The sequence below is a fragment of the Lytechinus pictus genome, chromosome 1 (assembly GCF_037042905.1).
Source record: "Lytechinus pictus isolate F3 Inbred chromosome 1, Lp3.0, whole genome shotgun sequence".
Classification (NCBI taxonomy): Eukaryota; Metazoa; Echinodermata; class Echinoidea; order Temnopleuroida; family Toxopneustidae; genus Lytechinus; species Lytechinus pictus.
The window spans coordinates 26438146-26573823 of NC_087245.1; the positions used below are offsets into that span (position 1 = coordinate 26438146).

General features: G+C 36.2%; 6 protein-coding genes across 8 annotated transcripts; 2 read left to right on the top strand and 4 right to left on the bottom strand.

The window, feature by feature from the left end:
- Positions 1-7652: 7652 nt before the first annotated feature.
- Positions 7653-23860, bottom strand: LOC129261260 (BEN domain-containing protein 5-like). Of its 2 annotated transcripts, none has more exons than XM_064099162.1 (7): positions 23730-23860; positions 17043-17223; positions 15068-15219; positions 13986-14268; positions 13026-13210; positions 11458-11671; positions 7653-9181 (listed from the first exon to the last, which is right to left on the bottom strand). In XM_064099162.1, exons 1-7 carry the CDS (start codon positions 23778-23780, stop codon positions 9066-9068), a joined length of 1182 nt encoding a protein of 393 aa, XP_063955232.1. In that variant the 5' UTR covers positions 23781-23860; the 3' UTR covers positions 7653-9065. The 2 variants fall into 2 exon arrangements, with proteins under 2 accessions (XP_063955232.1, XP_063955237.1); XM_064099167.1 differs by having other exon boundaries at positions 23753-23859.
- Positions 23861-24255: 395 nt separating this feature from the next.
- On the top strand, positions 24256-34526 carry LOC129260093 (uncharacterized). Its single transcript, XM_064099149.1, has 4 exons — positions 24256-24871; positions 26797-26865; positions 27632-27688; positions 28309-34526. Exons 1-4 carry the CDS (start codon positions 24406-24408, stop codon positions 30798-30800), a joined length of 3084 nt encoding a protein of 1027 aa, XP_063955219.1. The 5' UTR covers positions 24256-24405; the 3' UTR covers positions 30801-34526.
- Positions 34527-37018: 2492 nt separating this feature from the next.
- LOC129260011 (large ribosomal subunit protein mL53-like) lies at positions 37019-44507 on the top strand. Its single transcript, XM_054898112.2, has 3 exons — positions 37019-37131; positions 42138-42250; positions 43462-44507. The coding sequence occupies exons 1-3, from the start codon at positions 37037-37039 to the stop codon at positions 43572-43574; spliced, it is 321 nt and encodes a 106-aa protein (XP_054754087.2). The 5' UTR covers positions 37019-37036; the 3' UTR covers positions 43575-44507.
- Positions 43629-66428, bottom strand: LOC129260030 (carboxypeptidase B-like). Of its 2 annotated transcripts, none has more exons than XM_054898130.2 (11): positions 65975-66428; positions 61398-61473; positions 61042-61155; positions 55234-55335; positions 53242-53343; positions 52038-52169; positions 50901-51011; positions 49544-49634; positions 48620-48819; positions 48073-48157; positions 43629-46153 (listed from the first exon to the last, which is right to left on the bottom strand). In XM_054898130.2, exons 1-11 carry the CDS (start codon positions 66079-66081, stop codon positions 45960-45962), a joined length of 1314 nt encoding a protein of 437 aa, XP_054754105.2. In that variant the 5' UTR covers positions 66082-66428; the 3' UTR covers positions 43629-45959. The 2 variants fall into 2 exon arrangements, with proteins under 2 accessions (XP_054754105.2, XP_063955256.1); XM_064099186.1 differs by having other exon boundaries at positions 50982-51011; positions 65975-66149.
- A 1450-nt stretch (positions 66429-67878) lies between these two features.
- On the bottom strand, positions 67879-95706 carry LOC129260043 (glutamate-rich protein 3-like). The gene is made up of 12 exons (XM_064099204.1): positions 95420-95706; positions 94137-94301; positions 93294-93404; positions 92713-92907; positions 91080-91284; positions 90287-90473; positions 89472-89656; positions 81494-81571; positions 78863-80580; positions 77299-77370; positions 74045-74160; positions 67879-73077 (listed from the first exon to the last, which is right to left on the bottom strand). Exons 1-12 carry the CDS (start codon positions 95645-95647, stop codon positions 72522-72524), a joined length of 3816 nt encoding a protein of 1271 aa, XP_063955274.1. The 5' UTR covers positions 95648-95706; the 3' UTR covers positions 67879-72521.
- A 19022-nt stretch (positions 95707-114728) lies between these two features.
- LOC129273957 (uncharacterized) lies at positions 114729-123747 on the bottom strand. The gene is made up of 2 exons (XM_064105395.1): positions 123175-123747; positions 114729-118341 (listed from the first exon to the last, which is right to left on the bottom strand). The coding sequence occupies exon 2, from the start codon at positions 118320-118322 to the stop codon at positions 116949-116951; it is 1374 nt and encodes a 457-aa protein (XP_063961465.1). The 5' UTR covers positions 118323-118341; positions 123175-123747; the 3' UTR covers positions 114729-116948.
- Positions 123748-135678: the final 11931 nt, after the last annotated feature.

Consider the following 135678-nt stretch of genomic DNA (forward strand, 5'->3'; position numbering starts at 1 on the left):
ATTCTTGGGATAAAATCATAAGGCATCTATTACTGAAGATGAGAGCCCTGTCTTTTTGGAACAGTGGTGCTATAAGGCACTATGCATCTTTCATGCATTCCCCATTCATTTGTCTACAATGAATTTGAGGATTTGAAAAGACATATGCACCATTCCCTCGTGGAAGATGAGGCTCTTACTTTTGGTTTTCAGGGGCCTTGTGAATATCACTAGGATTATGCCCTATGGAAACCTGCACATGATCTAATCACATGACAAAATAATTGTGAAAATTAATATTTTTTTAAGTGGTATAGATAACAAAATGGTAAAGAGTTAGAGGTTCCATCCTCCACAATTATCTATGAATGTTTCTTCTTTATTTTTGTAGAGCTGATTGATATTCTGATGAAAAGGTTCATGTTTGTTTTAGGTCTTTGTTTCCTTACATGCGTATAAAGGAAAGGAGAAATATATATTACAATGTGCATGTAATGTTTCTAAGATATCTTTGGTTGAAAAAAAAAAACTTGGACAATGACTTTTTGTTGCTTTAAATGTCATTCATGTGTTTGACAATATTAAAATTCTTCAAATGTAAGAATATTAAGTTGAAAAGAAGAAAATGATGTGTATTGTTTGTCTTGTTTGTCTGGTCATGATATTTCAGAAGTGACATTGGCTAAAGAGATATGGAATATTGATTAATTGCCTGATTGATCCCCCCCCCCCACTTTGAAAATTTTGCAAATTTTATGCATCATAATTTTTGGGGAACAATTTTTGTTAGGCTTTGGCCATGTAACTTATTTACAGGGATACAGTCAGTATCTGTATACAAGGTTTTCCTTGGACATATACAATCGATTTGGTCCCCAATTTCACAAGTGTGCAAGGGGGCAAAAATTGATGAAAATTATTTACAAAAAATTATCCCCCCTGATATATTAATCAGACTGTCAAAACATCTATCATCTCACAGACTGTCAAAACATCTATCATCTCACAAAACTTCAAAGTAAAGTCTTGGTCTATTCCCTAGATATTAAAATGTTATCAAAAATTTAATTCAATCACACGTATGTAATCCTCTAAAGTAGCTTTCCCATGAGTTTATCTCAAAATATGTTTTTGCCTGCTTAAATTTTCTTATGATTGTTCAGGAAATTGTAAAATTTTGATTGTGTAGTCAATTTCAAATCAACAAAATATTGCATGTTTGGATTACCATCAATACATAAATTATAATACAACAACGAATATGTATATACATAAAACAAATATAACAAATAGTATTTATTAAACTAACAACATCATTCCAAATGGAACCTGCCTAACTCTATTCATGGGTTTCTCCTATTCTATCATTCATGTTACTACTTGCCATACTTTTACTCATATTATATCCTAATCATTACTTTTCATTATTAACTTAATTTGGTCTGATGATGTCTTAATGTTTTTCTGGCAATGTGCATGGGTGGAAATCCCAGGGGGAATTGTCCCCCTACTATTTTGAATGGGGGAGGGACACAATATATAATGTCTCCCCTACTATTTTTGGTCTTTTATGATGGAAAAAAAATACCTCATTCTAAATCGAAATAACACATGTAGGATCCTATCCTTGAAATTCGAAATATATCGATTTACATTTTGGGTGATAACCTTTTTTTTTTTTTATTTTGCGTGTCAAATTCATATTGGACGAAATCACCTTACATTTTGGGTGATAACCTTTTTTTTTTCCTTTTCAAATTACTTGGGGAAATTCAGACCTGGATCCGCCCCTGTTCCCCCTACATTTGGGGAGATATTTCCGCCCATGGCAATATGGACAATCACAGAAGTGGTTTATGGTACATCATGTGGTGAGTCCTAGAGGTTGAAGTGTGATGTGCAGAGGAAAGAAAGTGAAAGATTGGCAGGTAGAGTATTCTTTTCTGTACATGGGTGTAGTCCTGAAAAAGAAAATTTGAGAGGCTTAAATTGTTGGAGAGATGAGAGAAGGCTGGCTGAGTTGTGTGGAGTTTCGGAGAAGGAGAGAAGACTTTACGTTTGGGGCAGGTTGACTGTCTTCTCTTCAATTAGTTATTTAATGTGTAAAATTGTTAAAGGTGTGTGCAATTGTAGGGTTTGCACAAAACCAAATTTTAAGGTGATTATTAAATGACGGGAATAGCATTATAAAGTGAAATTATTTTTTCTATGTATTTCCCGAGGGCATGCAGGTCAGACATATACCCTTAATTCTTTCTAATTGTTTTTGTCTCTGTGCAATCATTAAACTACTATTACTCATTCTTGATTTTAGATTATCAACATGTAACACAATGTCTAATAAATATTGTTAATGGTTTTATCCCACAAAATGCATGAGATTAAATTTTTGAGGTGCTTCTATTTTCCCAAAAGTGAGAAAACCCATAGGTCTTTCTTTCATACTGAAATTAGCAGTCACTGAAGGCTGAATTGTATTTAGTTTGATGTATACAAGAACATTCATCATACAATAACAGTGATAGGCGTAATTATTGATTAATTATTACAGAAAATAGTGATATAAATTTTTGAAAAGACATGAAAGATGAATTGAATGGATATGCCAAGCACAGGAAGGGGTGTGTTTACAGAATATAGATGGGTGATAAGAGAGAGAAGAAGAAAATGGGGAGATACGTGTATATGTAAATATCATTTGCTTGATGAACAATATCAGTAAATTATTATTATTTTCATGTAGCATGAATATCCAATCATCACTTAATATAAGTAATGCAGACGTGGGTCCAGAGGGTGGGGGCGGAAGGCCCTCCACAGGGGACGCGGAAGCGGAGGGGGGGGGGGGGGTAAAGCCCCCACCCCCACATTTTTCCCAAACCATGTTCAAAAACGTAAAAATGACTATATGATTGTGATTTTTTGCATGGTCAGCCCCCCACTTTGAAAACTGTTCCGTGGCCCCTGCTCCATACAATTTTCAAAAAGAAAAGACACTCCCTGTGAAATGCCTTCATTAAAAACCTTTTTCTTTGCTTGCTTGTAATTTTTTTAAGGAGACAAAATGCCATTAATTTGTGAGTGATTAAAAAATTGCTATATTGTAATACGACAGATTCATTTTCATGTAGGCACCTCCAATTATCCCCCCCCCCCCCCCGCTTTATCAAAGATTTTTAAATTATTCACTTAATTGTAGATTCCAGTATTATATTAAAGGAATTTCGAGGACAATCTCGATTAAGACGTTAGATCATATGATAACATCCGGGGATAACATATCCCGGGGGGGGGGGGCACTCGACCAAAAAAGTGGTAGGGGTGTGCCGCGGGCGAGACAAAAAACGGGGGCCTTGGAGCGGCCCAGGACGAAATTCCATTAGGGTCCAATAGCCTAATGGACCATCAGAAACCATTAGAGCTATTGGAGTCTAATGGTTTATGAAATATGGGACCCACAGAACCATTAGAAAATATCTATTGGACCAACAACCACCTTCAGAAAAATGCTGTTGGACGAAAAGAAAACATCTAATGGACCCATAGCATAAATCTAATGGACCAATAGGAAATTTCTATTGGACCTGCAAAAAAAATTGATTAGACCCACAGGAAACTTCTAATTGACCCATAGAAATCTTCTATTGGACCAACAGAAAACTTCTATTGGACCATCAAAAATATTCTATTAGACCCACAGGAAACTTTTATGGGACCCACAGAAATCTGCTATTGGACCAATAGGAAACCTGTATTGGACCATCAAAAAAATTATATTAGACCCACAGGAAACTTCTATTTGACCAACAGAAAATTCTATTGGACCATTAAAAATATTCTATCAGACCCACAGGAAACTTCTATTGGACCAACACAATAATTCTATAGGACCAACAGAAAACCTCTATTGGACCATCAGAAATATTCTATTAGACCCACAGGAAACTTCTATTGGACCGACAAAATAATTCTATTGGACCAACAGAAAACCTCTATTGGACCATCAAAAATATTCTATTAGACCCACAGGAAACTTCAATTGGACCAACAGAATAATTCTGTGGGACCAACAGAAAATTCTATTGGACCATTAAAAATATTCTATTAGACCCACAGGAAACTTCTATTGGACCAACAGAATAACTCTATAGGACCAACAGAAAACCTCTACTGGACCATCAAAAATATTCTGAGACCCACAGGAAACTTCTATTGGACCGACAGAATAATTACATAGGACCAACAGAAAACCTCTATTGGACCATCAGAAATATTCTATTGGACCCACAGGAAACTTCTATTAGACCCACAGGAAACTTCTATTGGACCAACAGAATAATTCTGTGGGACCAACAGAAAATTCTATTGGACCATTAAAAATATTCTATTAGACCCACAGGAAACTTCTATTGGACCAACAGAATAACTCTATAGGACCAACAGAAAACCTCTACTGGACCATCAAAAATATTCTATGAGACCCACAGGAAACTTCTATTGGACCGACAGAATAATTACATAGGACCAACAGAAATATTCTATTAGACCCACAGGAAACTTCTATTGGACCGACAAAAAATTTCTATTGGACCAACAGAAAACCTCTATTGGACCATCAGAAATATTCTATTAGACCCACAGGAAACTTCTATTGGACCAACAGAATAATTCTGTGGGACCAACAGAAAATTCTATTGGACCATTAAAAATATTCTATTAGACCCACAGGAAACTTCTATTGGACCAACAGAATAATTCTGTAGGACCAACAGAAAACCTCTATTGGACCATCAGAAATATTCTATTAGACCCACAGGAAACTTCTATTGGACCGACAGAATAATCATATAGGACCAACAGAAAACCTATATTGGACCATCAGAAATATTCTATTAGACCCACAGGAAACTTCTATTGGACCAACAGAAAACCTCTATTGGACCATCAAAAATAATCTATTAGACCCACAGGAAATTTCTGTTGGAATAACAAAATAATAGAATACAGATTCTACAATCAACTCGTATCATAACAAGGTGCTTGAGACCAAGCTGATTATCTTCTTATTCTCATTATAAACTTTAGACACATGTTTAAAATTGGTTCCAGAAGAATTTGCTTGTTATATTGAAATCTCGTTATACATCCCTGCCTATTATATCAGGAGTAGATTTGATTCAGTCAGAACCAACAACTTGGCAGTGTTACTACAGAATAAAGGTTTGAAATATCAAATGTAATCAACTTGTTGTGTTTTATTCATTATGAACAATAATACTGTAGAATTACATCAAGGTGAGCTCTGTTAAAACATATAAGAGCATTTTATGTTGGTTTGAATTTATTCAGACATATTTCGTTGACACTATTTTTCTATGTACATGAACATGGTCTTATTGCCTTTATTCCTTTTTTTTTCCTACACTGCTTAATGTTCTGCAAATGTTTGTGGTGTGAGCACATGATTTTTGCTGTAGATCAAATACATGTACATAGAAAAATAGACTGTCAACAAATACCGACATAATGATGAGAAGTTATTAATCTAAGGCATTTGCCGCAATAAACCTGATCAGTCTTCTCCAAATTCTGTGCAACTGAACTAAACAAAACTAGTAGATGTCTAATACATCAACAAGCAAATAGATTATCACATCCCCCAATGAACATGACAATAAGGTTCAATGAAAATCAAACAGAATACATCTGTATTCATACATGTACATATCACTGGCAGTACATCACAAAAATATGTTATCTCTTGTATTATATACATCTATTCTAATAATGTTACATGTACATTATAAACCTGTGAAACTCAACTACTGGTACTGGTAAACATGCAAATAGACCATCAATTCCACAACCAAAATCATATCCACTAAATATAACAAGGTTTTTCCATAAAATCAAGGTGAATACATCTGCACTCCTAACTTCAACATTACACATAGATGGCAAGCTCATGTATTGTACTATCATTAATATCACAAAAATGTTTCGTTTGTAAAATATCTGTTCTATAACTTATACATGTATCTTCCATCTGTACAACTCAACTAAACAAAACTAGTAGATGTAGGCCTATAATTATAACCAACGTGTAAATAGACTAGCAAATCCTAAGCTGATGTAATATCCAACAAATAAAACAAGTGTTTGATGGAAATCAAGGTGAATACATCTGCACCAAATAACTACGTTGTTGGATAAATACATACATGAAATGGCAAGGTCATATATTTTACTGGCAAACATTTGTTTTCTCTTGTAATATGTATATCTGTTCTAATACGTTTCCATATAAAGCTATAAATCTAAGCAACTCAAGTAAACAAAACTATACAAAATCATCAATACAGGTATATAAAAAGAATACATAATCATCTACTTGTACCCATTTTAAACTCTAATGCATATCCATACATGGAAAAAAAATGTGAAAAGAAAATGCTATAAAAAAATATGGTGACCATGCATTAATTAATGCAGGAGATTCAAGGATCGAAATGAAAAGAATGCACTTGTTCTTTACTAATCCCCTACTGATTAACATTGCATATGTGGATGGCAAGTATTTTTAAGCTACTAAACAGATAATTGTCCCTTTTACTTGTGGTAACAAGTGGTCTTAATTGTACATTATAAATCTGCACTGTAACCAAAGTAAACACCAATATTCTAAAACGCCAATGCAGACTAGACCGCATTAACGGCTTTCTCAGCCCAAATTAGGTTTCGATAAAATTATATGACTGAATTACCCGTGAATATTATATGTCATAGCATATAAAGTGAATGAAATTGAAGTGAACTTTGGCAAGTCATACAATATTTAAGTTGTTTAATTGGCAAACATTCACAAGATTTTTTCTGTTTGGAACATAAATGATACACTTTGATAGAGATGTTTTGCTACTGATTTAAGAGAGGAAGTTCATCATGGAAATTAGTGTTTCAAAAGGCAGAAAAACAGAAGGTGAATATGAATGACAACGGAAAGAAAATCCACCCCAAAAAAATGTAGTTATGAGAGTTAAACCATGGAGCTAAAAGGGAGATGATATCTAAATTACGCTGATATATATGCATCTGTGAGACAAAGCAATTCTTTCAAGAAAAAAACCCAAATTATGGCATTTACATGCATAGGATATGGGAGAGCAGCTCATAAATGATGTATCAAAATCCACATGTTGAATATTCATAACCTTGTTTTTCAGTAGATTTTCAAGCCTCATTCATATTTTTCTTAAACCAATCAAACTTCCCCTTTAAATAACTGTGGTGTAAACTATTGAGGTAAAACAGGCTAAAACAGCATTCCGTATATCTGATTCACATTTTATACAATCACGAAAGATGAGGTAGCCGTATGCTTGTTTTTGTTGTAGTTAAGTAAAATAAGTACCGTAATGTAAAATACTTTGAATGGCAGACTTCGCGAGTTTTTAATAGATTGCACTGATTGTAAATGTTATTTGGCAGCAACTGAAATATAAAACTAAAGTATACATACATATATAGTTTCAAAATAAATAACAGGTTTTAACACATGTATGTCTTCACATCATACAAGTACTGAAAGGGCAAATACAGCTGCATACACGTACACCAATATCAATAACACATGTAGTCATGTGTTATAAATTGCATTTTTTTTTTTTTTTTTTAGCTTTTAAAGTTTAAACCATGTTTTATTATCTATTTTTAAATTACAGATATCACATTTTTTTTCATTAGAGGTTGGCTACCGGTATAAAATTATAATACACCAAATAGATTGAGGTGACATCCCATTCAATTTTGACACGTTCTATATCCAAATGAACAATATGACAGCCAGGGTTCTGAAAAAAAATTGATCTACACATGTAATCATGGTAAATGAATTCAATGAGAGTGATATCATATAAAATATTAATGTAATGAAATTTAGTATAGCTTTAACACAAGAGGCAAGGACCCCCTGTACATTTGTATCCATATATTCTAGATACCTCTATTTGTGCAGCAAGCTTTCATGGCAGAGTAAAACTAAGGCACTTTTTTATATGAATTTAAAAATGTTTAGAGCATCATGTAGAGTGCAGCTCCAAAAACCTCCATGCTGCATGCAACAATAATTTCTCAAAGACTTGTGTAATGTATTGCAACATACATACAGCCTATACAGGTACCCTATACTATGCTCAAAACTTTATAAATTTGATATCACAAGGTGCTTAATAGTAATCTGCCTACATGTAGGTTCCTTTGAAATTGCATAGACCTGTGACATAATCTCAAAAATTGGAGACTAATACAATTTATATGAAAAATGCATACATGGAATATTAATGCCTTTCCAAATTTTTATACATGTACATAATGATAAGCTCCAGGGAGTAGTTTTTCTTACAGAATTTGATAAGTATTTGTGGCCATACGAGAAAAGCTCTCAACTAAGTTCCCTACAGTCCCTATGTAAAAATTTGCTACCCCAAAGACGTTATGTGTAGCAGTCATCTAAAAAATGTGGAGCAAAATGTGATGCAATACCAGGAAAACTTCCCTGAGCTATGTAATATATTTTTGTGTAAGATTCAATGTTAATTATATTAAAATTTAATGAAATATTATAACTATCAAACCGTATAACAAGCTGGGTGACGGTTACACTGATTGTTAATCACTGATTCTGTTTTATTTTCAAAATGAAATATAGAGCTATTTGCTGGGACCCTCTGTCATTTAATATTGATTATTATTGATATTTACTTATTCTATTACTATTTTTTTATTATTATCATGCACAATTATATTGATTTATAGCACTAATTATAAAGTTGTATATTTTATCTTGATCTTTCAATATTAATCTTTGAAATATTATATTTTTAGACTTACCAAAACTAAAGCCCAGCTTTCACTATAAAATATCACTGAAATATTTATTGAGAAAATGATATGATTTATAGGTGGGTTCAAGATAGAAATAAGTTGGACTATCCAATTCAATAAGTTCTAATATTTAAAAAAAATATCCTCCCTCAGTGAAAGTGGTCCCCTCTCAATGTTAGATCCATCTGCCAAAACATACAGTCTTAATACTTTCGAATGTCAGATATCTTCTCTCTGATGTAGCCATTGAACTTCCCAAGCTCTTTCTTGTATTGTTCGGGACTTAGCAGCTGCTTCTCTAAATGGTAGGCGAAAAAGTCTAATACAGATATTGCAGTAAAGAAAAGACAAAAGAAAAGGGGGTTAGCAAAAACAAAGTTGTTATAGGAAAGAATCTGCTGCACAAAATTTTTTGACCATGCCACTCACAGAGTTTATACTTTATAAGTCTCGCGCATCTTTCTAGACCAAATTTACGACGCCTGGGTACGCGGTTCCAAAATCACGCAACATTTTGTAAGTGCATGTCAGAACAAAAATTGTTCCAAAACATGGTTTTGTGTACAAAGTCAATGCAAATTGAGTTTTCTCATCTTATTCATAAAGATATGATTATTTTTACTTTAAGCAGCTGAAATAAATTGATTTTAGCATAATTATGCTTCAAAAAGGTTGTGCAATAAATCTGGTGAAAAGACAAAGAAAAACAAAAGGTTGAAAAACATAGAAATACATAAAACAATAAAATACATAAGAAATGATTTCCAAACTGAAGTTTTTTCTGTGGCTGGGGGGGGGGGTTGATTCAACCCCCCCTGAGATCTCGGCCGCCGATCGCGCGAGCGCCGCAAAAATTTGCTCGCTGGTAGTGTGCGATGTAATCTACAAGGCTGTATGGTAAAATTTTCCCAAATAATGAGATTTTATTTTATATGAATTAATTATGCTAATTTATGCATAAATCATACTTTTTGCTCTAATTCACTAAATAAAGCTCCTAGAATGCTAATTTTTGGTAAATATATTCTTTGTAGCATTCCTAACAATGGCAATTGAAAAAAACTTCGGTTTGGAAATCAATTTCTTATGTATTCTATTGTTTTATGAATTTCTTATGTATTTCTTTGTTTTTCAACCTTTTGTTTTTCTTTGTTTTTTTCACCAGATTTATTGCACAACCTTTTTGAAGCATAATTATGCTAAAATCAATTGCTTTCAGCTGTTTAAAGTAAAAATAATCATGTCTTCATGAATAAGAGGAGAAAACTCAATTTGCATTGACTTTGTACACAAAATCACGTTTTGGAACAATTTTGGGTTTGACATGCACTTACAAAATGTCGCGTAATTTCGGAACCACGTACCCGGGCGTCGTAAATTTGGTCACAAAAGATGCGCGAGACTTAAAAGTATCAACTCTGCGAGTGGCGCGGTCAAAAAATTTCGCGCGGCGGAATGATCGCAGAAAATGTGGAGGGGGGGGGGGGTTGATTCAACCCATCCGGCCATTTTAGGGTTAAGAATGCTACAATTAATATTTTACCAAAAATTAGCATTCTAGGAGCTTTATTTAGTGAATTAGAGCAAAAAGTATGATTTATGCATAAAATAGCATAATTAATTCATATAAAATAAAATCTCATTATTTTGAAAAATTTTACCACACAGCCTTGTAGATTACATCGCACACGAGATCTCAGGGGGAGGGGTGTGTCAACCCCCCCCCCCCACTCCCCCGGCCACAGAACAGCCAAAAAAGTCCGGCCTTGTTAGGGTTAATGAATTTGAAAAATGCACATAAATTAGCATATTGAATGAGTTTCAAAATTCTGTTAAAGTTTTGAATTCCCTTGTGCAAAGAAAACAGAACTTTAAGTGCGAAGTGCGAAGAAGAACTTTAAAGGAGAATGAAACTCTTGGAGCAAGTTGGCTTTTGTGAAAGCAGAAAAATCAAAGAATAAGATCAACAAAAGTTTGAGTAAAATAGGACTAGCAATAGAAGAGTTATGAGCATTTGAATGTCGAGATCACTAATGCTATGGAGATCCTCCCATTGGCAATGCGACCAAGATCTATGATGTCACAGATGAACAACTCTCCCCTTTTGGACACTGAAAATATACCCCAAAACATCTCTTTTTGCTCATTCTAATCATATGGCAAACGATTCATCAATGATATAATGTTGTGAAACCTCTGTACTTGTCCTCTCATAATGAGAACACCTCACCTTGTGATAGACACTATAAAAGTGAGAATATAAGTGAAATAAGTACTAAAGTAATGAGGGAGTTGTACGTGTGTGACATCACAGATCTTGGTCGCATTGCCAATGGGAGGATCTACATGGCATTAGTGATCTCAATATTCAAATGCTCATAACTTTCTTTTTATTCATTCAATCTTCCTCAAAATTTCAACAATATGTTTCTTTGATTTTTCTCTTTGATATGGATTCAGCTGGTTTCAAGGGTTTCATTCTCCTTTAAGTGCGAAGAGGAAGCATTTTAAAATTGTGGACGAACGACAGATGCCATGGACTACGCTTATCTGAAAAATTAAACAAAAGGAAAGAGAAAATTTAAATTTTGTTACCTTTAACTGCCTGCAGCTTTCCTGAATCAAGTGCAGGCCGTACTGCATGGTCCTTGTATCTGTTACACGTCTGTCCAGTTACAGAACTTTCTCTTAAAAGAGCAGTTCCAAAGACTGCAACTGCAAGGTTTTTAACCATTAGGCTATTTTTAACCTGCCCAGTTATAGCCTCCATTTTGTCTGCAGGTATGATTATTCCTGCTCCTAAGGACACCTAGAAATGAGAATGAACATACAGCAGGAGTTACCTTGATTGCAAACAAATAATAAATTTAATACCTATCATTGTTACTTGATTTTAAATTCATTATAAGCCTATCCCACTTTTAATTATTTTTTACATGAAAGATTGCTCCAACCCTCATATCTGAATATGCCATGTGTAGTTAGGTCATTATTATCAAAGACATGATAACTTTTGTAATAAAAGCTTGCATGTTACACTTTACACATGAGCTTGACGCCAACATAGGCAGTCAGTAGACAGGTCCCCAAAAAGTAGCTTCTTTCATCCACGTGATATTCATGACTAACAAGATTTTTAGTATAACTTGCCCATTGCTGCTCTGAATATTTATCAAATTTCATGTTTCTGGTATCTTTGTAAAGAGGAAGAATTATTCTTTCAGATGATTTGTTTGAATTTATTCAAAAAAATGTAATGTAAGTGAAATTTCAATCTAAAACATACCGGTAGTCAAAAATAATTATTTTCATCAAGTTGTTGTTTTAACACTTCATTTCTGTTCAAGCCCAAATGATATTTAAACGATGACAAAGCTGATGATCTAAGCTTTAATATGATATATGATTCAAAAGAAGATTTGGTTTAATTGGGTCAAAATCACACTTTTCATAGGCCAAACATGTACAGAAGCTTGAAAACAAGAATACTTCACTCTTATGGCCAAAGATACCATGTACCCGCTCAAATTCCAAAGGTTTCAATGCTGGGGCCTATCCAAGGTCACACTCTCAATGTGGTAAATGTAATCTCCTTAAATTACATGCACCAATTGTTTTGAAACCTTATTCAGCCAATCAGAACTCTGGATTTCCTGCTACTCTCAAATGTCAGAAATCTTGTCTTGTATCTTGATGGAAAATTGTGATCTTGACCCAATTAAAAGGTCCCACATATCGAGAGTGATATTGTGAGAAAGTACAGAATCTCGGCTTTGTGATGATATAAATATCATTGAGGCTCAAAATAAAAAGTTTTGCACCATTTGCAAAAGAAAACAGGGAGAGAAAATTCAATTTTGAGACATCTTTTCAGACCTAAAATTCACTTATCAAAATAGTTTAGACAAAATAAATTACCGATATAAAAGAGTAACATCTACACTTTCTAATGGTACAATACTATCTAATTTTTCTTGGTGATAAAGTGGTTAAATTCTTAGAAAGAAAATCTCGCAATTCATGAGATTTTGTAGGGAGGACTCAGCCACGAGAGGATCTGGCCTATTTGCTCATCACAGGAAACCGCAGCCTGACTGTAGGTAAAAGCCACATTTCACCAAGACATTAAGTCGCTCATTACTACAGTGTACATTAAAACTTACTTGACCATCATCAGGCACATATTTATCTTCGAGAACTGTTGGTGTTGGTAGTTGTTCGGCTGGTGGGGGGGTCTGGATTGGTGTGGGTCTAGGTTGCGGAGCCTTGAAAAGGGGCGTAGTGTGTTGTACAGAAGTGCTGGAGGGGGGCTGTGTGCGTGCCTTCACAGTTGGTATCAAGGGTCCCACTTAAAATAAATGACAAAGAATATTCACAGAAATTAAAGTTATAATACTAGCAAAATTAGGAAACAATATTTTTACACACTTCAAATTTATTGACCCGATATTTTCTATCTTTCCGTGTATCAGTACAAATGTGCTACAAAAACTAAAACATAAAGATGAAAAGAGCAGAGAAGAAAAAAATTGAATTAAAAGAGCTTTAATACTTTTGTACACAGGAGAGCTAAAATACAGAGTATTAAGCTGACCCCCCCCCCCCAGAAAATCAAAACCCCCAAAAGCTGAACTCTCACATAGTCAATTTGGATCATTCCTTAAACTAAATCATAACATGAAAAAATATGTTTAGACATTCAGGATGTGACTTCGACATCTGAAAATTAAGGGGATGAGGAAAAGGGAATTTTGTTTAATTTTCTGTTCATTTCGGATTTACTTTCAAAATTTTACTAAAAATTGAGCAATGAAACATCTACATTGTATATGTGGTTTGACTCACTTTGACACAATAAAAAAATTAAAACGTTGAGATTATCATAGTTGCTCTAATCTGAATACAAAAATGGTAATAAATTCAATAAAAACATGAAGGGGTAACAATATATTGACCTTTCCTCAGTTTAAACTGCTGGGTTGCAATAATTGGCTGCGCTTAAAACACATTTGACTTATGAAGTACTAGTAATAAAAACTTGCAAACAATTGCGGAAATATGATTGACCTAAATTAGAGTTAGAGACATTTCAACATTCATACTTTTTTTTAAAACCTGAATACCTTTGTTTAGAATTTCTTCTTGAAGCCTCCGATTCAGGGTCCTCAGTTCCTCCAATTCTTGGGCGATAGTTCTCTTTTCTTTTTCTAGTTCTGCAACTTTTTTTTTCAAGGACATGCAGTTACCACAGTTGGAAGCACTGGCAGACACACCAGTGTTTGGGGTTGTTTCTTTCTTGGGTGCATCGGTACAAGGGAAAAATGTCTTGCGTTTCACCATCTTTTCTTGCAGGATACTGTCCAGGGCTGTTTTTTTGGCTGTAGAAATGTGGGCGTTGGTGGCTTTCTACATGTACAGGTGTAGATGAATTAAAAAAAAAAGAAAAATGTCAAATCAGGTACTATTGAATAATTTCTGCATTCAACCTTCAACTATTCTATATGACATCGCAACCATTATAAACCAAAAACATTTGTTAAATGAAAATTTTGCAAATTAGTGTCGGCCTTTGTGGAGGCATTGAACTCACAAAACAGTGATAATATGCACATTCTAGTCGGTATGCAAATGAGGGGACTGCTGACATCACTCACTCACTATTTCTTTTGTATTTCATTATACATGTATGAAATATTTATAATTTTCTTGTCATTGGCATGTGAAACAAAGCTTTATTCCTTCCTGAAAATTGGGAATCACCATTGTTTTAACAATGTGTGGTTCAATCATGAGGGTTTTTATTGTCAAATCTGTAAAAATTGAAATATTGTATAATTATTTCAAACAATAATAAACAAAGTAGAAAGTGAGGTACATCATTGACTCTCTCATTTGCGTATATCTTAGAATTGTGCAAATGGCCGTTTTATGAAAAACAAGAGAAACTTTCTCATTTTACATCAGATTTTGATGAAATTTTCAGCATTATTCGATTTTTCTTTGTTGATTCAAAGTATAAACTATTTTCTGGGGTGGACTGAACATTTCTCCAAAGCTTGCATCCAGTTGAGAATTGTAAGTTAACTTTGGTAAAAACTGAGATGGGTGTAGTGTGAATTCACATTATTAGAATTCAAATTGTTGTTGTGACAAACATACTTCATCAACATATCTGCAAGGATATTCTATTTTCTGCATTCCTTACCTTGGCAACTTTTTCTTCAGCGAACTTTTGTTTCAGGGATAGTGGCACAGACTCCTCCTCATCACTTGCCTCCTCCACACTTGACTCAACAAGCTTTCGGACCCTGATTCTTGGCCCATTCTGTATTCGTTCCTCCAGCTTTTCCTTTGTCTCTGAGGATAGATTTATTAAAGGAAGAAAATAATATTCAGATTGCGATGAGATGCAGTTTGACAGGCCAGGGGCGGTATTCTGAAAGCGCTAAATTAACTGCAATATTTGGTGAGCTGAATTCTCAATTAGAGTAGGCTTAAATACATGTACATGTAGATCTCTAAGTCTTGTGCAACAGATTTAAATTATACTCCTGAGTCCTGACCCTTATCATCAGATCATACTAATAAAAAAAAAGTTTTGAACACAAACATGCTTCAGCTCTGACAATTAAATTAGCAGGGACAAATGTGGCCAAGACTGGAGTCTCACATTTTAAAACAAATCTAGTTTTGTCCGCAGCCAGCTTAACTTTCTACGGCATCTGGTGTTTTATTACAAAACTCATTCCAGGTTACATGAGCTGTGCCTGTACTGTGATATGGTGCATTTCAAGAGAGCCATATTGCCAGTGCCGCTACATCCAAAAGTCATGAAAGACACCACAATATGTTGGCCAATTGTGTTTATTCTTTGTTCTAGTCAGACAAGTGCGCACATCATGTCTCTCAAGCTGAAAAGTGGATCATATGATACAACTATTTTCGTGATCAATGCTGCATTTAATTTGGAGTGCGCAAATTTTTTTTGAGATTTTGCTGCTACACGGAGTCTAGACCAAAAGCTTCGGTCTGTTATGTTGGTTGTTCAGCTGAACTCCGTTGGCTTCACTCACCAAATACAGAGACCGAAGTTCTAGCGCGATCTGTACAGGGGACTCAATGGCCATATGTTTATGTGTATTTATTAAGTTCGGATAAAACAGGGCAGTGAAGTTGCGCGACAGCCGAGGTTAGTCACTGTTTTTTTATCCTTTTAACTTGATTTTCCCCTTTTTTGGCAATTAATGCCAAGAGGGAATATTAAATTAATTTGCATTTCGGTCGCGTTAATTTTCAAAAGTTTGATTCATTAAAGACAAAAATTGAAGAGCCCCGACAGGGGGATTTTGCATTGTAAGTCCCGTATTGGTGGCTGCACAATAGCGAGTCGTCTGTGTATGAGGAGAAATTTAAAAAATAAAAAAATGTTAGAAAACTCCTCGAAACATACGGCTGCCAGCTGTCTACACGGAGTCATAAAATGTTAGACCAAAAGCTTCGGTCTCTGTTATGTTGGTTGTTCAGCTGAACTCCGTTGGCTTCACTCACCAAATACAGAGACCGAAGTTCTAGCGCGATCTGTACAGGGGACTCAATGGCCATATGTTTATGTACTTAAGATCGGATAAAACGGGGAAGTGAATTTGCGCGACAGCCGAGGTAAGTCACTGTTTTTGTTTCTTTTAACTTGATTTTTCTCAGTTTTTTGGCAATTGATGCCAAGAGGGAATATTAATTTGCATTTTGGTCGCGTGAATTTTCAAAATTTTTACTCATTAAAGACAAAAATTGAAGAGCCCCGACGGGGGGATTTTGCATTGCAAGTCCCCTAATGGTGGCTGCACGCTAGCGAGCCGTCTGTGTATGAGGAGAAATTAAAAAAAAATAAAATGTTAAAAAACTCCTCGAAACAGACGGCTGCCAGCTGTCTATAAAATGTAGGCCCCTAACTGTTATACTGACTTTTTTTTTTACTGTACTACTACTATGTAGATCAATGATCTAGAGTCTATTTCTACAATGATCTATATATCATAATCATATAGTATAGGCCCTATAATATATGGCAAGTTCCCCCAACGGCCCAAGCATGCCAAGTCCATGAAGAAGTCTGCGCAGTCTTAAAATTAAAAGAAAAAGTTAAAACAAAAAGTCTTAATTTTGTTGTGAGTTTGGCCTACCTTCCAGCAGTAGAATCTGAGCCCTGTAGTAGTCAAATTCTTTGCCCTCCTCGTTGTCTAAATCCATGGGTTCGACCCCATCTTTGTTCTTGCTACTAACTCCTACATGTAGGGTCCTCTTCAGTTTCTTTGTCGATGTTTTCTGTGAGGTGTCGCCGCGCTCGACGACCTTCTTCGCCGGCTGCCTCCAAAGCACATAATACACCTTATCTTCGAATCAGGGACAACTCGGACCACGGGACATCTCGGACCGTGGGCCGAGTTGTCCCACCCGTTTCGTGATTTTTTTCCCACAAACTTGCGTCTATTTTTCCGTCAATTCGAAATTTCTTGTAATGATTTTCTAGAGATCTGGTCTGTTGGTAATGTTCTTCACTTTCTATTACTTTTTTTTCGCTGAAGTTAAAAAAAAAAGTGTAATTTTAGGCGTTTTTCGACAGCTTGCGATTCCCATAGGCGCGCGTGTATTAACTGTGTTGGTGCTCGGCTCGGCCCCGCTCAACAACTGACTTGATTTTGTGATCATTTCTCCTCAAGTTACCACTTTTATCGCAGAAGATGGACTTTCTTGTATTCCATTCACTCTAATTATTCATCACAAGGATAAAATTCGGTGTATATGCACGATTCTGTTAAAGTTTTTCACCTTTTCTCTCTGGTCCGAGTGGTCGTAAGAAGCGAACAACCGATGAACGGTCCGCTGCTCTTCATCGCAATTCTACGTAGCTCGGCCGCCGAAACTGGCGGGGTGGGATTCAGCCCGAATCCCCAATGGAAGTGGGCGTGCACAGTCGAAGAGCTGAGCTTGACTGAGTGAGAGAGAGTGAGTGAACTGGAGCTAGGCTCTGCTTTTTTTTGGTAAATATATATATGTATTTTTTTATTTTGTCTATATTGATTTTCCCTGGTGTAGAGCTTTAATATTTTAATAATTTAATATGCTTCAATTTCTTTGACTGAGTGTGACTGTGGTGTGGATGTTTGAGTCGCACAAAAAATACTTTTACGTGGGTGGGGGCTCGGGGCGATTTCACTCCTGCCCCCAAAATGTGAAAAAATATCTGCGGTGTAGATGTGTGGGCCTGCTAGGCTGAGGGTATAGCCATCAATAAAAAATGTTTTATTTGGGGGCTTAATTTTGAATTAAACTATTTTTTACAGGATTTAAAAAATAAAATGATGTAATTCATTGTGCCCCTTTCCATTCCTTGTTTTTCCCTGATTTACTTTCTTTAATTTTATTTCTTGGTCTTAAGGGTGGATGTCAGGCTGCCGGGGTGGAATTCAGCCGGAATTGCCAATGGAAGTGGACATACTTGCACAGTAATTAGCCTGGAGACTCGAGCCTTGCCCTGCAGTTGTGAATATTTTTTCAATCAAGTTTTAAATACTCAGTTGGCTGGTTCAATAAGGGCCACTCAGTCTTATTCCCATTTGAAATATAATCAGGGGCGGATCCAAAATTTCCCTACATGGCCGGGGGGGGGAATTTTGTATAGGAATTTTTTGACAAAAGGTCTTCACTACCAAACTTGAATCACAGTAATTTTTTCCCCAGGAAAAATTTGACAAGCAAAGAAAAAAGGGTTTTCAGTTGCCTTTTGAGTACCTCTAAACGGGGGGGGGGGGGGGGGGGGGGGGGCGGATGTGCCCCCCCCCCTGATTCGCTACTGGAACTAATGTCCATTTCATTCAGTTTTTCTTTTTTACAGGAGGAAAGAATAGAGTAAGAAGTTTGGTGTTTTGTATTTTTACCAATTATTGTTTATTCAATATGAAATGTATTTAATTTAGTATAATTTCCAAAAAGCATCACTTAATTAACTTATTTAAATTTAAAATGTAAACATGAATAAAAATTGTGAACTTTGAATGAATATATTCTGTAAATTGTAATATTTTTAAATCATATTTTATCTCCATTCTTATCATTGTCTCCTTTTCTCTTTATGTTCATCACTCTCATTTCAATTAAATATATATTCTGTTACTGGTATAAAAAAAAAGACAACAATACTAAACACTGATACATTGATCAATAGAAAAAAACAAAGAAAAAGAGGGGAAATACAAAGAAATGACAGGTACATGGAGGGGGGGGGGGTAACAACAAATCATGCTTGTCTGGGTTTTAAAAACAGGAGAAGGGTGGTCAATACAATATTGCAATTAGCAGATTATGAAGAGGGTTTTGTTTTTATCAAATAATTTTTGCAGTTCCTTATGAAACTTTGGAGTGATGTTGTTTTGTTTTTCTTTAATAGAATATCACCCATTCTAGAAAACTGAACTCTGTATCTAACACTAAGTTGCCCTAGTGTTGTTTTCCAATCTACATTTTCTAGTTCCTGGTATCATAATTATGGATGTAATCATTTAAGGTGTACCAGTTAGAAAAGTACTATTCATACAATGATACAATACTATGTTCATTGACCCTAAATGATATTTGACCTTGATCATGTGACATTTCAATGATACTTGATTACCCCTATGTCCAAGTTTTATGAACCAGATCCATACACTTTCAAAGTTATGATGGTTATTCAACAAATACCCCCACATGGCCAAAGTTCATTGACCTTGAATGACCTTTGACCTTGGTCATGCGACCTGAAACTCGCTGCAGGATATTCAGTGATACTTGATTAATCTTATGTCCAAGTTTTATGAACTATGTCCAAATACTTTCTAAGTTATGCTGTCATTTCAGAAACTTAACCTTCGGTTAAGATTTGATGTTGACGCTGCCGTCGGAAAAGCGGCGCCTATAGTCTCACTCTGCTATCCAGGTGAGACAAAAATCATGATACAGTGATGGAAAAAAAAGTAATAGAATAAATTTAATCAAAAAGAAAACCACATGCTATGTAAAAGAAATGAAATTCAAAATCATAAATTAGTCATTTTTATTGAATGAAGAATTTAATTTATTGATAATTGGAAAAAAGATGAACCCTATTTTCTTTCAATGGAACCCAAATAGTTGTAGGGCCTAGTATGATTTTTCATCACATAACATGATTCAGAACAAAAATCAAGCCATATGTGACGTTTTGGGTTTAATATCGTGTGGGACGGAATCTACATGACGGCATTCGTTGGACGGATTTTTCTTCTTAAATCTATCTATCTCTGCTCATCCTCATATCTTTCATTACCTTCATCCCTCTCATCAGAGGGATGGAGGTAATTAGGCGGATGGGAGGAGATTGACATGAGAGGAGGGATGAAGATGATGGGAGGATCGAGGGGTGGAGATAATGAGATGGTGGGAGGAATGGAGATGATGGGAGCAACCGCGTAGCCAGGATTTCATTTTGGAGGGGGCGGTAATCGCACGCGAAGCGTGCCAACACTTACAGAGCGCGCGAAGCGCGCTCCCTAGGGGGTGGGTGCAGGGAGGGGGAGTTTCCCCCTCCCGCGCGAAGCGCGAAGCTTTTGGTGTTTCATAAATTAAAATGAAAAGGAGCCGTCTCTCTTGTCTCTAGTACCTATATCACCTCCAGTTCAGTTGACAATATTGTGATTTTGAACCTTTTTTTCATGAACCTTGTTTTCAAAAGTGATTGTGAGCGAACGCATAAAAGGGGAATACAATGGAGGAAATTAAAATAATAACCCCGCGCGAAGCGCGGAAGCTAAAGCGTTTTTTTCAATTTTTTTCTGCCATGAAAAAGGTCCCGATAAAAGGGTATTTTCAAAGATATATTGAATACTTCCCTTGGAAAGATCATATTTGATTACAAACGATTTAGCGACAGTGCATAACTCGCAAAATAGAGGAGAAGAAGTGTATATGCAGGGAGGAAGATATTCCTCCCCGCGCAGAGCAATGAAACTCTGAAGTTTCAAAGGGCGGACGTTTCATCAAATTCAGATATCTCTAATACCCCATCGGGTCTAATTCGATTGATTTTCTAAGATTATTGAACTTCATTACAAGGAAAATAGTGCGCAAAAAGTTGAAACTTCTGTGATTCATTGAAATTATATAAAAAAGGATGCCTAATTTATTTGACTTATACTGAAGCGCTTCATTTTGAATTATAAAGAACCCTAAGTGTCATTCAAAATTTCAAACTGAGTGCGCAAAACAGGACAAGAGATGAATGTGCAGGGAAACGACATGAAGTTTAATAGAATTTGATAATAAATATTGTACTTTTTTATCTAATACGACACGAATTTTATACCTTCCTTTTTTTAAATTAGGAACCTGTTTGCCCCAAAATTATGGTTGATTAGTAATGAGCTGAAAAGCAGGAGAAGTTGACTTTATGGAGGTGACGGCAGAAATTGATATAAAGATTTTACCCGCCCATGGCCGACCCGTCCAGAAGTGGCGCAATCAATTAAAAAAAAAAGATAACTTCATATACTTCGGCCTAACCTTACTCTAATTATATGCCCTAATGCATAAATTTGAACTTTAACTGGCAAGAAACGGGCAAGAAACACATATAGCTGAGGTGGAAAAACAGGGTTCGAGAAAGGATGGGGGAAACAATGGAGAACTTCAATATTATCATTTAACCGCGCGCCGCGCGGAAGCAAAATTCATATATAAATTTAGAGCAAGAGAGAAGGAGTTTCTCTTTTGAGAAAAAAATAAAGAATAAAAAGAAAAAAAAACACAAAGCTACCTTTCTTCCCTTTCCTCCCTTCCCTTTTCCTTTTCTCCCCTCTTTTTTCCCTTCTTTTTTTTTCTTTTTGGGGACGTTTTGGGGGGCGACCGCCCCCCCCTGGCTACGCGCCTGGATGGGAGAGAATGAGGCGAATGGGAAGAGCATCCCTTTCAAGAAAATAAATCAGGGAGGAACAAGGAATGGAAATGAATTGAATTATTTTTAATCCTTTAAAATAAAAATAATAATTAAAAATTAGGCCCAGAAACAGAAAATTGATTGAAAAAACCCCCCATATTATTCACAACTACAGGGCCAGGCTAGTCTCCCAGCTCAGGCTGTGCACATATGTCCACTTCCACCATTGGTGTTTCCGGCTGAATTCCACCCCCAAAACAGTCGTGTGGCTTACTCAAGTATAAGCCACACCACTTGAGTAAGCCACACCACAAAAAGGCACAGAACTAAACTTAAGTTCTACACCAGGGAAAATGAATTCCAAAAAAAAGAGGGAGCAATTGAAGCGGGCAAGCTTGTAATGGGGGCGCCTTGTTTCCCTTACTCAAGTAACAGAAAATTGATTGAAAATAAAAACATAATATTCATAACAGCAGGACCAGGCTATATAGTCGAAGGCTGTGCACGTATGTCAACTTCCATTGGGGTTTCCGGCTGAATTCCACCCCGGCAGCCTGACGTCCACCCTTAAGACCAAAAAATGAAAATAAAGAAAGTATATCAGGAAAAAACAAGGAATGGAAAGGGGCACAATGAATTAAATCATTCTATTTTAAATCCTGTAAAACTTAAAAATAATTAATATGAATTGGGGGTGGGGGGTTGAGTATCAAAATTTTTTTAGGGGGTTTGAACGCCTGTAACCACCCCCTGCGTACGCCACTAAATTGAAGCATATTATTGCAACTTAAAACTCAGCTCTCTACACCAGGGAAACTCAATATGAAAAATAAAAAGGAAATTTATATACAAAATAAATAGGCCTAAAAATAATTAGTTTAATTAAAAATTAAGCCCCCAAATGAAATATTTTTTATTGATGGCTATACCCTCAGCCTGGCATGCCCACACATCTACACCGCAAATATTTTTTCACATTTTGGGGGCAGGAGTGAAATTGCCCCGAGCCCCCACCCACGTAAAAGTATTTTTTTGTGCGACTCAAACATCCACACCACAGTCGCACTCAGTCAAAGAAATTGAAGCATATTAAAATATTACAATCTTAAAGCTCTACACCAGGGAAAATCAATATAGACAAAATAAACAAATACAAATATATATTAACAAAAAAAAAGCAGAGCCTATAGGTACGTCCCGACCCCTTTCTTCAAGCTGTAGTTCACTCTCTCTCACTCAGTCAAGCTCAGCTCTTTGACTGTGCACGCCCACTTCCATTGGGGATTCGGGCTGAATCCTACCGGTACCCCGCCAGTTTCGGCGGCAGAGCTACGTAGAATTGCGATGAAGAGCAGCGGACCGTTCACCAGAGAGAAAAGGTGAAAAACTTTAACAGAATCGTGCATATACACCGAATTTTATCCTTGTGATGAATAAATAGAGTGAATGGAATACAAGAAAGTCCATCTTCTGCGATAAAAGTGGTAACTTGAGGAGAAATGATCACAAAATCAAGTCAGTTGTTGAGCGGGGCCGAGCCGAGCACCAACACAGTTAATACACGCGCGCCTATGGGAATCGCAAGCTGTCGAAAAACGCCTAAAATTACACCTTTTTTTTTTTACATCAGCGAAAAAAAGTAATAGAAAGTGAAGAACATTACCAACAACAGACCAGATCTCTAGAAAATCATTACAAGAAATTTCGAATTGACGGAAAAATAGACGCAAGTTTGTGGAAAAAAAATCACGAAACGGGTGGGACAACTCGGCCCACGGTCCGAGATGTCCCGTGGTCCGAGTTGTCCCGACCCCTTATCTTCGTGGTGGGTCGATTGATCAAAGTTTTTTATCTCATTTACTCTGACGATCGCCGTCGACCCACACTCCCGAAATTTCACATATGCGAAATTGTGAACCACCATATTGATCTCCGGTCGAGTACCGTATATTCCTAATAAACGTCTTCTCATATAATTCACGAAGAAATAGAGATGAAATATCAGCTATTGAGATTGTCCGTCCATGCACTGCAGATGAGAAAATCGCACTGAACGTGGAAAACGTATTTGGTCGAATCGGCGCTAAAACAATGGCTTCCGATTGGCTATTGGTCGGTCTACCAATTTAGCGACCGAAGAATATGATGCTTAATTGAGATCTTTATTTTCATAATATTTAATAAAAAATATATAAATATATAATCCTTGGATTAAAAAATAATAATAATAAGAAACAGATCTATTTCTTTAAAAAAACAATGAAAATATATTTCGTGATTTTGAACTAACCGAGTCGAGTCAAGTTGCGCGCGCACGTAGGATACGACGGTTGAAATTCCGGATTTCCCCTATCTTCCTTCTTGTTTGTATTTTGGCGGGCGGCTATCGAATTCTGCTGAATTCGCACAAATTTGCGCGGGTACGGTACCGCCGACCAGCCGGGAATACTTGACTGGTACGGTGCTAACGTGACGTTCGTACGATGAGGACATCTTGAATCGGCGTCGATCTACTAGATTTTATGACATTTTTGTATTTTTGCAACCATAAATTTGTGTTCTAAATAGTGATAGAATAAGTACGATATAGTAGAGTCATGGATCGGCAGCGTCGAAAAAGAAAGAATTACCTCGAACCACAGAGCGATGCACAACTACCCGCCGCGACGCGATGGAGGATGAACAGGAGACGAGCGCGATTAGCCCCCGCTGCCCTGGCAGCGGCTGACGAAGTGAACGCTCCCCCCGATGATGATAGCACTGATGATATGGAGTTTGAAGGAAATCATCCACATGCCTTTGTACCTCGTCCATTGCAATATGATGTTAGATTTGATAGTGATCAAAATGCAGCCGATGATGAGTCAGAAATGGCAACCGGAGAAGATGATGAGGTCGAGGCCCGGCCCAACAATTGTGATATTTCAACTGCAGGTGGTGTCATGTTAACTAGTTCAGCTGCTGCAATAGATCGAAGGGCAAGGCAAGCCAGACTAACTACATGTAGACTGACACCTAACTCGGTCTCAGACTCAGAGTTGATTGGAAGTGAAACTTTTGAAGGTTAGTCATGGACAGTAGATAATGACTAGGGGTGGTATTCTGAGATCCATTTCATTTTTATCTCAGATAAAATAAAATATTTTATCTCCGTTAAAATCAGTGAGATAAAATACCCTTAAAATCTCTCAATTGGTATTCTGAGAACAATTTTATCTTCATTTTATCTCTGTAAGACACACCTATTTTTAATAAATATCCAATTAGAAACGCGCTTTTAAAGTTTTATAGCTCTCATATGATCTCTCAACCAATTGGAAATCCATTCCGCTTGGGGTGTGGCAAAGGAGTGAGATTGCGTCATTCAGTACGCTTGCACTATCACTTGCCCGTCTTTACAGAGATTAGTCAAGAAAAGTCTTATGAAATGCTTCCTGATTGTACAGGAATAACTTCAAGGTGTTGTTCTCAAGGAATATATAATTATTCTTAGTTTTCATGCCAACATTTGGAGTTAATTCACCTAGGAATAATATTTTCAATTTTATCTGAGAGATGAAATGTCATCTCAGAATACCAATTTCATTTTAAGAGATAAAATAAAATATTTTAAAGATAAAATGACCTCAGAATACCGCCCCTGGTCTATTGATGGAATTATGGTGGTGACTGATTGAGTGACTGGTAATCTAGATAATTGATCTAGCCCTGAAAACAAACATTACTGAGAATGAAAAGCATGAAAAGCTGTGATCTAGTACAAGGCAAACTCTGATTTTGTAATTTTGCATCTTGAAGATGCTTAAATTGAACAAATGTAGACTATGTGATGAAATTAAGATGATGTTTCCGGTCACTTTATATTCACTTTTTGAATCAATTGATTCTTGGATGCAATTTTTTCTGGGCTTCATTTTCCATTCTTCATTGCATTAGCAAATGCCTGTAACTTAATTTTGGCTCATTTTCATAACAAAGATGTGGAGAAAACATAGGAGTGGATGCCATTCTTTATATTCATATTATGATCAAGTTCATAGAACTCTAGCCTGACTAAGGCAAACAATTTAATGAAATAGTTTACAATTTAAACAATTTGAAAACAGACTTGTCTTTTTTATGCAAAACTGGAAAGTGCCCTTGCATGTCTGTGCTTTAAGTCATTTTGCGTGCAGCTTTAGATGCGATGTTCCAAATGAGCTTTTCTTCATCATTTTCAAAGTATTTTGCATACAGTGAAAAATTAATTGCTAAGGACTATTTTGTTACAAGTGTGCATTAACTTGGGTGTACAGACAATGCGAAGACTTGGGCACTCCTACCATACCTTACTTAGTTCATGCGACACAATATGCGCGCTCAAATATCTTGATCAGACTAGAAAACAACAATCCATCACCAAGTGTAACAAAAACTTGGGGAAAATCTTTTTTATGATTTCATAAAATTGATTCATCAAGAATTCACTTCCTTGAGACAGAAAATAAAAATGTACATTTTATAGGTGCTCGGACTATAGTATTGTAGGCCCACTGTTCAAATTTTATGATCACGTAATCGACCCAAGCTTGTGTATTCACCAAATATGTTTTGTTCATTTTGTTGCACTTTTGTCTATAAATGTCCCTCAGAATATTTTACATGTAATAGCGGGAATAAGTATATTTAATTATTTCACTTTATAGCTCCATCATATAAGAACAATGCTTTTTAGTTTTTACATTACAATTTTTGGACTATTTTTAGAGAATCACCTTGTCATATCATAATTTTTGTTTTTAAATGACCAGCTAGTCACCCTGATTTCTACCACGATGATGGCCAAACTCCTATCAAAACTGACAATGAACTGAGACTTTGTTTTTATCTGAGTGAATCTATGTTTGAAGTTTTGAACCTTAAGTCTTGGTATCTTTTTATTCAAATGAGGCCTGTCATTCAGTGTGCATAGTATGTTTACGTGCAGTGTCTCTCTTTTGTTATTCCAGAAAGTGATGCAAGTGATGATGTACCAGTATCTGCAAATGACAACAGCAGCTTAGTTTCAATTGCATCAGGTGTGACATATTTAATATTTTCATATTTGAATGAAGAGTGCACAGAGGGCATTGAAAGTTTTTTTTTAATGAGACAATAACAGAACTGTCATGAATCAATATTGGTGAGTCAGGAAAGAAAACCCTGATTTAATAAATCGATGCGGGGGGGGGGGAGTATATAAAACTTACTGACTGCAAAAGACAACGGCAGCCTTGTTTCGATAGCATCAGGTTTGACATATTTATATACTATTTTCATATTTGAATGATTGATAGTACACAGAGACTGAGGGCAGTGAATGGACAAGTCACAGAGTTTTTTGGATGAGACAATAACAGAACTGTCGTGAATTGATAATGTAGTTGGCGAGTAACAAAAGAAAACCCTGATGTGAAAAAAAATGATGCGGGGGAAATATTTGTGTACAACTGATAAATATGTAGAAAACTTAATGGACAATACAGATTTTCATATTTTGCCCTTTATTTCTCATATTTCTAATTGTCTCTTGCTGACCTTGACTTCTTTGGTGTAAAAATTATCTTCTCCCTTGACATTTTTTTGTATGGTTCAGATTCTCTTAAAAGAAGATGAGTAAGACAGATTTTCGATGCTAAAGGATAGGAACCCCCTTTTCATTCATGAACTTCCATACACATTTTAATCCAAAATTTTGATCCAGATTTGAAATAGATCCAAGATATAGATTTTGGAAAATGTCCACTTTTCCTTGGAATTGCCCACATGCTTATTCAGTTCATGTTTTTCTTCTTCCATGAATAGGTGCATCATGCGATGACATATCTGCAAATAGCTCCAGCCTTGGTTCAATAGCATCAGGTTTGACATATTTTTATTTTGTTATCTATATAATTGAATGAGAAGAGTGTAGGGCATTGAATTTCCAAGGTTACAATCCAAGATGAGACAATGCAAGAACTTACAATTTTGGCTTGTTAGGGTTTTAAAAAATTGAATACAAGTATATATTTCATTGATAAGTGCAGACAAAATATTTGTTTGCCACAGAGCATGTTAAAATTTAGCTGTTTAATCTGGGGGAAAAAAGTTAAAAGGTGCCTGTCTACCTCAATATGTCGCATATTATACACAATGTTGCTAGAATAGATAGGATTTGGGTTCTGATTTTAAGGTCTTTGGGACAAGAACATAAACACAACACCACATAACCAAAATTCGAACTTGGATGTCAGAGGAGTTTATTGACAGCAAACACATATCATCTTAGTCTTTTTTCTAACATTTAGGCTTCATGATCCAAGTTCAGTATGTTGACAAGTTTTTTAATGCATTGGTGCTCGATAAAAAAAGGAGTGTACTGGCTACTTAAGGCAAATAAATTAAATTCAAATTAAAGTCCCATTCAATTATTAATGATTAGGTTTCACATCCTTTGAAACTTTCAAACATCGAAAATATGCATTTTTATTTTTGTTTAGATATCAATGATGATCCACATGGCGATGAACCAGATGATCCACAGGGTGATGATCCAGATGACCCAGAAGGCGATGATCCAGATGATCCACATGGCGATGAACCAGATGATCCACATGGCGATGAACGAGATGACCCACAGGGCGATGACCCAGAAGGCGATGATCCACATGGCGATGAACCAGATGATCCACAGGGCGATGAACCAGATGATCCACAGGGCAATGATCAAGATGATCCACAGCGCCAAGATCCAGATGAAGAAGATGACCAAGATATATTTGATGAAGGTTTGAACTCTCCACTGTTTCATGGTTCAGGTACTTCAAAGGCCGAAGCCCTGCTGATAATTTTGTCATTTGCGATGAAGAATTGTTTGTCAGCTACTGCTTTACGTAATTTACTTGAGCTCTTGAATACAATAATTGGATCATGTATTTTCAAACCAACAAAGTCTATCCTTCAACAACTCTTTTGTAATAATGCTATTCAGCTTAGCTTTCATTTTTATTGTTTAATTTGTTCCAGTTATGTTCGCTCTTTTGCCAGTGTCTCTGATGAAAACGTTGCATGTCCCAATTGTGATCAACAATGCATAGTATCTGACCTCAGTCAAGGTAATTTTTTTGTTACAGCAAACTTGTCTTCACAAATCAAGCAACTTTTTGAAAGGAAAGACATATCACCACATTTATTTTATCGTGACCGCCGCACAAAGCAAACAGAGGGTAATATTGAGGACATATTTGATGGTACAATGTATAAGAAGATGATGGAAGAAGGTGAACCACTAAGTAATAGAAACAACTTTTCATATACGTTTAATAGTGATGGCTTACCAGCATTTAAATCATCAAAGTATTCAATTTGGCCAATCTACATAATGGTAAATGAGCTGCCCCCTAAACTTAGATTTAATAATTTGATTCTCGCTGGGGTGTGGGTTGGAAAGGTAGACCCAAAGATGGAAGTTTTTCTGAAGCAGTTCACATTAGAGGCAAACAAACTAGCTGACGAAGGAGTTTTCTGGAAACTTGGAGACAATGTTATACATAGCAAACTTTTTGGGTTATGTTGTTGTGCAGATGCACCAGCTAGAGCCGCTATGCAGAATAGAATCAAGTTTAATGGATACAGTGGATGTGGTTTGTGCTACCATCCTGGGAAAACAGTTGATAGGGTTGTAAAGTATCCATTCGATGTTTGCGATTATAGTGACCGCACTGATAATGAAATGCTAGAAGACATGGTTCAGGCAGGAACAGAGGGTAGGACTGTTAGAGGCGTTAAAGGGCCTAGTGCCCTTATAAATCTGTCCCATTTTCCCATATGCTGGGGCTTTGCACCCGACTTCATGCATTGTTTGCTGCTTGGTGTTGCGAGACAATTGGTAGAACTGTGGTTGTCTTCGCCAGCAGTTAGTGAATGGTATATTGGAACTCCTCGGGTTATTGCATTGCTTGACAAAAGACTGAAATCATTGAGGCCACCTAGCATCATTGTGAGAGCCCCTAGGCGTATTTCAGAGAGGAAGTTTTGGAAGGCATCAGAATGGTATGCTTGGTTATTGTTTTATTCTGTTCCTTGTCTGAAAGGCGTACTTCCTCTCCAATATTGGCAACACCTTGTAGTTCTTGTTGAGGCCTCTTTCATTTTGTTGCAGAAGTCCATATCGATTGATGACATCAATAAATGTGACATTCTTCTATTTTCATTTGTATGTAGATTCCAATTATTGTATGGTGCAGCTGCCATGACTTTTAATGTTCATTCTTTGACACATTTGGCTAAAGGTGTCTATCAATGGGGGCCATTATGGACACACTCTTGCTTCCCATTTGAAGCAGCCAATTGGCGCGTCAAACGTCAACTGCATGGAACTCGAGGTGTGCTCATGCAAGTCATTACTAAATTTCTCACAATCCATACTTTGCCATTTTTTATTGATAGTCACAATATTTCTCACCGTGTTAAAACATTTGCAGGAAATATGCTGAATATTCAAATTCGAGGAACTGGGGAGGAACCCAATGTTCAAGCGTTAGGCTGTGGCAGATCTAAGTTTTGTACTGAAGAAGAGAGAATGGCTCTATCAGCTGCAGGCTACATAATTGAGGAAAATGAGCCAATTATATCCTTCAAAAGAATAAAGAAAGATGGTGTCCTTTTCTACACAGCTTCATACAGGGCGCAGACAATGACTCGAGACAATAGATTTATTTTAGTTTCAAATGATAGAGTTTGTGAGCTCCAAGATATTTTATATTTGAATGACCAGTATGTGTTCCTTGTAAATTTATTAGTTCTGGAAGAAGACGCATCTTTAAAAGATGATACCACAGACACTAAGTTGTCACATGTCTTGCTTTGCACAGGTCAGTCCGAGTTACCAATGGCTATTTCTGCTGCAGAGGCATTCGGGAATTGTCTCTCAATGAAGTTTGATGATGTGCACTATATTGCTGTTTTTCCTAATCATGTATCGATCAATTGACCTGACTTATGTCTTTAAAGGTCAAGTCCACCCCAGAAAAAAGTTGATTTGAATAAATAGAGAAAAATCAAACAAGAATAATGCTGAACACTTCATCAAATTCGGATGGAAAATAAGAAAGTTATGACATTTTAAAGAATCGCTTATTTTTCACAAAACAGTTCTATGCTCAACTCAGTGATATGCAAATGAGAGAGTCGATGATGACACTCATTATTTATTTTGTTTTTTATTGTTTGAATTATACATTATTTCATTTTTTACGGATTTGACAATTATGACCATCTTGTTTGAACCACAAACTTTTGAAACAATCGAATTCCACATGATCAGGGAGGAATAAAACCTTTTCTGCATGACAATTAGGAGAAAATTCAAATAAAATACAAAAGAAATAGTGAGTGAGTGATGTCATCAGTCTCCTCATTTGCATACCGACCAGGATGTGCATATAACTGTTTTGCGAAAAATAAGCGAAAATTTAAAATGCCATAACTTTCTTATTTTACATTAGATTTTATGAAATTTTCGATGTTATGCTCGTTGGATTTTTCTCTTTTTATTCAAATCAACTTTCAGTTGAAGTGGGCTCTTCCTTTAAGGCAGTTTGGAACTGAATATTGGTGATGGAAAAAAGCAGAAGTTACAGGTTTTACCAAATTTTCCCTAAAAATATGGTTACCATGGCAATCGATGTCTCTACCCACTCCAAAATCATTAGGCGGCTTTGCTTTACCATATTGGTCCTTCATGCCACATTTGAAGATGATCGGAGAAGAAATGTAGCTGGAAGAGCGCTCACAAGGATATCTCTGCTATTTCCACAAAATATCTTGCTACCATGGCAACGATGTCTCCGCCCACACCAAAATCGATAGGCTTCTTTACTAACCATAATGGACTTTCATGCCACATTTGAAGATGATCGGAGAAGAAATGCATCTGGTAGAGCGCTCACACGAAAATCTCTGCGGCGGATGCGGCAACGGCGGCGGCGCGTCGAGGCCAAATCCATAGTAATCCATTGTATCCCCGAACAGAGTTCAGAAGATACAATTAATCTTCTTTCTCACTTTATGAGATGAAATTAGACTATAGACAGCCTTAAGTTGAACCCGAACCTATGCCTGAACCATAATAGCTTGATTTTTCAATGGAAATGTAATATTAAGTTTATTTACATCATAGTAGAAACTTGCTTCTTTGGTGAATATTTTCTGTCTCCTGTTATAATAAACATTGATGACAAAAACATTCAGTCCCAAAATGTTACATTATACATGGGATTTTGGTGTAAAACCGCATACAACCAGCATGGATATAATGAGACTTCTCTCCCGTATTTTCAGTGACCCCACAACAACAAAATTTAATTTGTCATGAGCATGAATTAGGTGATCTGCCCTGATTTTAATGATCATTGTCATTATCACCATGTCCATGTGGATCAATATGGATAAAAAATGGAGGTGACCTACATCACCTACCGAAATCTCAGCTACAACATATTCACAGCTCCGCATAAAAATGGACAAGAAATAGTGGAGATATTGCTCGCGAAATAGAGGAGTGTAGAATCCAATTTTGGGAAAAAGTAATCTCCCAGAGATTACACGCATTATGAGCAAAAATGCATGCCTCTATAAATTGTTACTTTCCACTGTATCCAGCTTTGTGCTATATTTGATATTTATTATAATTTGGTAGATCAGTGTCCATTTCTCTTTACTCTGCCTGTAGTGGATAAATGGGACCATTCCACTTTGATATTATCATGCATTTGAGGACTCCTTTGGCTCTCTTTCCCCTATTGTGTTTTGTAACTCTGGGGTCTGTTAGGCATTATGGCCTTGTGATTGGTATTGTTTGCACTTATTCCACAGATAAGATAATTTACTTGTGAACTATGTAATGTTATAATTGTTGCAGGGACCATTCCTATTATTCTCAAACTGCAAAAAAAAAAGTTTAATTGCAACAGCTTATCTCCATGGATAGGAATGCCACTCTGATTAAAAAATTATTGTATTCTTGGCAGAATAACATCATACATGTACATAAAATCACATAAGTTTATAAATCATGCAATATTATTTTCACGAAATCTCTGAACGATTGGTAATGTGAGTTATACATGTACACTGTGGCTTATCTAAGCTTTGTTTGTAATTTGTAATATCTTAATGAGTAAAATTATTTTGTGGATTTTCAATGTTTTTACCAGCACATATTTATGTTATATTTTTTTATATGGTTCACCTTCTACCATCATCTTCTTTTGAGGTTTTGATTTAAATATCTCGCAAAATATTTGTAATTACTAGTTTGACATTTATTAGTAATTTACCAGCAATCTTCCTTAATTCAGCTCTGTAATCAATTTATTCATCTCTCTTATGATAATCTCTTCAATGTGAGGGTGTATTTTGTTTAACAAATCTATGTAGAAAACAAGAAGATTATGAATATTTAATTTTGTGTGTGCCGTCACATCCTCTCGTTCATGTTTGCCATCCTTTATACCTTTGGATAATTATTTTATAGATCACTGGTCCTTAATTAATGTGCATTAGCAGGGTATGAGATATGTAAAAATACGACAGTCAATGGGATAATTACTTTCTACTGACTTTTATTATCTGGAAATTGTACTATACATGTAAACTCAATATCTGTATGTAATGTTTCTTTATTACCATACTCTGTTAATTTGTGTATTAACAGAGACATGCCCTTTTTTATGCTTATTAACAAATGTCGCAGTAGAACTGCCATGGTTATCCTTTTTTTGTCACAGAAATGAAAGAAGCAATTTTTTGACAGTTAAAAAGAAATACATTAACATGGGAAATATCTATCTGGCGGAGGCCAGACTCTTGCCTCATGGAATATGGAACCAGAACATACATGTAAATTGTATGATTTATTTTATATATTTGTTTGTTTAAAAACAGGGAAGCCGATTCAACGATGTGTTGGTCTCCCATGGTGCCTTATGACAATGTACATAGCATAACATTGCAATTATAACATTCATTTACATAGCAACTTCACAAGAGAGGCATAAATATTTGTAAGTACATGTGAAAGAATCATAAAGCTAAAGTGGCAAGGAAAGAACATACAATTAGCAGAAAAGTACAATGATTTAAAAAGCAGATGACGTGAAATTATTAAGGCATGTATTGTTCGAATTTACATTTAGCTAAAATCTTTAAATTTAGAAAGTAAGCTGGAGTTGGAGTTTCTGTTGGTCATAAAGGTTGGATATTTCAATTTACTTGTGCTTGAATTTCTTGAATCTATTTGTCCCACTTTCTTCTTTTGGGACCCTGCCTATATATTGGATGTCCCCCTTACTATTCCAGGGGATTTAAAAAAAGGTTTGTCAACCTCACAATGCCTAATTGTCCTCAGGACCCAATTCTGTTTACCTGGCCAACCAAAAGCAAAGACATAAAACGAGAAGAAATTGATATCATTTGGACTGAGAAAATAGCTTGTTTTTTTTATTTTTTATATCGAGTTTCCATTGTACTCAACTTAGACCTTGGCATGTGAAAGAAAGCTGCATTCCTCTCTGAAAATGTGGAATTGTGGGTTTTCATTGTCAATTCTAAGAATTGAAATATTGCATGATTCAAACAGTAAAAAAAAAAAAAAAAAAATAGGAAGTGAGGGACATCAACCACTCTCTCATTTGCATATCACTGAGTTGTGCATATGTTTTGTGAAAAAAAAAAAATTAAAGGAAAACTCTAAAATGTCATAACTTTCTTATTTTACATCCAATTTGATGGAATATTTCAGAATTATGCTTGTTTGATTTTCTCTATTGATTCAAATCAACCTTTTTCTGGGGTGGACTTGACCTTTAAACTTCCGTAAACCCAGGGGGTGATTAACTATAACAAAGATCAATATCGTCCATAAAAAGTGAATTCAGAGATTGATAATTTAAATATCCATTCAAGCATTTTTTTTGTAGTGGGATAGACAGGTAGTATTCCTTTCAATTATCTGATAGATTAATGTATGCAGAGATGTGAGAGTTCAGCCTTTAGGGGGTTTGATTTTCAGCAGCTTTCCTCTGAACAAACATTCAAGCTCTTTCAATTTCATTTTTTTATCAGGATATTTTTGCCAGTCACACTCCTGCGTATGACCTTGTACCTCGTAACAAAATTTTTTATGTGAAATTTACCAAATATATATACATATATGTATTTTATTACAACTTGTGTAATGTCAAACTATTGAATATATATTTATTTTGAGACTTGCGTCATTTACACACACTTTGAGAGACGGAAAAAGGTGAAATGTTGTATTTGTAATTCGAATAGTATGAAATGAATAAAATTTATTCAAACTACACATTACAATTATTGATATTGGTAATATTTTCTGCTCCACCAACAATCTATTCTGATTTGTTTTATTTGAACGAGATATAAATCTTAAGAGACGTCTAACTTGCATTTTTCCCTTCAGAGTATCTGATGGTTTTACAAGACCAATAGAGTCTCTGATGGTTTTACAACACCAATAGAGTCTCTGATGGTTTTACAAGACCAATAGAGTAACTGATGGTTTTACAAGACCAATAGAGTCTCTGATGGTTTTACAAGACCAATAGAGTCTCTGATGGTTTTACAAGACCAATAGAGTCTCTGATGGTTTTACAAGACCAATAGAGTCTCTGATGGTTTTATAAGACCAATAGAGTCTCTGATGGTTTTACAAGACCAATAGAGTCTAGCTCTGATGGTTTTACAAGACCAATAGAGTCTCTGATGGTTTTACAAGACCAATAGAGTCTCTGATGGTTTTATAAGACCAATAGAGTCTCTGATGGTTTTACAAGACCAATAGAGTCTCTGATGGTTTTACAACACCAATAGAGTCTCTGATGGTTTTACAACACCAATAGAGTCTCTGATGATTTTACAAGACCAATAGAGTCTCTGATGGTTTTATAAGACTAACAGTCTCTAATGGTTTTATAAGACCAACAGAGTCTCTAATGGTTTTATAAGACCAACAGAGTCTCTAATGGTTTTATAAGACCACTAGAATCTTTAATGGTTGCATAAGACCAATAGAGTCTCTAATGGTTTTATAAGACCATCATAATCTGATGGATCGGGAGAAACATACTCTGATGGTTTCTGGTGGTTTTAATGGACCAACAGACTGACATTTTCTAATGGTTTTATCGGACCAATAGAGTCTGATGGTGGTTTTAATGGACCATTAGCCCTTGTCCACCAGAAACCAATAGAGTCTGGCTGTATGAGTTGGAGTCTATGGGTCCTGTTGGTTAAACCTGTTGGTCCAGCAAGAGGCTGACCCATTCATTCTATTGGTCTCTATTGGAGTACAATGGGAAATCTAATGGTCCATTAGAAACCATTAGAAACCAACAGAAATTTTCTGTTGGTCTCCTGTTGGACCCTAATGGAATTTCGACCTGGGGGGCTTATTGTAAAAAGGAGGGTCCTCGGAACGGGGCTTCGGAACTACAACTGTTTGTGAAAACGGGGGTCCTTGGAACGGATCGCCAGCGTGTGAGTGCGTATGCATCGATCCCTATGGAACGGGCATGCGTGCATGATGCACTGAGCTAGCGAGGCGGCCTCCGCCGGGTGCGCTCGCGCAGAGGCGATGGTCGGACAGCGCTCTGCGGCCGCTTTTCACCAAAATTGCAGCTCATTGTAGCAGATCAATGCGACCGGAACGGCGTAACGAAAAATGTGCGAAGCTTTGGAGCGGATTTCTTTCTTCTTTTTTCTCGATAAGAAGAAAATGCTATATGCTTTGGAGCGGCTTTCTTTGTTCTTTTTCTCAATAAGACAAAAATGCTATGCCTTGGAACGGAAATTTGAGTGTAAAAATGGGGGTCCCCTCCGCGGCACATACCCACTATGCATTATATACTGAGTGCCCCCCCCCCCCCCGGTAACATATCCACATCTACTCCCGATACGTTTGATAAAACTAAAAAACTGAACACAACTCTATTCCAACAATTAATGAAATCCCTTTTTAGGGTGTGCAAATCTGGGACATCTGCATATAATCTGTGTTTCGGGGTCCTAACAGCTTGTTCTAAAATGTCTGATTTAGGATTTTTTTTAGTGACATCCCCGCCCCCCCCCCCCCCCGGGCCCGGCCCCCGATAAGTAGTTCAAAATGACAAAGCGCACTTTAATGCTAATTTCAGGCAATTCAAGATGGCAGCGCCCATAGGTGAACTTATCACGTTGAGATTTGTTAAACAAATAACAATTGAATTCTGTCCATGGGAGAAAAACGTACGATCTGTTAGGTATGATGAGCGATTAAAACCTATATTTTACTTGATTAGTGAATAGATCTGATCTAACGTCAATGATATTACTTGTATTTAATAAAGGTGTTGTCGCTGTCGCGGTATCGCGATTTATGCAGGGACTAGCGCATGTCCCACCCGTAGTGATCGATGCAGGGTATTCTACCCACTCATCCTACCACTCCTGCATTAATTTGTGCGAAAGAACTTGGAGATTTGTGACATTTTTGTTATTACATTCAAATTGCATCATGAGTCAATCACAATCATAAAATATGCTGCTGCACATGAACTTTCTGAGTTCATGGCTCATGCTGTAGGCCTAGATCCAAATGTTAATAATAATGCCATGGTAATGGTTTCATTTTCATGACAATTTTTTCTTGATCTTATTCTTAATTTCTTATTCTTCATGTTCTTGGAACATGTGGAAAGTGGAATTGAACAAATTTATTGCTCACGACATGACCAATAAATTTGTACAATTCCACTTTCCAAGAATGAAGAATAAGATGAAGAAAAGGCTATGTCATGAAATTGAAAATGAAATCGTGTCCACTCACACATATTGCGAGGGTAGAATGCTAACCTTGCACTACGAAAGTGATTACACAATGCAATGGATTTTTAGTAGTAGGTTATTAACATCGCTTCGTTGTTGACCAAAACTTGTTCCGCTACTCACCGGGGCTCTTTCCAGTGAGTGGCTATCCGTTTTTAATTTTTATGCCCCCGCAGACAGTCTGGAGGGGGCATTAAGCGTTGCCCCTGTCCGTCCGTCCCTTCACTTGATTTCCGCGCAATAACTCGAAAAATATTTTTATAGATTTTAAAGATTTTTGGTGTGTAGGTAGATGACACCAAAATACAGGCTAAGTTTGAATTCGGAGTCCGCAGGTCAAAGGTCACAGCTCATTAAATATGCGAGTTGGTTTCCGCATGATAACTTATGAAATATTCAACAGATATTGAAAATGTTTGGGTGTGTAGGTAGATGACACCAAACTACAGGCTAAGTTCGAATTCGGCGTCCGCAGGTCAAAGCGCACAGCTCATTATACACTACTCAAAAAAAGTTAAGGACCACTTTTTAAAACGTACATAAAGATTTTATACAAGGTGTTTTATTTCTGGAAATACCTCAGTACAACTGTCCTAAATGTCCTTAAACACGCTGTAATCAATTTCACGCATGGGTGGTTTCAGTTGTTGCACAATGTCTCTCGCATCACTGCACATCCTGAAAAGTGGGCCCCGAGGGGTATCAGCTACCGACATGAAGTGGTAAAAACGAATGTCTGAGTGTCTTTCAGGCAGTTCAGTAACGAGTGTAACGAGTGTGACCACCTCCTGCAGCAATAACGGCTTCACAGCGCTGTCTCATGGAGCTGATGAGGCGATTGATGTCTCTGACGTCCAGTGCATCCCATGCAGCCTCCAGAGCCACACCCAGCTGCTGCAGTCCAAGTGGATGGGCTTCGAGCTGCTCGAGACTCCTCCCCATCATGTCCCAGACGTGCTCTATCGGGTTTAAGTCCGGGGACCTCGCTGGCCACTCCATACGCTCAATCCCCTGGCCCTCAAGGAACTCGGTCACCACCCTAGCTCGGTGGGCACGGGCATTGTCATCCATGAAAATGATGTTTTGTCCCACATTTTCTGCAAATGGCACCACTATAGGTTCAAGGACCTCATCCCTGTACCTCACTCCTGTCATTGCTCCCCCTGGGACCACGTAGAGACGAGTACGGTTGGCGTAGGTGATGCCTCCCCACACCATGACGCTGCCTCCCCCATAACGGTCATGTTCTGCAATACAGGGGTCTGCAAATCTCTCTCCTGGTCGCCTCCAGACTCTCGAACGTCCATCATTGTGGTCAAGGGAAAATCTGCTCTCATCTGTGAACAGAACTCTACGCCATTGCTGTCTGGTCCATCTGACATGCTCCCGGGCCCAGTTGAGACGAATTCTTCTGTGAGCAGGGGTGAGTGGGACACACTGAGCTGGCCGTCTGGCATGCATATTGGCTCTGTGAAGTTGGTTACAGATTGTTTGAGTGGAAACAATCACTCCAGTTGCTGCAGCGAAGTCATTGTTGAGGCGGCGTGCACTGTGAAAGCGGTTGCGGAGGCTGAGATTCGTCAAGTAGCGATCATCTCTAGGGGTTGTCGAAACTGGTCGGCCACTGCGGGGTCTCTCGGAGTATAGCCCTGTCTCTCGGTGTCTTTGATTTGCTCTGCTAATGACACTGTGTGACACGCCCATCATTCTGGCTACTCTTCGCTGACTGAGGCCAGCTTCCAGCATCCCTAGGGCTCTGGCTACATCTGTTTCACTTAGGTGGTGTCTTGGCATTGCTGTTGTAGGCAAGTTGTTGATTGTACAGACTAAAGACGGAAAATGCTTTGGAAGACACTTGTCTTATGGCCCACTGCAATGATGCCAGAGACATCATGAAAGAACTGCATGTGTGAAATTGATGTCATTGTGTTTGATGGCATTCTGGACAGCTGTATCTTGGCATTGCTATTGTCAGCAAGTTGTTGATTGTAGAGACTAAAGACAGAAAATGCTTTGGAAGCCACTTTTGTACGGGCACATTGCAATGATGCAAGAGACATGAAAGAACTGCATGTGTGAAATTGATTTCATTGTGTTTGATGGCATCCTGGACAGCTGTATCTTGGCATTGCTGTTGTCAGCAATTTGTTGATTGTAGAGACTAAAGACAGAAAATGCATTTGAATCCACATTTGTACCACTTCACAATGGGCCCACTTTTCAGGATATGCAATAATGCGAGAGACATCATGCAACAACTGAAACCACCCATGTGTGAAATTGTTACAGGGTGTTTGAGGAGATTCAAGACAGCCATATTTGGGTGAAACAGATGTAGCCAGAGCCCTAGGGATGCTGGAAGCTGGCCTCAGTCAGCGAAGAGTAGCCAGAATGATGGGCGTGTCACACAGTGTCATTAGCAGAGAGACACCGAGAGACAGGGCTATACTCCGAGAGACCCCGCAGTGGCCGACCAGTTTCGACAACCCCTAGAGATGATCGCTACTTGACGAATCTCAGCCTCCGCAACCGCTTTCACAGTGCACGCCGCCTCAACAATGACTTCGCTGCAGCAACTGGAGTGATTGTTTCCACTCAAACAATCCGTAACCGACTTCACAGAGCCAATATGCATGCCAGACGGCCAGCTCAGTGTGTCCCACTCACCCCTGCTCACAGAAGAATTCGTCTCAACTGGGCCCGGGAGCATGTCAGATGGACCAGACAGCAATGGCGTAGAGTTCTGTTCACAGATGAGAGCAGATTTTCCCTTGACCACAATGATGGACGTTCGAGAGTCTGGAGGCGACCAGGAGAGAGATTTGCAGACCCCTGTATTGCAGAACATGACCGTTATGGGGGAGGCAGCGTCATGGTGTGGGGAGGCATCACCTACGCCAACTGTACTCGTCTCTACGTGGTCCCAGGGGGAGCAATGACAGGAGTGTAGTACAGGGATGAGGTCCTTGAACCTATAGTGGTGCCATTTGCAGAAAATGTGGGACAAAACATCATTTTCATGGATGACAATGCCCGTGCCCACCGAGCTAGGGTGGTGACCGAGTTCCTTGAGGGCCAGGGGATTGAGCGTATGGAGTGGCCAGCGAGGTCCCCGGACTTAAACCCGATAGAGCACGTCTGGGACATGATGGGGAGGAGTCTCGAGCAGCTCGAAGCCCATCCACTTGGACTGCAGCAGCTGGGTGTGGCTCTGGAGGCTGCATGGGATGCACTGGACGTCAGAGACATCAATCGCCTCATCAGCTCCATGAGACAGCGCTGTGAAGCCGTTATTGCTGCAGGAGGTGGTCACACTCGTTACACTCGTTACTGAACTGCCTGAAAGACACTCAGACATTCATTTTTACCACTTCATGTCGGTAGCTGATACCCCTCGGGGCCCACTTTTCAGGATGTGCAGTGATGCGAAAGACATTGTGCAACAACTGAAACCACCCATGCGTGAAATTGATTACAGCGTGTTTAAGGACATTTAGGACAGTTGTACTGAGGTATTTCCAGAAATAAAACACCTTGTATAAAATCTTTATGTACGTTTTAAAAAGTGGTCCTTAACTTTTTTTGAGTAGTGTATATGCGAGTTGGTTTCTGCATGATAACTTGAGGAATAATCAATAGAATTCAAAGAATTCTTGTGTGTAGGTAGATGACAGCAAAATACAGGCTAAGTTCGATTGCAAAGTCCGCAGGTCAAAGGTCACAGCTCATTATATACATGTATGCAAGTTAGTTTCTGAATATAGTAACTTAGGGGATAATCAACAGATTAACGAAATTATTGGTGTGCGAAGTTTTCTACACGATATTAAGTTCAATCATATTAAATGAATTTTTGATCGCGTTAAGCGGGGGCATCTGTGTCCTTTTGACACGTCAAATTTCTAGTTTAATTGTTTTTTTACATAAGCACATAAAAAAGATTGGACACATTGATTGCCAACTTCACGTAACGCTTTGCATCGATTTATGTGTAAAATAATTTTAGTGCCTAGTCTTTCCCTTGTAGTGTCTTTGATATGAACATAAATCGCCCTCTTTAGACGAAAAATTTGAAAAAAGGCGAGTCAGCTCAATTGTCCTGTCCATTGTTCGTCAACGAGAAGAAAAATCAGAGCTTAAATGTATGTATTTGAGGAATATTAGCGGAAATTTGATTCATATCGTTCGGTAATGTTCATAGAATAATGTTATTCTATTTAAAATCTAAAAGCTACAATATGTATTTTTAAATCTGCAAGTGTTGCATGCGCCGTGCCTGCGCTTTTCTGTGCACGACGGCATGTAATGCACCCATGGGTGGCTCATGTCTGATGTCGCCATCTCCAAGCATAAATTGTAGTTCTTCCTTCACATCTTGCTTCTCCTTGGCAATAGTTCTTTCAAGCATATCTTTATTTTTTTTCCTGATTTTTCATTTTAGGCAATTTCTAAGTTACATTGGAAACAGCAAAGTGAGGAATACAAATCAGAAATGCATTTTGAAGACCAACATAAAGCATGACGGAACTGCTCCTGCAGTTCACATTAATTATGGTATGTTTGAGTACATGTATGTATCACAATTACAACTCTTTAAAAAAATGTTTTTTCAAAGTTTTCAAGTCTGGGAATACTATTTCAGTATTACTCTGATTGAATTAGCTCACCATAAAATGGAAATGAAATATCACTTTGTAAACCTATTTCAATGTTTGACCTGCAGTTACTAGTGAATGATATTTAACATGTTCCAGCTCCTGAATCAAGAAATCTTAATTTCTCTATTTACTATAGGTTGTTACTTCTCAATCATACAAACTCATTTACATCATGATACCACCCCACTGAAAACTCAATCAGTTATAAATTAAACATCTAAAAATATTCCTGAAACTCTGTGAAGTTCATCATAAAAAAGTCAGATTATAAATGCAAGAGAAGATTGTAGGAATCATCAACATTTTGCACTTGTCTTAAGTATCAGACTACTGCTGCTAAAAGCTTTGGGGTATCAAGGTCAAGGGTAATAAGTCACAGTGTTAGAGTAAAAATGTTGTCACGATAAATGAAGAACAGTTTTAATCAACTTCGAAGCTTGGCTCATGTATGCTAGAGTGAAAGAAAATCTTTGGTGGTCATGAAGTCAAAAGGGTACAGACGTCATATGAAATTTATTTTCTCTAGTGATAGATAACAAAAAATAAAAATTAGTTGATTATTCAACATTGTCATTTGATATGGGGGTAACAATTGAATATTCTGATGAGATTTTGGTTTAATAATAAGTTAAAATTCAAAGATCACAGAGGTCATTACCTATTAAAATTACTTGTTTTCATGATAAACTGAGGAACCGTTTGATGGATCAAATTCAAACTTGGTTCAACTGTTTTTTTGGGAATGACAATGATCTGATGTGATTTTGAGGTCATAAGGTCAAAAGTCATAGAGATCATGACTCTACACATTATCTTTTAGATCCAACAAATCAGAATAATACTTGGCTCATGCATGTGTATTGGAGTGATTAGATTCTGACGGTTTTGAAATTGTAGCGATGTTTGTTCTTAGATCTGGCAATGTTGAAAGCATCAATTTAAGACTGCATGCAGTTGACAAGCTATCCACTTATTTTAGTTGCTTCTACACAGAGCGATCCCATAAGTTCACTTGCCCTGTTAGGTCTTATAAATATCTGAAATTATAAACGTACATTCCTTCTTTTTTTTTACATAAAAATATTTTGCATTATTTTGATTTAACAGCTGATGGCCAGAATCTTCTCTTCAAGACCTCTCACCTGTCATTGTCTGAAATGGTCCAGAAATTTGCCGAATTGAATGAGATTAGGCTGAATAAAGAAACGTCAGAAAGCTAACAGGATGAACACTTCACACGAGCACTGATAAGTGATAAGGATACAAGGTTTAAGTTGTGTGAAGTCTGCTTTTTATTCACTTCAGTAAGAAAAGAATGATTCCAATTCCATACACTGATGTGAATTTGGGAGTTGGGATATACAAGGAGTGAGATCTCTCTTGGAGATTACGTGTATTAAGTGTGAAGTGACATATTTGTGTGATTACAATTTAGCAAAAAGACAGGAAGTGTGCCAACCCATTGTGCTAAACATGGATATTCTTCTCCAGTAAGAGTTATATGATCCAATCTAATTGTCTTCCTGCTTGTAAGTCATAGAAATATCTAAAGCAAATCAGGAGTGATGCAGTTTGCATCAAGTAACAAGTACCACAAATTGATTCATGGCAATTCTTTGCAGACTTCCTGCCCAAAAGATGTCAAAATTTTATGAAATGTGATTTGCATTTGAAATTTCAGTGAGAGATCCATGTTCATGATTGAATGAAAAGTGTTGCTCTTTAGATTGCTGACTAGCCTCTTCACCAGTCGTGTAATACTATGAATTCTACATGTACAATTGAGAGTCATGTCGCCCAATATACATTCAATACCTTCTAATAGCTGTATACAGCTTTCAGCAAACTTCTGAAATGTATTTGTAGGAAAAAGGTGTGAGTGTTATTGCTTCCAAAGAGTTTCATCTTTGTGAGCAGTGGTCAAGCAAAACTGTACATTTTCCAATCAGAGTGTAGTCTTAACGTAAATGTACTGGTTTTTTTTACTACATGTACATGTACATAATTGGATCGTGTGGCATATATTGTGGCATGTCAATCTTAAATGCCAAGGGAATATAAAGGGTAAACCAGTAGAAAAAGTAGAGAAAATAAAAATCATGAGAAATCAGTGTTTGCAATTTATGCAATATTAAAAAGATGATATAAACACATATGTATGTTATGTTTTTGTATTCATTTTTAGAAAGTCTCATACAGTTTATACAGCATTCCAATATTAATGGAGAATATATTTGCACTCTGAACTGTTTTGCTGATAATAATCATGATATGTGCATACTAATTCTCAATTGTAATCGTGTGTTTGCTGTAAATAGTGTACATTGTATCAAAAGATAATTCAATGAACTCCTTGAGATCGGTTTGATTGGATTGAACAGGAAAACCAAGAAACAGATCCAATTATAATTTGATAAATCTTTTACACAATGAGAAATTTATCAGCATTTAATGCCATGGAGATTCTCCCAGTGGCAATGCAACCAAGATACGTGAGTCACACACATGAAAACTTCCCAATTACTTAAATCATAAATATTTTACTTAATATTATCTCAAATTAGAATACAAAATAGAAATTCATAAATAAAAAATTATAAAGCAAATTGCAACAAATAATATCCAACTATACAGAGCAAATCCCAGTTGTTTTGGTCCCTTAAAACCCCCAAACATGAAATTACTACAGTCACCTTGCTCCTGTCTGACAACCATGGGTGTCAATCGGTGTTCATGGGGGGGGGGGGGGGATGACCAACACAAAATTTGCTCATTGTGGGTGATCTAATCTAATTTTGTGATATATTTTGACATAATATATATGAAAATGAAATATATATAAATTTCACCCTTTTTCTTTTCATTTTATTTCTTTTCTCCTTTCTTGGTAGTGAAACTTTTTTTTTTTTTTTTTTTGGGGGGGGGGCGGGGGTCCGTAAGACTGAAGTTATAAGTATGTTACTTTTTTCCTACAAGAATAGGTACTACATACATGTACAATGTAAATGCAGGAGCTAGATCAAAATATGCGAGCATGAAGTGCGAGCTGAATTTTTTCAAAAAAAATTACCTGAAAATGAGTCATTTTGATAATAGCAAAATTGATTCGTCATTCAAAAGGGTATTCAAATAAACAGGGCACACCCCATGCGCTAGGTTGCAGGAAGGGGTAAATTCTAATAAAGTTAAAAATTAACAGGTTCTATTTTATCCTGGAATTTTTGCTTTCTCCATCCATCTCATTCAAACTTTTTTTAGAGGAATGATTTCTCTCAATAACAATAAACAAGAGAATTCTGAAAAAAATTATGTTCATGTGCATGTGACAATCAATACTATCATCATCATGATCATAATAATCTTAATCTCTCCTTATCATTATCATACTTGACATATGCTTCATCATAAATGTTGTGATGTTCTACCGTAAATTAATAGGGGGAGATGATAAAAAGGCAACCCCTCCACCTGCAAAATTAGGAGGGATATATCCTTGACTTTCCTTGGATTTTGATCGGCTGAAAAGCACATATGTCTTACTGTTACTATGTTGAAACTGTCGGATAAAACATCCTATCAGTCCTTTCATTAAACAGTCCACAGATCTAATTACTAATGTGTGTCATGATAAATTGGGCGTACTCGACAAGACCTTCAAAGGTCTCTTTCCCGGTCGGGATGATCTGATCAGCAGGGAGTAGGAATCCATACTCTCCCATGTCACGAAGCTCAAGCGTAGCAGAATAAAGGATATCAGCGTTGTCATACGTCCAATCTACAGAGCTGCCGGAGGCTTCGTCTGCATTATAATAAAAATGAAGAAACAAATGGTTGGCCTATTATATATATTATTGAATAGTTTCAAATAAGGATACATCTTTGAAACATGATTATGTGAGTATGAAACTGCCAGAGAGTCACAAAATTGGTAGGCCTAAATGTTGACTTCTAGCTTGCGATTCTTACCATGTCAAATATTCTGATGAAAAGTTGTTTTCAAGTGGCAACCCTTTTTGATGAAGATCTGGTGAAAAATTATTCTGCTCTGAAATATTTGTCAGGGCACATTGAGTTTTAAAGGTTGGCATTGTATGAACCATGCAATCAGATGCGTCCCAAAATAACACCCAATGCTAATAATAGATCCTAAACTTTTTTGATTGGCTATGGTAGCCTTGCCTGTACTAAAGAAATAAACTTAGTCTATACTGAAAAAAAGGTAGACTGCCCATTGTCCTTCACTAATTCAAGTTTATTTTACTAATACAAAATATCAAGAGAACAAAATGAATACGAAGTGAAAGAGGTAAAAATATGGTGCAATCAAAATTTGTGTAGTTAGTGGATGTGACATCACTCAATGACTCAAATAACTTTGTCAAGTATATATATATATTTTTTTAAAGTATATTTCTGTTTATTCAAGTCAAAGAAAACAATAAGAGGTCAATAAACTCCATTGGCTTTCTGTTACACGAGTCCTCCATGCTTAAAATGATGACTTCTATATAGTAAAACTAAATGAGTGATGTGCTAAGAATGTCATCAAAATCAAATAAAAAAATGAAGTTATCGATATTTGAAGCTCAGCAATATTTTGTGAAAGCAGCTAAATGGGTATCTGGGCTGCAAATAATTATACCTCATTAAAGTTAATTTACAAAGCAAAATGCTGAAAGTTTCATCAAAATTTGACAAAAATAACTGGGTTATTGGTATTTTGTAAAAATAGTTAATTTATCATGCATTAGGTGAGCCTAATCATTGCATATTTTCATTGAATGTATGTATAACATGTTTCTATGGCAATAATGATCTTATCAATCAAGTCAGTAGTCAATCCTATTTCTACATCCTTGTATGATAAAATATAGATAAAAATGATTTCATACAATAAAATTCTAAAGAATAAATATGGAGATGCCATCATCAATTCCTCAATTGCATATTAACAAAAAATATGGGAAGAACTGTTTCACCAAAATAATAATGCAAAACTCTAAAATGTCATTTTTCATGCCTTGTCAAATTTTAATGAAATTGTATTCTTTCATTTTGATTTAATATTATCTGTTCAAATCACATTGTTAGCCTAAGCTTGAAGTATACCCCTTTATAGGGGAATCCAACCAAAATGAAAACTTGATTTTAGAGGAAAGAGAAAAAAAAAAGACAAATGGATAGGTGAAATTTTGAAAAATATTTGACAAAGAATATGAAAGTTATGAATTTTTAAAAGTTGTAAATATTGGTAATCACTATTCCCATGGAGACTTCAAATTGGCCGCATAGTGATGTAAGGCATGGACAACTCGTCCATGTACTCCAATACATAAAATGGCTAAAATGTCATTTTCTCAAAAGTTTTACTTCAAATTAAATTTTTCTTTCATGAGGACACAAAATAATATACTACCTGAGTTATATTTAGATTACTGCCCCAGGGGAATGGGTACTAATAGGAAAACAACCACAAAACCCTGATAATTTAGTACATGGCCTATGAGAAAGTTGTCCTTGCCTCTTGTCATAATTTACTTACCCAGTTGCCAATTTGAAATCTACATAGTCTTAGGGATCTCAATTTTAAAGCAGCCATAACTTTCTTATTGCTTGTCTGATTTCTTCAAACTTTCACCATTTTGTTTTATTTATTTTTCTCCTTTTCAATACAACATTTTATTACCAAGGCTGGATTTTTAAATATGACCGTCTTACACAGTGTGTTAGCTATGCTTCCATACTCATATACTGTTCCAAACACTCCGCTGAGGGCCCGAACGCTTAGCTTGCTCTGTGTATTCTGCAAGAGAGAATTAGATGATAGTGGTTCTGAAATTTTCAAACCACCTGACGTTTTTTGTTGTATTTTTCTATACAAATATATTTGAATTATTCTTATTGTTTTTATTATTATAATCATCATTCATCATCATTATTATTGTTATTATTATTGTTGTTGTTAATATAATTATTATAGTTATTGTTGTTATCATCATCGTCATCTCATCATCATTATTATTATTGAAACAAACAAAAAACGGAATAAACTGAATCTGTCCAAATTGATTTTTTGGACTACATGAATCTGTTCAACTTTGACGAAATAAGATTTAGATCATGCACTTAACTCATGACTGCAGCAAATCACATTGAATGTTTTCAGTAACTTTTAACTGTTATTAGCGAACTTGCATAACTATAATATGTCTGCATTAAATGCATATTGACCATCATCACCATCTCCTTACAATCGCCGGCTAACCTGTTTAATATAGTCACTTGGAAATGATGTGCTGTATCCGTATGGAGTCATCCATAATTGAGAGTAACTATGGATATCGATAAAGCCAATGAAATTGATGCCAGAAGTAAGGAAAGTTGAGACCGCCTTGACTTCAACCTCAGAAAATGGACCAGATCCACAATACGTTTCACTGCATGGATTCTTGCTTGCCCCTGCCTCTGCGATTCAAGATATAAACACAGATTCAATGTCCATCTTTAAAGGGAGCAATCACTGGATAAGATACAGTTATAAAACCAAATAAAAAAATTGATGATTTTAGTAAATTATGGATCCACATGCACCCATAGGAAATCTGCTGATTTTATAACTTTATGGTAGTTCACATGGATTTTTTTTTCATATCATTTTTAAAGACAGCAAAATTGAAAGAAAGAAAACCTGTAGAAAGTCCCCTTTCCTGGTCAGTTTTTTAAAGTAAACTTTGAATATCAATTGTTCATGTTGTTTCGAACTTGACACCCCAAAGGAGAGTAAAATGTATGTGCATAGTACAATACTCCCTCCATTTCACCCGCCCCCCCCCCTGCGCATGTCATTCGTGTGATAGTAAGAAGTTTTTGCAACACTACTCAGACGCTTCCTGTAAATGCTGAGAATCTATTGTTATAAAGCCCTTCATGACAAAGCATCCTTTGTCGAAAACCACTGAATCAAAACAGCAGTGTTGTCCTGGAATCTGGACAAACAACAAATTTGCAATTTTCGTCAGCTCCGAATCTTAGGACGATCTGCTTTCCCGGGTCACCAATTTTCGACAAAGACCTCTAAGGTGCCCATTGTGACTTGACAGGCATTTTTAACCATTTTGTAGAATTGGTCCCTGTTGCCATTGCAAAAACTCGCTAGCATGTAGGAATTATAAAGACGTAACACACATACCACACCAATGGTTATCCCAATTTCGGTTTGGATCTGTTCCTTTGCAGTGTTGGATGCTTGTAGGAGAGCGGGTTTTGCGCCAAAGGCGATCCTAGGGGAAAAAAAAAGAACACAACAGCCACACACCTTAAGCATTATTTTCTATCATAATACTTAACAGTGGGGCCCATAGGATTCTGACACGCTATTAAGATAGAAAATAGTACCAGTGTGTCAGAATCTTATGGGACCCACTAATCATTTTTTTAAGTTAGAAATAATTGTGTTAAAGGGATGGTCCAGGCTGGAGATATTTATATCTAAATAAATAGAGTAAACTTCACAAAGCAAAATGCTGAAAATTTTATCATAATATTTAACAAATAAAGTTATTGAATTTTTAAGATTTGCATTATTCCGGTGAAACAGTTCTAAGCATGTCTTTATGAATATTCATTAGGTGGGCTGATGATGTCATATCCCCACTTGTTCTTTTGTATTTTATTATATGAAATTAGGTTTATTCAAAATGTTTCTACCAAACACTAAAACAATTGGATTGACAACTGATTTAAGTGCATTAGTTATTTACTGCCGCAACTTATTTCATCACAATTGAGACATATCATGTATGAAAAAATGAAATAATTATGATTACATGTAAAAACATAAGAAAAAGGAAAGTGGGGATGTGACATCATCAGCCCACCTAATGAATATTTATGACGATGTGCATATAACTGTTTTCACAAAATATTGATAAACTTTAAAATTCAATAACTTCGTTACTTGTTATCCGATTTTGATGAAATTTTCAGCATTTTGCTCTGTGAATTTTACTCTATTTATTTAGATATAAATATTTTCATCCCGGACCATCCTTTAAAGCCAACATATATCACCTACACTTTGAACAGTAGGCCTACCTACTCTAGACATAAGCTTCTCACAGGGTTCCCTGATCGTTACCATGCAGGATACATCATTAACATGTAATCCAATCATACCCAAGAATGATAAATATTTTGTTGGTATATGAACTTTAAAACATTAACACTACAATATCTGCCCAGGATGGGAGGGGAGCACTGTAATATTAAGATGGACACCAAACTCCTCGACTTCAGGGGCCTAAACAAGTACTTTGTCATGATTTTACCACCTCAAATAATGGCTCAAATCCCAAATATCTAATTTTTGTGATGATCGGGTGAAAGTATACCCTTTTCCCCTGATTGTAATACATTTTCAGGACACCCCTTTTTCAGTTGAATAACATGGGCGACATTTTCCACTCTTAGGCCTATAATTTCTCTATTCCATTTTCTCCTCCCCCTTCACGAGTTGAAAAATCATAGCGCTGCCCCTGTATAGTTACATTGGTCCATGTGTATTCGTATCCATCAACGTTGAATACCGGTAAGATATACCAGTCAAAATTATCCAACATCATTCTTACGTCTTGTCGCTTGTCATACTGCTTCAATAACTGTTGGACAGGTGGAGAAAAAAAAAAACAATATTACGAATATAAAATCAGTATTTAGTTGTCTTCAGTGGCTAATTGATAAATTAAAGTGATCATCAAACCAAGTCTTTTGTGACGGGCATAATATGTGTCTAACATGCCATGGCCGTACTATGCAGCATGAGGGGCAGGTAGCAATTGGCCCCCAGACATTTTGAAAACTTACAGTTTACTGAACATTTTAACAAAATTCAGCAATAGTCTGCACAAAAATCCTTGTATTTCACTTTCGAAAATGCAAAACTCCACAAGCTCATCGATTCACTCATCCACTATTGAGTTTTTCAAAATTGTGCATCTCGTCCCACCTCCCCCCCCCCCCCCCCGCCAGGAAAAAAATGTCACCCTGCATACAGCCATGGTGTCTAATCATTGTCTTTGAATATAATATTTGCAATCAAGACTATAAGCTTCAGGATAGTTCCATAAAATAATCAACCTTTTGTAGGTCTAGCCCAAGAGATCACAAATTGAGAGCAATATGTTAATGGAACTTTTCTTATAAAGAAAAAGAGAGAGAATTATGTCTGGAATGTCCCATGTAAATATCGCGATCGGATGTCCATACTTCATGCGTAAATAGCGATATCTATTTTAATGAAGTGTCATTTTTTACTATTTAATATTAAATGAGTATTGTCTCCCGTGATGCATCTCATCCCTTTATTGACCTTGTCAGTAACCATGGCAATATGTTAGTTTATGATATTTTCTCATAATTACGTTCCCAAACAATTTCGAGTCCATGGTACAATAGGACAAAAATAAGTTATAAAAGTAAATATTAGACATGAAATAAAATTCCCGGTGCCTAGAGAATTATTCTGATAAGTTAGCGATTCCACACATGAGGTATTTTGTTTGTATATAAAACATGAATTCAAGGAGAATTTTTATCAACTTGAAAAAAAAAACGATCAAACCATACAACATCAAAACAGCAAACGGAGATATATTGCTCATAAACATATCCGATATTTGACATACTTGATTAGTCATGTAGATGACGGTGGCTGGAGATATCCACTCACGGGCGTGTATTCCTCCTTGAATGAAGATGGATTTGCGAGGTAGAGTTTCGTTGCCATGGAAACGTGATTGTTGCACAGGAACGCTGATCTATAATTATTGCAAAAAAAATAGTATGAATGTATATTGACAATGAGAATGGTAACATGAATAACTATATAGACAAGAGCTGATGACGGATTGGCCGTGGGGGGGGGGGGGGGGGTGAGTGGTGTAATAAAAAAAGTCCCCACCATTATATTAACCAAAATATGCAAAACGTGGCAAGCAAAACGGGGTCTAGACATTTTTTTTTCTTTCTCTTTGGCCCAAGTTTTAGAACTATAACGCTGTCACATAGAAATAAAGAGACTTTCCTCTCCTCGAATTTATGCTGAACTTCCATGCATATCTTTCTATCTTGAAACGCACGACTAAGAAACCTGCCCAAAAGATTAGATCTGATGTTGAGTTGAATAATTAGAGAAAAGGCTTGGATATAAAAAAAATGAAATTTGAGATTTTTAAAGTTTTTCACTTATTTTCATAAAACAGTTCTATTTATAAACATATCATATGCTGTATGCAACTGGGAAGCCGGTGATAGCATACACTCCCTATCAGCATAAGTCAACGAAAAGCTTCTTTACTACCAATGTTACTTATAATAAGACTTTACTGTGTGACATCATAGGCTTCTTCTACATTCTGACTAGCATGTGCATAATTGTTTTGTGATAAAAAATCAAAGGTTATAACTTTCTTATACTGGACTTGATGGAACAAGTCCATGTTATCTAGTTAGATTTATTCTCTATTTACAAGTGTTCAAATCAAACTGTCATTGGGAGATCTTCAAACTTGATTCAACTTCTGATACCCGTGTGTTTGATCCATAGAGGTGGAAACAATAAGCTTACTCAACCTCTATCCTGTCTATGGTTTGATCCAATTTATATATACAGGGACTCTAAAAAATTAAAATGCGCAAGTCCGTTGAGTGTTTTCTAAATATAGATTATACTCCGGGATTATACGCATGTATTGCATGCACCAGCGTTCTTGTGTCCTAAGGGACATTGTAAACAATTTTTTTTTACGAAGAACAATGACATTGATGGATTTACATGGTTGAGACCGATCGGATTAATTACAACTCTTAGTGAGACGCGTCCTTATATACCTTGAGTGCCCTTATAGTCCTTCCTTCATAAGATGTACCGATCGTAATTATGGTGACAACACCCTTGTGTTTTCTCTCGATAGAATCAATCCATCTGTTGATCTGAAATTAAGACAAATAGTCAAACAAATTTGCAGAAACACATTTAAAGCTTATATAGTTTTCCCGAAATTTATGGTGATTTACAACTACCTCCCCTTCCCTCTGCCTATAACGTATATTATGAGAACATAACTCCCCCAAAGTACCAAGCATTGTTTACATTATTATATTACAGGACCCAAAATCTGAAATACTTTTGACAGAAAAATAGAAGAGGTAACTAATTTGAACTGATTTAAATTACTCATTAAAAATCTTCTTAATTCTTATTGATTTAATAAAATATCTTGTGAACTTAATTATTTTCCACGGTAGTGCTACAATTTCAAAATACTTTACTCTGTAATGCTGCCAAGAATCACGAATATTACCCCGAGTTTGAATAAATGGTAGAGTGGTTTTGATTTTTTCTTCACATAGATACAAAGCATTCGGCGCATTTTTGGTGTTTTTAAAAGCACATTTGCTCTAATAAAAATACTGATAGTTTAAAAACAAGCACATGAACCCCTATTTTTGAATGTTTGTTCCTCTTAGGTATACCTTCCTCTACAACTCTACAAATTTTGGTGAAAATGACATGGATTTTGAATAAAGTGCAGCATTTATTGTACTTTTGTAGTTTGTTACTGAAATTTCACATTTTTTAGATTGGGATTTTGTTATCTTTTACGCCATTTTTAAGAACTGACAGTGCTGTTAAACTTAAAATTGCAAACAAATAGCACTATAAATATATTCTCCATTCTAACGATACAATTATTAACTCTCTTGCAAAATTTGATGACTTTTTCATGTATTTTGACTGAGTAATACAGGTTTAAACTCATTGTAGTAATCTTGGGCGGTCTAAAAATGCCAAATTCTTTTGAATGCGCAATTCTTAAGAACATCAATTTGGGTGAACTTCGAAGTTCTATAGCAAAAAATCAAGCACATGGACCTATGTTAATTTTTGCATATTTCGAATATTAAGGTTCTAAAGTATCTATGTGCAAAGTTTGGTGAAAATGACATGGATTTCACTTTAACTGTGGAACGTCCTTAAGTATATTAATCTTGTATGAAATGTTGGCAGGGGGCAAGCTTTGCTTTTTCAGTAGACCCCTCCACTTTATTCATTTTATAGAAACAAATTAAAATCTGCTTATTTCATGCAGTTGTATTTTTTTCAACTGTATTGGTATATTTTGAAATGTACTTTCATGATTTGTGGAATATGAATGAATGCGTATATCATGTTTATCAAAGAGATATAATGTGGACGATGTAGAATAAAAATGTATTTTATTGGAAGAACATTTCCATTTTACTGATTAATTTTGGTTGGGTGCTCAATCAAAATAAATAGAACGTTTGATATTTTTATTTTATAATGATGATGACAACAACAACAATAACAACAACAACAACAACAACAACAACAATAATAATAATAATAATGATGATGATAATAATGATGATAATAATGATAATAATGATAATAATGATAATAATAATGATAATGATGATAATAATAACGATACTGATAATGTCACGTCTATCATGAGTGTCGATCCATGGGGGTTGGGGGATCTCCCAATATTTCAGGCGGGGGATTGCATGTGTTATTATCCTCAATACTTTTAGGTCGAACATCATAATATTCTAATATGATGAATCATTATGACAAGTATCATCATCATCATCATCATCACATAACAATACTACTACTACTACTACTGCTTCTGCTACTACTACTACTACTACTACTACTACTACTACTACTACTACTACTACAATTACTACTACTACTACTACTACTACTAATAATAATAATGATAATAATAGTGATAATAATAATACTGTTATCAATATCTTCAAAAAGACAATTATTCAGTGTGTGCATACCTGACTAAGGTTGTTGTATTCATCATATGTAAATCCCAAACCAGTCTGAACCCTGTTCATATACTGCTTTGTAATGACCCGTTGAATATCCGTCTGTAAGACCTATTAAATCAAAAGAAATAATTTCATTAGGTAAAAGATGTAGCCCTCCTTTGGCAGGCAGTCGGTGTTCAGATTCATAACTCGAGATGTTGAATCAGTAGAAAAGGGTAAAGAATGATGGCGATATTATAAGATATGCCTCGTTTGTCGATTACCCAAATGATTGGCATTTAATTTATCAGACTCTACCTCACCTATAGATATGGCTTTCCTGACGGAAATAATAGTCAATAGAGTAGAGTAGACATAGTGTAGAGGTGTTTTGGTTATACATGGTGTTTCTTTTAAAAAAAGGAACAGCAGTTCAAAGGTCAAGTACCGTGGGTCACGGCATTGGGGGGCACCAGAAAATGTTTTGAGTCACTAAGTGAGCGCGCGAAGCGCGCTCAGTTGCCAGGTATACTGACCTAATAGAGACATTTTAAGGACAGTGCCATTAAACGGATATGTCTTTCACTGGTCAAATAATGCGAGCGCGCAGCGTGAGCTTAAAATTTTTGATATTCAGACCTAAAAAGGGACTTTATAATCAATCTTTTGTAATCATCATACGTACCTGTCTCGCTAAATAATGCGAGCGCGAAGCACGAGCTGAAATTTTTGTAAATACTGACCCCCAAACAGGAAGATTTTAAGGACTATATTTTAGGAATCCATTATGAGTATACACATATCACCATAGTCATTTAATGCGAGTGCCAATAAGCGCTTGCTGATTTTGTTAGAATTACATCTAAACATGCACATAAAGCACTTGTAATCATGATTAACATACCCATCTCACTAATCGAATCTTGCGAGCGCGAAGCGCGAGCTGAAAATTTAGGAAATTCATACATGAAGAAGGCTTGTTTGTAGGAATTCACGGAGACCATACGTAGTTGACTAACCAAATGAAGCGAGCGCGAAGCGCGAGCTTAACATTTTTAATATTCAGATTAGAAAAAGGGACATTTTAAGGACTGATTCTAGGAATTCATGGAGAGCAGACATATTTCACCAATCCACTACTGCAAACGTAAGCACGGACAGGAAATGTTTATATTAAGACCTTAAAATGGGGCAATCACTTTAAGTAGTCATGAAAAAGAAGCATACTATTGTACATAATACCATAATAACTCGAAGTGTGAGGAAATATATTTGGCAGTTTGGTGTATATTGACTTGAAAACGGGAGGCTTTAGTATAACAGGATTATATATCTCAGTGAACAGACAATGCGAGCACTAGGAACAATGAAGACATAGGCCCTGAACAAATTATGTTTCATTAAGTTATGAAAACAAATGTTTCTTATGTAATATAACATAACATAATTATGATATAATATAACATTATAATGAACAATAATGTCTTCTTTCCCACTACGTTTCTCTTCCTTTCTCCCTATTTTTCTCCTTTTCCCCGTTTTTTTTTTTTTTTTTTTTTTTTTTGGTCAGCCGATTGGGGGGGGCACGTGCCCCCCCCCCCCATGCCCCCGTAGTTACGCCACTGATCCTGAATATACAATTTTATTCTTGTGAATTCGATTCTACATAAGTGAGTAACTCATCAACTATAATTTGACACCTTCCTTGTGTCACAATTGTCACGTGTAATAGATTTATGGTCCTTCGAAGGCGAAGGGTACAAAATCTACCTTTTCCAAGTTTCGGGTTTTATATGATGTACATGAAACCAACTTTGTTGTAAGGTTTTGATTTCATCAGAATTTTCCCCTTCAAATTTCAGTGAAATGCTGTCCCCTCTTAACTTTTTGCGAGTGACTGGCATTTCCGCATTAATTGCCTAGCTTCTGTTGGGCAAGTATTCATGCCTACCTTTGCACCAATATAATGTTTTCACAGTATACCTCCCCTATCAAAGCTGCATGTCTTGCATTGCTCTTCTAGCCATTGCTGGATTGTGACGAGGAACATCTATCTCATGCCAAAGAAGCATGTGACACTGCAAGTCACCAAGGATGTGCTCGACCAAATTGCAGCTAGACACGAGCTATGTAACATTCACTCGCAAAAAAATAGCAAAAGGGACAACATATTAATGAAATTTGCAGGGAAAAACTCTGAAAAAACCACGACCTTACAACAAAGTAGATTTCTTGCATATTCGTTAAAACCAAAAACTTTGAAAAAGTAGGTTCTGTACCCTTCGCCTTCGAAGGACCATAACTCTATTACACGTGAGAATTGTGACGCAAGCAAGGTGTCTAATTAAAGTTGATGAGTCACTCAGTTATGCAGAATAGAAATCACATGAATGAATCATGTATTCTTGGTATAGCTGACCTTTGAACTTCGGTTACCTTTTTTAGAAACACCCTGTATATTTGACCTGACGAGGTTATCAGAAGTACGGAAAGAGAGAGAAAAAAAAAGACAAAAAACTCGTAGGAAAAACAAGTTCGCCAAAATGTGGTCAGCCACATTAGCCCAAGATGGCCGAAACAATTATTACCGATCATGACCCCCCCCCCCCTGGTGTGCTGCTTGCTGAGGACCCGTTGAAATCGGGAATAAGATTTTTCCGTTCCTTTGTATTATTGTTAATTAATTTTCAAAATTATTATTCATATAGATTTTTTTCACAGTATAATTGGTGTTTCACTACACTGTGGTCACTGTGTGGCTGATGGAGATACACATTTTATTCATATTATTATGTTCATATATTAGTGATCGTTCTACTGCTTAGGTACGTCGCGCGATTTTTTACTCTGTGGTTAATATACTATTCACAGTGTTGGCACACTGTGTAACCATAGGCGGCGGAAGCGGGGGGAGGGGGGGGGGGGGACGTGTCCCCCCTAAATTTGAGGTGGGGGACGATCCCCCCCTAAATTTTTTGTTGACTTTTTTTTTCTTTTTTTTTTTGCTTGTCAAAAAATTTTGGTATTCCCTCCCTGAAATTTTGGTTGCTAACCTTTTTTTTTATTTTTTATTTTTTTGCTTGTCAATTTTGTTTCCTGCGTCCCCCCTAAAACTTTTGGCTTCCGCCGCCAAAGTACAAAAAGGTGTTCCAGTTTATCACAGTGGGATAACTATGTGAACACTGAGTGAAACACAAGAGTGGTTAGTAGCTCCATGGTGGTACGTACCTGCATGTTCTCTCTCTGCAGTTACCCCCCCCCCCCTCCCCACACTCTTCGCGCGAATAATGGGGGGTAAAGTACAGACGCTTAAAAGTGCAAAAGATGATGAGATAAGAAGACGAGCCATACGAGAAGACGAGTTGTTGGAACTCGGCAAGTCGAATCATTTGGGCCAAGAAGACAAGATTACGAGTTGTCTTCTTGTTCCAATCAAGTCGAGTTTCCAAGTTCAAACAAATTGATACTCATCCGGTCTTCCTCTCCCAAACAAGTGGACTTGCCGGGTTCCTACAAATCGTCTCCCCGTCCTATAACCCGTTTTTTCGTCGTATCTCGTCATCTGGTTTGCACTTATAAGCTTCCGTAGTGTGTGAAGGAAAAAAAAAGAAACAATCTCGAAGGAACAGCATCCCGAAAATCTGAACTCTTTTGACAAGCGAGGCCCTATACCAAAAGATCAGTCCTAACCTAAAGATTAGGTGTGCCATGCGACAAAATTTGTCCTCGCCAGGTGAGGTCGCACGCGACAGAGATTTGTCCTCGCCAAGGGAGGTCGCACGCGACCAACTTTCTGCCCTGCAGGCAATGTTTTACCATTACGTAAGACCATTACACCCACTAGCGTACCTACGGGGGGGGGCAGGGGGGCACTCTGCCCCCCCTGACGAGCAACAACCCATACAAAAGACATATACCTGCCCCCCTGACAAGCTTAAAAGACATTTTTTGCCCCCCCCTGACGAGCTTGAAGACCTATACTGCCCCCCTGATGAGCTTGAAGACCTTTTCTTTTTTTTTTTTTTTTTTTTTTTTTTGCTTGTCAATTTATTTTCTGGTACGAAAACCTATATTTTTTTAATTGAAGACCTTTTTTTTTTTTTTTTTTTTTTTTTTTGCTTGTCAATTTTTTTGGCGGCCGATTCCCCCCCCCCTGTGGAAAATCCTAGGTACGCCACTGATTACACCCTTCTTGACTGACAAGCGAGGTCATTGCATTAACATATAGTCTGCAAGCACAGACTCATATCTGACATTTTAACCTATTATACCATGTGTAGGGTGGAGACTAGACGCCAAACTCTCTGTCTGTGTAAAGCCAGCCACAGTTACTGCGTGTATAGCAGGCCTACATAGTGATTTTAGTCTCACCACTTCAAGACTCCGCATTTATATGCACTATGCGAATTGTGAAAAGCAGTGGTCTGTGCCTGCAGACTAGCATAAACACGCTCACGCAGTAAATTGGACTGAGAACCCCCTCCCCACGATTTATTTAAAGGACACGTCTACCCCAACAAAAAGGTGATTTGAATAAAAAGAGAAAAATCCAACAAGCCTAACACTGAAAATTTCATCAACATCGGATGTAAAATAAGAAAGTTATGACATTTTAAAGTTTCGCTCAATTTCACTAAACAGTAATATGCACATCCTGGCTATTTCCTTTGTATTTTATTATATGAAATATGAAACGTTCTAATTTTCTCCCCATTGTCAAGTGATACAACGATTAATTCCTACCTGAACATATGGAATTGGTATTGTAAAATACTATATATGGTTCAATCAAATTGGTCCTTATTGTCAAATCTGTTTAAAAAAAATGAAATATTGTATAATTCAAACAATAAAAAAAGAAATAGTGAGTGATGGACATCATCGACTGACTCACCTAGTTGTGCATATCACTGTTTTGTGAAAAATAAGCGAAACTTTGAATGTCATAACTTTCTTATTTTACATCCGATTTTGATGAAATTTTCAGTGTTATGCTTGTTTGATTTTTCTTTATTTATTCAAGTCAGCATTTTCCTGGGGTGGACTGGACCTTTAAAGGTCAAGTCCACCCCACAAAAAAAAGTTGATTTGAATAAATGAGGATTCACATGCATGGTATTGTGTAATACCTCAACCAGATACTGTGGTACAATTGTATTGAATGCTGACGAGAAGTCAATGAACAATACTCTGACATAGGTCTTAGCCTCTTCCAAGTGCTTACAAACTGTGTGTGTTAAGAATGCAAGAGCATCTTCCACACTTCTGTTTCTTCTATATGCGAACTGGAGAGGGTCCTGATAGTCTACAGTCTCTTTCATCAAGACTTCTTTCACTATTTTTTCAAAGCACTTCATGATTATGGGAGTCAGTGCAACCGGTCTGAAGTCATTGAGCACACATGGTTTTGACTTTTTAGGGATTGGAATGATTATAGCTTTTTTCCAGAGGTCTGGAACATGTGAAGTGTCAAGAGACCATTGAAACAAAAGACAAAATAATTAGTGCAAGTAAAAAAGAGTCCGTGGTCGCCGCTGAGCAGCAAATAACGTCAGCTTCATCATCTTCATGTTGCTTTGCCCCCTCCACTCCTGTTGAAATCACATTTCACCTCCCTGTGTGAAACCACTATGGTTAATATAACGGTACTAGGGGGGTGGATAGTTCAAAGAAAGATGTGATTCAAATTATTTTTTCTTGCGCGGGGGGTGGGGGTATTTGAATGACGACTGGGCACCGCATCCCAGGTAAACGATGATGAAAATAGATCCCCACCAAAATCATCGCCCATACTCTACAATCACTGGTTTCATCTCATAGAATAATACTTCTTACCTCGAATGATGAGAAGGATCGGTTGAAGAATGATGCAAGATTATCAGCCGAGGAAGGAGGTACCATTACATCAACTGGTCGACCAACAGATGAAGGTTCTATCCAGTATGATAGCTGAAAACATGGAAAAGACGGGTTGTGGAATAAAAAGGGGGTTTATTTAGAAATGGACCTTAAGGGGGTTGCAATGTCACTTTATTTTTTTAATGTCATTTACCGAAAAGAACATACTTTGACTATTTTCTACTTTTTACATTGACTGTCTTCGATTACCATGATCACTGAAGTTCAAGTTCCTCTGCCCAGAAATGGCAATTCTTCTTTAATCACTCAATGCATGCTTAATGATAACTTACATTGTTTCTATCAGAGATGAGTGTCAACGCCTCTAATTCTACATCCGACCGAGGTGTCACTCGCCAAACCTGGTATCTGTAGCGAAGAAGAGAAGCTTATATGATTGTAGGAAGCTAAATTTTGATAGGCCTATGGGTTGGGGTAAAATATCAATAAATAGTTGCAGGAGAGGTCCATTGAAAGTATACAGGGAAAACACCAGATCAGATTCGTAATAGGTCCATGATCAGATTAAGTGATCTGAGAATTTTATTAGGTGAGGAAGTATAGGGGAAGAGAGGAGAAAGAGAGAGAGAGAGAGAGGGTGTGTGAGAGAGAGAGAGAGAGAGAGAGAGAGAGGGATAGAGATAGAAAGATATAGAGGGATGTAGATAGATATAGAGATAGGTAGGTAGGTAGATAGATAGATAGAGAGAGGGGGATTGGAGGCAGGGGCGACCACCCCTATTTGAAGTAGTGAATATAAAAATAAATAGAAGATAAAAGGAAGAGAGGGAAATAAAACTATATTAACAGGTTCGGCTCGTGTAGCTCTATTATATCCTTATTAACCAATTTAGAGGGACACTACCCCTCTTATAAACAACAACAAAATTTTTTGAAATTCAGACCTCAAAAGGAACATTATCTCGTTTAACTACAATGGGTCATATATTTACTCATTTTTTCTAGGGGAAGAAGCTCAGATTCGAACCCCAAACCCTTTATGATCTTGGCTGAACCAGTGGCGTACCGTGGGTCACGGCATGGGGGGGGGGGGGCACCAGCAAAACTTCGAGTCACTTAGTGAACGCGCGAAGCGCGCTCCGTTGCCAGGTATACTGACCTGATAGAGATATTTTAAGGACAGTGCCATTAAACGGATAATATCTCACTGATTAAATAATGCGAGCGCGAAGCGCATGCTGAACATTTTTGAAATTTAGACCTAAAAAGGGACATTATAAGCACATTTTTGTGATCATGATACGTACCTGTCTCGCAAAACAAACAAGGCGAGCGCGAAACGCGAGTTGATTTTTTTTATATATTGACCCCAAACAGGGAAATTTAAAGGACTATATAGAAACCATTAAAAGTATACATATCTTACCACAGTCATCTAATGCGAGTGCCAAGCGCTGCCTGGTTTTGTTAGAATTACATCTAAAAACATGAAGCACTTGTAGTCATTGTAATCATTATTAACATACGCATCTCAATCAAAATATTGCGAGCGCGAAGCGCGAGCTGAAAATTTAGGAAATTCAGACATGAAGATGTGAATTTTAAGGACTGTTTGTAGGAATTCATGAAGATCATACGTATTTCACTAACCAAATGATTCGAGCGCGAAGCCCGAGCTGAAATTTTTGAATATATTGACCCCAAACAGGGATATTTTAAGGACTATTTTTTTAAGGAATCCATTAAGAATATACATATCTCACCATAGTTATCTAATGCGAGTGCCAAGTGCTTGCTGATTTTGCTAGAAACACATTTAAGCACATGAATCACTTTTTGTAGGCATTGTAATCATGATTAACATACGCATCTCACTAATTAAATATTGCGAGCGCGAAGCGCGAGCTGAAAGTTTAAGAAATTCAGACATGAAGAGGGGCATTCTAAGGCTTGTTGGTGGGAATCGACTTAAGTATTTCCCTAACCAAATGATGCGAGCGCGAAGTGCGAGCTGAGAATATTTGATATTCAAATCAGAAAAATTTACATTTTAAGGACTGATTTTAGGAATTCATGAAGAGCAGATATATCTCACCAATTCACTAATGCGAACGTAAGCAAAAAATCAGCCATTTTGAAGCACGTTTGCCAATTTGAGGATCCCCATTGAAAGTACAACAAGACTTTTTAAACATCCATAATTTGCCTATTTCTTAATCGATTTTGATGAAACTGTTTTTTTTTATTGTTCCTCTCATTTTATCTTTCCAATGAGATTGCTTCTCTTCTTGGGCTTTGGTTTCCTTTAAAATGGGGCAATCACTTTAAGTAGTCATAAAAAGAAGCATATGCCACTACATAAAAAAAATAATAACTCGAAGTGCGAGGAAATATATTTGGTGTATATTGACATGAAAACGAGAGATTTTAGTACAACAGGATTATATATCTCGTTAAACAGACAAATCGAGCACCAGGAACAATGAATACATACGCCCTGAGCAAATTTTGTTTCATAAAATTATGAAAAATTGTTTCATATGTAATATAGCATAACATAATTGAAATATAATATAACATTAAAATGAAGAATAATTTATTCTTTCCCGCTAAGTTTCTCTTCCTTTCTCCCTCTTTTTCTCCTTTCCCCCGTTTTTTTGCCAGCCGATGGGGGGGGGGGGGGGGGGGGCACGTGCCCCCCATGCCCCCTGTAGTTACGCCACTGGGCTGAACCACTATAAAATAAATCGGACTTCAGAGCACTGATTTTGATTTATTCATTTCCGTTCAACAAAAGGAGATAAAATCGAAGTAACAATACATATTCAAAATAAAATACAGACAGTTCAATAACATTTGATAACAAATATTGAAGATAAATGGACTGAACGGACAACGGAGTGACTGTAAATTATTATGGCAGCCATAACTTGGGAGATGGGAGGGAGCTCCCAAAAAAAAAATCCGAATCACCACATGGATTATGCAATGAGTCGGGTGCGTTGCTACGTCAGCACGTGAATTTCCTTTTGTTAGGCATAATTGAAGCCCCAGGACTGTAAAGAATACCATTAAAAGCAGAATGCAAACCAAATTGCAACTTCAGTGATTCACCATGTTCACCATATGTTAATTTCCCAAATCCTACTGATCAATTCATGTAAACTGGACTGAGTATTTAAATGGCCCGACTCAAAGTTGTCCATCGATTTATCATGTATATAATGTTATAGATTATTGGAGGCTTAAATACGTCTAGTACGTCGAGTGGCGGTTATCATGGTCCAGCAGAAACAAATTCCTTCCCGACCACGGTGAGTTTATCTTGATTAATAAAGATGCGAATAATACAGACAAGTTGTTGTTTTACCTATCAATGTTCTTTGAGCTATATGTAATACAACTGAAGCCTGCAGATATCCGGTACTAAATTGTACTTTGGGTTCATTATGACTCTGGAACTCTGAATGAATGTATGATTGTATTATTTTTCATGTATATATCCAAAAATATGATTAAGTACATCAAATGTTTCTTTTTATCATGTTAATTATGGAACACCAATTATCAGAAACATTGCTGGATTCACAATGATAGATTCATTAGTTCATTCAATCATTGCGGTTCACTAAAACAAATCCATACGGCAGCCGAGAGACTATAGGATACAGATTAATATCACATAGGCTACGAGAATTAGTAATTACAAATCAATATGTAAAATAAAGATGATTTAGGGGCAATAAACTGTAATCATTTAAACTTATACCTATAACACTTGAGGAATTACATCAATATCGAATTAACATATCATTCCAATTCAGTTAGAGTGCAGTAAAGTATATTAGCATGATTAGTTTTAACTTTGGGAGGGGGTGGGGACGGATTCAAGTATGCATGACAAAATAATAATTTATGCACCGACATAGCAACGGACCTGTCTCATGGTAAATACAATTGAAAGTACTTTGTTTTCGAAACCCCACCCACCCCCTTCATATTCAGGGGGTCGGGGAAGCGGGGGCTGAGGGGGGGGGATTCAGAGAGAAAAAAAATGAGGGAGAATACTATACAGAGGAGAAGCATACAGAGCGAAAAGGCAGGATGGATAAAATCAAACAAAGGAAATTATATTCGCCCATTCTTTTGGAGATTGAAAAATCGTTCCGCGGCCCTTGATCTTTGCGCTTCCTGCCCTCGATCGTTTATATAAATCAAGTGATTTAAAAACATACAATAATTTGTTTAACCGATCAGGGGTGGGTCTAGCTTTCGCCAGGAGGGCCGGAAAATATTTTTGTCCACGTTTTCCCGATCGGCTCGAAAATAGCTGTTTATTTGAGAGGGGATCGGGGAAGTCCTAACTTCAGTCTGAAGTTTTAAGTACATCTTAATTTTTTCTAAGGAATCTCACAAGACCTAAATGAACAATTTAAGCGCGAAGCGCGCGCTCAAATTTTTGAATATATCACGTAGTTATTTAGACCTGAAAATTGAATATTCTGAGCATTCTTTTTTAATCAAGCGCGAGCAGAAACTTTTTTTAGCATACTGACCTGAAAAAGGACTAAAAAGGAATGTTTGTAGTGACTCGTGAAGAGGATACATATCTCACCAATCAATAAGACGAGCAGATCATATTGTCTCAATTGTGGAGATCTGATTTTAATGAATGTTATTGAATAGAATCGAATTGATATAGTAGGTCTACTTTGCTATCTTATAAAAATTGTTCAAATTATTTACATTATTACATTATTATGTGCAAATTCGGATGGTGATAAAAATATAATATATGAAAGTATTATCATGATTATCGATGAATACTAATCCTCAGCGATCTGTTACTTTGAACAAATAATATATACAATGAGTTGACATGTAGGATCCACGGTTCTATTCAACTCACCCATCATATCGAACCAGTGGATCGTCTGACCCCGCTCCTGTCCCGTACAGGACCAAGCAAATTACGATGGTCACAGCCACTCTCATCCCATTCCCTGCCAGTATCATTCTTGTTTGCAGGAAACTCTGTTCCGTCCAGAATGACCAAACGTAAACACCTGAACAAAGGTCCAGAACACACTGAATAGCCAGAGAGTTTTTACAGCAAAGGTGCAAATATCAGAGTCCTAGTCACTGAGTGCACTCAACTGTAGATTATGGATTCTATTATTCTGGGTGTCTAGAAAAAAGGGTAACCCATCTGTTATCCTTAATGAGAAAGATATTAAATCAGAGACAAGTTATCAAAATAATAGTCTTTCAATGACATAAAAGCTTTGAGATATGGATGATATAGGCCTATACCTAATTGCTGAGGTTTGTTGGATCACCACGGATCGATCCCGCTAAGGATCACTAACACACCAACAAAGTTTACTTTCTAGAACTATTTTTTACAGTTGGTTCACTTCTACTGCAGATCAAAAAGGTTAAAATATGTGTGATCCAGAAGGGGGGGATGGCCCCTCCCCGCATAGCCTTCGACACACCCGTGCCCAGAAAAGGTGTCGAAAAGGGTCTCGTTCCATGCAACTAGGCGTCGTCAATGTCTTTTGGAAAAGGGAATTGCCTTTTCAGCACTACTTGCCACTTACTGTTTTTCTTCTAGTCATCTCACATTTTGTTGCTAGTTTTGAAATGCAGGTTATGTTATTTTAAGGGATGCAGTTAAACGTTTAAGTTTTCATGAGGGAATTTGTAAGACTTATCCATTGTTTTACTTGGCCTCTTTGGATTGTGCGTGCATCGATGACTATAAGTAGATGAATATGGAAATCCCTTTAAGTTAATACCTTACCAATGTGTCCTTCTAGTCACATGTAATCATGATAATGCCTCATAACCATAGACAATGCATTTGTCATAAGAATCATATATTATTAGTTTTTTTAATACACCCTGTAGTACGATAAAACGACTGTAAAGCTGGATTGCTATGATTGCTTCCTCTGGTTAAGCCCAGGTTAAGACGTTACCTTTAACATAGGCCTACAAATGAGTTAACGTTTTAAGCCGATATTTCTAATAATAGCAAAAAATAGGCGCAGTATTTATCATCACCATTCATTTGTTAGTGTAGCAAAGCGAAAAACATTGCATTTGAATCTCCAAAATAATGGGCCAATTTAAGTCTCTCTCCCTCTCTCCACAGCCTCGTCGCTAGGGGCATCGATCCATGTTTCGGGTGGAAAGGGGGGGGGGGCAAAAATAAAAAAATGTCAAAAAATTTCTGCAAATTAAAATACAGAATATGCGCGCAAAATGCGCCGAAAAAATGAAAATTTTGTAGGTTTGATATTTTTATTCCGAGTTTGATGGTTTCATGGTGCTTTGTAATGCTGAAAAACATATATACAAGTATTTGCATTTCTTTTTATGAATTTTTTTAAGTTGTCAAAATTATTGGGAGAGGGGGACAAAATATGTTTGAACCCCAATAATTTCATGGGGGTGATCCCCCCGATCGACTCCTCTGCTCGTCACCGTCATGATTAACTCCAGGGACCAATTTCATAAAACTTGTTATAATAACAGTTAAAAGCTACGGAAATCCTCCATTCTGACTGGCTGATAGTAAACTGGTTACTAAAATAATGCATTTGCTATTCTAACAAGTCTTTATGAAATGGGATCATGTTCTTTTCTTTTACACCAGCCCTTATAGGCCAACCGTATTCTCTGCATCTCAAATCCCTACTCTTTAACTCTCCTTTTACCCCATACTTGAAAGTTGGTTAATTTGCATAAAGATCATCATTAAGCATAGAAAATATACAGAAGACATGTGCAAATAAACAAAGATAATTATATGGCATTTTGTTCTAATTTATTATTCTTTGATCACTATGCTCTAATAACAAATTTGCTTGTGAGAAAGTAAACACAGAAAGACGAAATATATTGTGAGATAGTAGTTGGACGGATAAATCAATAAGTGCACGTTTTGCTTTAGAAATGTCACATAATTCAAACAGTAAAGCAGTGTTTAGTACAGAGCTTGCATAAAAGAACAAAAAAGTATAAAAACTCATTGCAATAAAATCCCACACTTGTATGGTTATGTTAATCTTATAATGCAAATAGAGGCAAATCTGCATGGGAAAAAAGGGTAATGCTAATACAGTAATTGACATTACTAACATTGTTCAATGATATAAGAAGAAGTAAGGTGGAGTCAGTCTTAAAAATACGACCCAGGGCCCGAACCTATTAAAGGTGATGGTAGAGGAAGGGACAGGGGAGAGACTATACCATCCCCTATTTCTCATGTGATGAAAGGGGGTGGGAATAAACTTGTGTGTCAGTACAAATGTACAGCACCCTTGTTTTCCTGATGGAGTGATGTCACTCTGGATGCAACTAGATACAATTAATTTAGAAACTAATAAACTTTTACAGAAAAAAAGGAAATGAAGATTCACTTGTGGTTTGTTTTTTGATGGACCCGAACACAATTTTATGATAAACAATGCTAAAAAAGACTCTTACTTTCAACTGAAAGGGATCACTCTGTTTTCAGAAATTGTTCTGAAAATTCTATAAGCCATTTACTTTCCAACTTTATACATCCCTGTCCAAAAATGTTAATTTCCCAGGATTTCCCTATGTAAATAATAATAATATTTATATTTCTTTTCCAAGAAAATATGAATATCATTCATAAGGCACCATCGGAAGGCATTTTGTATGAATTCAATTTGAAAAATATAAATTGTAATGTATACACTTGGTAACATGAATAGCGTGAGTTTCATATCAGAAATTAGCATTAAAATATTAAGATATTTTATTTTTTTCAAAAAAAGTACACTATGCAAATGACATATAGAGAGACAATGCCAATTTTTAAAGCCTGAACTTTATCCTGAAATGACATATGAATGTAAGTTTTGCATCATCCCATCATATTTGATTTAATTGCCTTTTTTAATTGAATGCATGAAGAGATGAGAGTAAATTTGAGTTTGACCAGTAACTTTGGTAAACAACACAACAGTCAACTACAGCCCATTGCAAATCAGTATACTATCAGAGTTATAACAAGAACAACATTTTGGTGAGTGTATGGAAATATCAAGTGACTAACAAACTCACGCAGGCTTACAAAATAGGATTTGCATTAAGATTAGTTTAGAAAAAGGAGTGATTATTAAATCCAAAGGGTGATTAGGATACTGTGCTTCTAAAGTAATACATTGATAATACAATATCATACAGTTTGTGCCATCAGGTATTAGTTACAGTATGTGCAGTTGTGGATTTTGATCAAACTGCTGTACACAAATAGGCATCTTTCTTTCAATCTTTGACTTTATTTTTCATTCAAATCGCCAGATACATGCACAGATAGACACAACCATGACAGCTTAAAATAGCCTATTGTGATAATCAATTTGATATATCTATTTGATAAATCATTCAATCGCGTTAAGCTGAACAACTTCAATAATTCATTTTCATATTAGTACATTAGCCTCCAGAATGATTTCACTTCTTGTACGATGTTAAAATCCCCACATCTCTCAAATTTTTTATAAACATGTACTAGTATTCAATTTCTTTGCTTTACTAACAAAATAACACTAGAATATACATACACATGACCATACATTATTAGAAATACACATGTACTTATCAGAATCATACAAATGAATCAAAATATCAAGTTCTTAGCATTCTTATAATCAAATTCACTCCAACTGATAATGAAAAATTTGAAGAAAAGGTTCATCAAAAACATTATGATCACACATCATGCAGCATACTAAAATCACACACACATTATACCTAAATGCTGCATTATAAGCCTGTAGAAGTGTATTCTATAGTAAGCTCAGTAGCAAAGGCTTCATAACATCAATTCAGAATTAGCAGAAACTAGGCAGAAATATCCAGAATGATGGATTTAAATTTACAATTTCTTTTTTAACAATCTCAATTATGCTTCCAATGAAATCAAATTGTTTTGAATTATTGTTGTTGGAATGTTGTTTGAATACAGATCATCATTATTCAGAGTACATTCAGAATGCTCTTCATTTGCAGTAAAATGTTTTCTTCTTCCAATGTACATCAAGCTTTTTTCAAGCAAAACATTAGGTCTGGACCCATGAATTGGTCCGAATATCTGGAATGCATTCACTTGTTTAAAGTACGGTAAAACAAAAGAGAGAATTTAATTCTGACTGCATTTCTGCTCATTCTTCTTCTCGTGTGAACATTATGGTTAACATAAAACATGCTTGAATATTGTAAAACTAAACATTCCTTAGTAAAATGTATAGAAAATATATATTTCAATATCTTGCAAAGCCATACAATGTGCGAAGAATTTTGTTTGGCCACATACAATTAATGATGATATCAATTTCTGTACCAGATCTGTACAAACTCCAATATTTTACAGATATAACAAAGTAAACAAACCACAATTACAGCTTCATTTAGGTGATTAACATGTAGCAACCTCTCTCTATATCACAGATCTATTTCAATAAAATATTGTAATAACAATTATCCAAGTATGTTTATATGCATTCATAATTAACAAATAACAATCATTATATGTACATTACTACTTGCAACTGCTGATGAATATGAAAGTGACTATAGTCATTTATGAATAAAAATATCAAGAGGATAAAGTACAATTGAAAAATACATATTCTCCATACCTGTACAGAAAATGCCCAAGCAATTATCTCACATCTACATTGAAATATATTTTGTTAATTTCTTTTTACAATAAAGGAGATATTTCTTTACCATATATGTTTCTTAGTTTCAAGGTGGAAAGAGTGTGAAGTACTTTATTCTATCACACACATAATTAAAGGAATCATTGTTAATTCATAGGCAAACATAGATGTACTTGTTATTTTAGTTTTGAAGACAAAGCTATATCAAGGTAAAATATATAGATGTAATCTGATATCAAATACTAGTTGTCAACTAGTCAAGGTTTGATAATTAATTATTCTCATTCTCTTTCTCTCACTCTCTTTCATTCACCCCCCCCCCCTCTTTCTACCTCTCTCCTCTTCTCTTCTCTTCTCTTCTCCCTCTCAATAAGACAGGATAGAGAAGAGTCTCTCTGAAATGATCATACATAATAATATATGGTAGCATTTAAAACTACAGATTTCACTTCGAAGATGTCTCTCTCTATATATACATATACAGGTTGATTTTATCCGTATCTAACCAGGGACGTTAGAGGGAGAACACATCCCTGATCTAACCTACAGTATACTCTTAAATCATCATCAATCACAACTGCAACTTCTCAATTTGAATTGCAATTAAAATCTACTTAAAATAGAACCTTGATGATAATCATATCAAACTGAACATGCTATTTTTCCATTTGATTAGTATTAAAAATCATGCCTGAAATTGCCTTTAAAAATATACACGCATTAACCAATGAACATATATATAATACACTAACTTAGAATCCCCCAACATACTCAGACAGGTTTATGATACAGAAATTGCACTCTAAAATTACATGTATACGCTAGATTACATCAGGTCAAAAGGCCTTACATGGTCCTACGATTTTCAGTCAGTACATGTAAGTCATTACAGTTTCATTAACATACAAAAATAACTTGGACATAGTAAAAATATATATGTATACCCTCATGTTAATGTTGAGGAGGTTTATGGTTCTTGTGTAGTTAGTACTGGGAAGCACTATGGCAGAATAAAAATATCAAATGAGAAATGAAAAAAAAGCAATGGAGTGGAATTTGAGAGACACAAAAGAGAAAAAGAGGGGGGGAGAGAGAATTACTTTGTGAGATTGGGTAAAGCCCTTGAAAGAACTGTAGGCTAGATGACAGCTAAAAGCAGATGAAGAGGTGATGAGATGATGAGGCTTGACACTCCAATAAGCTTGACATTGAGGGAATTTATTCCACCATCCTTTTCAGTACCCAACACAAGGTGAGCCATAAAACCTCCCCATATGTTATCCATACCATCATCAAATCCTTTAAAGATCACCTCCCTCTCAGATTCTTTGACATTGGGAAGTTGTTTGACATCTTCCGGAAGACAGACTCAATAATTCTGCAAGCCTGCAACGAACCAAGTCTAAGAAGATGGGAATGAAATATTGTCACCATCTGTGATAGTAGGCATATACACTATCTTCATAAGATATGAAAATGCTATTAAATTAAGGACCAATTTGCCAAGACCAAAAAAAAATTATGTCAGATAAAATAAAAACTAAGGGAAGTGTTCTCTGACATACTTGCCTTTATCACAATTTGCATACCGTGCAGGCAACTATTCACTTCTCTTTAAATGCATGTGTTGCTCACGAACAATGTTTCTTGTCTTGATATTCAGCTTTTTTTGTCTAGACATTTACATCAGCTATTGAGCAGGTAACATTCACACATGAATAAGATCGATAGCAATCCTGTAATAATCAGTTACCAGATGAACTCTCCAGTTTTCAAGATCTCCTCAATCTCTTCAGCCAGTTCTTGCGTGACTTGATTATCCCTTACGAAGTTGATCGAGGTTAAGACACTGTTATCCTTCACCAGCTGCAGAAGGGCACGGGCGCTCTCATCGGTGATACCATTCCCTTCCAGATTCAGCTCACAAAGCGTGGGATGGTCACGTATCGCCTCAATGATCTCCCTGCAACCGCTGTCTCCCAGACTTGCATACTCTATACTGAGAGTTGACAGGCTCTTGTTGCATCTGAGGCCAGCGGCAAGGGCCTTGCAACCGGACCGTCCCAGGGAGTTGTCACTGAGGTTGACGTTGGTGATGTTTGTGGGTAGTTTGAGGAAGTCTGCGACATCCACAATTCCCTTATTAGTGATCTTGGTGTCTCCTAGGTCTAGGTGTGTCAATTTTATCCCTGTCTTAGGTTGTTCCTCTGCATCTTCTGTTGCCTCAGGGATCTGATGGTGTAGGGTTATCAAGGATCGCATGATGGCTGATATACCTTTGTCCTCTAGTGGATTAGCGCGGAGTCTGAGGTGGGAATAAAAATGGAATAAGTTAGCATTTAAGACACAAGTCATATTTTCCTCTTTGTCATTGTTTGTCAAGGCAGTTCATCTTGGCAAATGCTTTACCAAGATTACTTCATAACTTCAATACAAGTGTGTAAATCACAACATCATGCGTGGAGATCGATGTAAACGAACATGCTGTGTACAGAATTACAATTCTATTGGATGAAAGAACATAAAATCAATAACTTACATACATCAATACCATGATTTAAGCATTTGTGTAGATAACATTCCATGGGATGTTAAAAAAAAACAACTTAGAACACAACTGATATTGGTAAAAAAAAAATCATTTGTATTTTGAGCACAGTGAATGGACACCTTTTTGCAAAGCAATATCAATTGCCACAATGCCAGATGGGATATAAAATCATGCAGTTTGCATGCACAAATGATAACATGACTCATGGCAAAAAGGTGTACGAATGAGCTTTATCCCACAAAGATATCTCAAAACAGCATTTGAAGTTCGGAAAAAAGGTTAATATACATGTTTCCTCCACACAGCAAACAAATGCAAGTGCTTTTCCAAATTTCCAACATTCATTTGTTTTAATTTTCTTTATAGAGTAAGGATAAAGTCTCTGCTTAGCATCCGTTATCAAAACGATCCATAAATATCACTCAAAGTAGTGAACTTAACATAGCAAAAGTGAAAAAAATAAGTTCACTCTGCTTTATTAAACAACTGAAGATGATGCACAAACTTTAAATCTAAGGAAAAAGAGAGCACAAATACAAATGCATGATATCATAAAAAAGACTTGCATTTTAAAATCCCTTGAAAGATTTAGTTCAGAGTTTGTAAATATCTATCAATCATGAAGTCTCTCAAAGAGTAAGTTTTGGTGAAAAAAAATTGGAGAAAGAACTATTCTACGTTCTAATCTACAAGGAATAATTAAAAATTGTTCTGAACTTACAGAAGATATTCAATAGATTTGTACTTGGGGTCTTCGAGCAAGGCCTGGGCTATCTGTTCGGCCTGATCACTACCAAGGCTCTTCTCATTCATGTTCAAAGCAAGTCGACTGTAAGACTGTCAACAAATTGATTCAAAACTTATTTTAATATTCATCTCCAGAAGATATATTCTAACTAAGTAGGGGCAAGCTTGGCAAAAAGGACTATCCACAAAAAGAATATCAATGGATGTTAGCTTTTATTTTGAGGGTAGACTGTTAAAACTTTGTACATGAATCTAAAAAATTGATTCGATGACAGCTCAAGACATGTCAGTTAAAGTAGCAACCCTTTCTTGCCTAGAAAGAGTTATCTAATTTCAGACAGTATTGGCAGCATTGCCATAATTGTAATATAAAGCTGTATCTAGAAAGTCCTCAAATTTGTTAAATTTGAGAAACAATACTCGAACAGCTCACCGATTATATATTACGCAAATAAGTTTATTTGTAAAGTTTCAAAAACATTCCTTTTGAAGGAATTACCTAAAACCAACTTGGATTATTGAATTTTCAATGGGCAATTATTTAAGACCAAATGCTTTGGGCAATGAAGATATTATCAATTCTGAATTTCGATTCATTTTTAAATTATGTTAGTTTAGACGATTTAATTCTATATGGACTCAGTAGATAAGTTAAAACCTGATGTAAGAGGAGAACACTAGGTTTTGGTAAATTCCCTCCTTGATTGTCAAAGATTATAGGAGCCAATATCAAATGTGAATAAGAGGTATGATTAACATAATTAAAAAGCAATAATATATGGTCATTATGGATGCATAACAGTTTAAATCTAAGACAGTGCTTGAATTATATATGTATAAATATATTAGATTTAAAGAAACTGAGATTTGTTTGAGTCTGAAGGATGCTTCATGAAAAACAAAAATTTTATAAAAGCAAAAAAAAATGCGAGATTGTCCTCAGAAAACAGGATATAGCAGAATAAACCCTCTGTGGAAACTCTAATTCTGTACAAAGATTTAAAATAAATTCAGATAGGCTGTGGTTTGTGATCAGTCATACATGTACTCTGGACTTAATTTGAATCTTGATTACTTATTCTTAAATCTCAAAGAATAGGAATTCAAATCTATAAACTTTAAATAAAAATCCTTAAGGTTTAACTTTAAGTGGTAGATTGATCACTGATCACAGCTGATCTGGATTTATTTTAAATCAATGAAATTTTCTTGATTAGAGTGTGAATGCAAATTAATAGTTTGAATCTAAATGTGTTGTGCTTTGTGCCATTCTTCATTCTTGCATGATGAATTGCATGTTTCATGCTATAAGATTATTACTAAATGCTCACAATAGGACAAGAGTGTGCATATACATAAAGAGTGCAGATGATAATTGCATGCGTGACAGAATGATACCAAATTGAAAAGGATTGATAACCAAATGAAAGCAACTCTGATAAGGTTAAATAAGTATTGAAAATTTGGATAGAAAAACAAAGTTTAAAGAAATGATGAAGATGAACTTCAATTGTTGATGAATAAGAAAGACAGTCAAAGAGAAAGAGAAAAGCGCTATTGAAAAGAATAAAACAGAAAAAAGAATAAGATTATTCTTTCCTGTCCAGACTTGTTAAGACATTTAATTTTTCCTGTCTGAGAGCATTAGTGTAAATATACACTCTAAATTCCAAGGACTTAAGATAAATCCAGATCGGCTGTGAATAGTGACCAGCCGAATATTAGATTTAAACCTTGTTGATTCAAATATAAATCTAAAAGATTTGAATTCAAATCATTTGAGATTAAAAGTTAATCCTTAAGATTTAAAATAAATTCAAAATTCGGCTGGTCACTATTCACAGCTGATCTGGATTTATTTTAAATCCTTGGAATTTAGAGTGCATATCCAGAAGACTAAAATAGTTTTTTAAAAATGTCTGCAAAAGTGGTTATTTGTGTGTTAAGTTGATTTCAAACCTACAGAGTAGGCTGTCTCCTTTTAAAAAATCAAAACACAATAAATTTTGGAATGATGTCAAGGGTATGTAATAATTAAATTATAATCTAAATAAAAAGAAAATCTAGCTTTAAGAAGTCCTACAAAACAAAAAAGGGGTAACAGGCAATAAATGTAATGAGATCATATTGGTGATTTTGCAACAAAATGAGAAAGAATATTTCACTGGTTTGGTAACTAATTTTCATGGCAACTTATTTTTGTTAGAGAATTTGAAAATAACAACAGTGCAATCTACACTAGTTTATCAAAAAGAAAAGACTAGGAACTGAAAAAAAATATTGAGCCTGAATAATGCACATTCAATTTACAGGTACTTAGAAAACTGACTGGATAGAATAGTGCCAGACTTTATATGTATTCAAGCTAAATTACAGCAGCAATGATATAGCAATGTCTAATCTATATTAAAATGCTGGTAAAATATATGCGGGCACAGCTAAAGTGCACTTAGTCATATAAATAAAAATAAGCATATTGTGAAAGTGCAAGGATGAGAGATTATACTGCTTTACAAATAGCCAACATTTGATCCCTAAAATTCTTTTTAAATCCAGCCACAATATATATCATTGGCTTATGGCACAGACAGCCTTAATAGAGTCATATCCAGAGTCTTATCATAAATCCAAATGTATTTCTTTTACATATTTTATACCGTAGTAATTTAACATGCTGGACCTTGGTGGTAGTAGATGAATTATCCATATACAACAAAATATTCAGAATATTATAAGGGGGGGGGGTGGGAATAATTCTGAAAAGATTTTGATTCATAGATTAAGGTCTATCTATATCAGAAACACAATGTTCAATACATATGCATTTTTGTAATTTATAGAAAATAGAAGATACATGTTTGATTTGCTATATTACCAGATTTACTCCCTCCAGCCTCGACTAATGTTACTAAACTTTCAGTCCTTAAGAAATCCATAATAATTCTTCCTACTAACCTTATAGTAAAGTCACACCTCATTTTGCCATCTTAGTTTTTAAACATAGGCAGATTGTTGAAATCTTTATTAAAGATTATGATGCATTTTCCATATTATATTTGCTAACACTAATTAATCAATTCAATCTCTTGAATCCACACACAAAAAAATAATTTATTTCTTATTGTTGCTGTATTTTCTAAGAAATGTCTATAAAATCAATGACCCCCTTGACCAGAAAGCAATAAAGCAAATGAATATTTGGCAAAGCTAAAAGAAAAGAAAAATCACCTGATCATTATCAAGAGGAGATTCTTTGTTGTTAGAATGTGACTGGTCTGGAATACCTGTATTATCAGGCTTCTACCCAGATAGAATAATAGAAGATATACACATAAGAATGATACACATACACAATCAGTCATATCATCATCATTTTCAGCCTATAATCTGCAGCCATTATCCTTGCTGTTATGAGTAAGATGTGGCAAGATAATCGTCTTTGCTGTAAGCAATGTGTCTGATGTGTTGAGACTATCTAATAGTGGATGAGAAGGCAAAGTCAACCCTCTTATCCTTCTTTATATTTGATAAAGCTGCAGTGTCCACCTTAGATTATAGTCTACATTTTCATGAAATTTCCTAAGAGACCAAAACCAATTTCAAACAATTATTGAATATACATTTTAACATATTAGCAAGGTATTTTTAAAAAATCACATTTAATCACATACTCCTATCCCTCCACAACAAAATCTATATTTTCTCTTTAAAATCTTGTTCAGGGAATTTGTGAAAATGATGATGATATGAACAAATAGATATATAAGGATAGATTTCATTAATACAAAGGATCATCAGATTAATTGTGTTAATGGATGAAAAATTAGTGCATGAACTCCAGCATAACATTCTTACAGAATGAAATATAACATTAAAATTAATGTTATATAGCACTGCCATGAGTTGTCTCTCCAGTATTACAGCCCATATCTACTGTATTTGAACTAGCGCAAATTAGACATGTCAAAGAAATTAATCCATGATTGAAGTGAGGGATTATATCCCTCAGTTTAAAATTCCAATGGTTTTTACTTTTAAGCTTATGATGAAAAGAGAGCAGTCTTTTAATCAAACCACAGATTTTGCATGACATGTAGAATATGCCTACACATCTTAATCGTTATTGCATTTGAATTAAGATTTTGATCATATCTATTCAGAGATTATCTGTTTTTCTTACAGAGAACAGAAAAAACAGGAACATATGGTGCGTGTTTTCATAATAAAAATATCCACATAAACCTCCCAAACAAATAACATGAAAGTGAATCAGAAAGGTGCAAGGATCACAGAAGCAAACCCCAAAAACTACCGTTAACAACCTTAATAGATTTTTATATCATACCACTTACAAGAAATTAATGTTTTTATTCTTGTTTTTTCTCTTTTTGTTTGGTTGATTCACATTATCCATAGAAAGAAAAAGTTTTGTTCTAGAAAAATTTTCGTTTTCAGAAATGAACTTGATTCCAAAGCCTTTCGTAGTAGGAACACACATTATAGGATATTTGTTTCATTTTCGAAACATAATATTCTTGGTTTGCACTCAGAATTGTTCAAAGCAAAATCATAGAGTGTTTCCTGTGAAAAAGAAAAGTTTATCAATGTCAGGTCTCTTTTCATAGCATTTGATATCAAAACTGACCCTTAACTTAAAATGATATGAATGTTATGGCCTTCTTGTTCTCAAAATGAAATTAAGGTTAGAAATGATATTGGATGCTTTATATACTTCCATGCTAGATTGTGTAATATATGATTGAAATTCAAATGAGGCTAAATTGGAACTTACTGAATCAGTTGCCTGTTCTTGAATGAAACCAGATAGCTTCAACTTCTGTTTCTCCTCATCTTCAGAATCAGAGCTAGATGAGCTGGAGTCTGATCTATATCCATCTTCCTTCTCTTTCTTCTCTTCCTGCTCTTCATCCTTCTCCTCAGCATCCTTCTTTTCCTCTTCTTCCTTATCATTTACAGTTTCTGCAGCCTCCTGTTGTTCCTCCATTTCTTCTTTATCTTGACGTGAATCATTAATATTTTCCTCATTCTCCTCCTTTTTCTGTGCACTTTCTTCTTCTGTTATTCCTTGTTCTGACTCTCTATCTTGGTTGTCCTGGGTTGGTTCATCGACAGGAGCATCTACAGTATCCTCAAGAGGCACTTCTTGATGCACCTCACTGTCCTGAGCCTCTTGGGGAGCAACTTCATCTGCTGGATCTGCCTCATCTTTTGGACCTTCTTCATGGGGTTCACCTTTCTGTTGAGTCTCTACAGGACCTTCTGACTGAATGTCCTGTGACTGTTCAACAACATCTTCCTGTTCAACTTCAGGGACTTCCTGTTCTTCTGGTATAGGATCTTCCCTTTCAGTAGTTGCTTCATCACCTGCCTCATCATGTTCTTGTCCAGGAGCACTATACATAGTTTCCTGAGGATATTCCTTTTCATCTTTTTGCTGAGCCTCTGAGGCATCATCTTTTGGCTCTTCCAACTGCTCTATCTCAGGCTCAACAGGACTCTGGACTGGCATGTCCTCATCTTGTACACTCTGGGTATCCTTCTCAGCATCCTCGGCATTACCTGCATCATCATCCTGTGGGCTGACTTCCTCCTTCTCCTCTTCTTCTTCAACCTGATCTCTTTCAATCTGTGCTTCCTGCTCCAAGGTATTTTCATCCAGGGTCTGTTCCTCGGCTTGATCAGCATCATCCTCATCATTCTCTCTAACCAAGGTAGCTTCATGGACAAGAACAGCTTCTTGAGGAGGAGGATCCACTTCCATTTCTGCAGTAACCTCTTGAGTAAGACTCTCTTCGAGCACTTCTTCCGTCTCCTCCACCTCATCTCTGGCACTCTGGCCGATGTCCCTATCTGAGTCTTCATCTTCCTTGACCTCAGCTTTGTCTTCCTTTTCATCTTCAACTTTTTCATCATCTGAATCTTTCAAAGTCTGTCTCTCAGCCTTCTCTCCCTTTTCATCCTCATCAGCAGAGCTTGAAATCTTGAAATCAGCTTCAGATTCTGTATAGTTTCTTTGACCCTCCAACAGACTCTTCTTATCCTCGTCTTCTTCGTCGGAAGACAAGAGCCGGTTATCTCCCTCAGATGCACTAAACAGACTCCTCTCCTCCTCTTTGTCATCTTCTTTTTCTTCTGGTTCATCTTTTACTTCTTCCTCATCTTCTTTTTGAAAATTCTCCTCCACTTCTTCAACGACACTCTTGTTTTGTTCACTGTCTGAGCCATATTTTTCTTCTTGAACCACCTCTTCTTCTTCTTTCTCCTCTTCTACTTCTTTTTCAGATTCCACCTCAAGGTCACTTTTCTCACCATCATCCTCTTCAACTTCCTCTACAACAACTTCTTTCTGCTCTTCTTTTTCTTCCTCTTCTTTTTCAGATTCCACCTCAAAATCAGAATCGCCATAATTGTCTTCCGTCTTCTTGTCTTCTGCATGAATAGACTCTTTTTCACTCTCCACTTCTGATGAGAAGCCATCTGATTCATAATCTGTAAGATGATGATTAAAAAAAGGGGAAAGTGGAAAAGGATATTGAATGACCAAAATGGTACTAATTAGTATCGAAAGACATAAGTAACAGTAACCAGTAATTCAATACTGTTACCGTCATCATAAAAAATTATTACCACTGCACGCTGTGCATTTATCATCGACAACATTATTACCAATATCATCATTATCAACAGTCATAATTACACTTGCAACTGCACTGCTCACCACTACCATTACCATCATCATTATCATCATCATCATAGTCATCATCATCATCATCAGCATCACAATCATCAAAAAGGACTGTTATGAATGTACTATCATCATTATGCACTTCGACAGCAATCGGGGGGGGGGGGGGGAGGGGGACATGTCTCGCCCTTAAATTTTGTACAACACTCTATGGGAGGTAATTCCCCCCCCCCCCCCACCAAAGGAACCCAAAATCTTAAGAAACGGCCATGCATAATTATGCGTCATTATCCTTAATCAAATCATTCTCACAAGCAACAACTTACCTAAATAAAATCTCAAGTGGGTACACATCTTGGTTGTGAAATTCTTATCTTGAGAGGAAATGTGTATTACCACAGTTTTTATATAGGCAACACTGTCTTTCATCATTCATTTAGTTTGATTTTTTCTTTACATTGTGCAAAAAAGAAAAAGGTACAAAAACAAAACACCTTAAATGTTTAATCTGATGAATAACCAAAGAAAGCATCGGCCAAACAAGTTGGAAAAGTGCAATTTCACCACAAGTCTTGGTGTTAACTTTTGACGGGGTAATTAGATTTCAGCATTTGGCCCCAGTTGTGTATCTTCTTAGGCATGCAATTTATACCAAGTACCTCAATATGAAGAATAGAGTAGAGCACCTCTGCTAAAATAATATTATTTTGCACTCACCTTTCTCCTTCTCTTTATCTTCATCATCTTTTTGCTCTTCATCTTCTTCAAACTCATCGTCCTCGTAACCATCATTTGCTGCAAACCAAAATCACAAGGATATACTGTTTACAGTGTTCATAGCAAATGTAATTTTTAACACTGCACATTTCCTCAGTGGTAATTTGAACTACAGTACTGTATTCATCACCAAGCTGTTTTACAGTGGGGTGGGGTGGGGTCCAATGCATGGTTCTGGCAACTATTCCACAAGAGTACTTACACATTAAACCATAATATTTCATATTGGTTAACTTTTAGTTTTGTTAGAAATCCATTGACTTAGAATTCCCAATTACATCCCCCTCTCTTCCTCCATCTATACGCCTCCCTCCCTCTCACCTTCTCACCTTCTCACATTCCCCCATTAAATCTTTTCATATATTTCTCCCTCCCCCTTTCTTTCTCTCACTCCTCTCTCTTTCTGCTTTCTCCCCCTCCTCTCTCACCACTGGCGTAAATCCTTGCGTTACACCTATTGTCGGGGGGGGGGGGGTGATCTAATGTTCACAGTGACATCATACAATGAAAGTATCCGGCCCATGCATAAACATAATAGAGCCGCTTTGTCCCCAGACCATTGGGCCGGAGAAATGCATTCAATTCGGATATGTTGGATCCGCGCTTGATTGTTCCACCCCCCCCCCCCCCGAAGAAAAGGTGTGACGCAAGGATTTATGCCAGTATCTCTCGCATATACATGTACATTAGGCTTACTCCTTTTTATCGCCATTTTCACTATTAAGGTTGCAGTATTCATCATGCCCACCTATATAATGCCAGGAATAAACATGATACAAGTAGTCTACAGTCACCCTTCTCTCTGACACACTCTAGCTAACGTAACAGCAACCAACCTGTGGAATAAACTCCCATCTGAACTTGGAACAGTGCCAATCACTATTACACTTTTGATATAACCTTGAAAACCATCTCCTTAGATATTCATCTTATTTTGTATGATTATCTAAAGTACATGTCTTTGTTATTTGTTTCATTTTTGTGTATTGTATCTTTCTTTGTTGTCAATGACTACAGTGCAAGATTATTTGTATACCCTTATTTTTATCTCATCACATATTTACAATTTTTTTAATACATAACCATAACAAATAATACCCTATTTAAAAAGCAGTAACTGATAATCATTAAAAAAAAGTTACTAAAATTCATCAATACAAATTTGTGAAAAAATGAATAAAGTATGTAAAGATTGTTTTAAATGAGGCAAACAATAAACCACATATGTAAAAGTGAACTAAATGTATCAGGGTTTTATTACGCCATCGTAATATGCAAATGAGACTTTCTTCATGGAATTTGTAATGTTTCGTGATATATTTTTTGGGGGAAAATGGTTGTCATATTCAGTTTTCAAATCTGAAGCCCTACACCAAAGTTTTGTTCAATTCTAACTTGCATCTTATAGATTAAACCTTTCTAATAAAAAAAAAACAAATTTGTCCTAAACCTCCAAACTGGTTGAAAGAAAACTACAGTCATTTTTTTTTCAAGGGAGGGGATACTGGGCAAAATATAAATGAATAATTGTTAACCTTACACAATATAGTTGAATGAACATACATGTAAGTGGTGACTTCAGTAAATATGAAATGAAATTTAACCCATAAAGGTGCAGAAGATGTACATGTAAGTTCATAATTAATCTGCTTTGGCTCTGCAGATTGGCAACAGTCATAATTTTCTACTAATTTTAGTGAAAGAAAATAAATATGAATGTACATAAGTCAGAATGAATAATAGTAAACTTGTAATCGGATTTGCCAATTTGCACTCTTAAATAGTCATTTTGTCATTTTCATTGCATTGCCAATTCAGAATGTGTCGTGTTAATTATAGCTTTTATTCAGGAAAACTACCATATAGTGCATTGGAATCACACCAATTTTTTCAGTACATTTTTCATATTTTAGTCATATTTCATGTGATTGCTAGAATTCCAAATACAGGGAAACTGCAAAAACATCAGATATGGGTTAATGTTTGCATGAGCTTTGCTTGACAATGATAAGTGTTTTTTTTTTTTTTTCCAATTAAGAACATTAGGAGCAAACATTGTGGAATATAAATTCTGCAATTTGATCACAAAAAAGTGCAAAAGGTTAATATTGGTTTGATGACAGTTTAAAGAGGGGAAAGTTAACACTGAAATCAAGTTGGTTAAAGTATAATAGAGAGATGTCAAATAAAGAAATTACCAAAGGAAAACAGAGGGCTTTTTAAAATGATTTATGAAGTTTTTTTTAATTTTTGTGATACCACATGGAAGCAGGCCCCCCCCCCCATTCATTCATATCATCTTCTAATATAAATCTTCTTTAAAAAAAAAATGAAATGCAAAATGTGTGAATTCTATATTTTTACCATTGGACAATTTGAAAAATATATGATTCATGATTACATAATGTATTTAAAGGACAAGTCTACCCCAACAAAAAGCTGGTTTGAATAAAAAGAGAAAAATCTAACAAGCAAACACTGAAAATTTCATCAAAATCGGATATAAAATAAGAAAGTTATGACATTTTAAAGTTTCGCTTAATTTCCCAAAACAGTTATATGCACATCCTGGTTGATATGCAAATGAGGGGACTGATGATGTCACCCACTCACTATTTCTTTTGTATGTTATTATATAAAATAAGAAATATTCTGATTTTCTCCCCCTTGTCATGTGAAATCGAGTTTTGTTCCTTCCTGAACATGTGGAATGAACATTGTTTAACATTATGTGGTTCGGTTAAATGTCCAATTGGTAAAAATTGAAATATTGTATAATTCAAACAATAAAAAACAAAAGAAATAGTGGGTGATGGACATCATTGACTCTCTCATTTGCATGTCACTGAGTTGTGCATATAACTGTTTTGTGCAAAATAAGCAAAATTTTAAAATGGCATAACTTTCTTATTTTATATCCGATTTTGATGAGGTTTTCAGCATTATGCTTGGTTGATTTTTCTCTATTGATTCAAATCAACATTTTTATGGGGTGGACTTGACCTATAAAGGAGTATTTTGAATTATGAAATTTACATCACAGAACATGAGGGAACTACTGAGATGTGATATCACAATATTAAATTCATATCTCTCTATAATAGTTTTTGATGGCTTTCATCAAGCCTTCATCAATGTGTGGTTTTTTTTTCATTTTTTCTGTTTTTTACTATAACCAAATTGATTTAAAGGTGAACTTCCCCTGTGAAATACACATTAAAAGGAGAAAAAAAAGATAAATTGTGTTATGTAATGAATACACAAACACAGTATAATACAGTTTGAGATGAAGTGTTTATTCACAAGCAATTTGATTAAATATAGACAAGATAAAAGTGAGAGTAAAGAACAGTGCAAAAAATATCACAAATGATGATCAAAACAAAAGTAAGGAAAAGATAGACCCATTATATCTTTTCAAATATATTAAGTTTGAAAAAAGTACAGTGTTAATAACACACAGATAGAACTTTGATACAATTCACATCAATAAGAGTTTCAGCTTGAAAGGAAATGGAAAGTTATACAGACAAAATTCTCAAAGCATAGATCCTATTATGTTATGGCCTGTTTTAGTTTTATAATGAAATGATAGAGTATATAACAATTATGAACAGAATGGACTAATAAAGTGCTGTTAGAGAATAGTGCAACTGTTATATATACCACTATAACCAGGTATTAATTGGATTTGATATCAGCTGCTGAATCAATAAATAATATCATGTCAATTAAAAATTTTAAAGCTTTCAAAAGCCAGAGATATGTACAAACATGAAACAAGTAGAAGTAGAAGTTGATCCATCTGATAGAGTTTGAGTCATAGTGCGAATGAAAGTGGGATGGACAGAATAGGAGAACGTCTCTAAATACAAAACATCTGGCAATCACCTTTTGCAGGCAGTGGCATGAAAATTTTAAGTACAAAGTATTGATGACACAATAAGATTAATAAATCAGAGGTTTTTCTATAGAAAATTGCAGACCTATGTTTTGTCTGAAAGCACTTTTTTTTCCAGTTCTAAAGTCTGTTCATGGTGGGGTGGGAGCTATCATTTTTCTATAAATTTTCAAGAAATTACATGTATGTATGAAATGACACCACAAAGTTATCTACATATCCAAAAACATGTCAAGTATACCATTCACAGATTCAATTGAAACACAAACTAATGTCCACTCAGTGATAATATACACAAAGTGAAGAGTGGATGAAAATGACATCAATATTATAGAAACAATTAACAAAGAATTTTAAAGATATATATTTAAGTCCCACATCCAGCACTCCTTGTGCACTGCTTATTACAATTTGAAAATTTTAAAGCATCTATAACTGTATTTCATCAAAATGTCTAGAAAAACAACTGAAATCATGAAAATAAAACTGTTTTCCAAAAACCAAATACAAATTCTTTTTATACAGAAGATTAATTATCATAGCAAGCATGTGTGTCATATTTCAAAACATGGACTGTTTGAAATTCACATCACAAAAATGAATGCTCATTGTTCAGAGTAGCAGCAAGAGGGTGATCACAGATATTATAAAGCTAAAAGAGACTTTCAGATTTAAAGATGAAATATAGATGTTGGCAAAGTGAAATTAATATAAGGTGATTGCAGTTCAAAAGGTAAGAGCACATAGAGATACACTGTAGGTATTTTTCATTGTAATAATGCAAATAAATGAACAGATACAGAAATAGACCGATGGATGAAAGAAATTGTTATGAATGATACACATTGATAGTAAGACATCTCTGTGTACATGGGATTGTATCATTTTACTCTCAACAACTCTCTCTCTGTTTTTTTTTTGGGGGGGGGGTGGAGGGGTTTTAATGGGTGTAATTTCATTAGTATCCATTCAGCACACAACCTATTTGTCCAGTCCATTTCTAAGCCTCTATTATAAACAAAATATTTTAGTTGCTTTTCAATCCCAATGTCTGAAAAGAAAGTTATAAAAAATAATAATAAAAGAATGATGCTGAAATTGTCAGTTTGTGGAAGCATCATAAAAAATCAAAGTACTTTTTGAAAACATTTTGTGTAAAAACACATACATGCACTTTTGGCTGGAAATAAACAGACTACTATATACTGTTGGAAGGTTTATCAATATCAATACAGGCCTTGTTTTGTCAGCGATGATAATCCTGTAGCAATTGTCAGTATTTTTTTTCTTTTTCTTTGTTTCTATCAGTAATCCACCTTCATTAACGAAGACTTGGTTTCCAGAAATAGACTTTGCTTGTCAAACTGAAGACTAATGAGGTCTTTTCATCATCATGCTGTCACGTAATGCTCTCATTCTTTTTTTCTTCTTAATTATCTTTCCTTTCCTGATGCCTAGGGAACTGCATGGGTTCATTAATCATTGCACTGTATGTTCTAAATTGGGAATGTTGAATGTACCTTGAACTGTGTGAAGTAGGTTGTTTGTTTCTACGACAGACAAATACTTCATTTTCAAAGGCTTGTAAACTTAGCTTTTCAAAATGCATGGAATTTAGCTTTTGGCACAAAACATGTGTACAATATGGCTGCAAAACAACATGCGTTGTTGGAACAGTTTTGATTCTTTGATTTCCATGTATGTAGATTATGGATTTAGTTTGAACTACATGCATTAACTAATGCCCACATGTTACGCAGCTTCAGTAATTAATTTTTTCAAGAGGGGATACATTTTCTCCTCATTTTAATTTTTCATATTTGCAATTAAAGGATTTTGCATCCGATTGTGTGGACAGGGACAAACAAATAAATGTACATTGGATGTCTATGTGTTGTATGCTATTGAATGATGTGATACCTTATATCACACATCAACTGCATCAGTTTGCAATACAATTACATACATTAAAAGCTCATTGTGGCCTTTCTGACACCCCCCAATTAACTTTGCATTACTACGCAAACATGAAGTTTGATTTGGGTATGAGGTATGGTGGTAATGGCGGTGATTACATTTTACCTGATTGCTAAGAAAGGATGAATGCTTCTAATCAAGCAAGCACAGGACCAAAGGTCTACAGTCCTCTCCAAGGGACCTAATAATGAGGATAAATGCCTTATTAAAGGGCACTAGTTCAGCGAAAGGGAATCGAACCCGGGTCATTGGAATCCAAAACCCCGCTCTATACTGCTAAATAATTCAAAACAGTGAAACTCATTTGAGACAAACTAATGAGAGATTTACGAGGACATAAAGAAACACAGAACACATGTTAGAGAACATGCAGACAAGACAGGCAAGATTGTTACAATATACAAAACAAAGAGCTTGGGAAAGTGCAGCATACTTTGACTAATGATATATGAAATTAATTATGAGCAAGTGCCATCAAAATAAATGCTTGAGTGTTGGTACAGGAAGGCAAAGTGATTTTAGATCTATTAATAAAACATGCACGTGAACGTCAATACTATTGCACATATGAAGCAAAATTAATAATGAAAATGAAATGTCACTAAAACATGAAATTTCTATATGGACTAAGGTACTCGTGCTCTAATCTGGGTTTCCCTAATCTTGCCCTCATGCATCTATTTGGCAAACTAAGGAATTCAATTTCACAAGGTGTAATGGGTTGGATTCTAGCAAAGAAATAATATTGGTATTGTGGCTAATTTTGTGATATGATATGCCAAAAATCATTTGTCCAGTCAAAATGTGCATCAAAATGCAAAGATGGAACCTTTCTCATCCAGCAAATGGATGACAGCTTTAGAGGTATAATGTCACGGAAACCATGTATTTTGGCTCTACCGAGATTCCATCAACTTAAATATGATATAAATTATGTGTGATTGCAATTCCTTTGGGGACCATTTCATAAAAGACTTAAAAAACTTTAGCAACTTTGCCAATATGGTGACTACCATCATGGTAACAGGGCTCTGCAGCTAACGACAAATAAATTTTCCATGGTGATTGCCAAAATGAAAGCTACCATAATCAAAAGTCCTCATGACACATGCCCTAGGATGTGTAATTGATGCTATGATGGTCCCCCATCACTAATCTGTAATCCCTCCAAGGTCAAATGTCCTGTGAAAATTTCTTCTGAATTCACCCGATATATCCTTCCTTCCCCTTGACCCCTTTCTGCCCTCTTCACCTGTGCTTTCTGACCTGGTTTCCCTTCAGGTTTAACCTTTGACCTTTGACCTCTGCTCTTAGCCAAATCACCCGATTCCATTTTCTTATCTTCTACCTTACTAGAAGTATTTGAAACCTGTCTTTCATAATCATTGTGACTGTATGGTGTCTTTGTTTTTTGCTTTTTAACTTTCGAGCCATTCTTGCCTTTGTCTAATACAGGTAGATTATTTTTCTGCTTTGATTTACTCCTTGTCTTTGTTGTTGTTTGTGTGATTATACCCTTGTACCGTCTTTCTTTGGTTGTTTTAGGACCTGATACAGCTTTAGCGGGGTTTTTCTCTTTAAACTGGTTACTTTCATTGTCTCTCCTCCCTCTGATTACTTTCTTTTTCTCAGCACATACCCTACTAACTCCAGTTTTAGTATTAACACTTTCCACCGGCTCATTACACTTACTACTCTCACTCCCCCTTGATGACTGCTGATTATCTATTCTTTTCTTTGTCAAACCGCTTCTCTTTTTGTCCGATCCACTGGACACATTTCCTGTTTCCTCAATGTTTTCTGAACCGGAGGAGCTTTCAAAGCTGTTACCATATGTAACATCACTCCCACTGGAATCAACTGAATAACTGCTATCCCCAGCATCTCCCTTATCAGAGCCAATGGAATTAGAATCACTGGCATTCCCATCATCAGAGTTTACTCCCTCTGGGATTTCACTGCCATTGCCGTTCTTACAATTAGACTCACTCCTGCCGTTGTTAGTTTCCCCATCACCCTTTCCCTTGCCACTCTCCTCACCTTCCTCTTCCATTTGAGTTGATTCCTCTTTTCTTCCTTCATCTTCTTCATCCTCCTGCGGTTCTGTCTGGGTAGACATACCCGCATGCTCTGGTTCCGGCTCTGGCTCTGGTACGATAGTATCCGTCTGAACGTCCTTGTATCGCTGCCTCTCTCTCCTCGCAAACTCTGCTTCTACTAGACATCTGAAGTAATGAATAAACAACACCAAAAACAATATAATAATGGGATGCTGAAGGCTTGGTGGGGAAGTTTGAATAATGTGCAAAGATATTTCTGACTATCATGCAGTGAATAAGATTGAAAATTCAATCTGAAAAAAAAATCAGAGTGCTTTGGACCTGAAAGGAAAATTTGCTATATTAAATAAACATTGGGTTGGATTGAAAAAAAAAATCTTGAATCTTTCAAATTGAACATTAAATCTTATTCACAGGGTGGTAGCCAAAAATGTCTTTGAATTAATTGCAGAAATGGTACAATCTCTACATGTTATCATACAAAAGATAAAAAGGTAATCAATTATAACATCCCATCCCGTCTGGATGTAATATTTTATTTGATTTTAATTCTTTCTCATATTTGCTATTGATATATAGGTCTATCAATATTGGATTTTGGTTTGCGTGGGCACTTTCACCACTCCCTGTTGAGCAATCCAGTGAGTTTCCATACTCAATTGCTGTATATACAACATTAAATTTTGCATCCTACTGGGTACCCATTTAATACCTGGGTAGAGAGTGGTAAAGTATAGATTGATGCCTTGAATGCTACCTGAGAAATCATATGACATGAAATAATTGAATACTTACTTGTAGCAAGGAGATGATCCATGGACCCCAATGAATTTGAAATGTCCCTTTGAGCCTCCAAGCAACGCTCCCGGAGTATACTTATACTCACAGCATGCACTTAGACGAAGAACCTGAACACGGTTGACAAAGAACGTCACGCTGAATGGGTAACCACGGTGACGACGTGACACAAAGATCAGATCATCTGGTGGAGGAAAATCGCCACAAAAGAGGCATTAATATCTCAAGCAAAAAAAAATTTTAGGAATAATACACAAGCTGATATTACATGTTTTATTTTTCACCTTTCATAACAATGTAAAACACAGAAAAGACATTGGAAGAAAAGAATGATAATAATAATATTCAATTTGTACATGTAAACATAGATGTAACATACACACAGTTCTAAGCACTTTACAGATATATAACAATCGACCTGCTCATAACATTTTTAATTGCCTGCATGCAATGTATGCACTTTTTCAATAATTCATTACTGCTTTACCTCACTTAACTTAAATAAGATGAAGTAAGCTTTAATGGAGTAAATTCTTAACAAGAACTAATCTACTTAAATAAGATTCTTAATCATTTTGATTCCCATCAGCTTACATTGAAATCCCATCTTTCTAGATTATAAGTAACTATCCACTTTTAGGCATGTAAGGTAAAATGCACTCTCATGTTAAAACGGTGAAAATTTGAGATCTTACATTTAGCCCCCAAAACAGTCACCAGTAGTGTGTAAAGTTGTGCGTAACTAAGGAACATCCTTATAAAATGTCTCCCCATTCATCCCGATACTTACTCCCTTTCTCGGCAAAGCCCTGAAACACCACAAGGTTCTCGCCTCCGCAATGCTGCTGGTAGACTTGAATCTCGTCTCTCTTATCCTCCCTCTCATACTGAAGTTTGAGGCCGGTACCACGGTACCTCACCGTCACATCACACATACTCTGAAGCTGGGTGGCATGGGGGTAGGCTGGCTCCTTCCGATGGAGGGCAAGGGAACCCTGAGTGAACAAAATACAGTGAAAACCTGCTTTAGCAACAACTTGCATAGAAGGACAACCTGTCCATGCAAACCATTATTTTGGTTTCCCTTGAACAGTCCCCCCCCCCCCAACTGACACATGTATTATATGGACCTGTCCAGAAAGGCCAGCTATTTATAAAGACCATTGTATCATCATCATTGGGTGGTCTGTATAGACAGGATCGACTGTATTTACAGAAACATGTTTATAAAGACCATTTTATCATCATCATTGGGTGGTCTGTATAGACAGGATCGACTGTATTTACAGAAACATGTTTATAAAGACCATTTTATCATCATCATTGGGTGGTCTGTAGAGACAGGATCGACTGTATTTACAGAAACATGTTTATAAAGACCATTTTATCATCATCATTGGGTGGTCTGTAGAGACAGGATCGACTGTATGTACAGAAACATGTTTATAAAGACCATTTTATCATCATTATTGGGTGGTCTGTATAGACAGGATCGACTGTATTTACAGAAACATGTTTATAAAGACCATTATATCATCATCATTGGGTGGTCTGTATAGACAGGATCGACTGTATTTACAGAAACATGTTTATAAAGACCATTTTATCATCATCATTGGGTGGTCTGTATAGACAGGATCGACTGTATTTACAGAAACATGTTTATAAAGACCATTTAATCATCATCATTGGGTGGTCTGTATAGACAGGATCGACTGTATTTACAGAAACATGTTTATAAAGACCATTTTATCATCATCATTGGGTGGTCTGTAGAGACAGGATCGACTGTATGTACAGAAACATGTTTATAAAGACCATTTTATCATCATTATTGGGTGGTCTGTATAGACAGGATCGACTGTATTTACAGAAACATGTTTATAAAGACCATTATATCATCATCATTGGGTGGTCTGTATAGACAGGATCGACTGTATTTACAGAAACATGTTTATAAAGACCATTTTATCATCATCATTGGGTGGTCTGTATAGACAGGATCGACTGTATTTACAGAAACATGTTTATAAAGACCATTTAATCATCATCATTGGGTGGTCTGTATAGACAGGATCGACTGTATTTACAGAAACATGTTTATAAAGACCATTCTTCTTGACCACCTTTGGTGGTCCTTATAGGCAGGCTAAAGTATTAGAGGAATCTGCATGCATATATGAGCCAAGTTTGAAGTTGAAACCTCAAACGGTTCTTTTAGGTTTGATATCAGAAGAATGTAGAATTGGTATTCAGGTATTGATGACTTCTGTGACCTTAGACCTCATGAAACCTAATACTTATTAAATCATCAGCACTCCTATGGTATAAAATATAGTATTCTGTGACCTACTCTACAAAAAAAAATATCCTAATCTGTTGAACATTTCAATATCTTACCAACAATCTGTAATAAAATTTACCTTATTCGATCTGGGCCTATAGCCCCGGCCATTTTTGGAGACTACTCCGCCTCCAGTCTTGTTCCTTGGTGATCTTTGACCCTTTGACCTGGCCGCAGGGGGTCGCGGGGTCACGTCTGGGGAGTATGGAGAGAGACCTTCTTTCTCATCAGGTCTCAGGTTCAAAGAGATCCTGTGTAAAATCTTAGGGTCCAACTGGAGAGAAGAAAAAAAAAGACGATCTGAAATCAATTCACTGAAACATTTTATTTAAAGACATAGAATTTAGTCTTCTCTGTTTGGTTGATAGATGCTCAAATGTATATTTACACTTCCAATTTTTATTTCAATTTCATTTTGTTAATTTTTGTTCATCAATATAGAAAATGACGGAATATTATGCATACATACATATACTGTAGTAGATATTATACTTTTACCTTTGGATAATGAAAGTTTATCCTGGAAACCACTTTCCCATTATCATTTACATTTTGAAGGTCAGTTGTAGAAATTGAATGAATGTGACGAATGAAAAACCTTCTTTTTGTTGACTATCTTCTATTCATTTCATGCAATGTGTTATTTGAAAATATAATTACCTCTCTGAGTGCAGGGGAGTCGACTTCACCATTACTGCTTGTATCAGATCTGTCTGACCTAGCAGATTCACGATGTACAGGGAACCCATCCTGGTCAACATATACCACACCCTATTAAATAAACAGATATATTGCATACATGTTAACGTATACCATACAATTTAACTTCATGTACATTAATATACATTTATACAGTGCTTTTACACTGTCAAATTTGCTCTGAGCCATTCAGCAAGGATATGACAGTTTATAATAGTCAGTGAAAAAATTACTGACCATTTGTTTCATGAAATGGTTTTCAGTTAAACATATACCATACTATATCAAGAATTAAAACCGACAAAAAAGTATTAAAACAGACATTCTATTCTGGTACATTATGCAACACAAGAGAAGTATCCTTTTGCTAGCTGCAATTTTTTACATGTAATTTTCTTCATTTTTTTGTTTCCATCTGTATGTGATCGTGATTGTATGAGATAAAAAGAGATAAACAAATCATTATGGGGTACAAAACTAGTCTGCAAGTACAGACTAATATTTGACTCTTTAACCAATTATACCATGTCTAGAGCGAAGAGTACATGTAGATGGCAATCTTTCTGTCTGGTAGATGGCAATCTTTCTGTCTGGTAGAGGCAGCTATATTACATACAGCTATAGTCTCACTACTTCAGACTCTGTATTATGCACTATGTGAATTGCACTAAAACCAAAGGGGCAAAACCGGTACAGCATACAGGTCTAGAAAGTTAGAACTGACATATATATTCATAAATGGTATGGTTACATGCAAACTCAATTACGCGTATGTTTTATTTGAAATGAATCATTTTTACTCACCGCTCTCTTAGATGATGGCCTTTGTCTGGCTGGTGCAGTAGATGGCCTCCCTCCACTACGAGGTGGCTGTGGCTGTCTTGATTGGCTGTTGTAAGCAGATTTAGGTCTCCCCCTTGGGCTCAAGTATTGGGTGATATCTTCATCCCCTTTCCTTCCTCTATCCATCTGAAATAATTGAACGGAGGTGAACTACCGTAAGTAACGGACTATAAACCGTACCCGTTTATCCTATCACAAAATTAGCTACCAAAAGTATCATCATCATCATCATCATCATCAGTGTACGGAAGAAGAAGGCAAGCCTGTCGAGACTTCCGGTCGTTCCTTCTGATAGTACTTGTTCCAACTTGACTATTTTAAATGTCTTGTAAAATTACATGCATGCATGTTGCGTGGAGGGTGGACGGATTCTTTTTATTTTTTTAGGGAAGAATTTGATGATGGCAAGACCAACATTACTTGTACTTAAAGGTCAAGTCAAGTTAAAGGTCAAGTCAACCCCCAGAAAAATGTTGATTTGAATAAATAGAGAAAAATCAAACTAGTAAAACGCTGAAAATTTCATCAAAATCGGATATAAAATAAGAAAGTTATGACATTTTAAAGTTTTGCTTATTTTTCACAAAACAGTGATATGCACAACTCGAATGAGACAGTCGATGATGTCCCTCACTCACTATTTCTTTTGTTTTTTATTGTTTGAATTATACAATATTTCATTTTTCTATAGATTTGACAATAAGGGCCAACTTGACTGAATCATATAATATTAAGCAATGCTCATTTGTGTGATTCATTCATTTAGTGTGATTTTGAAATTGTTAAAATTGAAAATTTCTTTGTAATCTAATGTAGCAATTCATTCATAAAAACTGAATAAATCAACGTTTGAGGAATAATATAAAGAAAGTGTAGAAACAATCTAAATATTGCATGTAATTCTTATTGAACAGAGTCATCAATTTTAAAGTCAAGCTCCTATTGAGTCAGTATATATCACATAAAACATCATATTATCACAACTGACACAAAAAGGTACATGTATGTAAAAGTCATATACATGTATGCATTACGCGTATATCAAGTACCGTACAGTGTAGAGTATGCACTAAGTAATTAATTCTTCTCTATTTCTTATTAAATTTCTCAATTTAAGATCTTTATGTTCTATTCTTCTGCCATGCTCTGAGGTTACATGTACATTTGTATGGCTTCTACAGTGTACTTATTCATTCATATTACATAAATACTGTACAGGAAATGGTGAGAATATTTCATCCTACCCTGACTCTCCTGACCAACTCCACTTTCGAAATCTCCTCCAGCTTCTGCTTGATGTCTGCCTGCCTCTGTCTCTCCAGATCAAGAGTCTTGTGGACGATAGCTTGAGCCATCAGATCCCTGACATGGCGCTGGTGTTCCTTTCGCGCCATGTTGAGCCGGTAGGTGGACTCGGTGACCAGCTCACCGCGCCTGGTGACCAGTCCGGCCCTCCTCAGGTGTTTTTTCATGCGGGTGTTGTTGAAGTAACCCACCAGGTGCTTGTCCTGGAGGCTGCTATAGGTGGCCAAGGGGCTGCAGGGAAAGGAGAAAACATAAAAGAATCTTACTTAAAACCACCACGATAACAAAGACACATGTAAAAACACATACATGTAGATCAAACAATGTATCTATACAATTGAAATCCCCTGTATGGCTGATAAAAATAACAATTTTTTGATGCAAGAAAAAGGGGGTATATTGTACATGTAAGTTGAAAAAAAGGGCTAGATTTTGATAGTATGGTGAACCATGTTACAGCAATATTTTTTTCAATAGAAATTATTTTGACAATATAAAAACCCACATGAAATGATGAAAAAGAATTATGCATGGCTGAAATTCAATTGTTTTTCAGTAAGACAGTATATAAAGTTTGTTATGATTCTAAACCTCTTCGGTTCTCTAACATGACAATGCCATGGACATGGTCTACTTATTCAAGACAACTGTATCACATGTATTCAAATAACCTTGCGCATGACGTCTGAGGTTGTAAATGAAAGCGACTGTTCCATGCCACTTCTCGCTTCAGATTGGTTTTGATTTGAGGGTTTTGTAGCTTGGCTAAGTCTTTGTCCTTCGCAAGAAATTTGACCATGCCAGCGCCCCCGATAGAACTCCATATTTCTGATCTACATCGACTGAAGCAGGTGGGGCACCGGCTGTCACATGCCGGGGGATTGTACGGATTGCGCTGGTAATCTGCATGCAGCAGAGGCACTGCAGGTAAACCCATTCTGTCTGCACGAACTGGTACAATTGGACGTTAAACTCCTCAAGTTCAGGATCAAGACAAGAGTTTATAACGATTATAGATTCTACTTCAAGATCAAGTTGGGTTAAATTTCTTCCTGGAATCAATTACTGAAGCACAATGTACATATTGGAGTAGGGAACTGTAAATAGTTCACTGAAATACAGCAAAGCTGGGACATCTATCTATTATTCAGTATCCATGTACATACTCTAGATAGAAAAAAATGTCCTAAATCGATAAATTCCTTGAGAATAAAGACAACCATGGACTTTACTTTAGCATGCAGGTATGCAGCTCCACTGAATACAGAATAAAACAACCGAAAGTGAAGAAATCTGTATCTGACATCTTTAGAAGATATGAACACACCTACACAGGAATGTCATTACGGTGACAATTCTACAACTCTTTACTCTGATTATTTGCATCCAGCTTTGAAATTATGGCAAAACAATAAATCAGTCCATGATAGTCACACCATAGGAAACAAAATCAAAGTGCAGAAGAGCAAAAGACAAAAGAGACGAAAGATTCTTGTAAAATATACTGTACATAGCAGAATTAGATTCAGAAGAGAAAATGAAGAGCAATTCCCATGATTTCTGGAAAAATTGTAGACACTGCGGTTTAGTAGCATGTGCAGTACAGTAGGCCTACAGTGCAGTATGTTGGTTCAATTTAGTCTTTCTTAAGACATTCCTGAAAAAGAAGATACATGTACATGCCAATGGAGATCTTACTCCACGGTTTGCAAAAGCAAGGTAAAAAATAAGATTTAAAAATCACTGTATGACAGTCACTTGCACAAGTTTGTGGTTTAACATGAGCATTCCAAATAAAAGCAAGAAACAGTTGGAGATGACAGCAACAGCAAATACGAGAATACCGACAGTGAATAGTGAAAACAAATATAGGTGTGTGAACATTGTAGGCTGCGACATACGATAATGCTCATTTCTGTATGAGGGTTGAGCACTTGTGGGTTGCTCTCTTTCTCTCTCTCTCCCCGCATGCACTGTGTGTTGGGACAGATGCTGAGACACACATACACATGTATCTTCAAAGCAAGTAGATTCCATCTCTCTCTGTATCATTTTCCCTCATCCAGCTAATTGGCATGCATGCTGAACGGCCCTAATCTGGCAAAAGGGTCTATCTGCAAAATTTTGGATTTTTTTTTTTTTCATATCTAGGGTTTATGAGGCCAAAATTTTCATCTGGCCAACTCTCAGTGGTGCTCGAGCTTTCGTTTTCGAGATACCAGAGGACACCAATATCAAATTCCATCATTTTACTGGTATCTAATCTGGCAGAAGGGTCTATCTGCACATAGACCCTATATAAAGTGGTAGTAATCTGGCAAAGGGGTTTATCTGCACATAGACCCTTTTGCCAGATTACATGGTGGAGAAGACGTATTTATTTAATCAGGCAAAAGGGTCTATCTAGTCCAGTAGATATGTGAAAAAGATGCTCGAATCTGGCAGAAAGTGTAAAATTTGGCATACAGGGGTATTTTGGGGCGCTGATTAAAAAAATTGCCGGCCCCAAGCGATTTTACCATCGGGTTGGCTGCCATTTTGAAATGCAAGATGGCCGCCATGAAAAATCATTAAATGTCATTTTCTTGAGTTTTACATGGCATGTGACACTGAAATTTGGCATATAGGGGTATTTTGAGGCACTGATTTCAAATATTACCGGCCCTCAGCAATTTGACCATTCGGCCGGCGGCAAAATGGCCGCCATCTTGAAATCCAAGATGGCCGCCATGAAATATCGTTGCAATCATTTTCTCGAGTTTTATATGAACTGCGGTATTGGAATTTGGCATATAGGTTTAATTTTGGGCGCTGATTTCAAATATTGCCGGCCTCAAGCGATTTGACCATCGGGTCAGCCGCCATTTGAAATCAAAGATGGCCGCCATGAAAAATCATTGAACTCATTTTCTTGAATTTTACATATGTGCCACTAAAATTTGTAGTATATGGGTATCTGGGTGCGTTAATAAAAAAAATTGCTGGCTCCAAGGAATCTGACAATTGGTCGGCGGAAAAATGGCCGTCATCTTGAAATCCAAGCTGGCTGCCATAGAAATTTTGCAATTATTTAGTTGAGTTTTATATGATCTGCGGCATTGCACTTTGACATATAGAAGAAGTGTGGGGAGCTTATTTCAAATATTGCCGGCCCTCAGCGATCTAATCCCCTGAGTCAGGGTTATACGGGTGTAATTACAACTGGCAGGCCAAAGATATTCATTCGAGCAAAGCCACCCTAAATTTTTAATTTTGATATTGCTGATTTTCAAAAATGAATATGATTGATAATCTTCTGATCTTACACTGATTCTAGGGAGGGTAACTTTACTGAACTTGCTTTTTTCAAATTGGGAAGAATATCACCACTTTGGAACTATTTTTATACTGGCGGAAGAAGTATTGCCATTTTACTGTCTCAAGCCATGAATTTGATCCTGTCAGGTGTAGTCTTCATAAATGCTGATTTATTTTTAAAATGAGCTGCTCGAGGTACCCTTTTCTTAAGATGGCTGCCATGAAAACAAAATACATACATGTACATAATACCAATTTACAGTGTCACATGTAATGTATAGCTCAGGAAAGATATTTCATAATAGCCATCCTAGATTTCAAAGTGGCGGCCATTTTCAGCTGACCTGGTGGATCAATTAATGGGGCAGCAATATTCTAAAACCAGCAGGCCAAAACCTGCCTGTACATGTATGTCTAAAATGCAGTGCCTCAAATTATTTAAAACTCAAGAAAATAATTTGGATTTTCATGACAGTCGATCCTCTCTAGATTTCAAGATGGTGGCCATTTTGCAGCCTATCTATTGGACAGACTACTGGGGGAAATTTCAATACCCCAAGTGTCAAATTTCAAAATAATATCTACGTTATAATTATAATACCTGATTTTTTTAAATAATTTTGTTTTCATGGCAGCCATCTTGGATTTCAAGATGGCTGCCAGTTTGCAGCTGAGGTATCACGGGCCTAAAACATTTCACATAGACTCGTGTGTTAAAGAGGCGCTCAAAAAAAGGATGAAATTCGAGAATTGAATGTTTACTACCAGTGGATAGGATACATGTCTGACATTCCATATCTGACCAGAAAAGGGTACCTCGAGTAGCTCATTTTTAAAATAAATCGGCATTTATAAGGACTACACCTGACACGATCAAATTCATGACTTGAGACAGTAAAATGGCAATACTTCTTCCGCCAGTATAAAAATAGTTCCAAAGTGGTGATATATCATCCCAATTTGAAAAAAGGAAGTTCAGTAAAGTTACCCTCCCTAGAATCAGTGTAAGATTATCAATCATATTCATTCATTTTTGTCAATCAGCAATATCAAAATTAAAGATTTAAAATGGGTTTGCTCGAATGAATATCTTTGGCCTGCCAGTTGTAATTACGCCCGTATAACCCTGACTCAGGGGATCAGATCGCTGAGGGCCAGCAATATTTGAAATAAGCTCCCCACACTACTTCTATATGTCAAAGTGCAATGCCGCAGAACATTGCAAAAGGTGAATACAGATTTAAGAAAAGAAGGATAGCACGAAAGAAGAAGAGTAGAGAAAAAGAACAGGAGAGCAAGGGAAAGAGGAGAAAAGGGCAAAAAATAGAAGAAATGAAAAAACACAATTGGTAGATGTTAGACTGCCATATAACAAATAAAATCATAAATTTTAGAAGAAAACAGATAGCTCTTAAAAAATGAAAGGCAAAGTAAAACTCTTCGTCAGTCTGTGGCATGAGAAAGAGAAATAAAAATACAATTGGTTATAATTAATGAAGATCTTATAAGATGGATTAAATTTAAAAAAAAATATTGTTATGCCCAACTTTATAATTGATTAATTTTGTATAATCAACAATATCCTAGCCAATTAAGTGTAAAATCTTGGATAGTGTCATCATTATTATTATTATTTTATTTATTTATTTATTTATTTATGTATTTTTTGTTGGGGGGGGGGTTAGGTTTTACATTTTCCAATCGCTAAGACACCCTGTGCATCCAACCAATTGCTTTCAGAACAAAGTCAATTAGTTATAAACGCCTAGTAAATCAAATGGTTTTTGTAACATTCCTGGTAGACCAAATGGCTGGCTGTGGACCAAATGCCTACTTAGACCAATTAGTTACGGACCAAACGCCTAGTAGATCAAATGTTTTTTGTTACATTCTGGTAGACCAAATGCCTACTTAGACCAATTAGTAACGGACCAAATGCCTAGTAGACCAAATGGTTTTTGTAACATTCCTCGTAGACCAAATGGTTGTGGACCAAATGAAATGACTACTTAGACCAAATGGTTGTAGACCAGACGCCTAGAAGACCAAATGATTGTGGACCAAACGCATAGTAGACCAAATAGTTTTTTTTGTATCAATGCCTAGTAGACCGAATGGTCGTGGACTAAACGCCTAGTAGACCAGTGGTTTTGTAACAACGTCTAGTAGACCAAATACCTAATAGACCAAATGGTTGTGGACCAAACGCCTATTAGACCAAATGGTTTTGTAACAAATGCCTAGTAGACCAAATGGTTATGGACCAAACGGTCAGTAGACCAAATGGTTTTGGACAAAATGGATAGTAAACCAAGTGGTTGTAGACCATGAAGTTGAGAGTCCTGCGCAGCCTGTCCAATATTATAATAGTTTACCAACCGTGCAGATATACCTTTCTGCCTGGTTAAATTAACACAATTTCCCTCTGTAACAGGGTGTATCTGCAGATAGACCCCGATTGCCTGATAAAATAAACATATTATCTGCCATCATTTAATCTGGCAAAAAGGTCTATGTGCAGATAGACCCTTTTGCCAGATTACAGCCAATTTTTATAGGGTCTATGTGCAGATAGACCCTTTTGCCAGATAAATATCACTGTCTTCGCTCCCGAGATTAATCTGGCAAAAGGGTCTATCTGCATTAAATTGGATCTTACAAGAAAAGTAAAGGGATTAAAATAATAAAAAGGGACTAAAAATAATTTTTCAAAGATAAACTAAGTGATAGAATAGAGTCCACCAGCTAAAATTAACTCTCAAGTATTCTACAAGTAAATTAAATGCTCAAACTTCAAAGCTGATTTTCTCAGAAAGTTTTTCGAGGGCGAATGTGCAGATAGACCCTTTTGCCAGATTAGGGCCGTGAAGTGACCAACACTTTGAAGGTCCAACCAGCATGCTGAACGATCGCTACAAATGTTCATGTATGGCTTTCTGAACCATGATTAATTTTAGACAAAAATAGTGCTACATGTAGAAGAAAATCTCTATACCGGTAATTACAAAAATACAGGCTTTGCATAACAGAGCACATGTAAGGTTTGATGTCTGACTCGAACACTTGACAGTTTTCTTCTTTGCATTAAGTTTTGCTTGAATAGTTTAACAAAACATTGAAATAAGTGCAGGTTTCACGAGCACACTACATGTATGCAAATGAGGAAGTTAATGATGCCACATCCACACTCACTTTTTCCAAGGTTTTTAAAAATCCATCTAATTTTCAAATACATGTACTTTAGTCATAGTCATAGATTAAATACTTTTTCCCTCAAAAACGTAGTGTACACATACATAAGTACACAATGGGATGAGTTGGTAATTTTTTTTTACACTTTTCACATAAAGCCTTTCTTCATGTGCATTTGAGCAGATACATGTAGTGGCTACATGTAGTCTACAAAGAGCCTGATTAAAGCTTTGGTATTAAGGGTCAATAATATGAATTATACTCGATTCTAGCATTCCAATCGAGTTTAACTTTATTCTTTCTCATACTTGAGAAGTGGTGTTACATTACAAAATAAATGTTCTATTTTTAACAGAAAATGCATCAAGATAAATTTACGAGTAAAATGAATGAAAACAAAATAACCCATAGCACATTTTATATCCTCCACACAATAGCTACATGTACATGTAAATACATGCTACTGCTACATGTACGTTCATATTGTGTAATCTGGTAACGAATAAGATTTGATAAGACTTATATTCTAAAGATAGTTGATAATTAAATTTCAAAGTTTGATTTCATTGTCAGATTGAAACAGTAAATACTTTATACTTCAGGTTTTTACAGTCTTAAATGGATAACAATATTATAATATACTGGAATGTTTTAGTGGAGCGTTGTTGCCTGGCAGTGGATTATAGTCTCTGGACTTTGAAACAGAGGGTCGTGGGTTCAAATCCCAGCCAACAAGAAATTTATCCATATTAAGCTGCATTCAACCCAGGAGAGGTAACTGGGAATTAATTTCTTGAAATGTGTGTGTGCTATAAAGTAATTATGGCTGCCAAGCTAAAGCTGGGGTAATTATCCAATTCGTTTGGAAAAGCATCAAGATAGCCAATCAAGGTAGCTGTGCTAAAGCCAGTAAACATTATCATGTTAAGCAGGGCCCCCTGGGAGGACAGATTTTGGAACTGAAGTGGCTACCCTTGGTAAAGTATTACATTATTATTATTATATTTATTATTATTACTATTATCATTATAAAAGAAGAAGTTAGAATCAATTCATTATGTGCTATATATACTGTTTATTAATATTATCATTATTAATAATCAAGCAATGAAAAATTGTAAATGAAATTAGAATGTAGTATGTATTTTAGTATATAATGTGATCGTGTCAAACTCAAATCACAAGCCTCTATTCCTTGTGGTCCTAAAAACATACATACTTTATGTGTAGTCATAATGTAACCTTGGTATTCATGCCAATCACTCTACAGTGTATTACTTTGAGATTTTCAAACAAAAATTTAACTTGAACTGCAATTCACATAACTGAACATTTACCAAAAGTTAAACTATAATATTTACATTCTTAAAATACTTATGGGGAAAAAGTGCGCTTCATTTCGAAAAAGTAAGAAAAGTGCATATTACATGTAAATGCAATTAAAATTATGTGGCTCCAGCTTTTTGACCGCAAACCCACATGTAATATGTGGTAAAACTGGTAATGATTTTATAAATGAGTATAAAATACTATTTCTGTACACTGACATGCCTACACATATCTTTAATATTTCATCATTTTTAGTTACATGTATACTAGAGCCTACATGTACATAGTTGCACTAGTCTGAGTAGTCTCTGTTTAATGTAAATGTACATCTCACAGTCCGATTTCCAATAATGTGTATAAACAGAGCTTGAATAGCCTTGATTGTGTTCACTACATGTACTTGTATTATAATGGCAATTTAATTGGCTCAGAGATGGCGAGATATGTTACCATGGTAACTGTACACCTGTTGATGTGTGCTGTATATTGATGGCTTCAATCAATAAAGATATTAACTACTGTACCAGTACTGAATTTATTCCCATCTACATGAAGGCTCTTGGCGAGGGATCATCCGGTTTCAGTAGGCAATGGCATTGAAGAGCTGTTTATTAAAGGAGGCTTTTATCTATTTAAAATTAATGTGCCTTAATTAACATTTGATAAATGAAGGGGAAAAAAAAGCATTCATGCAAAGAAATAGTGAGTGGGGCAGTGACATCATTATTTTCATCACCTGCAAACATGCACATGGTCATTTTCAAATGTGTGTGACACGACAATTGGAGAGAGTTAAGGGCTCATATCTTTAAACTTAAAGGTTATGAATCAATCATGACTACCCTATTATGTACAATGCAGGACTGGCATGGGCCACTACCAGTTTGATTTGAATGCTACAATTTGTTTAGTAGATATGATTGAAAAATGATGCGTGAGTGACACGACAAATTTTGGACATGGGTTTCTGACCATTATCACTTATGATTGGATTCGTGCCCAAGTAGCGGTCCAGGAGTACTGTGAGTACCCATACATGTACGTAAATAGTGTACCTATCTAGCACATATAGTCAGAATCAATCAAACCTTCTCTATTGAAAATGGTGCCCTCCTATATACCGTAAGTGACACGACATCCAAAACGTGAGTGACACGACAAGTGCAAAAATACAACATTTATCTCAACAATGAAAGTATTTTTTGCATGATTTACAAGAGTTTAATCCCATCAACCAAAAAACAAGCTTAATTACATAACACCTGCCTTTTCAAAGTTGATAATGTGTCATCCTAATGATTTATTCTTGGTTTATGGTCATATTTGCCCATCAACTCACATTCCCTATACCATACCGCATTATTGTCACACTCGGGCTTCTACCACTCTCCTCTTTGGAGGAGGAGGCACTTGAAGGAGGTGTTATGTGGTCTTGGCATTGACATCAACTCAAACATTCTTTTTGTGGCCTGATTTCATTCAAAACTTTAACTCTTTATCTGTATTTGACAGTTTACGGGTTTACAATTCAGCATCCACAAATGATGGAATATTTTTTCCTTGTAAGAAAGGTATTCTCAATAGTCACTCGCACCATCTGGCATGGTTTGGTAGCCAATGATGTCATTTATGACTCCTTTTTCTTGAAATATTGGATTACAATATTATCCTCCTTAAATATTTTAGGCCTTGTCCAAATAGGACTTGGCAGCTTCACTGTCTTTTTTTTGTACACTGTACCAAACCACAGTTACTTGGCTGCACACTTCAGATAGATAAATCCGTGAGAAACTTTAATAGGGATCAAGTTCAACTCATTAAGCATTGGTTTTCTCCTGAACACTGCTTGTATGTGGACCCCTCCAAAGGCACTGTAGGCCTACCAAAATTCAGAGTTATGATTTTTTAGCAGGAATCTTGCAAGCTGTTTTTCATTGCTAATTATCATATCTGATAATAAACCAAACCACGAGTAATACATGGAAAGCCACGAGGTGAAAGACGCATAGTTAGTACCTGATTCTTGCAAAAAGCCACAGCACAGTCTGTTTAGTATTACCTACATGTACAACTTCATATCATTAGCCTTTCCTTTGATGAGCCCTCGGATGTTACACTGAAATTCAATTCAGCATCCCCAACCATCAAATACTCCCCCTATACCTCTATAGCTTTTTCCCACGAGGTCCAGCTCAGTTCTAACCAGGGTACCCCCCAAGAAAAATTGATCTACATGAAAACAAGGCAACTCACCAAAGTTGCTTAAATGCAAATTTTCGGTCTTGGTTGGGACTTGTTGGTACCTACCTAATTTACTCTATCAATTTTTGTGTGTAATGCAAATCTGCTCTGAACCCACATTGGCCCGCTCACGGTAGTTTGCTGTGTAGACCCTAGTTCATCACTAGGGGTATGAATGGTGGCCGAACAAAGAATGATTTTGAACCAGGCATGTAGCTACTTCAAGCAATATCCAGAATGCTCTTTAAATCTCAGTGTATTCTCACCTGAGATGTTCTTGCAAAAAAATTGTTTATTTCATGTCCTCGAACACATGCTTTGTGGCAAAAAAGGTTAATTTCAATTAATCAGAAGGAAAGAGGTTTTTCTGATTTTGAAAGAATGTTTGGTGTTCACAGAGATTTCTTCATACTCTTTTCTACCATAAGAATATTTTATCTATTTCTGCAAATTTCAAAATAAGATCCCTGACCTTGTTACAAGTAGCTTTAAACCTTTCTTAATTAGTAAGACAAAGAAATAACATTCCTAAAAAGATAGGTGAATGTTCTGCTCATTTCTGTAAATGGAGACAGAGAATGTTTAAGTCATACCTGACTAACTTGAACCATCGCCAAATCTTTATGCACTATAAATATGTTCATTACTATGTATAGTGGTTTTCTCTTGATATATTCATAATTTTGTGTTGATTAATTATGTTATATTCTTTTATCTCAGTACATCATTAAAATATGAATTAGGATCCGAGTCTTCACACGAATGGAAAGTTGTCAAGATTTTTGAAACTGAGGAAACCATGGAGAGGAAAGAAAATAGATGAACTCAACGTCAAATTCAATATTTCCATTGATAGGGGTGAAGTTGGGAAAATGGAAAAAATATTAGCCTTTCATAGGCCTAAATGATGTCAGGAACAACATTTTGACTCCATCCCTGAATTTATCTTGTAAAATGCTTTAAAAATTATTCGATGTCCTTTTTTATACACAATATGAGACCGTGAGTGACACGACATTTCATGAGTGACACGACATTGTGAGTGACACGACACAACTTTAACAGTTAATTATAGCTTAACCTTAACACTTTGGACCAAGTTACTTTATATACAATAAGGTATGGGAAAACTGTATTTGCTCCTGTACTGGGATAAATTAATTTTCAGAATACACATAACTAGAAAACTTTTTGTCTTTTAAACGTGAGTGACACGACATCCAGTTTTGAAAACTTTAAAGATCTACTTTTTTCAGAAAAAACACTTCAGATAATTTTGTTTCTTATTTAGGAGTTAGATACAATACAGAACTTGTATCTTACCAACAAATACGCTTCTAATACAAATTTTATATTGTGATAGGCAATATGTGAATTTTAATGCAAAAATCAGCATTTTGTAACATTAAATTTCCCTTGCACTAAATTCACTGTATTTCCAGACAAAATTAATAATTTTATGTAACTGAAATGAAAAAACATACTTTGAGATGTCTAGTTTCAAAAACCATTGAAGCCTACTGATTTTGAGCAAGTTTTAATTTTCACCCCCATGTCCACTTATGTTTGAAAATGACCACATGTATGTGCCAGCAATGGCATAATGACCCCCAAAATTTTAAGGGAATCAGACACAGTGTATTGGGCAAATTTTTTTACTTTTTTAATATCAAACTTTAATCATGTGATAGATTTTGACAAATATTCAAAAAACAGTACAATATTTCACGCACCCTTTTTTCCTTTCCTTTTCCTTCATTTTCTCTTTTTCGGGCCCTTTGTCATTGTTTTATTTATTTATTTATTTTTTTTTTGGGGGGGGGGGGTTGTGGCTCCCCAAGCCCCCATCTTTATGACATATTATGTACATACATGTACATAAACAGTTAAATGTGAAATAAAGTTAAACTTTAAAATATAACCTCACTTTACATCTGATTTTGCTGAAATTTCAGCATTACACTTGTTTCATTTGGCTTTTGTAAAATTTCAAATCAACTTTTTCTTCAGGGAGACTTGCCCTTTAAGAAATATTTAGATTCTGAAAGGCTTATCGACCAGTCTGCCTGGTCCAAATATGATTTGTTCAATTGAAATGAGTTTTTTTTTTCAACAATCCCCTCTTATCAATTCATTGATTGTATTCAACAATTACACAACTGGGTAGCACATTACATTTACAGATTTCTCAAGATCATCTTAAACCACTCTTGTACTCACTACACTTAGCTTCCTTTGAAGCAGAGAATAACGTTCAAATTTACTCTTATTGACTACAAGAGTACATACAAAACACTGTTTGACTCTGTACCTACTACATCTAGAGCACCGTACAGCAGATAGACCGGGGACCCTCTCTGTCTCACATTTTCAATAACTTTTCAATTTACTGTATGTCTGCTTCAAAAAATACTGGAACAATTTGCCACTTAAAATAAGACAATCTGACTTCATTGCTAATGATATGCCAGGAAACCATTGAAACCCATCTCTCATAGGCCTATAGTTTGTAGTTTTACTTTTATTTTTTATTTTTTTTTTATTTTTACATAGTTACACACAATTTAATTCATTACAAGTGCTTTGGGCTTAATGAGAAAAGAGTAAATACGTTTACAAGTAATGATAATAATGATGAGCGAATCAGAGCGATCAGTGTTGCGCAAGGGTAGATTGTGTGGCAGGTTGGATGGGGGACGGGGGAGGGATGTCTCAATCTGCACCATGTGTGTATCAAGTCATTCTTCAACTGCCATAATAATACTTTTATTACAGGAATTAACAGGAAGACAGTAAAAATGTAAAAACATGTATATGTACATGTATGTTAAGGAAAACTCTGAATTTTTATTCATTAAAATCAAAATAATCACCAAATGATATGAACTGAAACGATATTGACCTAGATCTACTGTTATACAGAGAGAAAAATGTCAAATGTAGATCAATGTGGATCAATTCAGAATATTGGTGATTCATTGCAGCACTGGGACTCATGCCATGGTCACCACAAACTAAAGTGTGAATCTAAACTAAACTCTGCCTGAAGTCAAGACAGAGTCCATGGTACTAATACAGAAATTTGCTGGCTTGTACATTTTTTAACCTATCCAACTGAAGTTAAGTCAAGATGTGCACATAATAATAAAATCCGATTGACAGTATAAAAACAACAGTCTAATGTTGACCAGGTAATTATTTTATTCATATTTACTTCTTTTTGTCGCCTGTCCTGTTTTTTCCTCTTCTCATAAAGTTAATTGTAAAAATGAAAATGGCTATCATGATCACATTCGTGATTTTAACTTACATATAAATTTTTGACTTTAAGAGTATACTCTACTGTCTGTAAACGTTAGTACGTTTCTTCTTCTTTTGTAAAGTATGGCAGTGAGTCCAAACTTTGCATGTGTCCATACTAAACTGACGGTCATTATCTAAAAAACTAGCCAATATCCTTAACATCTGACATTATCAACATGAAAATCAACCTGAAATTATCCTTTGGTGAAAGTTTCTTTAGGATGAGTTCAGTATTCATGAAAATATTGACAAAAAAATTGGCAAATCTGTCACCGTTAGCGCCCGTTCCAAAGAAATCTGACGTTTTAACAAGCATCACGATAACGTCATTTTGCAAGCAGATATCATTTAAAAATGTGAGTTAAATGTGGTACCGTACTGACCAATTTTATACAGCATTTTGCCGTCAATCTGATATAAATAGATATAGATCTATAGACCTTTTGAGCTTGAGTTTTTGTTTAAATCTCCACAAAACTTTGGTCGTGAAAGCAAAGTTAGGTCACGTTTTTCAGAACAGATTTCCAGCACAGCGCGCATTCATCGATCGGAATAGAAATTTGAGATCGGAATACCGGCGAAACCCATTGACCTACTTCCCACTTCGTCAATAATTCTATAGGGTCTAGTTTACAATCTTGCCGTCAATTTGATAGCTATTGGACTCTATTCAAATTTGCATTAAAATGTGAATTTTTTCAAACAAATTTTAGCCTGATGAATATTTTTCTAAAGTAAATGTCCATGAAGTTTGGACACCCCGTCATACAGACTGCCATTGCCTTGCCCTTGGCATTATCGTACTCTCTAATTACAGACTACAGTCTCTGAGTCTCATTCTTGATCTAGTAGTACTAGTAGTACATGTAAAAAAAAATGTAAGTAAAGTAGCAAAAGTAGTAGCATATTAGTATTAATTAAATATTATATCAATCATAATTCATACTGCCCCTCCCCCTTCTGAGCCTGGGCTGGAACATGTAGCCCATCACACTCACAGTGTATCTTTAGCTTTAAGAACTTACCCAGAATCTACGTGAGACATCTTCCTTTATTATGATCACACGAACAGTCTTCAATTTAATTAGCAATCAGCTGCAAGTTCAGCATCCGGACGTAGTTGAGCGCAGCAGCAGGCCCGTTTCACCCCGGCAGGTACCGGTACCGGGCCGGTGGATCTTCGACAGCCAGCACCGACAGGAGTCGAAGACGAAGCTAAATAATTCTGATCAAATTCCGATTAATCCAGAGATCCTTCTCCTTGTTGCACTGGGGACGAAGTGACGCGTTTTAAGTTTAACATCAACCGGCTTTCCTGATATTCGACTCGAAATTATATTGCTGTTAATATTTCATTATCATGCGAATAACAAAACCAGAGCCGTAAAGCACACATCAATCAATTAATTTCATGGTCCCCACACAACGCATTGTACATACACACAATGCGATGCACACAGTCCGCGGTACACGTACACGCCGTCGTTATGGCAATCGGCGTGTGTTTGGGATTCAGGCAAAAGGTCATCATTATTTACGTATGGTGTCCGGTAGAATCTTGAGGTAAAAAAATCGAATCAAGGGCCTTTTCATCCAAACTAAGCACATCCGGGGGGGGGGGGGGCTTGTCTGCGGGACATGATGAGAAAGAATTATACATAGAAAAAATAAATAACTGGATAAAAGAGTATATCTAGAATGAAATAAACCAACACAAGAGACTGCATCATCTAGGACGATCTCTATTAGATGATTGCTCTTGCACTATCTAGAACATGATAAAAAAAAAAAAGGGGGGGGGGGAGGGCCCACATTTTTTCGGCACTTCCATTATAACATACTGTTGCAGAATGAGCAAATAAAAGACTTGAAATTAATTTTTTTTAATGAATATGGAGCACAATTTAAAAAAAATCTATGAGTAGTAAAGTAAGCACCCCCCAAAAAAAATCGTATTATCGAAAGAAGATTCTATTATAAACTTTGTAGCCAATTAATTGGTATCATTTATCTTATTTCTGTACAAAAAGTAGAATATGCCTGTATAGCAGGAAAAGGAAATTGCTCGCAAAATCTTCCTTGGATAATGCAAACTATGTAAACTGCCCCCATCTCCCCCTCTCTCTCTCTTTTCTCCCACCCCCCCCCCTTTCTTTCCCTCACTCTCTCTTTCTCTCTCTCTCTCTCTTGTACACACAGGCGGAAACAGGGACCTGGGAACGATTTTTTTCAGTGGGGGTGCTGAAATCTCTCCTCAAAAGTGGGGGGGGGGGGAGGAGGGGACCCAATTGAATTTTCCATACTTACACACACACACACCTCTAAGGGCACCACACACACACACCACTACATGAACGATATTACATTCCGCGTGTTGGGCATAGATGAGATAAAAGAGGCAAAGTGGTAATGCATTGTACTTAGTTCCAACAGAGTTTATTTTGAAGTCCAAATTTTCGACGTTAAACACACGTCTTCTTCAGGGATACAATAAAGCTCACAGCTATTGTATCCCTGAAGAAGAAGAAGAAGACAACTTTAAACCTGAGTCTAACCTAAACCCGACTTCCGAATACGGACCACAGTGTTTAATAGGCTGATATGTAGCTTTAAATACCAAGTTTTGAATTATACAATGCATATTTCAGCTCGAACATCGAGCTTTTATTATTTTGTTTGATTTACAAATTTATTTTTTAAGTGCTTTGTAAAATGTTCGTTTTATTGTGTGAATATCTTTTGCAGCTTTTTTCGCTGTGCGCTCGCTTTATTTAATTTACCAAGTAAGCCTACATATTGTCTCTGTTTATTCAATAAGATTCTTTATATATTAATTCTATAACAAATTACTTAAAATCCCCCTTTTAATATATCAACTCATAGATCCTTTTCATGATTACAAATGTGCTTAAAATATCCAGTTTTCAGGCCTCAATGTCAACAAATTTCACTCACTCATTATGCTTATAACATTAATAAATACGATAGATAAAATTTTCATAAATTCCTAATAACAAAAATTGTCGCTTTTTCAGAATAGGAATAGGAGGATAGTCATCATTTTCATATGATGACAAAATGTCCTTAGGCCAAGAATGTCCAAGTCTCAGGTCAAAATAGTAATAAAAATATCAGCTCGTACTTCTCACTCGCATTATTAATGTAGGAAAAGACCAAATTTCCCATCTTTTTCAACATGAATAGAGTGTCCCATTTTTAGGTCTGAAATCTCAACTTTCCCGCTCGCGCTTTGCGCTCGCATTAATTGTTTGGTTTTATATACCTATACCGTTAATGATTACCAATAGTGCTTAGAATGTCAACTTTTTAGGTCGGAATGTCAAAAAAATTTCAGCTCGCGCTTCGCGCTCACAATATTTAATAGTTGAAATATGTATCGTCTTAATGGCTAATTGCAAAACGTCCGTAACAGGTCCCTTACAGATCAAGCCAGAACCGCTCGCAGTAATTATTTAGCTATACGCATCTTGTTCAGGTTCACACACATTGCCCAGAATGTTCAATTTTCAGGACAAAATACATAAAATTCTAAACAAATTCTAGCTCGCTCTTCGCGCTCGCACCATCTAAATATGGCTTATGAGATTACTACACTCTTTAATGTTTTTTTTATAAGAATAAAGTTAGAAATGACTGTTAGGACATCAGCGTTTTGCCCCTCCCCCCCCCCCAATTTTTCACGACCAAGAAACAAAAAGAGAAAAGGAAAGGGATAAGGGTGAAATATAAAGCCTATTATTTTCAAAATGTTAATGTCAATATCTATCACAAACTTTTATTTTTGTAATGAACACTTTGACATTTTTGCTCGCTCGCTTCGCTCGCAACTTCTTATTAATTTTACATAATACGCCGTATCAAGCCCCCTCAAACTTTTTTGCTCATTACGCCACTGGGACAACCCCTTCAAAGAAACAAACAAAAATCAACTTTGAGCGGCCGATCGGGGAGAATATAGGTGAAAAAATTTGCCCCCCCCCCCTATTGGCGGGAGCTGGATCCGCCCCTTGCCCCCCCCCCCCTACCTTCGGGGAGAGATTTTCCGCCCATGCTTGTACACACAAACACGAGGCATAGTCGGATCCAGGCTAGGGGCGATGCGCGCGGTCCCGACCCCTCCCCTATATTATGTCGCATAAAAAAAGGTATCGCGTTTGAATGCACAGTCTACATGTATTGTGCAACAGTGATGCTTTCGGCCCATTCCAGATTTTCTTGCAGTACGTGCAGCTGTATGTTCTGCACTGTCTATCATATCAACCTCCTTTGGACATTCAGAATCTGACCAGGAAAATTTCCCTGATCTAACCGCACATAAAATCATAACCTTGAGCATGTTCAGAAGGGCAAGACATAGCCAGCACGAAAGGAGTACTTTAATACTTCAATAATAAGACCAAGTAAAATTAGAAAAAACAAAAAACTGAAAATTTCATAAAAATCGAATAAGGAATAACAAAGTTCTAACATTTAACAATTAGGCATTATTTCGTTTAAACAATTCCATGCATGTCTTTATTAATATGCATTAAGAAAACTGAATATGTAATATCTCCACTTATTTCTTTTGCCAGGAATTTTATTATATGAACTTATATTTCATTCCAACTTGGTCCCCCAAGAATGAGAAGCAAAGTGGATTGATTTCTGATTTAATATGTGTAAGATAATCATTGCTGCAACTTATTTTGTTACAAGGATTAAATACATGCATTAATACTAATGATTTTGCATGATAACATAAGAGAAAGGAACGTGGGAACATGGCATCACCAGCCTAAAATTCAATAACAGGGGCCGCGGAATGGTTTTCAAAGTGGGGGGGGGGGGGGGGGGCTGACCATGCAAAAAATCACAATCATATGGTCATTTTTACGTTTTTGTACACGGTTTTGAAAAATAGTGGGGGCTGAAACCCCCTCCCAGCCCCCCCCCCCCCGTTTTTGCGGCCCCTGAATAATAATAATTATGTCCATTTATAGTGCAGTTATTATACTGCGCTTTGATACTTGGTATCATTATATTGTTACCCCTGCTGTAGCTGAGCCGCCATACGGGCGCTGAAGCGTCAAGGAATAAATCCTACCGGGTACCCATTCACCTCACCTGGGTCGAGGGCAGCACAATGTGGGTAAATTTCTCGCTGAAGGAAAACACGCCATAGCTTGGAATCGAACCAACGACCCTCTGATTGAAAGACGAGAGTTGTATAACCACTAGACCGCGACGCCCCCGTAACTACGTTATTGACTATCAGATTTTGATATTGTCATTTTTTTTTTTGCTCGATGAATTTTCCTTATCTATTTAGGTGTGATTATTTTCAGCCCGGTGTAACCCTTAAATTTGTTTGATGACTGATGGATGGGGAATCGGTGCACCAATCAGGAAGAAAGTAAGGTGTAGAAGCAAAATAAGCTGAGAGACATTGACGGTAAAACCGAAACTGCGTTACAATTTGAGAAAACGACCTTTACAAATGGAAGCAAAATCATAAATTTCCTATTCAAATAATTCAATTATAGCATTGGTACCTTAATAGCAAATTGATAACGAAGATATAAATCCTGTTGTTGAAACAGAAGTGAAATTGAAACAGGCGTTGGCTTTTACTATTTAATTTCCATCGATGTGTATTTCCCATTATCATACTTGGAATGGATTGTAAGCAACCTGTTATCAAAACCAATGAAAGATGAACCAAGAAATTATAAATTTTCACAGAAACTGCTTCATAAATTGAGGTTTCTCAATAAATTATATTTCGAAAACAAATTGAATTTGTAAAATATTACGTATTCTATATAAGAAAGACATTTGGGTCACGCTGTATGAATAATCCAAAAACAACTGATTGTTATATACTTGTGAAATAAAGGTCCGGTTTTATTCATAAACGTATATAGATCTGCATAATTTCATGAAACAATACTTTTTATGTACTTTTCTATAGATCACAATTAACAAGTATATCTATGTAATGAATGTAATGACAACTTCATTATATTTCACGTCTAAGCTATTGAGAATATCAATTGGTGATAATGGCTTCACTAAAATCATGGACCCTATCACAAATGCTAAAATGATTCATGCAATTACCATGATTACAGCCGATACTATCAAACGGCAATAGCGCCAACATTTCCACGCCATCATCTCAACGAAATACATCGTCTATATATTGTATTAATGCAGCTCCTTATTCCAAAGGTTCATTATACAGAAAGCTCGAATCGTCTGGAGGTTCGATATAATCCGAAGATTTTTATTCCGACGATGAAATAAGTTTCGATATTCCGAAGCTTGGTTGATTCGAAAACGAAATAAGCAGGAGCCGCGGAAGCGGGGGAGGGGGCGTGTGGGCTTCAGCCCCCACTTTAAAAAAAAATAACAACCTGATGTGATTTTTTTTCATGGCCAGCCCCCCCCCCCACTTTTGTCTCAGCCCCCACTTTCAAAATCGTTCCGCGGCCCCTGATAAGGGTCATTATTACGATTTTTTGAGAGACCAATAATGAAGTTCATAAGTTGGGATTCGTTCATGAGAAAATCCACAGTTTCATGATTCCGATAAACGCGAATGGCAAGAGGTTGATTAATCGTATAAGAGTTAAAATAAAATAATAATCCGAAGGGCTGTTATCCTGCAATGAATAATAAGACTCGTTATTCCGGAGGTACGTTCAAACGAAAATGAAATTAGATTAGTAAGTATGAATAAAAAACAGGGGCCGAGGAAACGGGGGGGGGGGGCTGCGGCCTTTAGCCCCCGCACTTTTTGCCATAACCGTGTACAAAAAAAACGTATGGTCAGCCCCCTCCCCCACTTTTTGCTCAGTCCCCATCCACTTTCAATACCGTTCCGCGGCCCCTGTGAAAGTCTTCTTTGCCTGACTATCGAACATTTAGAATAGCGACTTCAAATATTAAAATTCAAAATGATGATTTTTAAATATTGTTTTCATATCGACTTACCTCATTTCCTTTTCGGAATAAAAAAAAACACATTTGGATATATACGAACATTCGGAATAACGAACCTTATTTCATTTCCGGTTTAAAGAATCTCGGAATAACAAATCCTATGTACAATTTTTTTCATCAAACGTAATTTCGTATACCGTAAATTGTCGCCTGATCTACGCCCTCTTCGTCTATACTTTCCTTTTCTTTTCTTCCCATTGGTTCATCTTCAACACAATTGGGTTTTTAAATGGGCTCTAAGAGCCTCCTTATTACTGCCACACTCATCTGTACACCCTCGTCGTGAAGATGTGACCATCAAAGTAACTTCAAGGTAACACTTTGTCTAATTCGCTGCGTACGGTCAGTGGAGTGATTAAGGACAAGTCCCCCCAACAAAAAGTTGATTTGAATAAAAAGAGAAAAATCTTACGAGCATAACACTGAAAATTTCATCAAAATCGGATGTAAAATAAGAAAATTATGACATTTTGAAGTTTCGCTTAATTTCACATAATTATTATATGCACATCCCGGTCGGTATGCAAATGGGGGAAGTGATGACATCACTCACTCACTTTTTCTTTTGTATTTTATTATATGAAATATTCTAATTTTCTCCTCATTGTCCTGTGAAACAAAGTTTTTATTTCACCCTGAACATGTGGAATTACCATTGTTAAACATTATGTGGTTCAGTCAAGTTTGTCCTTATTTTCAAATCTGTAAAAATTGAAATATTGTATGATTCAAACAATACAAAACAAAAGAAATAGTGAGTGAATGACATCGATTCTCTCATTTGCATGTGACTAAATTGTGCATATAACTATTTTGTGAAAAATAAGCGAAACTTTAAAATATCATAACCTTTTCATTTTACATCCGATTTTGATGAAATTTTCAGTATTATGCTTGTCTGATTTTTCTCTGTTAATTCAAATCAACATTCTGAAGTGGACTTGACCTCTAACTAGGCATTACTATACATAAAAAAGTGGATTTACACTGTATTAATCATGTTTCCTTGAAGCCTTTGTAGTTTTTTTTCAATCTAATTGATTAAATCTTTAAGCTTTATGGATTCCTGAGGAACACGTACAGTCTATATCTTTATCTTTAAGCTGTAGAGTCTTGGTTTGAGATCCGTAAATATCGGCAGTCTTTAAGTTCATCAAATATATCCCCCAGGGATTGTGTCTTGGACATGGACGTACAAGCAACATCAGCCCTTTGTGTGCTGTTGAACGGGAATGATTTGCTTTGCAACGCTCCTCGAGCTTTGCGAACACCATCCTGCAAGGAAGTACCTCTGGAATGACGTCGGATTTCCTCGATGTGTACCAGCTCACCAACTACTTGTGACACGCTCCGCCTAGGTGTCGAGGCAAAGGTTTGTTTCATGATACACGGAGAGGATTCGGTGTGAGATGCGCGTCGAAATGACGCATTTTGGTTGTGACGAGCACCGACGACGCTGCGCGGTGATTCGTTCGGAGACAAAGGTGGAGACATGATTTGACTGTCAGACTGGACACTACGACGTCCCATGTATGATGGGTGTCGTAGAGGAGGCAAGTTAACTGATGATGTACGATGCAGTAAAAGCTCTTGGTTGCTACGAGTTCCCGTTGTGTTTGTCAAGAAGGCAGGCTCGTGAGAGCTATGCCGTCTGGAAGGTCTCATCCCAGGTGAAGTGGTCACTGGTTTAACGATGTCCGAAGTGCGTCGACGTCTCGTCATTAGTTTCGCACGCTCGTCCCCGATATGCGATGTCGACCTCAGATTCAAATTAGTCTGCGAATGCCTTCTAAGTAAATGTGGTGACGACTCAACTCTTGAGTGGTTTGGTTTATGGTCCAAGACAGTGTTGTCATTGTCCTCGTTCACATCTTCATTGGTCACCATTTCCCCAATCATTCCAAGTTCTCGTCCGGTGCAGAAGTTTGGCAGGTCTGTGACTGGAATCGAAGCTGCGTCTGCGGCAATACTTTCATCACTGAAATCACCTTTCGGTTCTGTTGCTAGCTCCACATCAAAATTTGGACCGACTTTATCAATGGACGCTGGTGACGAGTAGCACCGGCTAAGTGATACCTGTGACGGCGCCCCATCGCTTGATTTACTTGGGCGACGCGGTAACTGCGCCGTTTTCAAACGTCCAGCAGAATTTGCTCGCGAAGAAGGTCCCGAGAAGAGATTGGTTATATCATCTGAACTTCCCGATGAGTGTAGGTTGGCTATTTCTTGACGCGACTGCGTCATTCTCTGGTGTTCTTTTCGTCGTACGGAGTCAAACATCCGGACGGCGTGGCGACGCATTTCACTCGTCTCCGAGTCTAGTTGGTTCATTCGGGATCGCATTTCTTTGGACAATGATTGAAGATTCTCCTCAAGTTTGCGTTGTTCCTTGATACTCGATTGATGAAGACTCACAGCTCGGGCACCAACCACTGATGAAGCACTGATTTCTTGGTCGAATGGATATGCCATCGTCCTTAATTGTCTAGCTCTGAAAATGAAAACATGAAAGAGACGGATATAAATTACCTTGAAAGGAGAGTTTGTTATAATGAAATAATCATGGGTGTTTAAATGGAAGAGTTGAATGAAAAATATTTCGATCAATCGTCTCCTTTTTCGTGCCGTCCAAATCAGTTGAATTTTGCTAGCCTTTAAAATGTTTAATATATATATTTGCTTGACAGCCAATCACGGCTCGCCATTTAGCGTCCATTGTCTGGTTACGGTTCTATTATACATTTATATTGTTTTGCTCTAGTGTTTTAGTCTTTCATTCGATTTTACTCCGATGAGTGCATGTCGAAAAGCTTCAGCATGTCAGTTTTTAAGGCTATTTTACGATTAACAATATATATATTCCCTTCTGTAAATTCATGGGGATGATGACAATTCAAAGTGTAAAAATATTATGTAATCAGTATCACATTGCCTAAGAATTATTGCTGTCCGAAACCATATATATTTCTCCAACGTGAGATTTAAAAAAAAGAATTTTGAATCCTGAGAATAACCTATATCAATGTCAATTTTATCTGATTATGATAGAGATTGGAGATTATTATGAAACATTTCGATTCGCAGCATTTTACTGAAATGTATTATTTCCGATTTGAAATTGTTGAACAATGTCGCCATCTTTTATCGGAGGGGGGGGGCGCTTCAGCTAATGCACATAGAACTAGGCCTGTCACCCAACAAACTAAATGATTTGGACATCACGAGTAATGCAAGAAGATTAGATAAGTGAAACACGACATACGGTCAATGAAATTATTGCAAATTAGGTGTACAATAATTGCTTATTATGACGTAATCCTAGGACACATCATTTTCCTTTATTTTACTCTAATTATCAAAGATGATAATTATTCGCTAATTATGTGTACGCAGCTCTTTTGCATTCTGCCAACTATTAGTATGATTAGTATTGCTATAATTGTAGTCACTGTTGCCCATAGGTGGCGTCATTATTGATTGGGAGACAGAGCAAGCAAGACGACCAGGACTGGTGCCCAACTAATACCTCGGTCACGTTCAAGTCCGATTAGGTTTACGACGTGCTTGCGATGTGTTTTATGGCCATTCTGGACTGGTTGCCGGCTGGGCACCCTTGGTCATCGTACGATGGCCGGGGCTCTTAGGTAGCATCGGAGGGATGATCGGACAAAGATAAGTGGGAGTTATTTTTTTTTTCGGATGTCTCTACCGATCTTTCTAGTCGCCCATCCATTCTTGACACATCGTTTAAGTATCGTCTGATGGCCAGCCATGAACGGACAGACATCGGCCGATTAGTCGACCGATGTCTGTCCGGACATTAGCCACTAACCGGCCGATTCCGACCGGTATGCATCGATGTTTGATTGATATATGGCCAATGCATGTGATTGACATCTGCTAGTGATCACAGATGCATCAGGGCCTTTATAAACCGCGTCATTTTGCATTTACAACTTTCAGCGCGTTATTTTGTGCACTACATGACAAAAAAAAATGCCAAGAGGGAAAGTACACCGGCCGACAATCTCCTAGGCATCGTACGATGTCCGGATACATCTACCAATAATCTTCATCCGGCTTTCGCACGAGCACTGTTGGATTAATCGGGGATTGGTATTGGAAGTCCCGTCGATGTCCGGCCCTTAATCGCTGCCTCCCCGGCTGGTGTGTGGACGGCCTCCGCACGATGGCATTTGTGACGGCGATGTGCTAAGGATCGATGTTAAAAAAATCTCTCACCCAACCGGCTATTACCGATTACCCCCGATTTATTGCCACCGGCCGGCGAATGTGACTTAGGCATGAAAAGTCACAGCTGTGATAACTCATCTATTCATTTTCTTTAAAATGGGAAGTCGAACCTTAAAATGACACTAATTCTAAAAATCAGGTAAAGATGAGCAAAACGCAAAAAATGTCATTAAATGGAATTGAAAATAACTTAGACGTGGAATTTGTAAGTTTTATCGAGATGAAAGCTGACAAGGTTGGGTCCTCATCTCACAGCAGGGCAATGGACGACTGTCCCTCTGAGATTTTCAAGTACCGAAGAAGGTATGTGAAAAGAGACAGAAGAGAAAAGAAAAGGGAAGAAAACATAAAAAGAGAGGTATAATTCATGTGTATTTGAATATTCATATCATACTTAAATGCCCCTCATTGTATTGAAGAAGAAAAAATGACGTCACCTTTTTGCTGCCTTGTCTTGCCTTGCCCCCCCCCCCTCCATCAATATACCCTGACGCCTCTCCTGAAAGTGGAGATGGGCTGATGATGCCATGCCTCTACTTTTATTTTATTTTTCTTACAATCCATAATCTCAATTACCAGGCATGATTGTTTCATTTTGCCAGTCATGTTTATAAAAATGTATATATCCCATGACTGTAACAAAACAATTTACATGCGGTAAAGATGATCTCACACAATAATAACATGACAGAAGTCTATTAGTGCTGCATTCATATTATTAGAGAGGCATTTGAAAAGAATATGCAATATCATGTCAGAGGCCGCGGAACGGTTTTGAAAGGGGGGGGGGGGTTGACCATGCAAAAAAAATCATAATCAGATAGTCAAAGTGCGGGGGCTGAAGCCTCTGCAGCCCCCCGTTTTCGCGGCCCCTCTTCCTAAACATTATTTTAAGACCGTTTACTTTCTGTTGTGATAACCTTAATTCTTGGTCGTCGGCTTGCATAGCTAGGCAGTAAAATAACCGTTTTTGCTAAGGTCGTTGCAATGTTTACAAACTCATCTTTGCGGGGGCAATGGGGGTAATTTAAACAAAGGTATTCGTTTCCTAATTGTTGGATCTCCTATGAAAAACACACCATTGTTTTGTAAAAACTGCTTTAGTGTTAATTTGTAAAAATATATAACCAATGGCACATATCCAATCATTAAAAAAACGTAGTTTCACCTCGTCATACATCTTCATATAAATCACTTAATTCTGGTCATCTTTATGGGCATTTTTATTATCAATAATATTAACAACATTAGTAAATTCAAGATGCAAACCTGCCCACCCCCCCCCCAATTTAGACCAATAATGTAAATTTTATATTCTTTGTAGTTTCACATGAAGGCAGTTACAATCTTCTGTCCTGAGTAGACCATGTTCAAGACTACACTAATTTTCATGTAAAAAAATAATTTCAGGAATTGAAGATTATGCGCTATAACTTGCACTGATCACGGAATAACTGAGATGAGGTCAAACCCTTTTTATATTAAAAAATGCTTATATACACTTTTAAAATTTTGAAAATTTGATCAAAATCGGACAAGGGATAACAAAGTTATGACATTTTAAAAAATTGCATTATTCCGGTGAAACAGTTTTAGGTATGTCTTCATGAATATTCAATTAGTAAACTGATGATGCCATATCCCCATTTGTTCTTTTTTACTATATTATAATTATGAAATTAGGTTTCTTCAGAGTTTTTCTTCCAAGAACTAGAAAATTTGATTGAAAACTGATTTAGTACATCAGATATTCATTGCTGCAACTCATTTCTTAATAAGGGAGATATATCATTCACACATGTATGAAAAAATGAAAAATTAGGATTTTCATATAATAACACAATATAAATGAAAGTGGGGATGTAACATCATCGGCCCACAATAACGAATATTCATGACGACGTCCCGGGACGACGTACATAATAACCGTTTTCAGCAATAACTTCGTTATTTATCAGATTTTGATGACATGCATTTTCAACATTTTAATTGGTCTGTGAATTTTACTCTATTCAATTTGATATAAATATTTTCAGCCCGGAGTACCTCTTTAAATTATTAAAACGAGCGCATCGAACTTTCAATGTTTTTTACATAATTTCTCTATTTATTTCTCCTATTTGTATTATCATGTTGGCAGAGAATAACAAGGTAGATTGGACAGAGATTAATCCTGAATGGTGTGCGTACATTTGAGTTTCCAATAATGTAGTACTATGTGGTATACTGCTAGTGGGATTAAGGCAGTTTGCCCCACCCCCAATCTCAACCCTCGTTCCACCTTAAAAGTTCCATGGCTTAGGAAAAAAGAAAGGAAATGGAAGGGGAAAGGGTGCAATATAAAAAAAAACTATTGATATTATTTTGAACTTTGTCCCAAAACTGGATATTCAGTTTAAAGGGTATGCTTTTTTTTCTTCGTTTGCATGGGTTTTTCCCTTGATTTTTTGTTTACTACATCCATGCATGTTGTAAAGGTATTATATGAAAGGAAATTTTAGTTGGACAGCTGAATAGCTTCAAAATGGCCAAACCTCGTATCACTTTATTTTATATGCCCAAATTTCACAATAAATTTACAACTTCAGCTGGACAGATCTTAACAAAATAAGTCTACATGGTATACCAATCAATATAAACTATGTAAAGCAGAAGAAGTACCAAAACCCAACGAAAAAGAAGTTTGGATGATGCATGAAAAGTAATTAGCAAATGAGTTTCATGATTTTACAGTTGATTTTTTCTTATGTAATATATTTAAGTTATTTCCATTTTTCTTTCTTCCTCATCATGGAATATGCATTATACAATAGGCCTATTCAATATTACTCCGACTGTATTATGGTTTATTAAAACAAAATAAAAATAAAATGAATTATATCATTTCAGAAAAAATTATACATCTTTTTGTCTACGAATGTAGTGCTTTGAAAATTTGGAGGAAATAAAAGACACGTTTAAAGACAAAAACGTATACGATAGTTGAATTAATTATGACACACGCAATGATGTCGTATTAATAGGGAAATTTTATCTCCTCTACAATACCCTTCTTTTGAATACTCAATACCTGTGTTATGTGAATCTTCCTCATTTCCACATTAAAATGGAAACACAATTTCTATTCCTTGCACTCGATGAAGGTTGGGTAATTCTCTTTCTCCTGCCTGCCGACTTCGATGACGATGGCACTATTCCTAAAAAGAAACACTTCTTAGTCTGTTAGTCATCATACCATCATCTCAGCTAGTTTATAGGCAGGTCAGGCATTTGTCAGAAAACAATATTCAAAATTCAAATATTATCCAGCAGAAAAAAACAACGTTGTTCTCATTTATATATCTTCGTATTCGTATAGTTTTCATCAATTACTTCCACCATCCTTGTTCACGAAGTTTTATGGACCATTGGTAGTGCTAAACAAACTCATCTGTTTGTGCTTGATCGGATTATGTAAGATTTTCTTCACGGTGAGTAAAATAAACGAAACAGTGTTTACAAAAGTAGGATATTCACCATTTCCGCAAAAGTAAACCTAGTTTCGACCATGCTAAAAGTTTTACCATTTATACACGATCTCGTGTCTAATCCGCAGTCGTTGCCCGGTATATCCAACAGAGGCAGATTCTGGAACTTCCGGGGGCTGAGGGTTGGTTGGAGGGGCGACAGGAGTTGGACGGGGCGTGTTGACTTACATGCCACCAGTGGCGGCGCTACAGAGAGACAGGAGGGGGGGGGGGGGGGGCTACCCGCCCTGCGTTTTTTCAATATAAGGTATGTATGGTAAGATTGTTAAAAAGAGGGACAAAGGAATAACTAAAATAGATCGAGAAAGAAGCAAGGAAAGAAAGAAAATAAGAAAAAGGGGATAGAAATAAAGATGGAAATAAAGAATGGAAAAAAGGGAGGAAGAAAGAAAGGGATATAGAGAGAGAGGGGGAGAGGGGTAAGGGGAGAGAGAGGGGAAAATAAAGAAAAAAAATAAAGGAAAAAGGAAAGAAAGAATGAAAGAAAGAAAATAAAGAGAGAAAGAAACAAAGGAAGACAGATAGAAAGGATAGAAAGAAAGTAAAATAAGACATAAACAAGATATTGTCTTTGTCGTACACACGTTTTTTAAATCTTTTGATATGCATGTCAAAAATATAATAAAAAGGGGCCTACAGCGAACCGTTTCATGAGAGTTATCAGCATTGACAAGTTCACTTTCTCCGACAGTTACCATAGTAACAGTCAGAGGCCAGTGCCTCACAGCCAATCAGAACTTAGGATTTCACTAAAATTGTCAGCACTGACAATTTACTCAGTGCTGACAACTTTCATGAAACAACCCCCAGGTCTTACTCGATGAACCAAAACAATAAAGTGACAGCATGGATGACTTAACGGAAGGGGCATTTTTTGTGTGTGAGGGGGGGGGGGGCGACCTCCATCTACCTCCCAGATACACCTCATTCTTCAATAACGAACATGGTATCAATATCGTGCTTTCATTCCAACACGATCTGTTATCGTAAACTACCTGTAACCTTTATATGTCCAGATTAAATCGAGCGCACTTTACCGCGAAATTCACTGGCTCCCACATCGTAAGTTTATATAAAAGTCAGACATCGAAACGACCCGAATATATATAGATTCGAGAGTCTAAAGCCCGGTTCTCAAGAAATCTTACAAGGCTTCTCGGAGTTTCATGAATACAATAAAAACTCAGAATAATGGGCAACGCTTGTCTTTCTGGTGATAATAAATAGTGTCACAAAAATGAAAAACTTCCTTTAAAAAAAAAGAGAAAAAACAGACCCGAGTTTAAAAAGTTAAAAAGGTTTATCTCAGCCGGTTCGGAATCTAATCATTGTTTAATTCAAGTTTGAGTACAATATCAATTTCACCAAATCTGAGCAAAACGCTCTCTATATCAGACTGTCTCCAATCTTCCATACATTTATTTCTATATCAATAATAATGATTTATAATTCAATGGTTTTTTTTACATTTATTTCCTTCCTGATCACTTAAGAAATGTTGTGCGTCAGTTATAATAGCTCTTATTCATTTCTGTATTGTATTTATGGTCAATACGAGCCACAATCTTTTGCTTTTAGGGACTTACGCCTTCTTCTATAAAGATAACCTGTATATAGATAATATATTCCTTGATAGCAAATTGATATTGTGTGAATTCATGTTAAAAAAATTAAGAAATTTGTAAAATTGAAGAATAAAAAAGAAAGAAATATATATATGATTTTTTAATATAATTCTATTATTAATCTATTCTGTTGTATTTTTTTTCGTTATTTTTGGAGGGGGTGTAAAATTTTAAGATAAATGAGCCTGAAATTCTTGATGCTGAGAAGTGGCTGATTGGAGTAGAATTTCCATTGTTGGTAAACAATTCTGTATTAACTTGTTAACAATTTGTCAGTAGGAACGTGCCGTCATCAGGGGAAACGAGAAAGCAAATAAATGATTGATTGATTTAATGTTCTCTTCTGAATCCATTCATATAATTCGTATAAAACATTTTGTCATAAAGTAACATTAAAATTGTTTAGTGTTTTGGCATGAATCATAGAATGAATATACTAAAAATAAATATATATATGTCATTTATCCTCAATATCACAATGGATGGTAAATGAAAAAAAAAATAGACAGAAAGGGGGGGGCAGTGTTGGCACACTCGGTTGTGTCATTGGAAATTACTGGCTGTTTCGTAAGTTCATACCAATGTTTAGAAAGTCACTTTGAGGAGGCAATTTAGTGAACTTAAAACAAAAACTATTTGATAAATAAACATAGAATACGATAAAGCATTTCATAGAAATGAATCCAACTTGTATATGAGAATGGAGTCGACTTAATTTTCCGGAAGTTAAGTGCCGACAGCCGACAAGACGCCAGAAAGTGATTTTCTACATAATATGGTCAAACTTTTGAAAGTTTAATATTCATGCTCCACGGGCGTAAATCCCAGGGGGTGGGGGATATACCCCCCCCCCCCACTTTTTGGAGAGGGGGATGACATGTACAATCACCCTCCCCCCCCCCCCCCCACACACACACACACATTTCAAGACAGAAACGATATATTTTTTTAATCAACAAAATTATAAATACTGCTGCATCTTTAAATTTGGTCAAAGTGCTTAAATTGGCCCTATTTTGCATTCTAAAAATGCAAAATTCCTCGCGCGGTCGCTCCGCTCCCGCGCTCAATATATTCTTACAAAAATTTGGTTCAAGACAAATCCTTATATATTGCAAATGTTTTACTGTATCCGTGGCATCCTGAGAGTATGGTCATTATAACTCCATTTATTTATTGTATGGTACCATCATCTTCATTATCATCATCATCCTCCTCCTCATCATCATCATCTTCAGTTGTACGATACCAATGGTCTTGAATATGGTTATAACTTTCATATAACAATCCAAACATCATTAAAGCCCCTGCTCCAGGCTCAATGAATACCAGACAAACAGCAGCTGTAACATGCCAAGTGATTAAAGACCTATTACAAAATGAAGAGTTCCTTAAGATTCTTGACTCGGCTGTCAGTAGAGCTGTGGAAAATGTTTTTATTTTAAATAGTAATTCATAATTGTTTGTATAAATTTCATTCAGGCATTATAGGCACCCCCCTTCGTTGTAGTTTAGTGATTTTTTTTTCTATCTTTGTTATTGAAGTTTTTGTATAATTATTATGTTATAGGGTCAGCTAATCACAAGGCTTGTTCCTTTCTTGCTGTCCCTCTCATAGTCAATCCAATGTTTATTTCTATTTGTTGTTTTTTTTTTTTCTATTTTGTGAATATGATACTTTGTATATGTATGTTTTTGTATGGATTTTTATGAGCAAATAAATTGAAATTGAAATTGAATACATTTGGCATAAACATGGGGGGCGGGGTGGGGCCATAATCCTGGCATCTTTGTGGAAGCGGGGGGTTATTTGTACCAAAATGAGGCATACCCCTATATTTCAAATTTAGTGTACGACAGGGGCGGCGGAACGTATTTTCGTTTGAGGGGGGAGCAAAAAAGGGCACTTATGTGTCTAAATGGGTATTTTCGAGCAAATGTATATTTTCACCATGATAATTATCATCTGTGTTAAGTAGTTGTGTGTTTTGCAGTAATCAAGTTTATCAAAACCTTCTTGAACTTATTTCTGATGGTAAGTCATATATTTAGGATTTACCTTTTCCGCAAGAGAGCGTAGCCAGCGAGCGGTTTGAAATTTTTTCAAATCTGAAGTTGTCAAACTTGCTTTTTGGTCAATTATGGCGCTATTTACTGTTAAAAGGGCATCATTGCGAGGTGTTGCGAGCGTGAATCACGAGCTCAAACTTTTGGACATTTCATGTAATAAGACATGAAAATTAAACATTCCGAGCAGTTTTTGTAATCATGAAAAAAGATGTGTATCTAACTAAGAAATTATTTATTCTTTAATATACTGACCAGAAAAAGTAAGCTGGACTGCATTTAGTGAGTGCGAGCCCGAAGCTCGAACTGAAAATTTATGATATTCCAACGTGAAAACTGGACATTCTAAGCATTTTGTAACCATCATGAACATGATGAATACCTCACTTAACAAAATAATATTGATGCGAGTGCGAAGCGCGAGCCAGAACATTATTATCTTAAATAAAGAGTATTCAAGATATTTCCTTTCTACAATAGTTTCCTTTTCATTTGCATCATTGTGCTATTTCCACGTTTTTAAACCTGTTTATGGATGTTAATATTGTGGCCTATGATGGCCTATATCATTTTGATAAAACATCCTTATTCCCGATAATCATGATCCCATTTTTTTCTTCTCTTACCTCACCTTTAACAAGTGAACGAATGAGTTTCATTGAACAAAATCTGGACTGTTTAACCATGATTTGCTCTTTATATTTCTTTTTCCTTTTTTCTAAACGTTTAATAATTTGCCCTTATCATCAATATGCATATCATTCTAAACGACTGAAGCAACCTTTTCAAGGTTCGCTCACAACGCTTACCGGATTTCTCCCATAATAACACATCCCTTGAAAGACGATTTTGTTCATCATTTTGTCTCCCAAATATTGAAATTTCGCTCACTCGCTTCGCTTGCTCGCATATACTATTTAGAATTTTTACTGTATATACCAACAAATCTATTACAGCCAAAATAAAAATCGCAATCGGCCTTTAAGCTGAAGATGTTAGTATTATGTACAGCGGCGTAACAGGGGTCGGTGGCCAGGGGGAGCAAGAGCCAAAAATTTTCCGGTCATATCATGGTATGAACAGGCGTAATGGTGTAATGAGGCGACGATTTTGAGAGGGCCAGATTTTGCGTATCAGGCCGAATTTATCTTTGAAAAAAAAAAAAAGTTGCGAGCGAGAAAATTTTTTGACATCTTTAATGCAAAAATCCAATTTTTTGATAGATTTTGACAAGATATCCAGAGAATAATATATTTCACTCTTATCTGTTTCCATTCCTTTTTTTGTGGTCTGTATGCCACTGTAAACATGATTCTTTGCGGCAGTAGCGTGAAGAGCAAAAAAAAACGAGAGGCGAAGTATGGTGCAAGTGCTAAAAAGCTGCTTAATATAAGTCCCGAGCGAGCGAAGCGAGCGAGAATTAAAATCACATTTTCAACTTTGAGATATTTTTTGACATTATATTCAGTAAATAAAATCATATCCTACACTTTTCCTTTGGTTTTCTTTCCTCCTTTTTTTTCTTGGTTGTAGAATTTTTGGGGACCATGGCCCAACCCTTCCATACTCATAAACGGCAGTGCTATGCGGTTGGGGTCCGTCTGGAGCCCCCGGAACTTCTTGATATAAAAGCCATTTAAACCTCGCAGATTGCTGCTATTTTTAATCAAATCGCGGGTATGTATAGCATATAGCTTTTACACAACACATTTATTCAACCCAGTTGAACCAAATATTTTGAGGGGGCAAAACATAGCAATGTGGGAAAATTTGTAAAAAGTCGCCAGTGAGCAAAACGAGCTGAAAAAAATGCCTATTGAAATTAAATTTTAATAATGTGATAGATATCCATTATTCAGCAAATAACACATTTCATTGTTACCATTCATTTCATTATACGTTGTCTCCTATAATTTCTTTTATTTCCTCTTGGGTGTGAAACCAAGACCCCCCGCGCCTGTACGCCAGTGATTGAACGTAAAGCTTAATCTAGGAAGGGTCCCTACAGGGGGCGTTATAGATGAAGAGCCCCTACTGCGTGGGGTCTGGGGCAAAGCCCCAGTAGCTTAATTGCAAAAAATTTAGCAAGCTTATAGCACAATGTTGTATGCAGTCCATCTTTCTTCCCGCTCTTTATTTTCTATCCTCGGCATCCCGGTCATTTTATTAAGTTTTTTTGTCTTGTCCCTATTCTTTGTTTTCCAATTTAGCTTTTGACTAATTCCATTCTACTTTCATTTCCCGCTATTGTTTGCCCTTTTGTCACCTTTTAATTTATTTCCCATCATGCTATTGCATTACATATGCCTATTTCGGAATGATTTGATCTTTCTCAAATGTTCTTTCGTTCCTTTTCCCGCTTTCCTTCCTCTTCCATTAAAAATATTTTTTTCTTCGTTTTCTTTTCACTTTCCCTTTCCTTTTTCCTTTCCTTTTCCTCCTTTCCTTTTCCCCTTTCCTTCCCCTTTCCCTTTCTTTCTCCCCCTTTTCTTTTTTTCCCGTTTTTTTATATTTTCCCAGTGAAATCCGCCAGGGGGGCAGCTTGCCCCCCTGCCCCTCCCCGCCTGTTACGCCACTGATTATGTACACATTTACAATATATACTTCATATGCATTTCCCGTGATGTGATAGTTACGTACACACCTCTTGAACGAGGTTTTTGGACCCCATTCTGTCTTTCAACTACTAAAAATTTGCTCGCTCGCATATTTTTTTATCAATTGTAAATCACTACTTTATATCACAACAGACCCAATACAATATAGCCATTGAAAAAAAGCGTCATAGGCTTTTTACTGAAATATGGTAGTATTATGTACAAGTCAAAAATTATATATCCCGCGTATACACAGCCCTTGCAGGGGTGTCCCCCAAATTTTTAAATTTCAGGTCAATATATTGCTATCACCCCCCCCCCCCCCTCCTGCTCGGACCGGATTTACGCTAGTGGCAGGCTCACGTAACAGACCGAAGATACGTTCGCTTGCTAATGTCAAAATTTTATGTCATTCTTTATGCCAATGAGATTTTTTCATATGTAAAAAATACTTTTAAGATGCTACTTAACTCATTATTTACTCACTCGCCTGATATATACTGATTGTTCAGTTGACAATGTCGTTTACAAGCAAATATTATTCTTACCTTATACTGATTTCTTCTTAAACCGTAAAATTCGTAAGCTATCGGAAATCTTGTTTATCACCATGCCCTTCCCGTAAAAATCACGATAAGTGTCACATTATAATAAAAATAGAAGCATTACCGAGATCTTTTGTTTGTCAATATGTAATAAATCTGTTCATTGTTTTGATTAAAAAGAGGCAATAGACAAGAAGGTGAGATGATGATGAGATAAATATCAAAAGGTTCTCTGTGAAGAATAACCAAGATCAGCTTTGAGCACTCGATATCTAACAAGATTTATGTTTTTCTTTTGTACGTAAGTTTGTTTCGGTCAAACGGAAATAAATTTTGAAAAAAAATCTAACATAATTATCACCCCTAACTCTGGCCTCTAATTTCCGAGGGTGGTCTGGAGAGTTTAAATCAATATATTCGGACATGGTTTAGAAATCCAGGGCATTGATAGGCGCATCCCCCCACACACGCACCACACCTTTAAAAGCTTCTCGAAAGGGGCCGCGATCCCAGGGGAGTGGGGGACGTGACCCCCTTGAATTTCGTATACAGCAGCCTATGGAAGAGTGTCATCTGCCCACCCCCCCCCCTGTCTCCCCTCTCCCACCAATATCTCACTAAATCACCGCGCATGGTTTATCGATATACCTTGCTTTTAGCATTGTCTCGCAATTGCTTATTAAATTTTAGAATCCCGAGGAACAAACGATATGCAAACATGATCTACATGGGATGGTTGCGGGGATATTAAAAGGGGAAATAAACCCCGATGAGCTGCTGCTTGAGTAAATACCATTAGTGTCGGTTTAGTTAATTACTTGTTAGCTGAATATCCGTATATAATATGAGAAGGCTTTGTATGCAGATAAAAATTCTGGGAATGAGAGAGAAAATCATTCTTTAAGGGATTTCGTAACTTTGGAAAGTACTTGTCAGTCTGCTGCAAGCTCTATGTTAAGTGTTGTAATGAAGCCCTTACTTGTAGTTTTCGCTAAATAGTATTGTTATGCGCTTCATAAATGTTTTTTTTTTCTAAATTTGAGAGATATGAAATGCCACACTGTTTACCTCACTGCGAATAATGCAGTGTATTATGCGAATAAAAAAGAAATGTTAGATTTTGTGAAAAAATGAAAAATTAATTATGCTCTAAGGTGTTCTCTACCAGATAACACCAAATTGTGTTCATGCTTGACCGAACATTGACCCTTTTTCACAAGTAAGGTGTCAAAATGGCTTGAGCCATATTAACTTAATTGGCGTGTATGAAAAATAAAAATAATTAAGCGAAACCCTCTAAAAATACTGTTCTCGGCACACAATAGTTATGTATGATTATGTTTGATGTATGTGTCGATTGTATTCAATATTTCAATTTATATTATTTTGTTTCATGCATGATCAAGGTTCATAATAAAATGCGTAACAACCTTTTTTAACCAGTAAGAACTTGACCAAACATTTTACTAAAAATGTTATGCATCATCAAAGCTATATGGCCGTCATTCACTTAGGAAGAAAAGTGCCAAATTAATTATATTTTTTTAATGTTATGTCAATAAAGCTGCCCAATAAACAATATCTTCTATTAAAATGAATATTCTTTCATTTTTCTCCGCCTTTTTCGCAGAGTCATACTCAATTAAAGTCTCTCATTAAAAAGGCTGGTAATTTAGTTTATTCCATATTGTCTGTATCCGTTTTCATGTATATTTCCAGCAATATATCTTGCAGGTAATTACACATAGATAATCCTCAGTCGAGCGAAGGCAAATATGGTAGAATTGCACTCATGATAATTGACATGCAATACCTTTTAACCAACACAAATATAAATGAATGCAAAGAGCAAATAATTTTTATGGGGGTATCAAATTCAGACTGGGGCTTTCATTGTACCCAGTGGTATAATGAGCTAAAATATTTGAGGGAGCTACATATGGCGTATCGCGTAAAATTTATAAAATGCTGCGAGAGAGCGAAGCGAGCAAGCGAGCATAAAATTTCGATATTTTTATTAAAACAATCAAATTTTGTGGTAGATTTAGACATAATATTCAGTAAATAATATTATATTTCACCCTTCTTTCTTTCCTTTTCTTACCTTTCACTTGTTTTTATTGGTCGTGATTTTTTTGGGGGCGGAGCAAGAGCCCCCCCCCCCATCTGTACGCCACATATTGCGCCCATTTTAATCACTGGCTTAGATCCATTATTGCAAATCGAGACGAGAAAAGTGTTCGTCGTTTTCGTATGATCTGATAGATGAGACTTAAGAACATCTGTCGTTCAAAACAGAATTATTTCTTATTTTGAAATACTATATAATATTGAAAACCGTTACGCACTATCATCCTGCTGAAAAATAAGTTGAGTTAATACTTAAATGAATAATTCTTAGCATTTCGATTATCGCGATCGTTTTCCTCGAATTTTTGGTCAGTTGCGTCAAAATCCAAGTAGGCCTACCATTACCAAAACGGAATAATTACATCAAAATAATATTACAATATAAGATTTTCGAAAGTTTAATGTGAGGTTATTGGTATTGCAAAAACTAAATGAAAAGAAACGCTTTGGGCTCTTTTTTTTTTTGTTGATGGGCTTGATTTGGGTGCTATTATCACGAGTGTTCTATATATTTTATCTCAGAACAAGCCTTTTGTAAAAGTTAATAATGAATTTTAATTTGAGCAGGGTAATTATCCTAATATAAGAATGACGAGCACGGCGCCCGTTTAAAATGAGTAAGCATGGGTCGAGTAAATGCAGTCATTTGGGGGAATTCCTTATAATAATTTCTAGCCACATTTGACCAGAACACCACCATTTATGACAAGAATAATTGTAATCTTGTCCATAAAGAAAAATCTTGCAAAAAAAAAGACACAATTTTAGGTAGAGCGAAATAAAAAAATATATGCATTTTTCACGCACCACAAGGGGCATCATCGAGGTATTCTGCTAAAGGAAGCGGCGGTAGGGAGTTGATTTAAGGCGACCGCACACCTTGCGATTGGTCTGCGACTCGATTTTGGAATAAAACGTAGTATAATTTGATGCTAATATTGAGACTTGGAATATCTTACTGTGTAACGTTCGAAATCATCGTACGAATACCTGTGTTCAAATCTGTGACTATGCTATCATCCGTCTTAGAATAAAAGCATATTTAATATCTAGTCGTAATGACGTCATAGCAGTCGTACGATTGGCTACGATTTGAAACTGATTTGGCCTTTACTCCAAAATAACGGCTTACAATCTTACAAAAGGTTATATTAGTATTCTTTCAATTAATTTAACCTCATATAAAATGATATGTTCCATTCATATTTTCAGAAAATGAGCAAAATGCGATTTGTTCCAATATCGGATCGCGAACAGTCGTAAGGTGTGCGGTGGCCTTTAAAGATGACTTCATTTTATCCTCAGTTTTTAATATTTTTCTTTAATCTTTCTTCTCTATTCATCCGTTCCTCTTTTATCTACCTTTTTTTTCTTTTTCACTCCTTGGAAAAAACGGGGACAGTCGTCTCTGCTCTCTGGAGCTGGAGATAATGTGAGAGACTGAAAATATTGAATTTAAAAAAAAAAAAAATCTGACATGGAAAAAACAATAGCCACCTGTCCTACCCACCTATTTTTATTTTTTTTAAGACAATCACTTGTTTTAATCAAGCCTCTTCCTTGCCTACCACGTTTCTAAGCTATCAGTTACTCCCTTATTATGTATACTTTAAAAGATGTGATTCCTTTATTAACATAATAATTCGAAACGATATTTATTGTAGAAAAAATGGGCATACACCACATTTCTCACATACATTATTCACATATTTATAATTAAATAATGATATAAATGAAATAAATGAAGTAAAAAATACCTTGTGATTCGAAAGATCCGAGGGAATTCTGCGAAAGAAACTCTTTGGCACCGATGGGATGGCGATCTGCAGTGAGCTGCACTGGAATTGGTGGCATCAATTAAAAACATATATATACCTCCGAGTCGATCCTTGGTCAGCATTTACCAATTAGACTAATTGGCATTATAGAAGACAATATTCAATAGGACACGGGAACGGACAAACTAAGTCCATTTTCTGCGCGGTGATCATGGGAAATTGAGAAGCTGTTGATGAGTGTTGGATGCCGACGCAAAGGCAAAAAATCGTCTTCGATTTAGTGTTGTTTTTTTTTTTACAGGAGCCGGGGATTGGGGGTGGGGGATGGGCTGCATCCTCCCTATTATTTAAATTAAATAATATGTACCAAAATGAAATTGTCATCTGATTTTTATTTTGTACGTGGTCACCCCCCCCCCCTTGAAAACTGTTCCGTGATCCATGTTTTATGCCCCAAGAAGTATCGCATAACAAATCTAGTATAGCGGCAAAGCCAGCAATCTTGACTTTTTCTTTCTTCGAATTTATACGAGGCCTAAACGTATATCATAGGCGGATCCAGCTTTTGGCGAAAGGGGGAAGGGGGGTTCGCGTACTGCCGAGCGGCGCACATATTTTTGCACTTCACCGGCGCCATAAAAGATGATGTTGAAAAAGGGGTAAAGTCTGACCCTGCCAAATGCTTTTTTCAAAATGTAGGATTTCCAGTCATGCCATTTTGCATGACCACACGCAGATAATATTTCCGGGGGGGGGGGGCAAGACTCGAACATATTTTTGAAAAACTAAAATAAAAACGATAGAGTAAACGGACCGAGCTGCTCAATGGGGCGATTATTTTTTTTTTACAAGTGTAATAAAAGTATTTGGTACACATCTCACATTTGCAAATTTTTCATAGTTTTCATGAAATGTTAAGGAAAAAATGTGTTTTCATAACAGCTGATCGGGAATTTGCCCCCCCCCCTTCCCCCTTGCTGCGTACGACCATTCCCTGAAGTCCACTTAAACATATATCTCATTATAACAGAAAATATACATCAAAATTATTTAAACATAAAAACTTATTAAAGAAAGAAACAAGCAAAAAGTAACACAAATTATGCATGTTATGTGCAATTTCAAAATCTCGTGTACTAACCCTTTTATTGCGATGAGGCCAATACTTTTGTATATTAATTGAGATACAAGTTTTTTTTTAACTATATATATACAATGATATTACATCATGAATCATTTGGAATACATCACCAATCCAGGTTTATATATTATCATTCAATTTTCATGTACATGATGTATAGGCCT

Coding starts and splice junctions, on each gene's coding strand:
- LOC129261260 (XM_064099162.1), bottom strand. CDS start 23,780: ATGAGAAGACGTTTATTAGGAATATACGGTACTCGACCGGAGATCAAT. Junction 17,224..23,729: donor CTCGACCGGAGATCAATATG/GTGGTTCACAAT, acceptor CTTTGGAGGCAG/CCGGCGAAGAAGGTCGTCGA. Junction 14,269..15,067: donor CTGAAGAAAAAGTTGCCAAG/GTAAGGAATGCA, acceptor CTGTACATGTAG/AAAGCCACCAACGCCCACAT.
- LOC129260093 (XM_064099149.1), top strand. CDS start 24,406: ATGGATCGGCAGCGTCGAAAAAGAAAGAATTACCTCGAACCACAGAGC. Junction 26,866..27,631: donor CTTAGTTTCAATTGCATCAG/GTGTGACATATT, acceptor TTCCATGAATAG/GTGCATCATGCGATGACATA. Junction 27,689..28,308: donor CCTTGGTTCAATAGCATCAG/GTTTGACATATT, acceptor ATTTTTGTTTAG/ATATCAATGATGATCCACAT.
- LOC129260011 (XM_054898112.2), top strand. CDS start 37,037: ATGGCAGCGCCCATAGGTGAACTTATCACGTTGAGATTTGTTAAACAA. Junction 37,132..42,137: donor AAAAACGTACGATCTGTTAG/GTATGATGAGCG, acceptor TTTTCATTTTAG/GCAATTTCTAAGTTACATTG. Junction 42,251..43,461: donor TGCAGTTCACATTAATTATG/GTATGTTTGAGT, acceptor TTGATTTAACAG/CTGATGGCCAGAATCTTCTC.
- LOC129260030 (XM_054898130.2), bottom strand. CDS start 66,081: ATGATACTGGCAGGGAATGGGATGAGAGTGGCTGTGACCATCGTAATT. Junction 53,344..55,233: donor AATACAACAACCTTAGTCAG/GTATGCACACAC, acceptor TCTTAATTTCAG/ATCAACAGATGGATTGATTC. Junction 51,012..52,037: donor TCATCTACATGACTAATCAA/GTATGTCAAATA, acceptor CCTGTCCAACAG/TTATTGAAGCAGTATGACAA.
- LOC129260043 (XM_064099204.1), bottom strand. CDS start 95,647: ATGAAAAAACACCTGAGGAGGGCCGGACTGGTCACCAGGCGCGGTGAG. Junction 89,657..90,286: donor GGATCATCTCCTTGCTACAA/GTAAGTATTCAA, acceptor TCATTACTTCAG/ATGTCTAGTAGAAGCAGAGT. Junction 77,371..78,862: donor AAGAACAGGCAACTGATTCA/GTAAGTTCCAAT, acceptor CTATCTGGGTAG/AAGCCTGATAATACAGGTAT.
- LOC129273957 (XM_064105395.1), bottom strand. CDS start 118,322: ATGGCATATCCATTCGACCAAGAAATCAGTGCTTCATCAGTGGTTGGT.